The 144179-nt window shown below is 41.2% G+C and overlaps 1 protein-coding gene and 1 long non-coding RNA gene across 4 annotated transcripts; one reads left to right on the plus strand and one right to left on the minus strand.

Moving 5' to 3' along the window:
• Nucleotides 1-14282: 14282 nt before the first annotated feature.
• Nucleotides 14283-75539, minus strand: ATP10B (ATPase phospholipid transporting 10B (putative)). 2 transcript variants are annotated; one of them, XM_069029264.1, is made up of 21 exons: nt 74661-75539; nt 63163-63367; nt 59631-59716; nt 56212-56318; nt 52847-52978; nt 48715-48842; nt 47372-47624; nt 46258-46493; nt 42739-42918; nt 41605-42190; nt 40981-41087; nt 40146-40272; nt 38482-38666; nt 33570-33882; nt 32340-32416; nt 31700-31798; nt 30361-30561; nt 29710-29790; nt 29498-29602; nt 28873-29060; nt 14283-16600 (listed from the first exon to the last, which is right to left on the minus strand). In XM_069029264.1, the coding sequence occupies exons 1-21, from the start codon at nt 75161-75163 to the stop codon at nt 16096-16098; spliced, it is 4404 nt and encodes a 1467-aa protein (XP_068885365.1). In that variant the 5' UTR covers nt 75164-75539; the 3' UTR covers nt 14283-16095. The 2 variants fall into 2 exon arrangements, with proteins under 2 accessions (XP_068885365.1, XP_068885364.1); XM_069029263.1 differs by having other exon boundaries at nt 31673-31798.
• Nucleotides 75540-76260: 721 nt separating this feature from the next.
• LOC138118332 (uncharacterized) lies at nt 76261-79812 on the plus strand. Of its 2 annotated transcripts, none has more exons than XR_011155099.1 (2): nt 76261-76422; nt 76801-79812. It is a non-coding gene; the product is annotated as an uncharacterized lncRNA (long non-coding RNA). The 2 variants fall into 2 exon arrangements; XR_011155100.1 differs by having other exon boundaries at nt 76836-79812.
• The last annotated feature ends 64367 nt before the right edge of the window (nt 79813-144179 follow it).

Below are 144179 nucleotides of genomic sequence, written 5' to 3' on the forward strand. Positions count from 1 at the left end.
ATAATGTAGATTCTTCTATAAATGCAGGTAATTTCACTGCCTAGAGGTGCCAGAAAATCAGAGAGTTCTGATTTTCAAAGTTTATTTGCAAACTATAAGCTCAAATACCTGATTTCCTCAATCAAAGTAATGTTTATGTCTAAATGGTTTGCATTTTAGTGCTCTACCTTCAGCCTTGAACCACCAGGAAGCCTCCAAGCTGTGGAAGTAATTTTCAGGGTTTTGTAAATGATGCTATACATTTTCAGGGGAACTGAAGATAGAGGGATTGGAAGGAAACTTGTACTCTAAAGTTCATCACCTTCACCAAGCATGATTAAACACTCAATAACTTAACATTATTTGCTGATAGAAAATCAAAGCATTTTCCCCCAGTAGGCAGACATTTACAACAGTGGAGGACATTTGCCTGTTTTATGCTTACAATAACAGATGAGGTATGAAATGGATTCTGATAATGCCTTGAACACTATGGAAGTCTTGTCATTTATCACAGCATATGAGCTTGTTCCTCATCCTTCCAATTATTGTGATATATTCCTATACATTAGAAGTAAAGAAAAACTTCATTTTGATGAAAAAAAGTGAATGAATTTCAAAACTCCAATAAGCATGTTCTCTTCAAGCATGCCCCACTGTAGGGCTAGTCTCATTCCTCACAGGATTTGAGTTTGATTTTTTGTTAATAAAACTTGGGTAGAAAAATATGTGACATGGATTGTCTTTCTCCTCCGATACTCAACTGATTCTGTGAAAATATATAATGGATAACCAGTTATGTGAAGTAATGTCAAGACACTGCAAATTATTTTGAATTTTAAAGAACACAAGTCAAATACACATATTGTGCCAGAACATTCCTTTTAAATACGCTGTCTTCAAAATTAGTATTAGGAATTAAAATATTTATTTGGTGTGGTGCTTGGTGCATTATTGAAGAGTGCTGGAGAGTTAGAATCCTTTTGGGTCTAAATTACAGCTTTGGATTTTTTTCATCTAAGAACTAATAGCCGCAAACACAATTTTGGCTCTTTGATGTCTCTGGACTATATTCCTTCCCTACTGTGAAATTTAGGATTATGAAATGGAGCAAAGGATCTTAAGAAAATATTCCCATTAATTACATGTTTAAAAGTTTTGAGAAAGTGCATTTGAATATTTACAGCATTACCTTCTCTCAAAACGTGATTAAAACCAAGTTCACTTTAGCTATTGCAAGAGAGTGACAATTCTTCAGAGTCCTCTGAACTTACATGCATGGATGCACACTTTACTTGTTCTACGTGATACATGTTAGATGGACACTTAAAGCCCTTAATGACCTCTGAACAATGCTTGAAAGCAGTTCAAGATTTTGTTTAGAACACTCCAGAAGTTCTTGTAAGAGTTCGTATTCTTCCTTTATCATTACAGTGTACTTCTTGTCTTGAAACTGATCATTCACCCCCACTCCACCCCTTGTACACAGGAAGAGAATGAAGAGTCTGCTCTGCTCTTCAGATCTTGATTTAGACCATGAAATTTCTGGCCACAAGCTGCCTAAACCTTGTGAAAGAGGATCCATTCTGATTGAGCATGCGTACATATTTGTTCTTCCTGGCAAAGTCTTTAGAATTAAAGTAGAAACAAAATGAGATAGGCATTAATAAAACTCCAGTGGAATCCAGCTGATTTTAAATGAGCTCTCCTGATCTGCCTGCAGTCTATTGATTTATGTTTGTCCTTTTTTGAATAGAAAAATAAATATCCAGAAGTTCCTGTTTGAGGTTAAATAGAAAAATGTTCATAAAATAGAGGAATACAAGCATAAAAAAGGCAAGGAACCATCTCTGTTTAGACTCGTCTTCCATTTTATTGGCTACTTTTTGCAAATATTTTTAATGTTTCCTGTCCCAGTCACATTAAAACTTTGTCTCAGCTTTATAGTGTTGAACAGTACTGGGTACTAGAAACTGTAGCATCATGACCTGGCTTCTGAAAGTGAAGGTCAACATTTAGTCTCTGTGACCCAAAACTGGACCCTTTTTTTTCATTTAAGTTGATAACTTTTAGACCTCTGCTCTCCTGCTGAAGAACTCAATAACCACACCACGTCTCTGAGCACTAACCCAGAAAGTATGGCTGGAGCTGGGAGCATACTTCAGTAGCTCCACCGGGAATGTGAGTGAATAACCCCTGCCTTGTATGCCTTCAGAAAACAGATCCCCATATATTTTTTGAAAAATAATGATTCAGACTGTATTCTTTCTCAACCTTGTTTATGTAAATAAGAATAAGCGTGTCTTGTATTAAACAGCCGGACAGCAAGTTCTGTTTGCAGTTGTCTCACATATTGATAATTGGAGCAAGTTCCAGTCACTGGCAATGTCAAAAGTACTTTATAAGCTCTTCAGTATTATTTGGTCATCTCTCTAAATCCCACCCTCCGTGATCATTATCTTCAAGAGTCTCTTGTCTCCACGTTTATATTTTTACTCATCAGTGCTGCTTACAAGTACCTAATCATGCCACATCCTGCCTGCAGGCACCTTACCCTTAAAGCTAATAGACCTGCACCCATACACCACCTCAAACTACAGTCAAACAGATGAATAAATTTTGCAATATCAGTCAACGGAAGTGGCAAAATATATGCAGTTTATCCTTGGGAAAAGGAGCAGTTCACCGTGCTTCAGCACAGAACCCATCTCCACAGAGTTTTAAAACTGATGTGTATTAGAAAAGAGAACAAACTGGAGTCCTTCCTCTCTCACACCTGAAGAGTTCTGGGTTTTAAACTGCACAGTTATTGCTGACATGCAGCAGATCTATAACTATCAGAGACATCTCCAGCGGGCCATATTGATAGAGACATGAACAAATTGTAGATGTATTCTTATTTCCTGAATCTTGTGTTAAAAGAGCCTAGAATTTGCCTGTTTTGAGAACACGAGGGATGGCTCTTCACTGAGTTTTGCAAGCAGCAGGGGACCGCATCTCTGCCAAGAGACTTGGCAAGTCAGTTCCTGCTCACCTCCTGTTTTTCAGGTAGGTACAGCTCCGTATACCTCAAAGCACTGCTGCATATGCAGTATCATTATTAAAATAACATCAGAGACAAGAATAAAAAGAATGCAGTAATTTTACACATCCCCCTCATTAATTTAACGCTTTACTGTTCAAGAAAATGAAATATTGAAGATCACCGGAGGATATATTAAAAAGTGAGACACCTTTTCTATTATGAAGCATTCACATTAGAACTAATGAAACATGGACCTTGACAGTATTATTAAATATGTCTTGAAATAAAGCTACCTTGGAAATCCAGTTAGGTCTAAACAACCCATTTAGTAAATAAACTTCCCCTCTTCCAAAGAAATTCCTTAGGGGACTATGTGTCTTGCTGTAGGCTTGTTTTCACTGGGAAAAAAAAGGTTTTTTTCTTGATCTTACATCCCAAATTTACCTCATTAGCAAAAAGAAGTAAATGCCTGTTCACCGTCTTTTTAACATGCGATAGTTCATGGTAAGTGCATAGCCAAGAGCATAGGGAAGATGAAACTGTTTAGCAGTGAATATGAGTCCAGAACTGAGGCAGCATCAGCTTTGGCAGCATGCTGGCAGCACTGTCACCCAGGAGGGAAGATATAGAAAGTTCTGGTGCCAGCTGGAATGCAGATGCCAAGCCTTGCATGATGCTTCCTTTTGTTTCTGTTTATTTCAGTTTTCTCTCTCCTCAAAGGTAAAGGAAAACAAAGGGGTTATTTTCCTCTGTGCTGCAAACTGTCCAGGTAAATTCATCCATTGGACCATTTGTGGTCATCTACCACATAATAGAATTATTGATTTATATGTTTAGCTACAGAATTATTTAATGCATCCATGCAAAATTGGATTATTTCTTTCTTTCTTTTAAGAGACCTAAGTATTTTTGGTTAAAGCTTAGAAACTACAGAAAAGGACTCTTCTACTTCTTTTATTCCCAGACACAGCAGGAACTCCATCACTAAAAAACTTTTAGGGGTCATTTTGTTGGTGTTCTTAATCAATCCTGTTTTCCCTCCCTTTCTTAAAAGGACCCTCCCCTCTATTCTATTTCTGACCCTAAGCCAATGCAAAATGCACGGTAGAACTATTTTGCAGAGACTCATGAGAAAACATGAAATTAATTCTTGCCTTTCTGTCATAGGTTAGCAAGCTAAGTCTCGGACGTGATGTTCTTCTTACAGCTTTCTCTATGACCTGACAGAACCTATCAGATGGTGTGGGAGTGTGTTTGCTTTGGTTCAGCCCGGGTCTCCCCTCTAAGTTCTTTAAGTTTGGTGTACCCCAGTTGGCGCCCCCCCTGTTTTATTTAAATCACCCTATCTGTCATTTTTGCCTCCTCCCAGGACCCTGTCTGTCACTCTGCCACCCCTCCCAGGCTTCTGGAAAGTTCTAGCCAGGGGGCCAGGTGACTGGTCCTGGGAAAGAAGTCCCTCCCTTCCCCTGTTACAGTTGGTTCCCGTATGTGTCCCTCGTTCTGCTTGCCGCACCCTTCCCTTCCCTGGTTGGTTGTTCTGTACTCCCCTCCCATGTCTCCCCCCCCCCCCCCAAATCCCCTGCACGAGATCGGCAGGTGCGCAGAGTTGGGCACCCCTGGTAGTTGAGGTCCCCCCGTTCGGAGGACCAAGAAACTTTCTGGATTTAACCCAACTCTGAGCCTGCCCCCTTTCCTCCGCCATCTGCCTTTATCGCCGCGGTCCCTTGGAAGGACCCACGAGCCAGACCTCCGATCCCTCCGATATCAGAGGCTGGCCCCCCGCAGCCTGCTGTGTCCTGAGCTGACCGGGCTGAGAGGGAACTGTTCCTAGGGGACACAAAGGCAGCTTGGTGCCCAAGCGTGGGGCTTCCCGTTCCATCGGACCCCACGGAAGGGGTGTCCTCGGCAAAGGCAGCTTGGCACCCGGGCGTGGGGCCCCGCTTCCATCGGACCCCACGGAAGGGACTGATTGTTTCGGCAAGTGCGTCATTGGGACGTCAAGCTACCCCAGCTGCAGCACGCTCCGTTTTAGTGAACTGCGTTCCTGGGGGTGAGGACGGTAGCTGTGAAGTCGTTCTCGGCGGAGGAACCAGCCGCCTGGAGCTAACCTGGACGCCAGTCAGGTAAGTATTTTTCCCCAGCGGGGGGAAACTTGTCTCAAAGCCGGTAAAGGCTTTCGGAGGGACCAGTGTCCCCGGCTCTCGAAGAGCCGAACGCAGGACGGTCCCCGGCTCTCGAAGAGCTGAACGTAGGCTGCGCAGCCCCGGAACAAGCGCGGTTCGCTTGTCTCCGGTTGGTTTTTGGGAAAACCGGAGTTCCAGGCTTGAAGTTTAGCTCCAGACGCTGTGCTGTCGGCTATGGGCGCTAAACTCTCCACAGCACAGAAGGGGGCATTTCTCCAAGTTGCGGGACTCCTTCAGGGTGGGGGGATAAGTTTTTCAAAGGGATGTTTAAAACGGTTTATTCGGTGGCTGTTTCTGCACTTCCCTCAGTGCGCTCAGGATTCGGTTTTGAGCGTTTCCTTTTGGAATGCTGCGGGAGAAAATCTGGCGAAATCTAATTCTGCCAAAGAGAAAGATTTCTCCTTTCTGTACTTGCAGATTAGGTCGGCGTTGAATAAAAAAAGGGAGAGGGAAGGACGAACAACCCCGAATTCCCCAGTTGTTACCCCTAACCCGTCTCCCAAACCCGTGTCCCCTCAAACGGGCATCCTGAGGAGAGCAACCCGCGATGCGCAGGGCTGCCACCATCTCCCTGGCTCTCCTCGGGGTTCCTGGAGCCCCCGCTCGGACAGTCCTGGCCAGACTGCCCGAGGCTTATCCTGTTCCCCGGCTTCCCCGGTTGTTAGACCCCGAGTTCGGTTCGGCTATCCAGAGAGTTTAGAAAATGCCCTCCCTGCCTGAGGAGGACAAGATGGCGGGCGCCACGTGGAAGGGACCCCCTCTTGCTTTTCCCTGCGCTTTTCTACCCGAAATCCCTTTCTCCTGAGTCCCAACCCCTTTCGCCCCGACCCCTCCTACTCCCAAGCTGGTTCCACCCCTCTTACCCCTCCTACCTGTCACCAGTGCGCGCCCCCAGGCTCCGCCCCCAGAAATCACGTCTCCATGCCCGGCTGCCACCCACTTCCTGCTTCCGGTTCCCACGCCTGCCCTTCCGGTTCCCACGGTGTCTGGCCGGAAGGAGGGGGGCCCGAGGACCGGAACCCGGAACTGGACCCCATTCCCTCGGCCGCTCCGGTTTTTTATCAGAGGTCCCAGAGAGGAGGAACAACCCATGTCAATTGGGAACGCCTCTCCCACCAAACAATAAAGGAACTCTGCAAGGCACAGAAGGAGTTTGGGAGAGAAAGCGAATATTTTCGTGGCCTTTTAAAGGCAAGTCTCTCCGGAGCAGCAATGACGCCCTTTGATCTGCGTCAGCTTTTCTCATGCCTGCTTTCCTCAGCAGAGTTTCTGCTCTGGAAGGCAGGGTGGGAAAGGGAGCTCCGCAGACTCCTTCCAGCGCTCTTGCAAGGTTCTGATACGGCCGTTGATGCCAACAATCAGGGGCTTACATTGGACCATCTGAGCGGCGAAGGAGATTGGGCTTTGGCGCCAAAGCAGGCTCAAGGCTTGCCTTTGGAGGTTCTGCAACAGGTCAAGGAAGCGGCCGGTAAGGCATTCCTTGGTCTGAGGTCTGATGTGCCCGTAGAATCCTACGCGCAGGTCCAGCAGCAACCCACTGAGTCATTCATAAAGTTTGTGGAGAGACTAACCCGAGCTGTAGAGTTGCAGGTTAAGCAGCCGGCGGCCAGGGAAGAAGTCATCGCAGAGACGGCTATGGTAAATGCCAACCCTCAGTGCAAGGCAGCCATCCTGAGCCTCCCTCTGGACCCCCCGCCAACCATACAGGCTACGTTAGAAGTTTGCACTGCGAAGGCACCACTCCTGCAACCTACCAGCTCGGAGAGACAGCGGCCCAGAGGAATGGCCTCAGTGGGAACAGCAATGCATCGCCCTGCAGTGGACCAGAGGAGGACCACGGGCCCGAACACCAAGCCACCTCCAACTGCGAACGGCCAGAAGCGAGCCCCGCAGGCCAGGAACACCTGCTTCCTATGTGACCGACCTGGACATTGGACAAGGGACTGCCCGCTCAAATGGCAGTTCCTGCAATTTAAAAAGGAACATGAACCTGGGGGACAGGAGGGCCAACTGCAACAAAAAAACTGAATGGGGAGCGCGCGCCCGCCCCGCGTGAAGACAAAAAGGGGACGGGACGCGAGGGGGAGGGGAAACTTAGAGAGACAAGACTATCAGACATGACTTTAAAACCGGACTTGACTTCCTTTTCTGATGGTTCTTTCAGGTTGCAGCTGTTGACACCGCTCCACCTAAAGACCAAAGAGTGGCATACCGCAGCGGTAAGCACTGGTGGTGAGCTGTGGGCAGAAGACCAAGGCCCTGACAGGTATGTCATAGTCGGAAGTGTTACCTGCCCACCACAAGAGATCGAAGTTGCTCCGGGACTAATGACATCTTAGTCCTGAAGGACCCGTTCTCTGGCTGCGCTGTGTCCACCCACCTCTGTTCCTGCCCAGAGGGCAGACAGTCGCCCAGGCTATCCCTGTAGAAAGGCCACACCCAACGGTGTGTGCCACACATGTGATAGGGACAGAGAAGCCTCGGGTAGGTTGCAAGGTCAACAGAGGGGAGGAAGTCCTGCACCTCAGAGGGCTTCTGGACACAGGGGCAGATGTGACGATCATTCCCACACGGGAATGGCCAGCACATTGGGAATTGCAGAACGTGGCTGGACACGTGCAAGGTGTTGGGGGCATTCAATTGGCCAAACAATCAAAGAGCATCGTGCAAATCAAGGGACCAAGTGGACAATTGGCAAACATACGTCCGTTTGTATTAGACTACAAGGAACCCCTCTTGGGGAGAGACCTCATGCAGCAGTGGGGAGTCACAATTGACCTACCTGACCCCCCGAAAAATTTTTGGGTTGCGGCCACTGAAGAGCGCCCTACTCAAAAGCTAAATTGGAAAACGGATCACCCCATTTGGGTAGAGCAGTGGTCACTCTATGGTGAGAAGTTGAAGGCGCTCGAGAAGCTCGTGGAGGAGCAACTTAAAAAGGGGAATATCGTGGAATCCAACAGCCCCTGGAATTCCCCTGTCTTTGTTATCAAAAAGCCTAACAAAGACAAATGGCGGCTCCTCCAGGACCTTCGTCAAATTAACAATGTTATTGAGGACATGGGCTCTCTCCAACCAAGGATGCCATCCCCAACCATGCTGCCTCAAAATTGGAATCTGGCAGTAATTGACATTAAAGACTGCTTTTTCCAAATTCCCCTGCACCCTGACGATGCCCCGCGTTTTGCCTTCTCGATTCCTGTTATCAATCGAGAAGCCCCAAGGAAAAAATACCATTGGAAGGTGTTGCCACAGGGTATGAAGAACAGCCCGACCATCTGCCAATGGTATGTCTCTTCCTTGCTTGCCCCAGTTCGCACAGCAGCAAAAGAGGCTATCATCTTCCATTATATGGATGATGTCCTCGTGTGTGCCCCCGACAATGACATGCTTGCCAGTGTGCTTGACCTGACAATCAGTGCATTGGTTGCTGCAGGGTTCGAGCTCCAAGAGGGAAAGATTCAACGGATGCCACCTTGGAAGTACCTGGGCCTGGAAATAACAAAGCGGACCATTGTGCCGCAAAAATTGGCTATTAATACTAACATCAAGACTCTGGCAGATGTCCACCAGCTGTGTGAGTCTTTAAATTGGGTGAGGCCGTGGCTGGGTCTGTCCAATGAAGACCTAGCCCCCCTTTTTGATTTACTAAAAGGGGGAGAGGAGCTTAGTTCTCCCCGGACACTTACCCCAGAGGCCCAAACAGCTCTGGAGAAGGTGCAACATCTAATGTCCACCAGGCAGGCAAGCAGGTGTAGGCCTGACTTGCCATTCAAGTTCATCATCCTGGGTAATCTGCCACACTTGCACGGGGTTGTCTTCCAATGGAAAGACAACAAAAAGAAGAGCAAAAAGGACCAGGACCGGAGGGATCCCCTCTTAATCATAGAGTGGGTATTTCTCAGCCATCATCGGTCCAAGAGGATGGCACAGCCACAAGAGCTGATGGCTGAACTGATCCGGAAGGCTAGGATCCGGATCAGAGAGTTATCAGGATGTGACTTCGACTGCATCCACGTGCCAATTAGGACAAAAACGGGCCAAATTACTAAGGCGATGTTGGAGAGTCTGCTTCAAGATTGTGAAGCATTGCAGTTTGCTCTGGAGGGCTACACAGGCCAAATTTCTTTGCATAGGCCAGCCCACAAAATTTTCAATTCAGAAATCCAATTCGAGTTAAATACAATAAGTGTTCAGAGCAAGGAACCTCTAAAGGCCTTGACAGTTTTTACTGACGCGTCCGGAGCGACTTGGAAAAACCCCCAAACTCAGCGGTGGGAGACTGACATCAAAGAGGTGGAAGGATCGCCTCAGGTTGCTGAGTTGGACGCAGTCGTCAGGGCTTTCAAAAGGTTCCCCGAACCCCTAAATTTGGTAACAGACTCTGCATATGTTGCAGGGGTAGTCTCCAGAGCCGAGCACGCCATTTTGCGTGAAGTCTCCAACATGGCCTTGTATGAGTTGTTCTCAAATTTAATAAATCTAGTCTCCCACCGAGAGCAACCATTTTACGTGATGCACGTCAGGTCACACACGGACCTGCCCGGGTTCATCGCAGAAGGCAACAGAAGGGCAGATGCCCTCGCTGCGCCAGCTGCGATGGCCCTGACTCCTAACGTGTTTGAGCAGGCCAAAATCAGCCATCAGCTGTTCCATCAAAACGCTCCTGCCCTGGTTCGTCAATTCAATCTAAAGCACGACCAGGCCAGGGCGATTGTGGCTGCATGTCCAGAATGCCACCAGCTAGCTCTTCCTGCCATTAGTACTGGCACAAACTCCCATGGACTTAACAGCTGCGAAGTGTGGCAGATGGACGTGACACATGTTGCTTCATTCGGCAGAATGAAGTACGTACATGTGTCAGTTGACACCTTCTCGGGAGCAGTTTTTGCCTCTGCCCACACAGGGGAAAAGGCTAGCGATGTCCGAAAGCACTTAGTGCAGGCATTCGCTACCCTGGGCATCCCCAAAGTCATCAAAACGGACAATGGCCCAGCGTATACGTCCAAGGAGTTCAGGAGCTTCCTGCAGCAATGGGGAATAGAACACAAGACTGGCATCCCCTATTCCCCAACAGGTCAAGCCACTGTAGAGAGGGCCCACCAAAACATCAAAAGAATGCTCCAGCGCCAGTGCTCCTCCAAAAAGCTAGAGTCACCTGCTGTCAGGCTCTCAAAGGCATTGTTCACCCTAAATTTCCTCAACTCTGCCTTTGAGAACCTGAACCCACCAATCGTGCGGCACTTTGGGCGGTCTCAGCGGTTGCAAATGAAAGAAAGGTCTCCGGTGTTGGTTAAGGACCCGGAGACTAGGGAGATACAAGGGCCTTATGAACTAGTTACCTGGGGGAAAGGGTACGCATGTGTATCCACCCCCGAGGGCCCTAGGTGGATCCCATCAAAGTGGGTGAAACCGTGTATCTCCCAGACCGTCAGGAAGGGAGATCAAATACCCCCCAAGACCGGGGTAGGTTAGTCGTGTGCCTCTCTGAGCCCTGAGCCCCAAGTTTATCCCGGTTGTTATCCCCAGTTTCAACCTTATTTTTCTAGGTTTTGTTTTAGTTTGGAGACATCGGAGATGGGTCCTGTGCCGTCAATCCGAGCCGTCGCCGAGGTTCTGCTGATCATCATCACCCTGCAGATGCTCCTATGGCTTGTGTCTTCGTGCATAGTTCCTCAACCGGCAGCCAACGTATGGTCAGTTCTAGTACGTACCATGGGTCAGGACCACATATGCCTATCCACCGCTGCCGCCCAAAACCCCATGGCTACGTGTCTAGTGGGGATCCCTCTCGAGCAAGAAGAATTTACTTCTCTCCCCGAAAAGCTCGAGCCCATGCAAGCTTCATCAAATATGGGTAAGGCCTCTGTTGCCAAGCTGCCTGTCGACTTGCACTGTCCCCGGGTACCTTATCGGAGACAGCCCCCATTCAGCTGGCACCGCAGGGGAAAGCGTGACACCGACAACCCCCTTGAAAAATGGCTGCCCCGGCTCCCAAGGTCCAGTAGTGAGCCCCAGGAATTAGACCTCCTGGGGTCATACCCGGCTCGCTACTGCGTCCAGTTCCAGTTCAGGCTGTCCCCAGATCTGGAGGCTTTTAAGATCATTGCCCCAAGTCACCGGGAGTACAAAGCAGACAAATGGTGCCTGGCTGCCAGTAAAGTGACCACTGAAAATCCTCACTGGTCACGCCCAAAAAGGTTACCCCGGGGACTGTTCCTCATTTGCGGCGACAGGGCGTGGGCAGGCATCCCCTCTCGCCTATTAGGAGGCCCATGCACAATAGGCCGTTTGACGCTGCTGACACCCAACCAAACAGTAGTCAGCAATTGGGAAAAGAAAACACACCAAACCTCCGAATTGGCAATCAAAAAACGTGAATTGGCCGAACTGGATCAGAATTCTGATTCAGAAGTAATCCATTGGTCCAGACCAAAAGGGGTTGCAATCACCGTGCTCTTGCCATGGGTGGCTGCAGCCAAAGCTTTAGGGGAATTAGGCCACTTAGAATGTTGGGTCGCCAAGCAAGCGAACCTTACTTCAAGCACCCTAAGTGACCTCCTAAAAGACGAGGAACTGACCAGACAAGCCACCCTACAAAATAGGGCAGCCATTGACTTCCTACTCCTCCTCCATGATCACCGGTGTGAGGAGTTCGAAGGACTATGCTGCCTCAACCTATCATCGAGGGCTGAGAACATCCATAAGACCATCGAGAAGATGCAGGCCATGGTGAAGCAGATTTAAAGAGAGACTGGCGACTGGCTCGGCAACATCATCAGCAGATGGGGACTGTCCGGATGGGCTGGATCCATTCTCCGAACCGGACTGATCTTGTTTTTTATTCTCTTGGTTATCATAATTATGTTCGGACTGCTGAAAAAACTGCTAACCAACATGATTATGAGCTCATCCTCCCCTGCAGACATCAACCAAACAGAGCTCCCCAAAGACTTTGAACTCGAGCCTATGGCCCAGGAGATGACATGGTTCGGGGACCTGTACCCGGACTCAGAGTACTGTCCCCAACCCGAATTCATGTCATCTTAAAAAAAAAACAAAAAAGGAGGCGATGTGGGAGTGTGTTTGCTTTGGTTCAGCCCGGGTCTCCCCTCTAAGTTCTTTGTTTGGTGTACCCCAGTTGGCGCCCTCCCCCGTTTTATTAAAATCACCCTATCTGTCATTTTTGCCTCCTCCCAGGACCCTGTCTGTCACTCTGCCACCCCTCCCAGGCTTCTGGAAAGTTCTAGCCAGGGGGCCAGGTGACTGGTCCTGGGAAAGAAGTCCCTCCCTTCCCCTGTTACAGTTGGTTCCCGTATGTGTCCCTTGTTCTGCTTGCCGCACCTTTCCCTTCCCTGGTTGGTTGTTCTGTACTCCCCCCCCCATGTCTCCCCCCCCCCCCCCCCCCCCCCCAATCCCCTGCACGAGATCGGCAGGTGCGCAGAGTTGGGCACCCCTGGTAGTTGAGGTCCCCCCGTTCGGAGGACCAAGAAACTTTCTGGATTTAACCCAACTCTGAGCCTGCCCCCTTTCCTCCGCTGTCTGCCTTCATTGCCGCGGTCCCTTGGAAGGACCCACGAGTCAGACCTCGGATCGCTCCTATATCAGAGGCTGGCCCCCGCAGCCTGCTGTGTCCCGAGCTGACCGGGCTGAGAGGGAACTGTTCCTAGGGGACACAAAGGCAAGATGGCCAGTTTGAATATGGACAATTCTTTAAGCCACTTAAAATTGTGACCGTCTCTGTGATACACACTTAAGCATAGACAAACTCCCCCCCCAGCTCTCTCTCGTTTCCAGTGCTGGGACAGGTGTCTGCGGGCCATCCTGGAGCCGATGGGCCCTGTTCCACCCGCGCAACCCCCCCACAGCCTTGCTGTGGGCAGCCGGAGAGGCTTGGTTCTCCCTCTTCTCCACTGCGATAAGCCACATTCCAGCTGCAAGGCCTAGGTGAGATTAACCCTTTTATTGCTGTGAAGAGCTGAAAACCTGAGGGAAGAGAAAGAGGAAATGCTTAAAGCTGAAATTCTGTTGTGAAGCTATGATATATCAGAGTATCCCGTTGTAATTTCATGAAGATATGGGGGGTGGAGTGTTCAACTCGTAAGCAAAAGCACCTGCACTGAGATAGGCAGATGCTGACGCAGCTGTAATTTCATGAGAAGTTTGGACAGGGAGAGATGGAGCAGATGAGGACTTTGGCTCCAAATGGGAAAGGAGAAAACCTCAGTTCCTAGAGATGCTCCCAGAGATAGTCCTAACGATGAAGATGAGGAAGACCCTTTGCTCCCAGGGAAGGAGAAGAGCCTCTGTTCTTAGAGATGAAATGCTCCCAGAGTTGGGTGAAGAGACCTTTTGTTTCTGAATGGCTCAACCTTAAAATTGTACCCCAAAAAACTTCAAGAGTGGACCCTTGAAAGCAGTTGTGGGAAAAGCTGCAAGTCGGGGGAGGGGACTCTCACATGCAAGCAGAGAGACCTCTTCCTAAATGGACTGAACAGAGTTACTGGAAGTGGGCGGCTGTCTCGTTGTGATAATGTTTTCATAGCACGAGCAAGAAGAGACTTCTCTTTCTAAATGGACTGAACAAGGTTATTATGGAAGTGGTAAACAGACTGAACATCTTAAGGGTTGTCTTTTTACATTGTCAGTGGGAGAAGGGAGGAAGGTGGGGGGAGGAGAAGAGTTCTGAAGGTGTGGTATAAATATTTTTTCCTTCTTTTAGGTCTGTTAATAAACTTCTTTATATTCTTTCAAAGTTGGTGCCTGCTTTGCGTTTCTCCTAATTCTTATCTCACAGAAGATAAACCGTAATGAGTATTTTGGGCCAAACCACTACACTAAATTGGTGTTTCTGCCTGGTTACAGAACCAAACCCGCTACATTTTCAATTCAGGAAAGCATGCAATTTGCATTCAATTCAGGAACTCTTCCAGATTTGGGTAACTGTAACATGTCTAGTTCCTTGCACATTCAGATAAGTTTGTCACCTATTTCTTCAGACAAACATTCCTACTATACAGAGGAGCAGACTGTGTAAATATCAGTTTGCTGCTCATGGATGACAGTAGGAAAAGCACTCCTTCGCCCCTGTTTTTGTCCTCTCTACAACACAGCAAAGGCATGACTTTATCACATTTATTCTATAAAACATTTTACATTTGTAGTACAGTGTGTAAAGAATTGACATCTTTAAATTCAAAGGAAATGGACCATTTAATTTAGAAAAAGTCTGTGAATGGTAAAGGATTGATGTTTGTCCTCTTGTCACACCAGGTCCATTCCCAGCTAGTAAGCAAACATTTGAACAATCTCACACTCCATTGACAATAACCTCAGCTACACTTAATTTCCTCAAATTTTTTATCATGCAAAAAAATTTACTGGATTGTTGAACAACTGACAATGAATAGTCTAACAAAAGGAGTTCTTACATATAATCTTGCTCTGGCTACCAGAAATCACAGTGGGAGATATGCTACTCAATTTTGCCCGAGTTGTATTGAAGTAAGAACTTGAAGACTCTAGCTACAGTAATTATTATAACATACAGAAGTTAAATTAGCAATTGTTAATATGTTAGTAGACTGATCACTTGTTGTGATAGGTAGCAAAGAGCTAAATACAGCATGTATTAAAAAGGCTTAAAACGTATTAAATCAAAACCAGTGGTAGATTCACAAAAGTACAGATGGCTTGAATTTAAAACTAGGTAAGATTTCATCCCACACTGTGAAGAGTAACTTGGGAAATGGTCTTACTAGTCAACATTTCTATAAGAAATACCAAAGTCACTTTTCATTGCATTGCAATACGTAGCTATGATGGTGATATCTTATGGTTTTTCCTGCATCTTATTGCCCTGAGATACCAAAAAGGGTGAATATCTTATGCATATTTTAGTCATTTTACACCATGTACTTTGTACAATGTGATTAGTGACTTTCATATATGACTTGTCAAAATCTCCATTATTGCGAGGCATCAACTAATATATGTGATGAACTGTGAGGAGAAGCATGATCCATACTTGATTGACTGCAGCAGCACCACATAACAATATAGGGAATTGAAATAAGAAACTGAATTTCTAGAGGAAAAATCAGGGCACAGCTTTAGAATTCTAGGGCATAAATGCTTGAATGTGACTTGCTATATTTGTCTACTTTTGTAAGTATGAAGAAGCAGACTCCACTTATCACTGAGTTGTTCTGGAAGTTCACATAGTTCAGTATTTGTATTCTTCGTCTTCGTAAGCTCATTTTTCCTTTTCTTAACAGTATCAGGTCAAATTGCTATCTGCATAAAAATCATAAGCTGACTCTTCAGGGAAAACAGGCTATAGGGCAGATATTATTGTATGCCTAAAGTACATATATAAAAATCTGGAACATTCTTTAATGTCTTTCCATTGCTGTTATTGTGCAAGTATCTTTAGTATTTGCAGGCAACAATTTTTCATGCAGAATTATAATTTTTAAATTAGTAAGCAATTTTAAAGATTTTGATAATAAAACCTGAAGTGGGATATGCTACTTTAAGACTTGGTATAAAAAAGAATGGATTCTCTTTCTATTACCTCAATAGCATAATAATAACCATTGAAACCTCACAAGTATTCCCTATTAATATGATACACTATTTGCTGAAAAAAGTAATTGTGCAATTCTCAGCAACTGCGTGATGCTCATGTTCCTCTAACATGACCAAACCAGGAAGAACAAAGTCATGTAATGAGAAACCCAGACAATGATGTATTCAGCTAAAGTTGCATATTAGAGTTGCTATTGCACTAATCCAGTCGCCTCTTTCTCCATTTCTAGTGAGCATAATTGCTAAGCATAAATATTTTTATTTTCCCATTGGTGTCCTTCTCCACATGGGCTGTGGGTTCCATTTCTGAATTTTTTTTCAGAGTGTCACTGAACTCACTGACCGCCGATGGCTTCCGTGGTTAAAGTTGTTAGGATACTCTTTAGTCAATTTGCCAACCTCCTGCCCAGGAGGCGTTACCCTGCTGGGTACAAAGGGATGATGGCCAGAGAAAGGCCCTGCTGAAGGATCTGTAGCAGCAGATTCTTCCTCTGCCCACCTATTGAAGAAGTAGTAGCGTTCCTCAGGTGTCCGCCTCTCGAGAGGATTTACTTCAGAGGCAGAAAATCCCTGATTTTCTTTGTCCCCGTGAGACAGAGCTGCTGCTGAATGCAGAAATGGTGACACAAATAAGTGGCTGATGCTTTGGTCAAGGCCATCAGTAGATGCAGTTGATGCCACAGGTGCACATGAAGTGGCTTCTTTTCTTGATCTTAATTTCTGGATTTCAAGAACCTGTTGCTCGTCAGGAAGTGTATCTATCTGCCGTGCTTTTAGAATAAGAGATGCTCCAAGGGTTCCTCGTAGAGCAAAAATAAAGAACCTGATGAAAGAGGAAGGGAATGGATTTTGTTACGTATGGGCTTGTTACGTATGCTACATCAAAAATACTGAAACTAATTTTCCATTCTCCACAGACATCTGGTAGACACCTAATACCTGGCAGATTAAAGTTGCCTCTTGGATCTTAACACAACATGTTACTGTATATTTACTTTGACTTGTACAGTATCATGGTGTCCCACAGTGGTAGGGAAGAGAAGAGAGATCCAACAAGCAGGCATTGTGCAGCAAGATTCCTCTATTTAATTATTTTACAAACTCTTTTATAGACTTTTTTCTTTATAGTCTAATTGGTCAAAGGATCATCCACCCCTTGGGGTGATTGGCTAAAATCCTAAAACATCCATTGTCAAAATATTTTCCTACTGTACTATAAACAAAGTTTTGCAAGGTCGCAGGTGTTCATAGTTTATAGAACTCCACTAACATCTTCCGTGAGAGAGAAAAGTATCTCACGGGACTGGAAAGAAGCAAGAAAAATTCTGACTAGCAGCATTTTGTATCCACTGAATAGAGTCAACTATATGTATATATGATCATTTTTTTAGTATTTATTACTACTTTTTTCCTGAACAGTGAAGAAAAATAGAAAAAATCTCATCAAGAGATGCAATATTGGAAAAGATGGAAGTTGAATTTATATTGCTAAAACAGCTAAATAAGGGATCTTAATTTAGATAAAAGAAGAAATTAAAAACCTCACCTTCTGGATTCTTTCAGAAAGCAGCAACAAAAGTGTCCTACCTGCCCTTTGCAGAATAGAGAATTTATGTAACTAAATATTGTGTGCTGTGAGAAAGCATACATCCTCTCTCCCTGTCATGTCACCTTTGTGTGAAAACCAAAGTCTCTTTCAAAGCACCTTTTTATTAGGATTTGACCTTTACATAGGTGGCTTCAACATGTATTTTAAAACAAACGTAGGCACTCTGTGAATTCCATTGAAAAAGCTGCCATCTTCACATCCTGGTCCTAAATGTGTGCATAAACAGAAATATTAAAAAGCTAACAAGCGACACTCAATACAAAAAGGGATTTTAAGGCAATGACTGTCTCAGCCTTGCTCAAGCAGCAGTGGATAATGTCTATTTGCTTGTGCCTGTTTTCAGGCTGGTCAATATCAACAGAATCTCAATTCTGGTCTGGAAGTTAAGAGCATGGGAGAGCCCAAGATTATCTGTATATAAATCTGCTGTGGATCACATTGTCTTGTGTCTTTCCCTTCAGCTCGATTTCTTTCTCTTTTTGCAAGTTCCAGGTAAACTAGAGAGGAGGACAGAGTAGGGATGGGAAACTGTGTCTCCCATCCTGTGAACTTCTCTCACTTTATCCTGACCTTCCCATAGCCTTGCAGGGTGTGAGGCCTGATTACCTGTTGGGTCTCTGCAAGTGTCCTGGCAGAGTATAGTCTGCCTTCCACAACTGAGGAAATAATCAGGTTCACATGTGGAAAAACTCCAAGAGACACAGTGACTTTGCTTGCCAATGTATAAACATGAAATTTAAACCCCTTTCTTCTCAGACTTGTGGGCTTTTGTACATAATCCTGTGTGGTTTGTGTCGAGAAACGAAGTGCAGAGGCAGTATTGAGATGCAGATGTGCAAAGCAATGCCAGACAGTGCTCCACGGAAAGACTGGAGCAGGCAGGGCACAGGCCAAGCCTCCCCCTGAGTGCTGCAGCTTGAACAAAAGGCAATACTGAGGGGAAGAACCCAGGAGAGCAATGATTTTTAAAAAAACTCTTAGAAGGAAACCAGAACATCAAGACTCCAAGTGAGGAGATAGGGAGCAAGCAGCACAGTGAGATGGACTATGGAATGGAACTTACAACTCAGTACATTTTAGCAAAATGTGGTTTCACCAGTGCTATATTTTACTGGCACAGCTCCGTTGCAGCAGAAACAGGGCCTGGATATTCTGCAGATGAAGGACTGTGCAGAAAATAGTCTAGGGTACGTATACGAAGAAACAGCAGTTCTCCAGATTTGAAGATACGAAGATATAGCCCTTACCCTCAGTAACCGGCTGAGGCAGCAAAGAGCTTAACTGTGCTAAATTCCCAAGGTGGAAACACGAGTTCTCTAACCACGCGTTTGATGGAGCTCTCAGTAGAAAGCTCAGGGTCAAAACTGACACTGTGAATGTGGGCTGATAGGTAAAATCTCAAAGGAGCAAGCATACTGGAAAAGGATGCCCTGCCTAGAAGACATGAGATCGTACTGAACTGTGCTATTTATTCTGATCTGAACTTATACCATATAATGTGAAATCACAAGAGCATCTCAAATGGGACAGTAATAATAAAGATTTGAAGAAAAATACCATCTTGTCTTGAAAGGTTCCTTTGCAGTCAAAGTTAAGGCTCAGATGCCTTAAAACATTTACAAAATCAGATACTAAAAATATTGCCCTGAATTTTGTAATACCAGTGTGCTGCACTACTTCATGGGAATTAGGATGAGAATGAAACTAGCAAGCTAGTCAAACTAACCCATTTCTTCCAATGTCCAAGCAAATATAACAAATAAATGTTTGAAACAAGTGGTGCAACTCAAAACATATATGTATAGTAAGGTATTGAACACCAAAAGCAGTAAGTTTTGCATGATGAATATGCAAATATATGGGAACAGAATCATTATGTTTTTAAACCATTTTTTTCAGCAACACATCATAATAATTATCCATTTCCAAATATGATCCAATCTCAATTAAGGTTCTCTTTAACATATCTGATTTTTGCAATACAGCGTTGTAGATGCTAAGAGAGGTGGCAGAGAAATTTTTGTATTTTTACAGCTGCCAGTGAAAGTCTCCTTTCTCACGCTAACCAGCTGGGAAAGAGGTCTGCGTTTTGTAAACTATCTCACAGGTGCACAAGCTGTTTGTGCCTTTGTTTCCACACTGGGAAAAATATTTTGAAAATGGGTGATATGCCGTTCAGCCAATCCCTCTGGAAGGCGGATGTTCAATCATCCAATGGTTTTATGCCACCCTTGCGAATAAAGCTACAAAAGCTGAATTATATAATTAAATAGAGCCATTCTCTGGACTTTGAACCCGATCCTGAATCCGTGTCGTTCTTTGCGCCGTCTTGGTACAACAGCGACATCTGGTGACCGGCCGACGTGTACTGCAACCGTAACCGGACTTGAGAAGGCACGCGTCTCTTCCCCCCCCACTCCCACCCCGCCGCCCCGAGCTCCGGGGGTGGGACCCTAAGCTGCGAAGATGGGACATAGAGTTTCAAAAGAAAACACGGTAATTCTACTTTTAAATCTGTGATAACGATCTCAGGAGCTGCTATAAGTGATGAAGCTCTCTGTGCGCTACTTGACTGGGCTGCGGACCATGGGTTTACCGCAGAATCTGACAATGCTCTGAGCCCAGAAACCTGGAAAAGGTTGGGGGATGAATTACAAGAGGTCGCATTTGGCGATAAGAATGTAGTCGATTTATTTCGTACATGGGGGACCTTGTACGAGGTGATTGCGAAATGGGCGGCAGGAAGAGATAAAAAGGAGCACCCAAGCTCTGATGAATCTGGGGAGGAGATTCTGCGGGATCTGCAGCAGATGATGAGTTAACTGAGGGAGGTCTAACTCAAGAGAACATTAACAGTACGCTCACCCTTTCTCCGAGACGAGGCCGGGGGACGCAGCGGGGGGATCTCACCCCTCCCCGTGGAATTATGTCCCTGCAAGATGCTCTGAGCCAGTTCAAGAGCTGGACCGCCCGCCACCTTTCGCCCCACCGACTTCCCCTCCCCCCTCCGTGTTACAGCCGCCCGTCCAGCCACCCATCTCGAGTGCTGTGCCGGGATCTCCCCTTCCCACGGCCCCGCCTTGGCTACAACTGGGAGAGGTCGGGGGTGTCGTGGCGGCCGCTGCCCCGGCGCCTGCCGTTTTGCAGGCAGCCGCGGTGCCAGCTGTTCCTCCGTGGACAAGTGCGACGCCGCCCGCTGCCCCGGCGCATGCCGCTTTACAGCCGCGTCTGGCGCCGCCCGCCGCACCACAGCCCGCTGCTCCGCAGACTGCGGTGTCGGCGGCTACTGCTCTGTGGACAAGCGCCGCGCTGCCCGCCGAGCTACAGCCTGCCGCTTTGCAGACGGCCACGGCGCCGGTTGTTGCTCTATGGCCGGGTCCGATGCCGGCCGCTGCTCCGCGGGCGGCCCCGGTGCCGGGGGCTCGGCAGCCGAACCCGGTACCGGTGCCTGCCGTGCAGCAACCAGCTGTACTGGCGCCGCAGGGTCCGGCTGTGCCGTTACGGAGTGCGGGTGTGGCACCATCGTCTCCAGTGGCCACGCTTCCGGTGCCTCCCGGTCCTTCTCCGGGACCCGTAGCTCTCGGGTATCAGGAGCATGCTTCGACAGTATCAGGGCAGCGCCACAGACCCCACAGCCATTGGGGAAGGACGCTATAATGCAACAACTTATGGTTGTTTTGCGTGAAGCGATGCAGCAGTTCGAGCGCTCCCAGAGCTGGTGCGGCAGGCTGCCGTTGGTGGACCCGCGCCGACATCGGCACAGCCGACCCCGGCCGGGGCACCGAGGGTAGCGCCTGCGCAGATGACAGCGCCTGCAGGGATAGCCATGCCGCCCCAAGTGGCAGCGCCCCAAGCTGTACCGCCGCGAGTGTACATCGCTGCCCTCCATGCCGCTACCTGCGGCCCCCGCTGCTCCAGCCCCCGCCGCCGCCGCACCGCCCGCTCCCCCGGCGACTGCGTCCTGTCAGCCTCCCGGGAGATCGGACACACCTCCGTCTGACGATGCGAGCAGTGTTGCTACGGAAACGCTTACTTCGCTACGGGAGGCTGTGAAGGCACTCAGGCGCCAGCAATTCGGAACTCGGCCAGCTCGCAACCGCCCTCGGACCCTTCCAGAATGCACGGTGATTGTTCGCCCAAAATATTCAAAACAGTCCTGGGAGGAGGTTAAAAGGTGGGCATTGGAAGCTGGGGATTGGGATTTACTAGAAAGGGTTGGGATGCCTGAAGAGAAAAGGGGACCTGAACAGGTTGCTACCTTACCTCAGAATCAGGCAGGTCAAAGTGATTTAACGAGGGACCAAGCTGATAGTGATACAGAGGGTAAACTCCAAGCTTTTCCTGTACAAAAGGATCTTCCTAATTCAGGCCAGCCTAACAAGCATGAAACCTTTGCCTGGAAAGTGGTACAGGATCTGCAAACTAAGATTGCTCATACTGGATTGGGTTCTCCTGAGGTCATGCAGATTATTAGAGTACTGAATAGTGATCTGCTTTCTCCATTTGATATTAAGCATTTAGGTCAGGTGCTATTTCAACCTGTACAATATCAAGTTTTTGAAGCCAACTGGAGAAGAATGGCTGAGAAGGCTGCAGCTGAGAATATGCAGTTGCCTCAAACTGATCCCAGATGTAGAGTTCCTGCAGGTGCTCTCATGGGGACCCTGATGCCCAAGCTGCCTGGCATCCTCAGATCCTTGAACAGGCTCAGAGGATTGGTATGAGAGCCTTATTAAAGGGCATAGACATGGCTGCTCCAAAAACACGATATGTGAAAATATCTCAGGGGCCAAAAGAGCACTTTTTGTCTTTTGTGGAAAAGATTGTTGTGGCCCTTGAGAAGCAAATTGAGGATGAGGCTGTGAGGCAGCTGTTGTGCAGACAGCTAGCAAGAGATAATGCTAATGATGAGTGCAGAAGGATTATTGATGCCTTGCCAGGGGAACACACACTTACACAGAATGTTGAAGCCTGTGCTAAGGTGGGATCTGTGGAGCATAGGTCTGCTCTGGCTGCAGTTCTATGGCCTCTTCAAGTAAATTCTGGTGGACAAAAAGGACAGTCTAAGACTGGGGACAAGCAGAAACAGATCAGGCAAAAGAAGAGAAATAAGGAAAACAGGGGAATTGTTCTATGCAAGAGGTGTGGTAGACTGGGCCATTCCTCAGACTACTGTCAATCTGCATACCATGTCGATGGTCGATCCCTGTTACGCCCAGGAAAAAACGGGCTGGGGGGCGCTTGGGGGAATTGCGCCCAGATACAAATGTTTCCCCAAGCTCCTCCAACACAGGCCTACTCAGCCAGCTTGCAGCCAGCACCTGGGGATCAGCTGGGGTGGATGTGCACACTGCAGCAACAGTCATCTTAGACTCCTGTTGTGTTCATAAGGTTCCCTTGGATGCATTTGGGCCCCTGGGACAGGGATTCAGTGCACTGCTTGTGGGCAGATCTAGTGCCACTCTTCAAGGGATCTTTGTACACCTAGGAGTTATTGATGCTGACTTTACAGGTCAAATTTGTGCTATGGTTTCCACACCCACCCCCCCGTTACTATTCCTGAAAAGACTAGAATTGGTCAACTTGTGCCTTTTAAGTCGTGTGTTCCCAGGGCAGAACAAGGCAGTCATGGAGATGGTGGCATTGGATCTATGGAACCTCCTCGGGTCTTCTGGACTGCAGACATCTCTAGCAAAAAGCTGCACATGATGTGTTCCCTAATCCTGCCAGATGCCCAGTTGCCTAAGATCCAGCTCCGAGGTTTGATTGACACTGGCGCTGATGTGACAATTATATCCTCCTCTGCGTGGCCTTCCATGTGGCCTCTGGCCCCTGCGGGGTTGGCCATCGCAGGGTTGAGAGGAACTGCACAGAGCTATTAAAGCAAATGACCTGTGGTGGTGAAAAATGCAGAGGGGCAAACAGCTGTAGTTTGGCCCTATGTCACTAGAGCTCTGCTTAACCTCTAGGGACAGGATGTGTTGGCAGCTTGTGGGGTGTGGATTGGGACAAATTTTTGATGGGGGCCACTGTGCTGAAGGGTGCAGTATATCCTACACTGCCTTTGAAGTAGCTAGTACACAAATCTATTTGGATTCACCAGTGGCCTCTACCAGAGGAGAAATTAGTTGCCCTTCGCCAGTTAGTCCAGGAACAATTACAACAGGGACATCTTGAGCCTTCTACTAGTCCCTGGAACACTCCTGTTTTTGTAATTAAGAAAAAATCAGGGAAATGGCGATTGTTACAGGATCTCCGACAAGTCACTGCAGTGATGGAAAGTATGGGGACATTACAACCTGGTATGCCCTCACCCACCATGATCCCAACAGGGTGGGAAATCCTGATCATTGATTTGAAGGATTGCTTTTCCACTATTCCTTTGCATCCTGATGACAAGCCAAAATTTGCTTTTTCTGTGCCTGCAGTTAACAATGACGAACCTGTGCAGAGGTATCAATGGAAGGTTCTACCTCGGCATGAAGAACAGCCTGACTGTCTGCCAATGGTATGTTGCTCAGGCTTTGTCTGGAGTCCGTGAGCAGTTTCCTGATGCATGCTGCTACCATTACATGGGTGATACCCTGGTGGCAGCATCCACTCAAGATGGGCTGCTGAGGATACAGCCTCAGCTGCTCGCTGCTCTGCACTCTTACGGCATGCAAGTGGCTCTGGAGAAAGTTTAACAGCATCCTCCTTGGAGGTATTTAGGAGTCAAAATTCTGGATCTGACCATACAACACCAAGAGGTGCAATTCTCGGATTCTATTAAGACCTTGAATGATGCTCAGAAATTGCTGGGTATCATTAATTGATTACGTCCTTATCTAGGGCTAACCACAGCACAACTTTCCATGCTTTTTAATATTTTAAAGGGGGACCCTGAGTTGAATTCACCTTGAAAATTGACTCCTGAAGTGCGACAAGCACTGGAGGAGGTACAGTAGGCTGTTTCTGCTTGTCATGTTTATCGAGTGGATCCCTCCATTGATATCACTGTTTTCATTACCATTCCAGATCTACATCCTACAGGTATCATTGGCCAATGGAATAAACAGTGGCCCCATGTTGCTGTGACCCAGCCCACTGCTGGGCTGGGACAGGGGAATGTCAATCAATTCAGGGCACTTCCTTGGGTAGAATTCACCCCCCAGGACAGTGAAAATGAGGGAGAGTCAATAGGTGGCACAGAGACCTAAGCCACGTCCCCCTGGGTGGCACCTGGGTCGAAACCGCCTCCCCCTATTCGGGAAAATTCTCTGTTACTCAGTTGTTCACTGGTTCTTTGTTGTAACTCCCACCTCCCGGTTTCCCCCATTGGTTCTTGTTGAATTGTATCCTCCCCCTGGCTTGTAACTCATTGGTTGCCTTCCCTCTCCCTACGGTTTTCAAACCCCCTATAAAACTGAGGGAAAAGCCTCTCGGCGCCATTATGATTATTGCCATGTTCTGGTTGCTGAACTTCTGACAATAAACCGGTTAGAAGCCAGACCAGAAGCTCCTCTCTTTTCCTTTGCCTCTGGGTTAATGTGGGCCCAGACCATCGGCTCCCTGAAGTGCCTCCTCCGTAGAGGAGTCAGCACGTGCGCCCAGCCAGCGCCTTTCTGCTGCTGAAGCTGGTCCTGTAGGACGTCACAGAAGAAAACACTGCGTTTTCTTCTGACTGAGGACATTTCAGAGCTCGTGGAAATGAGCCAGGGACAGCGTTAGCCCAAGCCTTTGCATATCCTGGAATGGGTCTTTTTGCCACATCAGCCAAAAAAGACAGCATCTACTTTGTTTGAATTGATTGCTTGTCTGATAATCAAATGCTGTCATCGGTGTTTGCAATGGCAGCAAGATCCTGTAACAATTGTTATTCCGATATGGCAGGAACACTTTGAGTGGAGCCTTATGAACAGTGCTCCTTTGCAAAGTGCGCTGCAAAACTTTTCGGGACAGATTGCTTATCATCTGCCCAGCCACAAATTACTGCAAATGGCAAAATCAACAAGCTTCACTTTATGACCAAAAATAGTCGGGTGGAATTGAAAGGGACCACCATCTTCACTGATGGGTCCAGGAAAACTGGTAAAGCTATTGTTACCTGGAAGGAAGGATCTGAGTGGCAGGTGCTGGAAGGCCATGAGTCAGGCTCAGCTCAGCTGGTTGAACTGAGGGCTGTCACCATGGCTTTTCAGCAGTTCTCTCAGGTTCTTTTGAATCTGGCCACTGATTCTGCCTATGTAGCAGATACAACCCAACGCTTAGATTGTTCACTTTTGAAGGAAGTGAATAATGCGGCTCTGTTTTCACTATTGAGAGCCTTGTGGAGTGCAATTCAATCTCAAGTGCATCCATATTACATTTTGCATATTCGAAGCCATACCAATTTGCCAGGTTTCATAACAGAAGGCAATGCTAGGCCTGACAGGCTAGCTAACCCTGCCTGGGGGGTGCCTCAGCCTGACAAAATTGCACAAGCCAAGGCATCGCACAGTTTTTTCCATCAAAGTGCGCATACCCTGCAGAAGCAGCTCCACCTAACGCCAACCGAGGCTCGGAACATTGTCAGTGCTTGTGCTGACTGTCACGGACTCGCTGCACCTCTGCCATCAGGGGTAAATGCCAGAGGCCTAAAAGCCTTGCAGCTTTGGCAGACGGATGTAACACACATTCCTGAATTAGGCAGACTTAAGTATGTGCACATGTCTATTGACACGTTCTCCTCAGCTATGTGGGTGCCTGCTCATACTGGGGAGAAAGGCCGCGATGTCATTGCCCATTGGAAACTTGCTTTCTCAATCGTGTGTGTGCCTTCTTCTGTGAAAACTAATAATGGCCCTGCCTATGTCTCTCAGAAGACATGGCAGTTTCTGCACCTATGGGGTGTAGATCATACTTTGGGTATTATGCATTCTTCTACTGGCCAAGCCATTATTGAATGCACTCACAGCACTTTGAAGTGTGTTCTGGAGAAAGAAAAAAGGGGAATGCATGGAGAAACCCCACAGAGCTGACTAGAAAAAGCATTATATACAATTAATCACCTTACAGTACCACAAAATTCAAAGAATCCTGTTATTTTGAACCATTTTCTCTCATGGCAGTCTTCAGGCGAGACGCACCTGCCTCGAGCGAAAGTCTGGGTACGGGACCTCCTCACTAAGAAGTGGGAAGGCCCTCATGAGCTCATTGCGTGGGGTCGTGGGTATGCTTGCGTTTCCACAGATACTGGGGTACGATGGCTACCTGCAATATGTATTCGGCCTGACCTGCGGCACCAGCAGCAGAACAGGCAACCTCCAAGGCAACCTTCAAATGATGACCAGAATGTAGATCATTCAGCGAATGATCCCTTTGATGATGACCAAGATGTCGACCATCAGCCCGGTCCTTCTACAAGCAGAGACTGTATTTTAGAGATGGAACTTCAAATTTCTCAGGCTATGGAGTCAGAATGTTATGTAGAATGTTAGAGCCCTTAAGGCTATTCAGAATTAGTAACTGATGTAGAGCCCTTAAGGCTATTTAGGATTAATGACTGGACATGTAGCTGGATTTGCTAGATATATTTCCCATGGCATTGCCAGAGAATCTCTCTGCCTACACTAAATTAGTATCTGATTTGGATTTAGCTTGGTAACAGCCATTACCAAACGTATCCTTTTTGCTGTGTTCTCCTCGCTGCAAGGGATCCCGCAGAGGATTACAAATGCTACCTTTTTGGTCTTTAAAACAAAAAGGGGGAATTGTAGATGGTAAGAGAGGTGGCAGAGAAATTTTTGTATTTTTACAGCTGCCAGTAAAAGTCTCCTTTCTCACGCTAACCAGCTGGGAAAGAGGTCTGCGTTTTGTAAACTATCTCACAGGTGCACAAGCTGTTTGTGCCTTTGTTTCCACACTGGGAAAAATATTTTGAAAATGGGTGATATGCCGTTCAGCCAATCCCTCTGGAAGGCGGATGTTCAATCATCCAATGGTTTTATGCCACCCTTGTGAATAAAGCTATAAAAGCTGAATTATATAATTAAATAGAGCCATTCTCTGGACTTTGAACCCGATCCTGAATCCGTGTCGTTCTTTGTGCTGTCTTGGTACAACAGCGACACAGAGTAAAACTAAAATTCTGTATGCAGTGTATCTTTCTCATATAGAAACGCTCTTAAATTCAGCTTAGTAATGCACACTAATGTACTTAAAACCGAGGATATATTTCGTAATTCTCAAACATAAAGGAATATTTGAAAGACTTGCTTATATTCTTGATCTGCTCAACAACATTGTGGTTAAGACAGTGAACAATAGCATAGCAGATCTGTAGTGGTAAACTTTGATGCACCCCAGTAAGAAAGGTTTTCCTTATGGGAAAAGTAGAAGGTATATAGTGACTTATATAGGGTTGCATAACTGAATAAATGAATGGTTCATGATCTGGAAGGTTCAACTCAGGCACCTGACTTCCACACTGACCAGTTATCCCTGTGCAGCACATGTGTCTGACACATCACTGTTGGGGTTTTAAGAGGTCTGGTTTTTTTCTGTTAAAGGAATTTTCCCCCAAACTGTTACTAAAAGGACAAATCGCTGGGTGCTTAAGAGAGACAAAAGACCTGGCTGCTCCTTTTGTTTCACCTGGGTGTGTAGGCAGTTGGGTCTCCATCGTTTGGACAGAGAGGAGTCAGCTTGCTTCGGCTGCTTTTCCTTGTGCTGGAAAGCCCTGGGATCCCAAAGCTGCCTTCCCTGCCCCGCTAGAGGCTGGGCTGTGGCTGCCCTGACCTGCCGCTGCTTCGAGCCTTCGCTGCATTGTAGCCGTGCTCACCCTGCCTGCCCAGACCCCCGGGGGGTTCCCCGCTTGGATACATCGCATCTGCCACCCGGGATTTGTGCTCGTCCCTGCCATTCCAGCCTGCCACTCCAGCCTGCCGTTCCAGCCTCCCGTTCCAGCCTGCTGTTCCCGAGGGTCCGGTTGGACACCGGGGCCAGCTGCCCAGGGGTTTGTGAAGCCTTTGTTCCATCCTTCTCCGGGATCCCAGACCACCGGTGCCGCGTGCTCCCCGAGCTTGCTCCGGAGCACCCGCTGCAACCGTGGGGAAACCATCGCACCTGCCCTGCTCATCGGGAGCCGCCAGCGCCCCTGCCGGCTGCAAGCAGAACTGCACCCAAGGGGAAAGGGCCCGACAGCCGAGAAGGCTGGGACTGGGTTTGTGATTGTTTGCTGTTACTGCCATAGTTATTGTTGTTTGTTTGACTGGTTGTATATATAATAGTAAAGAACTGTTATTCCTATTTCCCACATCTTTGCCTAAAAGCCCTTGATTTCAAAATTATAATATCTCGGAGGGAAGAGGTTTGCATCTGCCATTCCAAGGGAGGCTTCTTGCCTTCCTTAGCAGACACCTGTCTTTCAAACCAAGACAACCACATATCTGTACACATGGTTATTGTTTCTTCACTCACATGTCTGCAAACCCACAAAAGGAAAAATAAGAGGAAAACATTCAAACCTTGGTAAGAGTGCGATGACAGGGGTAATAAGGCACAGTAAGTAGAAGATGGGGTCTGTGAGCTGTCTCTCCATAATCCAGTAAGGGTTGGTGGGCGGGTTGCAGACCAGGCAGGCAACGTTGTAGATCAGCGAGAATATGAGGTAAGAGGCCACACTGCAGATCATTGTCACCAGCTGGAGCAGGGTCTGCAAGCACAAGTGCACAAAATTAAGTGATGCCTGTGAGACCCTGACTGGGTGTAAGACAGGAAGAGACGGAGACAGTTGGAAAGAATGCATCTAACAGTGTGTTTGACTAAAATCTGCAGGAGAATTAGCCAGAAATGAATTTAGAAAACAACAGTGAATTCAGTTCTCTAAGTAACACTTCCTCATATATTGAAGTATGCAAATATTGTGTACTATCCTGTCCAAAGGCATGATAGAAAAAAATTCTGTCACTGTGCACATGACAATATTAAGCTGGGGCCAATAAAAAATTATGGCACTACGTGAAATCTCAGCTCAACTTTTACTTACTCTTTGTGACCCAGAATTCAGGTAAATGATATTCCATGCTTACACGGGATGCAGCTTTCACAAAAAACCAAGAGTGCTGTGAATAGGAAAGGTCAAACACATACCCATGTTTTCATTTCTAGAGCCTGGTGCAAGAGAATGGTCAGGAGGGAAATGGTGTTGATGGGGTTTCCAAAGGAAAACACATCTATGTCAGAGTCCTTGTACACCTACAAAACAGGTAGAGAGATTGTGGTGAGCCCTGACTATTCAGAACTGAATTTCCTACTTCTAAGGAGGACAGGAGCCTGAGAATATTAATGAGCCTGTTACTTACCAAATAGGGGACAAAGAAGCAAATGAGGCTCTGATAGAAGGCATCCAACATTGTAATAATAAAAGTTGACCTGTTGTATATCTGCAGGAGTTAACAGATGACTGTAGTTATGATGGGATATATACATCTCTAGTCTGTCCTGCAAACATAATTACTGTCTGTTTTTCTTCCATTCAGACTACTGATTATTGCTAACTGGTCTCCTCCATGAGTAAATGCCTCCTGTGCAGCTGATTAAACCAAAGGCTTATCTCTGTGTTAAGTAAAGCTAGACCTTAGGAATATTAACAGTTCTGCAAGGAGTCTTAAAAGCTGTATTTCACTGATGTCACATCCCTTCAGAAGGGATATTATGGCTCAAATTCTTTATCAAAACTCTTTCTAGAGTTATAAATTTGGTGAAAAATCCTTTCTTCTAGTGAAGCATTTATTTTTTGCCATTTTAATTTGACTATTTGTCATAGTAAACTTATCTAGTGGCAGGGGTGACAGCTCCCATGGAGTGGAATTCAATACTGGAGAGACAGAAGGCTGGGCTCCTGTTGTTTCAACATTCCAAGTAAGCCTAAACTCTTCCTTCCCTCATTCCTAAACCAAAAACCCTGTTTACCTTGGTATTATCAAGCAGTTATTTTAGCAATCATGACATACCTCTGAATTTTGTCCATTCTTGTACAGCTCGGGCAGACGTAAGAGTGTTTCTGCAGAAACATCTTTATCAAGGGCTCCAAAGAGAAGAGGGGGCACTGAGGTGAAGAAGAGGTTGAAAAAAATCATCTGCCAGTAATCTATCATGGTGCTTCCTGAGAACCCACAGAAGAACTGGTACCAGAAGAGCAGGTTGGCGTAGCACTGTGGAGAAGCAAATACAAACACGTATTTCCACCTGTGATGTTTATGTGGGACATTGGTTTGTAACAGAGTCTCCTAAGAGACAGGTTTTTGGTTAAAGGCACTGCACTTCATTCCATAACACAGTATATCTTAAGTATGTGTTTCACAGTGATCCACTGTGATACAGCTTTTTAAAAGCCATTATGTTTCTTTAAGAACATATCAGAGAATAATTAAGTGAACTGTTCACAGCTGTGAGCACCAGATTTTAAAATCCTTTTACAGCCTTGTTGTCCATATGGAATTAAAGGCGTGCTGTTCCCTATTGCTACCAGGGAGATGAAAGAACAGCAGCATCCCAATCTGGAGAACTATTTCATATTGCAAATAAATATCCTTTGAACTCTAAAAGGATGCTCAATCAAAAAAAGAAAAGTGTTAATTTCCACTACAAATTTTAACAGTGATAAGAAGTAATCCTTATTGAAAATCATTAAAAACTCCACAAAAGATACCTTGAATTCTAAATAAAAAGCCTTTAATGCTCAGAGTGTATTTCATGTCAAATTGACTTGTTTGCCCAGTCTTGTAGAAACTGAATTACTTCATTTTTTCCATTTTATGTTATACTTCAATGCAGAGCTCATTTGTGTATACATTAAATTTTTAATAAAAATGACAATATGACTGCATCTTTTCTTTCAAGTTATTCCTGTAAAAATTCAGAGGTTTCACAGGCAGGCAATTCTTAGTGCACACTCATCTTCTACATTCAAGTGCTATTAATCTGATATTCCTTATGCAAATTTTATTTTGAGGCTCATGGATATTATTAATAAAATTTCTTGTGCTACCATATAAGTTTACTAAGCCTTGAGTCCTTTTTCTCTCTGGAATAATGTTATTTCAAAATATATTTAGAGCCTGTGTTATCCTCAATGCTCTATGCAGCACCTTGCTAAGAAGGAAGTGGTGTACTATAACCTTGCAAAATGAAGAAACACAAACTACAGCTTCATAGAAAGTAAGAGTATAACCTGCGAAAACCAAATACAACCAACCAAAAAAACCTCCAGATCTGGAATTAAGATTTGCTAGGATGAAAACTTCATAATTTTAATAATTTTACCACATTTTTGTAGAAAAAGTAAATCACCATCTTCGCCAGGCGAGCATAGCACCAATGTCCATGGACAAGAAGGAGCTTTTTGAGGTGTTTAAATCGGGATATTGCAAAGTCACTGGCCATCACAGCCTTTGGGAAAAGGAATAGAACATCATTTACAGTATATCTTTTTCACAGTCTGTACAATGAAATTTGAACATAGACAGCGAAATACTACCCTCCTATTTAATATTGTAGAAGAAAGAAACCATCAAACTAACTCTCAAGAACACATATGGAACTTTCAATCTCTGCAGAACTCTCAATTTCAGGAAAAAAAGGAAGGGGGATGTTTGGGAAATGATTCAGGGCAGAAGACAGTGGAAGAGAATCCACAAAGCCTGTAAATGCAGCAGCTGAGAGCATTCAGAATTCAGCTGTTCACCTAACACTGGACAGACATCTGCTAATTTTCCAGGCTCATAAGTAAACCCAGGTTTGTCCCTGCATGCTAATTTTGGCTCAAAATGTTCTTTTATTTGGCTGGACCCATAATTATGAAGTGTATATTAATTTATGAAGCCACCTTGCATTTTTAAGATGACACTTTAGAGTGTTGGGTGCTATGAAACTTACTAAACTGCAATGGACTACCTGACAAAAGAGGAAAGGAAAGAAACTGAGATGATACCTGCATGCCTTCTTGGCCAGATATTCCAATTCCAACATCAGCTGCTTGAATCATGCTTACATCATTTGCACCATCCCCTAGAGTTGGAAGACAGGAGGGAACAGTAACAGTGCAAGAAAAGGTACCTCCATCAAAAGGACATAATCTCAGCTATGCTGATTACTTCAACTATTCTGGACTACCGTGCATCTTGATCAGGAGAACTGATACGTGGCATCAAGCATGACATCAAGGCTCTGGTCTTGGTAGGAACAGCCTCCCTCTTTCCCAGGAGACTTGGCTCCACCAGGGCAAAACCCAGCATTAGGACCGGCTGGGTGGTGACACAGCCACCCCAAGATCATTTACATCAGCATAATTTTGTGGTTTTTCTTGGCCAAATCCATGTACTCAGGAACAATTTTGCAACACCCTACTTTCTCTGAATCTATGAAAAATTTTATTCAGATGACAATGTAACAAGCCATATTCAAGAATTATCTTGCTCATTTCAACTCAGAACAGTATGTTAAATATATAACCAAATTTCCAGGGACAGAACAGCCGATTGCTGCTTTCAATGTAGAGATTGTAAAGTTAGCTGGTAAAGTAAATGATGCAGAGGGCTGAAAGCTAATGTTTTGAACTGTAAGGCAAAGCAAAATTTTAAAAATACAACAGACTCTGCCTTTTCTGTTTTGTCCACAGAGGTGTATTTTTTTAGTTTGAAGTCATCTAAATCAATTCTGCAAGGATTTTAGTGGCATCACTTACCAAAAGTGTGGAAGAAAACCTCAAAGCATTTCACATTATTTGGAGGTAAAAGGCAAATGAGTCAGTGCTTAATACCACTCTGAAGATAACTGTTTTTACCAGTTGGGAAAATCTGACAGGAAAAGGGCTTTATGAAAAGATAAAATATTGACTAATTCTGAGTGCTTTCCAGGCCCAAAACAAGGACATTTCGGAGGGAATATGTATGTGTGTTTGTACTGTTGTGCATGAAAGGGACTGCTGGAAGATTCTGAATTTAGAGTGTCTTCATCTTGTTTAAAGAGGGGCAGATATGCTTTGTAAAAGCTGAAAAAGGACTTTTATTTGCGTTTTGATCAGGAAAAATTAATCAATGCTGTTTCCTCACTGCATCTGTCTAAGGCACAAAAATCTGCCCCGTACAATAAATTTCTACACATTTCTCTTAAAGAAAGAACCTGCTTCCCCTTTCTCCTGCGAGATTCAGAGTGGAGGTACCTATGGACAAGGTCATCACTTTCAACTGCCTCCGGATGAGCTTGACTACCATGCTCTTCTGCAGAGGAGTGGAGCGGCAGCAGAGCACGGACCGGCAGTACTGTGTCAGCTCTAGGAACTTCTCCTCCAACCCTCCTTGGAAGATGATGTTCAGTGTCCGTCCATCAATCACCAGCCCAAACTCGGGGCTGGGGGCCTCAGAGGCTGAGAAGGATGTTGGGGTGATGCCAAAAAATTTACTCCGTGGTTTGTCATATTCATAATTCTTCCTCACCTCTTCCAGGGTTAAATTCAAGAGAGATTCACAAGTTTCCTGTGAGAAAACAGACGTGGTTTGAGAAATAGTTATCTCCATCTCCCTTTACAGCATAGCACCTTGCCAAGTGCATGTTTGTATAATCATGCCAGTGGGTTTAAGCCTATCAGAAAAACGTTAGGGAAAGCTTACTGAGAAATGCACTGATTCATCTGATTGGACATATTGAAATAAATACAACACCATCCAATCCTTCAGTGAAAACACTGCACATTTTATCAGCCAGTTAACTGAAGTAAGGAATTATTTTAAGAAAAAATATAATAATCTTTATATCAGGAGGGCATATCTGCATTTATGCTGGGCATTCAGAAATTAAAAAGAGAATTTTTCTTTCAAGGCTATTGAAAACTCTAGTTCTGATATGAATGATGTGAGATATTGCAGCATTGGCTTCCTTGAGAAATAAACTGTGGTAAGAGAAACAAGAAGTTCAGATTTTCAAAATTATCCAGTAACTTTCAGAATGTGGCCTTCCTTAAGTCACGTATCAGGCATGCGTCACAATTAGGAATAGAAATTAAACTTCCTATTTTCCAGGACTGTGCCTCAAAGAGAAAGTCCTTCTGTTGTAGCAAATCTGCTTAATTTTGGATCAAGTTCCCTTTTATATGCCAACAACTGGAATTGACTTGGTAGTAGATAGAAACAGACTTAAGGGGAACACTCTTACCTCTCCCATTCAGATCTCCTAAATTGGCACATCACTATCAGAGAAAACCCAAAATTATATCAAAGATATTTTGCTGCCTCTTAATACTCAAAATCCTCCTTCTGTGGCATTGTCATAGGTTAGCAAGGATAGTCCCGGAAGGGATGTCCTTGCCAAGGGGTGCTTACAGCTTCCTCTGGGACCTGATAGAACCTATCAGCTGGCCAGTTTGAATATGGACAATTCTTTAAGCCACTTAAAGTTGTGACTGCCTCTGTGATACACACTTAAGAATAGACAAACTCCCCCCCAAGCTCTCTCTCTCGTTTCCGGTGCTGGGACAGGTGGCTGCAGGCCCCATGCGGGGGCCAGGCCACGGCCAGCCTGAAGCCGTGGGCCTGTTCCAGCCCCCCCCCCCCCCACTGCCTTGCTGTGGGCAGCCGGAGCAGCTTGGAACCACCCCCCCCTCCACTGCGGCCAAGATTTCAGCAAAGCGGCACCTCTGTCCGGCAGAGGTCAGGTGACCAACAGCGATAAGCCACACAGCTGCAAGGCCGAGGTGAGATTAACCCTTTTATTGCTGTGAAGAGCTGAAAACCTGAGGGAAGAGAGAGAGGAGATGCTTAAAGCTGAAATTCTGTTGTGAAGCTATGATATATCAGAGTATCCCGTTGTAATTTCATGAAGATATGGGGGGTGGAGTGTTCAACTCGTAAGCAATAGGCAGATGCTGCCGCAGCTGTAATTTCATGAGAAGTTTGGACAGGGAGAGATGAACCAGATGAACCAGATGAGGACTTTTGCTCCAAATGGGAAAGGAGAAAAACCTCAATTCCTAGAGATGCTCCCAGAGATAGTCTTAAAGATGAAGATGAGGAAGACCCTTTGCTCCCAGGGAAGGAGAAGGGCCTCTGTTTTTTTTTTTTTCTGAACGGCTCAACCTTAAAATTGTACCCCAAAAAACTTCAAGAGTGGACCCTCAAAAGCAGTTGCGGGAAAAGCTGCAAGTCGGGGGAAGGGACTCACATGCGAGCAGAGAGACCTCTTCCTAAATGGACTGAACAATATTTGGAAGTGGGCGGCTGTCTCGTTGTGATAATGTTTTCATAGCACGAGCAAGAAGAGACTTCTCTTTCTAAATGGACTGAACAAGGTTATTATGGAAGTGGTAAACAGACTGAACATCTTAAGGGTTGTCTTTTTACATTGTCAGTGGGAGAAGGGAGGAAGGTGGGGGGAGGAGGAGAGTTCTGAAGGTGGTATAATTTTTTTTTTCTTTTTTTTTTTTCCTTTCCTTCTTTTAGGTCTGTTAATAAACTTCTTTATAGTCTTTCAAGTTGGTGCCTGCTTTGCATTTCTCCTAATTCTTATCTCACAGAAGATAAACAGTAATGAGTATTTTGGGCCAAACCACTACACTAAATTGGTGTTTCTGCCCGGTTACAAACCCAACCCACGACAGGCATGGACATGAATATCTGAGGAGCTAATCACTCCTTTTTCTACCTTTTCTGTCAGCTTTATTGAGTGAGGATTCAGCTTTACAATGCTATTTTCACTTTATGTAGCATAAGGTACATGTGTAGGATGTTTGCAAGATTTAAATTACACTTAAGTGGGAGGTTCTGGAATCAAATGTGCCTCTGACATCTAATAAAAACCTGCATCTAGCCCGCACATTTAAACCTTCCTAAAAATATTGAAGAAACATCATCCTTCTGCAAATAAACTAAAAACAGTAGTGGAAATTCTTGGTTTGCCCTGACTTGCCTTTTGAAACAAATCAGCCAAGCTACCTATTTACGTTGCATCTTCCTGGAAGATATTTCATTTTCAGTGTTTGAATAGCCTGCTGGTCTCAGGGGGTAAACAGAGGCCCTTCACACTGAAGCCACTTCAAGACCTAACTGGCAAAATTAACAGGTTAAGTACTTTGTATATATTACTTGTGTTCCTCACTGCTGCTATTGGGAGCTTGTTTCAGAAGTTTGTTTTCATTCTGAAAGGGAGGGAACTAAACCTTATTGTGGAGAAACTCCAGTATTCCTTGAACCATGGGGTTTCCCACAAGTCCCTGTGTGTATGCAGGTTGCTCCTGAGACTGGATCCAGGGCCACAGAGGCTGCTGTAGGTAAACAGTTGTGCCAGTACTCCCAGGAGCCAGGGTGGTCCTACCTGTAGCATCTATGCTCTGGCAGAAACCACCTTCTAATTTCCATCCTAAATGTATTCATTCTGCTTCTGATTAAAGCAGATATGCATTTCAAATGAAATTATACATTGAAGCAAGGAATGTTTTCCGTGCCAGATTCCATATCATCATTGCGTGTTTCTATTTCCATGACATTAAAAGAGACAGCTATTTGAATAGAATAAAATATTCTCATTTGGAGAGCTACTTGCTGCAAGAAAAGCAGTTAGAAAGTAGGCCATCTCACTCTTCTATGCAATTGTCTACCATAAAGCAAACAGTCAGTATTTTAACAATATTTAATTAATCCTCACAGTAGCTTTATTGAGAAAAGCGAGCTTGTATCGGAAACCCTGGTTCTCTGGGGAGAAAAGCTGAGACAATCCAGATGGGTGACTTGTCTGGTCACACAAGGAAGCTCTGCCTGCCCTCCACAGCCTCGTGCCAACTGTTGGAAGAGCTGAACTCACTGTGCCTCCTATTCCTGCTGACTGAGGGCCACGAATGATGCTGCCAAAAGAAGAGCAGGGAAAAGGCAGCAGCTGCTCTGGGGGCACCTCAGGGGGCTTTCAGGTCTCTATAGGAAGTAGGGGGTCACCAGCAAGAAAATGCAAAAAGGGCATCACAGCTGGAATTTTAGATCATTTTGTCTTTAGAATTGGTCAGGGCTGACCTTCCTTAGCAAATGGGTTTGGTTTAACCATAATGTCTGTACACAGTGTCCCCATAATCCATCCACAAGGCAATCTGTCCCAGCCGGATGTCTGATGGGATGAGGTGTGAGGCTGTGCACAGTGATGGCCATTTCACTTTCTGACATTAAGGCATGATTTTCCTGGTACCTTGCTTATATTGCTCCACATCCAGCAAAAGCCAAATTGGTTTGTTTAAAGCCTTTTACTTTCACCATCCATAATGGCCTTTACCCTCTTTGGAAGTTAGGACTCTATTTTCTCTCTTCTGTACAGACGTTGTCAGAAATAGCCATAGATTGCACCACAGTTTGCTCACTGTGTTTTAGTGACTCACAGGAGCTGTCAGACCTGCCCTTGAGGTGATTATCCTCATTTTGGACTATGTTTGCTTCACCTGCAGCCTGCCCTTCTTGTTGCCCATGGAAATTGACAAAATATTTGTGCACATCAGCAAATGTGTTTGCCACCATAAAATATCAAGAAAGTAACTGTGTTTTTAACTGGCCCCTGCTTAAACAAAGATACTGGATTAAATTTTTCGCTAATAAATTTCTGATTAAGTCTAATCCTGTTAGGGAAAATGCAATTAGAAAGTTCTGAATTTACTTAAATCTATAACTTCGTACTTTTTCTCGGCTGACTCATACAGCATTTTCCAAATGTCTTGTAAAAGATACCACCTAGGGTTAAACTGAAATTTCCATTGTAAGGTGGAAATCCAGATATCCATGTTATTAAGGAATTAGCACTTAAATTGCGTATTACTTTCTTCCTAAAGCTACTAATTCAGGTAATACCTAGCAATTCAGGTAATTTTTAAGAAGAATATTTTCATTAGGAAAAATCAGAGTATTCTAATTGAATGAAACACTAGACAAGTGCCTTATATTTCAATTCACCATGTTACGTGTGGTCTGCAGAGTTTCTGGCCTAATGCTATGTGGGGTTTTTTGACTGTTCATTGCTGAGTGAGATCTAAAGCAAAGGAATGCCAAACTGCAAGACACAAAAAAAGGGCAAGATAGCAAATTCTCTGCATTTTGTCTTTCTTTACTCACTTTATTTTCAGTGTTAATGGTGAAGACAGTGTCCCTTTGGTTCAGAAGTTTACAGGAGTATGCAATATTCACTGCTGTCTCCTGTTTGTCTCCTGTCAACACCCAAATTTTTATCCCAGCTTCTCGGAGAGCCACAATAGTGTCAGGTACACCATCTTGCAGGCGATCTTCTATCCCTGTTGCTCCTGGGCAAACAAGAAAAGAAGAGAAATAATTTTATTTTTCTTGAAAATCGAGTTGCTATTTTCTTGCTTAAAGAAAAGCTCTTTGCTTGACGATCATGCTCTTGAACTTAATTGAGAATTGAGCCAAGGTTGACCAGCAAATAAACACAGGCATATGATCTGCATTTAGATTAAGGTCTGAATGTGTCAACAATCAAGTCTAACAATCTTAATTTTGCTCTTTGCAAGAACAATGCATTTCATTTCTTCCTAATAATCCAAAATGACAATGTGCTGGCAGAAGACTCACACCATATGCATTTTTGAAATACTGCATTAAGTCCCATCAAAGCAACCAGAAAAGATGAACTCTGACTGTTTAAATGCATGCTGTCCCTATTGTAAAGTCAGATGCTTCAATCGTCAAATGCAGAAGAAAGAGCAGGTACATTTTCTTTTTGAAAATGCACAGACTTAGAGTCAGATGCCAACACTCATCCTGATGATGTTGGTAAGTCACCATCTGAATGTTACAATACTTACCCCTTCCACTAGAGGTCAGTTTGAAGATGCTGTAACTGTTGTACATTAAAAATAGAGATCGATTTAAGGGAACACTTTTTGGAAATTAAATTGTGAGAGCACATAGAGCATTAATAATTGGCAAAGGTAACAGATTCTGACAAGATCTATGCTACCACTTATGTGTTCTGCATATGGCATTTACTATTATTACTCTAATTTTTAAAATCACTGCCGAGATTATGAGAAGCCACAATGCTGATATCCTGCAATCACAGAAATTCAGGATAATGAAGTATAGGCACAAATTGTATTCAGGGAAAAATGAGACTGAGACAACTCCAAAAATCAAAGTCGTAAAGAACAAAATGTTTGGAAACAAAATAGAACAGAAAGCACTGAATGCTCCATAATTTAACAGAATGATGTTAGATATGATGGTGATGAATGATGCAAAAATGTCAATCAACGTAAGTTTTAATACTAAACATCTTTTTACGAAGTGTACAAAGCAAGCACAACAATGCAACAACAGCAGGAACTCAGTAGCAAAATGCCTACATGTTTAAGTTACTGCGTTTTATAATACAGTTCAATTACAAAAATTCCCTTGGAATTTATGCTCAAAACTGAAGCTAATTTATAGTCTTTTATAGGTTTATCCAAGAACATGGATGCTCAATTAAATTGTAGGACCTTCATTATCTACTGTGTTAGCTGAGCCACAGTAACAACTGATGTACATGTTCTTTGCCCGGGGCACAAAATAGTTTCAGTACACTTTTTCAAAGTTACTGTTGCCCAAAATGTATCAGAACTTGTGTAGACACTGTAATTGGATTTTATGTCCCTAGCCTGGAGATTTCCAAACTGCAGAGGAAGTCTTTTAGATATAGACTACAACACTGTTGTCTGTCTTATTGCCAACACGGAGAGGAAGTGATACTTCACACAATGACAACTCTCATTTTTAGCTACCCAGCAGGTTGAGTTTGGTCTCCAGATGCTCTGCTGTCTCTATTAACAACTCCTCTCTGTTATCAACTGCCGCTTCTGCCTCCCGACGAAAATTGGCCCATTTTTGAAAGTCATCTTCATTCAAGACCTGCATAACACAATTTAAACAGCTCTTATTTGAAATTTAAATAAGAGAGGAATGCCAACATTCTGGATCACAGAGCCTTAACTCCTATCCAAACTGGTAAACTTAAGTAACTTTAACTTTACTTATTGGTAAAAAAGTACTGTGTCATCTTTAACACAAATTTTCCAAGAGAAAACGGCAAGAGCAAGTAGTTTGTACAAATGACCTACAGCAGAGATCAAAAATATGACCTAGACAAACTCTTGCTCGCACAATTCTTGCTTAGCTGAGAGCACAGTTTCTGAGGGTTGATTTACATTTCTCCAGAGCTTGAATATGACCTATTTGTTGCATATTGACAACTTCTGTATGAAAGTAAGATACACCAAGATACACTAACTCAGGCTGAGATCAAGATTTTTGAAAGCTGAATGCCAAGCAAAGGAAAGAAAGGTTGGCTGCTCTGCAGACTCTTTGTTTCTTGCTCGGAAGCACTGTAGACTAGGTTAGCTAGAGTTACCATAAGAGAAACAGAAATAAATGCTTTGAGACTGACTAAAATCCATCATTTATTCATATTGAGGAAAAAGACGAAAAAAAGAGTTCAGACAAGGCAAATAGAAGGACAAAAAGATGGGCTCTATCTGGCTAGTTGTCTGAAGCAGAATTGTAACCACTGTATTTTTCTAGTAATTCTATTGACATGTACAGAGCCCGGTGCTCTCTCACCTTCTTAGCTATGCACATAGTTCGCAGTCCATCACGGGCATAGTAGTCCAGATGCTTCTGTGTTTTTTCTTTTATTCTTTTCAGTCTCTTCTCTACACTAATATCACCTGTGAAACACAAGGAAAAGATTCCATATTTTAAGCACAGATAATTTTCGATCTAATGGCCTAAGATTAAAAAAGAGTGGGCATTAGAGACAGGTGGATTCCAATATAATACCAAGTTCTTTAATAGCTCAAAAGTGTTGGCTGTGTAGAAGCTGAAATCTTGCTAAAGATCCTTGTTTCTTTTAAGACAACATTACTTGTGTTTTTCTTTGTTAGTATTATAGCGCCCTTGCTGAAAACCTGAAAAACAATGGTCAGGCCTTTATTACAGTACTATTGCAGAGTACGGAGTCCACATGAGTTAGTGCTGTCAGTGAGTTTTAATTAGCCCATTCCATATTCGAAGTACTTCTGAGGTTAAAGAAATACCTTGGTTCTGATCTGCAAGGATACTACTAGTGAAAGTTTATTCTCTTTTTTATATTTCAAATACCTAGATACAATATTTCATGCAGAAAAGACTACTGCAAACTTCTTTGTTAGGAGGCACAACAGAAATATCTCCCTGGCTAATTACCTTTGGCAGAGTCATCCAGGAGGTCCATTATAACAGAATCAGCACCTTTTGTATAGACAATAATCTCCTTGGTTAGAGGGTGTCTCACCACTACAGACATCCTTTTCCTGACTGAGTCAAATCTCAAAGTGTAGAGGATATCGAAAGTCAGGAGTGTACCCTGTGGCAGCTGCACGGTGACCTGTTCTGGTGTCCGGGACACGAGAGTGAAGCTGTAGGCCTGAGCAGCATAGACAAGAGCTGCCTCATCTGGGCTCTCAGCCTCGTAACAAAAGTCTGTTGGCAGAGAACTCTTAGTCACAGACCTGAAAACCTCATCCAAGGAAACACTACCAATATCTTTGCTGCCCTTGTCCTGGAGCTCATGGCCTCTCCTGCTGGCACAGCAATCATTTTCATTGTCACAACTCTCCAGCACAGCAAGAGGCTCCTCAGTGTTCTTTGCACTGGAGCTGGCACCGAGGTCTGAACTAGACTGAGATGATGAAAATGATTGACTAAGGCTTGCTAATTTTAGCCTTTGAAATATCTGATGAATCTTCTCCAGGGTGATTCCTGAAGGTTTTATTGGTGGTGGGATTGTGACCTAGAAATATGAGAAAAACGAAGGTTAAAAATAATTAAATGTGAACTACAAGAGCTTCTCAAAACCTCTCTCTACTTTTCTGCATCCAAATGATGATAATAACTGCAACTTCCCCTTTTCCCCTCTCCTGCCATTTAACTGTGGTGCAAGGACTCAATAGGAGTCATATGTGAGTTAGCATCCAAATTTGATGTTGATTTGTATCTCTACCCCTGAAGCAAAGATGTAATCAAACCCTTGTAGTTCTGTCAATTGCCTGGCAGATCAGAGAAAACCCAGTGTATTCAACAAACTTCTTACAGCATATATAATACAAAAGTTAAAAGAAAAAGTGCCCATCCTGTGGTCACCACAGCTATTCATCAAACATAAAAAGACAAGCTAGAAAGTGATACACAAGCAGGGAAGTAGTAGATACTGCAGAAAAGGTAAAGGAACTAGAGGAGAACTCCCAAACAAGCTATGTTTCACCATTTCAGTTTTCGATGGACACTGCTCTATGTTGTTAAATGGAAGCATGATCAATTTTCCTCATGTATTTAGATTACCCTTTGTCTTGGCTCAGTAGCTGTGGAGACCAGGACTGTATTGCAAATGGCAAGGGCAAGAAAAAAGTCAGTAAAGGATGTGGAAGTCCTTGTATGTATAAAAGGAGAAAGACTTTCAGTCTCGAGGGCAGCTTCTCTCACTCGCCTCAGCAGCCTGCAATCGGGAGTCACATCCTTTTCCTGGAAGAGAAATTACTTAGTGAGAATTATTTTAATTTACCCTTGTCCTCAAGGAACAACTAGTGACTTCACAGACTTCTAGAAAATGTCCTTTGTACTTAACATCTATGGAAAAAAGGTATCTTTCAAAAAGCTGCATAACAAGATAATTAGAAGGAAATGCATCTTCCAAAGGAAGATGATCTCAGAATTTTATTTCTTTTGAGATCTACTAAAAATCCTTAGCATCTATGCTGCATCCCTTAACTTTGAAACTGCTGACTCCTCAATTAAAGGAGATGACTATATACTTGGGATCTCCCAGTTCAGTGTGGAAGCTGATAGTTATTTCAACAGAGAATATTTTGTGTTTATGGTTTAGTTACAGCAGTATCAATTTTAGTTTCCAGAGTAGTTTCATTTTGCTCCCAGAAAGAGACGTACTCCCAAACTTTTCTTCTCCAGTTTCTGCAATAAATAAATAAATAAATACATACATATTTACTTGTTCCTGAAATGTTTCTGTAATTTTAGTAGCTCACTCTTTCTAATCAAACCTAAATTTGCAAGCCAAACTACTTAACAGTGTCACTTCCCTACAATTAAATTTGATGTAGAGCTATGGGAATATTACTTTTCATGGAAATTTCATGTTAGTGAAATCTGGTTTGGAATAAATTCGGGGCCATATTTAACAACAACTTCCAAATTTAAAAGACCTCTTCCCATGAGCCAACAGTTTTGCACACCTTCTTTAAGGAACTGCCGAAGTTATTTAGCTGCTTTCTAGTTCATCTCAGCTATTACCCTCACCTCATTCAATCTGGCACAGTTTTCCCAAGTTCCGTAATCATGGAACAGAAGTCACCCAAGCACCTTTTTGGCTGCACTGCGCTGAGCTGAGTATGTTACATTCTATCTCTTGCTTGCTAAAGTGACAAGCAGTTCTTCCTAATAATTGCAAATAAATCTACTGCTCATTTTGCAGTATTTCATTTGCAGGATTTCAACTGAAATCCAAAGCTGGAACAAGGCTTTGCACTTTCCCTGCTGCGGAAAGCTCTGATTCTTCTGGCTTAGTGTTTTAATGCTTCTTTACTTCACATACAAAGACATGTTTGCAGTATTGATGGAGTCTTTTCTCTAACAAACTATTACATGCTGAGGATAAGCCTGCTTTTTTTGTTATCTTCTCCGGTCTCCTAAAAAGAATCAGATGCTGAAAAGTTAAAGCTGCCTATTTTAAGAAACTATTTCACAATATTGCACTGCAGCAGTTCTGTTGGTAATGGGACTGTGCCAGTACTATGCTTTGTACATAGAACAAACCCAAATAGCTTAACAGGACAATTCCAATGAATAATACCTATGTGCAGATAAAACTATCCAAACAGTTATGTTGGGAATTCTATTAAATTTGGAACATGAAGGATTAGAATTTTACCAACACTTTGCACAGTTTTTCATCCAATTTCTTCATGCATTGCTGCAATTAGAATGAACACCACAAACACCAAATTATTACATATGTATCTCAGTCTCTCCTATCTGTCATCATCCCACTCAATTTCTTTTTCACCTATATCCTTAATGTCTGCTGCAAGTTCTTGTCAAAAAGGACAGTGGCATTTCATTTCAGCAGCAACTTTCTGAACTCAAAAGTTTCCTCTGGAAATTGAAAATTATCAGTCTAATTGAAGCCTCCGAGACAGGTTTTAAAAACAAAACTAAACAAAACAAATCAGAATTTATCAGAAAAATTTTTTTCATCTTCTTCTTCACATTAAGTGAAAACAGCGCTGACCTGAATTTTCAGCCTGAACATATATTAAAAACCCCACCCAAGCAAAAAAGAAAACTGAATAAAACAGCACTAACAATGGTGATCACTTAAATTTACATTTAAAATGTTAACAATTTTGTTAGTGAAACTGTTGATATAAAATGTCTAGTGCCATTCAGTTTTAAGGTTTCCTCATTAATTTTATAGCATTTCTTCTACTTGATGGCATGAAAACCTGACGACCATAGGACAATGGAAATCTTTATTAAATGCTTCTAATAGCAAGGCACTACTTATTTGAACTATTAAATATAGAAGGAAATGTACTGTCACTCTCTTAATTCATAAGAACACCTAAAGGTAGAGGAGTAAATGTTAATTCTCTATCATGTTCTATTGTTGAAAGATGGATTTTTCTTTCAAACCTCTGTCTGCTGACATACAGACAGGCTTACAACACACTGTATACCAGGGGTACTCAGGATGCTGCAGATTTGTAGCAGAGTAAAAAGGCATCAGACAAGGTGATGTAAGTTCCAAAGGGCAGGAACCACAGAGACACGAAAAAATTTATCATCTCCATTTTATTAATAGGGAATTGGCTCAGCTGGCAAAAAAGGTTACTACTATGTCATGTAAAGGACATCATACAGGGCGGGCTCTGTGCAATATCTAAATGGCTCCATTTTTACTACATCTTCACAAGTGTCATGGGGGTTAAACAATTTATCCAGATAGAATGACACCTATGATCAACTAAGGCTGGTTATTTCCATGAAAGCAGCTGAATCTTCTACAAAAGAGGTATTTGATACTAGTTCCTCAGATATTGCTTTACAGTGAATTAAAAAAAAAAGGTTATTTCTAGAAGAAAAAGAAAATACCTGGCAGAGAAAAATAAAATTGGAAAATACACTGATAAAGAAATTTGCAAGAAATTTCTTTATCACCTTTCAATAGTCATTACCTACAAGAAGTTCTCAGAAGTCATGACTCGTGTTTTCAATAATCCACTGAGATGTTCTCAGCAACTCATGAGGTTTGGGTTGGAAAACGCTAGGATAGCAACTGACAGAACACCCACATTCCAAGAAAAGTAGGAGTGTTGAGTAGAATCTACTACATGACAGTGGAATTGAATGAGGTAAGTAGGATCTTATAACAATTGCAGCAAAAAAAGTTCTGAGAATGCTGCATTTATTAGACTTTTTTTTTTAAATGAAGATTTGTACGTATATTCAAGACCTTTAATTTTAATTGGAATTCTAATTTTGAAAGTGTATGACCTTCTCTTAGTGTTCACAAAAGCATTGTCTAAAATGTCTGTTAAAACACTTTCAAGAAGAGCAGAACAGTCTGACTTTAATTAGGCTGTGTGTGAATTTGGGAAGTTTCAGACCTAAATTGCAACAGATTCTGAACCCCCTTGACTGTGGCCTGCATGCTCCAATCGAGGACTGTGATTTTTTTGTCTCCCCCTTCCCTCTCTTAGCTCTGAAAAGGCTTGGATTTCTCCAACACGAAATGCAATAGAAGGGATAACTTAAAAGGTGTTAGCTCAGTCTGTTGGTACTCACAATGGTGCTGCTGAAAGCCACTTGAGACTGGTTGCTGTCACGTCGACCAACTGACCTGTTCCTTGTGTGCCCTTGAAAATGTGTCCGGGCGCTCTGGCACCTCCTCAAAGTTCTCATGGTATTATGCTTATAAGTGGCTGGTTTCTCAAGATTCATGGGAGGAAGAGTGAAATGTTGAAGTTTTGCAAAGTCCTCATCATCTAAATCCAACTCTTTGTGTGTTTTCAGGCGCCTGGCTGTGAAAGAAAAATGCAACCTTACCTCATTTCCATTGTTTAGGAGGAATTCCTTGATCAGTTAAAAAACCTGAAACAAACTAAACTAAAGCCAAAACGTTTCAGCACCAGAAAAATTTCACTGTCCACTGCAGTTTCTGGCAACTGCTACTGTTATTATTGCAAGAAAATGTGTTTTCAAAGTGATCAGTCACTTTTATGGGCTTCTCTAAATGTTTTGTCTCTTCAGCTGCTTTTTGCTTTTGGAATAGGAGAGTGAAATATGGTAATTCACAAATTTGCTAATATTTTCTGTCACAGAACACAAACATCTCTTTGGCAGCTGCTTGTCATCTTAACAGGATCCTTTCCACTACATAGAGCATGAAAGTAATGATGAAGAAGGGGCCTGAGTCAACCCCCTGAATTCAGAACACCAATTGCCAAGATCCTTCAGATCTGGACTGCAGCCAGGATCCACTTTCAGGAAAAGGGTGCCTGTATTTTTCATACCACACAGAAGTGTATGGTAATTACTTTTGGCTCACTGAGTTTAAATACTAACTAATATCAGTTTGTGAGCTTATAAAGGTTGTCCGGTGTTTACTTAGAAATGAAAGAGAAAATGTTCTTTACGTGTGCTCTAGTGGGTACTGAATGCAGGGTAAATCCTGCATTCAGGTGCCTGCAGAAGGATCTGGAAAACCTTTCCCATATGACTTCTGAATCATTTAAAATGCCTTCACTTTTGTGAATCTCTGTATCAGCAATCACTCACAAAATAGTGACTAATCCACAAAGGTCTACATTCAATCAGAGGGCTCAGTAGGTTTAATATTTAAATTAATAACATTTAATTGCTCAGACAAAAAAAGCAAGTATAAAAAAGTGTCTCTCACCATTTTCCTGATGGGAAAACTCAATTCCATCAACAGTACAGCGTCGGAATACCATTTTGTTTTCTGTTAGTGTCCCAGTTTTGTCTGAGAAGATATACTGGATTTGTCCGAGGTCTTCAGTAATAGCGAGGGCACGGCACTGGATGGGCAAATCTGCTTCTTCATCATATAGGTCAATGTCATTGTGAATTAAGAAGACTTGGACCAATTTGACCAACTCAATTGACACATAAAGAGAAATGGGGATTAAAATCTGAAAGAGAGTTTAAATTCTCAGTGAGCAGTGAGAAAAATTTTGCTGCTTTCTACTAGCAGTGTCCTGGCACAGGCATACTAATGATTTCCAAAGAAACGGTTCTTCCTAGAGACATATTACAGTACTGATGAATAATAACTCAGGGAAGAAAAAAAATCCTGCACACAATAGCAATGGAGAAACAGGGATAATAAGTGGCAAACTTAAGACAAAACTCCTAGAGTACCAAATTCAAAGATGGGTCTTTTCCGAGGATGCCCTTACAAAACACATTTTCTGGACATAGGATCATGCTTGTTCTTACCCTTTTGAAACTCTGAAAGGATGGACTAGAACAGACTAACTGAGTGTAGAAAAGTTTCACAAACCATTACTTTGCACACAAGATTTCCCACCCACGAGCTTCTTTGCCCTGAAATAATAATGATTTCTTTAGATGCACAAATATTCTGTTTCAGTAATGAAGTATAAGCCCCAAGGAATCCCTGAGCATCTCTGAAAGTTTTATTCAGATTTTGTTCATATTAAAGAAATTCTGTCTATGTAAATGTCAGCAGTGACATCAAGAAATCTGAAAAGTAAATGTAATTTTTTTCCTCACCCAATAAAATATTCTTTCCCAATTAGACTTAATCACACTCATATATATACAAGTATCCTACTTCCAATTTAGCTTCTTTCCTAGACTAGATGAACCATACCTAGTTATTATTTCCCACTGACAAACTGGAAATTTTTGTTTCACTGTTTTTCTGAGATGTTAAGTGGCATCCTTAGTTTGGAATTCTGGATATAGGCAGAAAAAAAAAGCTGACATTTGGATGTAAACATCCTCTTTATTGCATCTGCTAGATATTCTGAGTTAAAGATATTATACATTTGTTTCCTATTTATAGCCTTGTGCAGTTTCAATAGCAAGAAAAAAAATCTGCAGTTAGAAAGAAAAAAAAAATAAACTTTTTCACACTTGGATGCTTTGAAACACTCCTAGCAAAGCTATTAGTTGATATTGATTGTTCATTAGTGATTATACTCAATTTTGAGTAGCTTCTTCCTTGGAGGTAACAGAGAGGTTTTTTTCTTTTACCTGCAACAGGATTATCATTGTCAGGAACATGTAGAAACCAGCAAGAACTGGAGACACAAAATTGCCATTCCCATCTGGGACATCATAAGGTGGGTGCTCCCAAAAGTTTCCTGTCCAAATGCCATGCGCTGTAGGAATGAGATACGAGATTGAAATCGGCTGAGCAGTGAAGCAAGTGACAAAGCTTCTGAAATGTGCAGATATGGACTGCTCTGGTAATAAAACAGAGAGAGCATTTCCAAAACAATGCTCCCCAAGCAATGCTGCAAATATTTTGGAGAATGCAAAGCACCTGCAGATCTGTGTAGCACATGCACATAATTGATATGCTAGTGAGAAATAAATATTCAGGGATGTTTTAATTCATCTCTGCTTCAGCAGGTGTTCTCTATGGCTCTTAACTCTGCACAGATCTTTTCTCATTCTATGTTTCCCTGCTGGAAGACTCCATCTCTATCACCTACCCATAAAAATCCTCAGTGCTGAAGACTGTCTTTCCTATCACAGAAATAAAACTTAGAACCTTTGTATATAGGCAAACTAAAATATTTCTTATTCTCCCTGGCCATTCTTGATTTCCATCTGTCTTTGTTAAGAGTTGACAAACCCCCTAAATTCAGTCTGGGCAACTCATCTTTGCATTCCTTCAATTAAATCATATCCCAAACTGCTTCTTCCTCTGTGTTTTAAACACCAGTAGATATTATTGCACTGTTACAACAAAGCCCCTGTTCCAGGACTTAACAACATCCCATCACAATTGTTTTACCACTTTCCATACTGTCCTTATTGAAAGAAACTTTTCTCAACGTTATTAAATTTACAGCATCAGAAACTTCCTACAGAGCTAAGGCAACAACTTGGTTCCCCTCGTTGCATCATTTGTCCAGATGCCAAAAACCTCTATCAGTCCACATCACATATCCAGCTCCAATAAAACTTTCATTAGCACCAGTGAACCTAGCAGTTATTTTGCAGCATATGCCTATTAAAATGCTGCCAAAAATATTGAAATTATTTTGGCAATGGTCTCTGGCTGCTTCAGACCACAGTCACATCTGAATAAGGAGAAATCTGCTCTACAAGCCACTTCTTACCCCAATTTATCACAGTGTGCAAAAACAGTCCTGATAACTGATCCACCAGTGATACTTCTTCCTCGAACCCTACATTCAGACAAGGCTGCAAAGCATGAAGTCATGGTAAAGCCTCTGGACGTTTTGGTTGGATGAAAGCTAATGGACTTTTTACTGTTCTACATGTTTCACTTGATTTTTTTTTAACCTGAGCAGATAAATTATTTTTTAAATGCTGATTTTTTCATCTGAGAATTCTTTAAACCTTAAATTGAAGCATTTTATTACTCAAGGGCCCCTACACACCAGACAAATACAAGTCTCTAAATCCACATGACAGCAGACAGGGAACAAGGAAAATAAAATCTCTCCCTCACACAGAGCTCAGTTGTCAAACTGAAATCCCCTTACGGTGCCAAAAAGGCCCACTGCAATATGAAGCAGTAAAATGAAAGAAGTGATTAAGTCAGTTCAATTGTTTATTTGTTTTGGATGGCCTTTACTTCTCATGGTATTACACGGATGACTGACTGGTATGCCACATAGCATACCTCCAGGGCAGGCACAGGAAAACTTGATTTGACTGTCGTTAAATCAGAGCAGTAGCACTAAGCAAGTTATCACTAAAACAAAACAAATTAAAAGAAAAATGGACTCATGGGAGCTCCTGTTTTCTCTTTAAAGCATTGCCCCATGTAAAAGTCAGTGGAGTTAAAATTTGGTCCTTTGCTCAGAATTATGAGATTCTATCAATTCTGGCCTGCCTGGGACAGATTATAATAAGAGCTAGAAGGCAAGCAGCACACACAGCAAAGATGATCTTTTTGTGATTAGCAATCCAGTAAACTCCAGTCAGTTAACACCAGTTACTAAATTCACGTGTTCACCTGCAAGGACCCCAGAAAAAAGCAGGCTATTCCAACATAAGCAATTATTCCATCTCACAGCCTGATGTAAAGGGGCTGTGAGAAGGAAGGAAGCCATGGAGGATGTAAACTGAATGAATTAGTTATGAGCAGCTAGGTTCTAAATTGTGTGTCTCTGTCTAATATCACTCCCAAACATATTAGAGGAAGACGCTACTGAAATGAAAGTAAAGCAAAATAATTTTACTTTTTCTCTTATGCACAAGGAACAAACACCCCCTCAGGAAGTGCTCAGGAAGAAAGGAAGATCTCAGCTGGCAAATATCGATTCCTACAATGTAATCACAGAACAGCTTTCTCTTGCTTTACATTTATTATACCATGGTGGGGATGAATCTTATCTGAAACATTTATAGCCATGAGTGGGTTTTCTTCATCTGAATTGCTCAGATCTGCCATTTTAACTCATCCATTGGAAACAACAAGGATGGTCTAAAGACACCAAGAGCATTCTGCTTTAGATTTCACTCGTGTCTACAAGATTGATTTTAATCACTGTGGCTCCCTCTCTCTCATGGCTGGGGCATTTGGAAGAGATAACTCAGGCCAGATTAATAGCCCAGCAAGGGGTCAGAGAGCCCAGCAAGGGCTCCAGGCACCTCCAGGCAACTGAGAGTCTGAGCCCTAGCCCCGAGTGTACATCTTTGTATGAGAGCAGATGTGGAAAGAGATAAAAGAAAATAAACATCAGTTACCAAAAGACATGGTTCTTTTGTCTATAAAAGTCCTCATGAATTATCACAGAGGCAGAAGTCTCTTACACACTCCTTGGGAACATGTGAGAAGGTTTCTTCCAGAAGTCTGGACATAGGTTCCGTGGTTACTTTTCCGGAAATTGAGGGAAAGGATTTCGATGTGTGCCCCTTCAACAATTTGGTGGTAAGAAACAATGGATCCTAACTTATACTATTTCTTAGCTAGCTGTAAATTTCATGGTACCTTTAACCCCACGTGTATACTACTAGTATTCCCATTTGTCTTATTCCTGTGTAGTAATAGTCTGTTTTAAGTCTGACATCTGTTAGTTTTGTGTCTATTAATAAATAATTCATTCTATAATAGACTGAATTAGTCATTATTAAAGAACTTGCAAATGAGAGTGGGTCTTGGGGTGCTGACCACCTCAATAATGCGACTGCCTGCTGCCAGAGGCCTGGACAAAAGGCAGTGACTTATTTAAACCCACATAATTCATTGTTGGGGTTTTAGGAGCTCTCCTGGTGTTTTTTTTTTTCTGTTAAAGAAATTTTCTCTATACATGTTGCTAGGGCAACAAATGGCTGAATACTTAAAAACAAAGGAGCTGGCTACTCTTTTGTTTCACCTGAGTGTGTGGGCAGTCGGTCTCTGGCATTTGGACAGAGAGGGAGGCTGCTTTCTTCAGCTGCTTTTCCTTCTGCTGGAGAAGTCCCAGGATCCCAAAGCCCACCTTCCCTGCCGCGCTGGGAGCCGGGCTGTGGCTGCCCTGCCCGCCGTTGCTTTGAGCCTTCGCTACGTTGTAGCCGTGCTCACCCTGCCTGCCCAGACCTCCGGGGGGTTCCCCGTTTGGATACATCGCATCTGCCACCCGGGATTTGTGTTCGTCCCTGCCGTTCCAGCCTGCTGTTCCAGCCTGCCGGACGCCGGGATCAGCTGCCCAGGGGTTTGTGAAGCTTTTTGTTCCATCCCTTCCTGGGATCCCAGGCCACCAGTGCTGCGTGCTCCCTGAGCTCACTCCAGAGCGCCCCCTGCAGCTGCGGGGAAACCATCACACCTGCCCTGCTCACCGGGAGCCGCCAGCGCCCCTGCTGGCTGCGAGCAGAACTGCACCCAAGGGGAAAGGGCCCGACAGCCGAGAAGGCTGGGACTGGGTTTGTGATTGTTTGTTGTTACTGCCATAGTTACTGTTGTTTGTTTGACTGGTTAAACACATATAGACATATAATAGTAAAGAACTGTTATTCCTATTTTCCACATCTTTGCCTAAAAGATCCTTGATTTCAAAATTGTAATAACTAGAGGGAAGGAGGGTTGCATCTGCCATTCCAAGGGGGGATCCTGCCTTCCTTAGCAGACACCTGTCTTTCAAACCAAGACATTCATTCATAACAATCACCATTTAGAGGAAAGATTTTTGTCAGTGCTTCATACCTATAGCTCCAACAAGGCACATCACAAATAAGAGTCCCACACATAAGAAAATATCCATATTCATCCGTCGCTCTATTCTGCTGCGCTTATAACGAGGACCGCTGTTATTTAGCATGGCCTTTGTTTCATGACCTTGAAAACACAAATGAATATCATCACGTTTATGTAATATTTTGTATTTTGGTTTGGTTTTTAAAAAGTATTTAAAAGCCACTAGATACGTTTTGTATATGAAAGAAAATTCAACAAGTCAGTGGAAAAACGCTAATATTAAGCTTTTCACTATTTGGTTGTAAAGTACTGACAAAACTGACGAGAAATAAAAGAATCCCCAATCCTTAAACTTAGTGAATTAGAATTGAACTGCTGTACCTCTAATGGAAAAAGAGATGTGCTGTAAAAAGTCAAGAAAAAGAAATTACTTTTTCAATTATATTAATATTATCTAAACTGTGGCTCCACAACTGGGATATTGGGACATCATCTGTTGCTGTATTAAATGGTATCTTTCACGTTTATTTCTACAGCCCTTTTCCCTGAAAATACAGACACTGCAGACTTGTATTTAGTTTTTGTATGTACGTGCATGATGTGTGTGACAAGGACTGTTTTCCAAGACAACTTTTAGCTTTCTCTAGGGAAGTGATTTAACCCAAAATCTGGAAGTTAGGTGCAGTTCAATCACACCCGCTGGATTCATTCCAGGTTTACATCAAAGGTTGTTAATTAAGAACAGAACTACAGGGAAAATTACTCTACAGCCTGGTGTTCAGGACATTCACTCAAGAGCTGGGGCTCCTTGTTTACTATTCCAATGAATATGTAATTATTTACACAACCTGGAGCTGTGTCAGTGGGACCAGTTTATACTACCAGTGCCCCTGCCTTTCCAACTCAACATGTAAGTACAAACTCACTCATTCCACTTAGGCAGGTATTCAGTGTACAGCTTGTGAAGCAGGAGATGTATGTTCACTCCCATATAGGCAGAACTGAGGACAAACCCTAAGCCTTCCCTTTGGTGAACAAATTCTCTAACCACTGAAGTGCACTGAAGGGGACAGGACTGCTGCTTGCATTTCTGTTCCTCCAGCAGCTGTGTGAATCTTGTTCCTCACTTTTCTTTTGTGTCAGGCAGAATGGAATGCTTTGTGTTGAAAAAAAAAACAAGACAAAGCCCTCTAATCCCTCCCAGAAAATGCTCAAGGAAGTGCTGATGAATTTATTTCAGGAAGAAATCGTTAAGAGCTTCTTTCCAAATATCAGTTCTACCATTCCTTTCCACTTTAGGTTACCGTTAGGAAAAGGATACTTCTGTAACACAGTTATCATCTTGTAAGGAACAGAAAATCAGAAATATGAGGATTAAACTGCTTTGTTCTCCTCTAATCCTCATACCTTCCTATGCCGTGAAACACAGCACCTCACCTACCACCCCAATGGTACCTTGTCTCTCTATTTCTGGATGCTGATGGGCTCATCTAAAACTTCTTTCTGGTACTTTAGTATTTGAAAAGCATGTAATTCTTACTGCTGTCCCAACCACAATGAGAAAACTACATTGGCTGTCACTCTGTAATGAGATTTTTGTGCTTTAATGCTGTTGCTTTGTGTAGAACAATTTGGGTAGCCATGAAAAGTGTAACAATCCTTGGGTCAGGTAAGAACTGCACAGACCAAGCAATCTCACTAAGTGATGCCTGTACTCCTCACAAAGGCTTCCATTGGAAAGAAAGTTTGAGGAGTAATAGAGTTACAAAAATGGAAAGTGTGCCATCTTATTATGTGACTGATCTTGATTGTTCAGAAATGGTCACAGACCATGATTAAAAGCCAGAGTATAATCAATGTCAAAGAACCCTAGAAATGAAGGTGATACTGACTGAAGCCAGTCTAATTTTAGGAAAAAAAGAATAAACTTTCATGCTGACATTAACAATAAGAACTCAGGTGGAAATTGATTTGAAGACTTACTCATATGAAAACCACCATGTCTTGGGAATAACTTTAAAACTCCAACCTTTGCTACTGGCAGCTTAAGCAACATAAACGAAGATCCACATTATGATCTCTGCTGGTGGTGAAGGGAACATACTGAGAAATCTGAGCTAAACAGAAGAAAATTAGGAACTGCAACAGGAGAAGGGAAGGTAAATTACTCCTATTATATTGGGAATGATCCCTACTGAGATTTTTATATAGTAGCTACTTTGGAAAAAAAAGGTTGCTGAGTTTGGCTCTGGCTCTCCTCCTCTGTCTGGTGGGCACCACCCTTGCATGTCGTGTTAAGAGAGACACACAATGAAAGACCTACAAAGGCAAAGCTACCTTGGTAAGATATGGGAGCTACAGACATTTAGAGTTCAGTGTAGTAGTAAAATAAACAAGTCTGTTTTCAGGTAAATTGTTCTGGGCTGTGGAGATGAATCTCAGCTAAATGACTCTTGTAAAGATTTGACTTCTCTTTTCTCTTAGGTGGCTCAACCCTGAACCCCTTGCTGCTGATCAGACATAAAACAGTTAATATAACTCTTTTGGAAAGATAATAATAGCTAATGGGATTAATTGTTGTGTTTGAATTGACTTTTATTTAATCTACAAATAAGAAGGTAGCTGATATACTCTATCAGACACAGAAGAGGTCACAGCTGCAAAGGCAATGATAAATCATGCTCACTAAGTAAAAGCAGTGGTAACACTCCAAAGGTAAAAGATGCTGAGGAACAGATGAACTGACCCACTGCTGAACCTGGCACTGCTGCATTTGATCTGGGCATCAACACCATCTTTCTTTGTCCATGTGTGTCCTGCATGAAATTCACGGTTGCACAGACACACTCTGTCTATGTCAGTACAAACCTGTGCTGCTGCTTGCCTCTTCTGTCACCTCCAGCTGCTGCCTCACTGCCTCCTGCGTGCTGACACTGGCACAGATTGAATGGATGAATTAAATCCACAGATGACTGGGTTTTTTTTCTAATTAGTTCTTCAGCAGCTCCAGTTTCTACCCTGAGGAGCCAGTGAGACCTCTCTTAGGGGAGCTGTGTAGATTTTATGACAGATGGAATTACTAGTATAGACAGAGCTGAGGGTTAAATACACCTTAGCAATTTTTTACTTCTCTGGATATTTTTATAAGATATTTGACATGCACAAGGATACAGTCACTTGCCAAAGACCCAGTGCAAGACTTGCTGGCTTTGGAGATGAATGAGTTACTTAAAAAAAAGTTATGTATTTTTTTTTGTGCACTACTAGTTTTTAAAACAAATATCAAATTACGTTACAATATTAGACTATACTTATTTCTTTAGGGATATTTACAGGGAAATTCTCAGTTAACCTAAATAAAAAGTATGTCTTACCTGCATATATAACAATTCCTACTGCAGCCTCAGTATTTCTGATGGTACATCCACGAAGCAAGAGGTTTTCAATGTTAAAACCTACCCGTTCATGGTTTGGTTTCTCCCTAGAAGAAATAAAATCAAATAGAGCAATTAATTTTTCTGTTCTAATGGAGTGTTAAACAAAAATTTTTTCTGCTTGTCTGTTTCAAGCTGAAATCAAGCAACTTTGAAGGCCCTATTTTGCTTTTATTTCCCTCAGTTTCAAGGAAGACTCCAGCAAAAAGTTACAGAGAAGTCTAAGTCTTTCTTCTAAAGACCACGTGCACAGTGTGTGTCATGATGCCAATACAAAGCAAGTTTGGCTTTCACTTGGAAAACTTACCTGGCAGATTCAGTATCTTATGAAAGAAAACGAGTAATTCTGCAACTTCTTACAGACAAATTTTTTTTAGAAAGATGAGCAGAGGTTCAGACGAATACATCTATACCCTGCAAGAGCCTCTGTCACTCTGTCAGCCACCCAAGGTCTTTGTTAATCTCAGTTCACTCAAGCAGTCTTTAGGCTGAGGAGCTCATCCTCATTCTCATCCTGGATAGAAGACTTTTCATCCTGGCTAAGGATGCCCTATCACTCACCAGATCCTTCTGCTTGCAGAACATACTGATGAAAACCATGAAGTCAGTGCTCCATCAGGCAGGTAATTTGTTACTTGGCTCTGAAAATTAATGGCACACACCTATCCCTACCCCAGCTTTTATTTTACACTGGTAGGTTCCTCCTGAGATCTTTACCAAAGCTGAGAGCTTCCACTTCAGATACTTTGTCTTGTTTTTTTATGTAAACGTCAGGGTGGGAAAAGAGTTTTTTTCCTAGAATAATCATCTCTCTCTACTTTCTATTTGATATTTTGCATTTCATTTACCAGTAAACAGTCACAACTCTCAAATGAAGGGCAAGGCTAGGTGTTATATCAGGGCTAAGTACAGTCCTATGTCTAAGTGCAGCTGCACATGATTACTTGACTTGAACTAGACAAGGGAAAAGTTGCAGGTGCCGACAATCTACAGATGGTGGAATTGTAAAAACATACTGCCAGAAATCTGTTTTTCTTGGAATCTAAATTCAGCCATGGGGAACTCATTTAATAGAAGCCTTCTTGCATCCCCTTGAACAGAATTTTCTGTGATTCAACATGTGAGATGGATGTCACTAAGTTATCTCCTATCATTTTTAGCAGAGAGTAATCCTGACATTTTATAGCAAGGCAGTAGAGCCTTAATAAGTTATTAAGGGTTCTTGGAGAAAAAGGTAGCCTGCTCCAAGTAATTTGTGTTTACAAAATAACTCAAATCTCAGCAGACCAAAGACAAAAACTCCACTAACTCTTAGCAAGTAATTTTCCCCAGAAAATTAGTTCTTCTATCCCTGAAGTGGGAAGAGAAGGGCAGCTAATTCTAAGTGTTCCATCAAGCAGGTGAGATCATAGGCATTCACCAAAGAGATTTCTGTCACAAACTTTCAGTTGAAAGTTGAATATTTTGAAGTCAGTCCTGGGTCCTAAGGGTGTGTATTTGTGTGTGTTTTCTGGTGACATATCTCCTACATTTCTATAATCTCAGTGCTCTTTGCTGTATTACAGCAGGCTAATTGGAAGGATAGCTTCAATTTAGATTATACCCTGAAGCCAACAACCACAGTCAGCAATCAATACAAACTTGACCTCTTTTCCCCTTGTAAGATGTTGCAGCAAAGGAGAAATGGCATTGCTATTAGAGGCACCATTCTTACAGGGCACAACCTCAAAACCAGATTAGACATGGTCCTGTGCTAATGGGAGAGAACTCTTTGGTTTACTCCGTCAGAGATCCAGCCATTTGGCAGCTCTTCCAGATACAACACTCTCACAGTTTCTTGCAGAGTCATTAACTCCTAGTTTATCTATTGGTAAACTTAGCAAAGCTGGGGCATGGATGAGTATTCTGGCACATTCATGCAGTTAAATTATTTGCATAATAATGGGACATGCATTTGGTCTGGGACAGTAGGTATTTTGGACAATTCTCTGCTGTTGTGTGGGAATCAGCATGGACTGATGACCACTCTGAAGAGGGCCTTGGGACAGGCTGCTCTGTATTGGAGGGTAAGAGAATTTTAGGACATGAGCCATGACATAGAAATTTACCTTATAATTCATGGATAGGGTTAAATCTGATGAATTTCCTGTTATGCCTGTGCCAAAATTATTTAATGAAGAAAGACAAAAAAGAAACCCACCCTACTTTTTTATACTAGTCTAATGCATTGGTTCAAAAGTATTTTGGATGCATATTTGCTTTTTCTACCTTCCTAATAGGAAGAAAATCTGGATTGTTTATTAGATCTTGGACACCTGTCCTGGGGTTACTGTATGATACTGTATTCCCTGTCATCTGCCCTTTGCCAGACATGAATCCTATGCCTTTCTGTGTCTTTAAGCTGGGTCCTAGAGAAAGGGAGGGGAAAAAAAAAAGAGCGGCTTTGTGTTCAAGGACACAGATATACATGCCCCTGCATTCCTGGCTGCTGCAGAGCAGAGGAAAGCACCTTCCTGCTTTTCCCAGCTCACAGCTCTCTGCAGCAGGGAAGAGAGTGGCATTCTCTTGTTTTTTAGCTATTTTTTTAGCTAGTTTGTTAGCTAAAGCATGGAGCCCTGGGACTTTAGTTTCTTCTTCTTCTCTTCTGGACTGTTCAGCAACACCAGAACATCATCCGGGAGACCCTACACACCAGCCTGGAGGGGCCCACGCTGAACCCCAGCTCCGGAGAGGAGAAAGCCACACCCACAAATGACTCTGAAATCTACCCATGTTCTCTCCATGGTGAGAGGTTTTATTATTTAGCAATTTTTTTTCCTGTGCCTGAGTGCACTTTACTTGTTAAATAAATAGTTTTTTTCACTTTTCCTAGGAGGAATTTCTTCCCGAACCTGGTGGGGGAGGGATGGCTGTAACCTGCCTTCTATCAGAGGGTGTTCATTTTGGACGTTCTTCCGAATTTTGTCTCAAACCAGGACAGCACCTTTTCCCCGTGGCTGTAAATGTGAAGAAACTAGAGCCATGCAGCTGGATACCTTTAAACAATTAGAAGGATTTATCTAAAATCTAGCTTAGTCTAACTATCAGGTCAAAAGTAAATGAGCTTATGTCTAAGTTTTGAAGAGAGCTGGAGCTTCGTGAAAATAATTTGTATGAAACAACTGCAAATACAATGCCAAGCCTTGGTTCTACCTTGCCATGAAATAGAGTCCAAGTCTACATCTTATGTTGACTTCTGAATCTGGGAATAGATAATAGTGACCATCAATTTCCTCAAAATATGTTCCTTCCATCCAATTCCTCCAAGAGTAATATCAAAGTACAGATCCAAAAGGTATTTATGGATAACAAGTACTTACATGTAACCTTTGAATTTATTGAGATCATTGTTTGGCATTTCAAAGATGATGGTGTTTTGGAAAAATTGGGGTTCAAACACAGTATCCTGCAAGAGAAAACACAGTGAGATTGACAAATCCAATAAGTACTTGAAATGCTAAACACTAAGAGAAGCTTAATTTAGACCACCAGGGCGTGGAGCACTTGCCCTAGAAGGAGAGACAAAGTCATTTTTGCTCATTCAGCCTGAAGCAAAGCTTCAGAAGGGCTGAGTATTTTCCCCTCTTGGAATAACAACTGGCTGGAAGTGTTCAAGGCCAGGCTGGGCAGGGCTCTGGGCAACCTGATCTAGTGGAAGGTGTTTCTGCCTATGGCTGGGGGTTAGAACAAAATGAATTTTAAGGCTCCTTCCAACCCAAACCATTCTGGGATTCTATGATTCTATGAAATGTTCAGATTACTTAGAAAAACAGTAGTCAACCAAGAGCAAGCTCAAATGTAAAGAATTTCAGGACTTAGCAGGATTTTTGATTATGCTAGAAGACTTATGTTACTGGCCAGGATGGTATAATCGTAAAGAGGCCACACATTTGAATGAATGTATCATAATCAAATAAAATGAAAAGCAAGACTAAGCATAAAACCCCCACCACCCAACACTAAAATGAACGAACAAATCCAGAAGGGGGTAGGCAGAAGAATAAGCTCACACTGCTGGGAGAGACAAAATGAGACAAAGCTTTTCAGGCTAATGGCTCACTCATACACAGTTTGGAGTTGAGCATGATTTTACTTGAGTTCCCCAGTGTTCAGGGAAATGGCTTGGGGCTTGGACTACCTGAAGCAGTCCAGAAAGCAGTCAGCATGAGAGGTACTTGACTGCCATAAGTGGTGATTTAGTCTTAACTGGAAAATACACAGAACTTTGATTTTTGATTAAGAAAATGTAATAAAAATGGGATGTGAGAAATGTGAAAGATGATAATTATTGCTGTGCCACAGAATTTTTAAAAGAACTGAAGCTCACTTAATACAAAATCCTCTGTTAGGAAAGCTGGAAATAAAGTCTGCTGCTGGGCCTCCCTACCTTTTTCTACAGCAAGCACTGTGCTTTAATGTTTACATTATTTTCTCTCTCTTGTTCTTTTTTTTGGTAAACGATACATATATTCTTTTTTTTTTATACTATATACATATACATAAGTACAAAAAAGTAGAGCATAGATAAAAAATTGTTGGAGGAAATATACAAGCTTCAGGAATATAAGGGCATTTTGTATACCTTCTGATCCTTGTGGCTGAGTATTTTTAGAATGTCTGTTAAGAGAGAATTTTCACCTCTGCTGAATCTTGTTCAACTCAGTGAACCTAACAGAAAAATCAGTTCATACTTGGTTTTGCTAGAAGTATTTGTACGACAGGAGAACAGGAAGATACAAAAGTCACCTGGAATGTTCATTGCTAAGAAAGAAAAGTAGTAGGCTTCTAGATAGACAGGGGTATGGAAGAATGATTCTTCTCTCTAATTTTTTCTCTTTTGATGACAAGAATTTTATGTTTGAAAATCCAAATTAAAAATGTCATAAAAGGAAAAAAATAATAATCCTTTCTCTGTCTTTTACAGATAGTTGTATTCAATATTCCTAAGCAGAATCAGAGAATGGTTTGGGTCGGAAGGGACCTTAAAGGTCATCTTGTTACAATCCCTCCTATGGGCAGGGACACCTTCCACTAGACCAGGTTGTTCCAAGCTCCATTTAACCAGGCCTTAGACACGTCCAGGAATGGGGCCCCCAAAACTTCTCTGGGCAACCTGCATCAGGGCTTCACCCCCCTCAAAGGGAAGAATTTCTTCCTAATATCTCATCTAAACCTACTCTCTGTCAGTTTGAAACCATTCCCCCTTGTCCTGTCCCTCCATGCTCTTGTAAATAGTCGCTCTCCACCTTTCTTGCATCATAAACTGAAGAACTAGCCTCAGTTCATATGTATTTCCTCCCTGTTTAAAGAGTCACTTTATAGACAGACATATCTGAGGGGGTTTTATGCAGTTCATGAATCACGGGACTAAGCAAAGCTCAAAGAACAAGGAAGAATTTGGCACACTAAAACCTGCATGTGTGATATTTCATAAGCTGGGGTTTTTTATCCAATGCACTGTTTACACAAACACACTACAATAACAGGGTGATACAGGTGGCTGTATCAGCTCTGACCTTCCCAAACAGTGGCTCTCACCATGGCCAGAACTGCATTCCACTCTGCTAATATAACAGGAGTTCTTAAGTATGGACACTCCCAGGCATACAGTTTATCTCAATAACAGCTCAAAGTCTAAAGAAAATTACCATGAATAGGCAGTCTGGGGCATAATTTAGCACGTGGGTATTTTCTGATGTGAAGGAAGACTTCCTCATATTACGAACAACTGAGGCAAAAGTTTGCATTTTGTGTAATGGTAGAGCACCCTGTTCTCCGCTAAAAGCAAAAATAGAAAACCTAACATGTAAAGGAGGACTACATGACAAAAATGCAGCATTTAAAAAAATGTTAAGTAGCCAGTTTACTGTTTTTCTGCTAAATAGCTACATATTAAAAATTTCCGGTGTTTCTCAGGAACAAACCCTCTCCCTAATCATCACTGGAAGGCACTGGAAAAGGCCTGTGCTATGTGCCATAGCATCCACAATATGAGAAAGCCCTTAACTGTCTTTGCAAAGTGATTTCCATTTGAACAATGAGCAAATAACACTGGAGTACAGCACCTGATCCCAACTGGCCATGGAAATGGTGTGCTTTTATTTAATAAGTCTGGTTCCTCCCTGGCAACTGTGTTCCACACACCAGTAACCCCAAAAGTCTTCCTAATGTCACTGGTACTAATTGCTAAATAAATTAATTTAATTCCTAGAATTACCTGTGAGATTTTATTTCCTGTCTGCTGGACTGATTCCAATGAAAGAAATTTTTCCTCCTCACATGCTACCACTCCTTAAACTTGTTCTGGGTTATTTGAAAAACTGCCCTGCTGTGTTTTTAAAGATACTTGAAAATGTAAAAACTCTCCCAAAGTCATATTTTCTACTTTACTTCAGGTTTATCCAACATGGGCCATGTGAATAAAGCACTAAAGTGTAAAAAGGAAATGATACTGTCTATGAAAAAAAAAGGTGATCTTAAGCATTCAAACTGAATCACAAACTGATGTCAAACATATTAACTTAAAAAAAAAAATTAATTTACCTTGAGGTCCTATTAAACTGCTCAATCTACTCCTACACAGGATTCCATTCTTAAAATTTTTCCAACCCCGTGTGCCTTAAGCAGCTCCCAGTTGAGCTACCACATCTCCACCTGCCTATGAAGTGAGTGTGGTGTGTCAGCCACAAAGGAGACAGAATCCATAAGGAAACCCACGGATGCTTTGGCAGGGAACCATGAGCTTTCTTCCAATTCCCATGCAAAAATAAATCCCTCAGTGTAGTGGCTTTGCTGTGGCACAATGGCCACAGCTGGAGAAAATGTGCCCATGGGCTGCATTTTCAGACTCACCTGGCTGCTGAAGCCCATCACAACCTGGCGCTGTTTGAGGTTTGTCTCCCCATCGAGGTTGGCAGTTTCCAAGTGGCAGATCCCGTTCTGATCAGAGGAGTAGAGCAGCAGGATATCTGCTGGGATGATCTCATTACACTGCAGCTGCACAAAGTCCCCCACTTTGACATCTTTCCAGCACTTCTCCACATAAGCATGTTCCTCCCTGTGTATTAAAAACATATCATGGGTGATAAGTGACATTAGGAAGGCAGGACTGCTGAGTTGTGGGGCTTCAAAAAGAGAAAATAGAAGATAGGTGCACATTGATTTTTTTTTAAAGGACACAGCACAGAAGCTAGAAATTAATGATTCAGACACTTCCATAGCACCACTTCACCATATGTCACATTCAAACCAAATCTTTACATGGAATAAAAAATATACAGCAAAAGTTCTCTTTCATTCTAGCACTAGTCCTATAATCTGCACAGCAAAATACAGAAAGCAGTTCAGACTAACAGCAATATTTTCGAGTATCTTATTGAAGAAATTTAAATACTTCACCAAAACCTATTGCTTTTGACCACACGACTCTTTCCCAGATACTTTCCAAGATCAGTATATAGATCCTGAAAGAAGAAAACTGGTACCTCAGCCACACTTGCCTCATGTCTTTCCAGTTTGTAACTCTCAGTAGGTAATTACAAATCTTGAGCTTAATATACAGAAACAACTTCAAAAGGTAAAAGAGCTGACAAATAATCCCTTAGTATTAAGCAAAAAAAATACAACCAGAGCACAAGTTTAATGGAAAAGGTAAAGTGAGAAACAAAGAGCTTCTAAAAAAAAAGAAAAAGTAAAAGAAAAAGACCCTGTGGGATTCAAGGAAAATAAATTACTATTTCATCAACAAACTAAGTTCAGCAGAGTTTTTTCGACTTTACATTTTCAATAATTAATCCTTCAACTGCTCTTAACCATCTAAGCAGACCAAAAACGGCACAATAAACTTTAACATTAGTTAATGGGAAAACTGCACTGGCAACAATTGCTTGGTTCCTCTAACTCCTTGAGAGGAAATTATTTTTTCAATATAAATAATTCAATCATCTTATGCCTTGCTCTGTGAGAGGGAAATGCTCATGATACTTTACCAGATAGACAATAAAAGTCCTTTTAAATGACTCATTCTCATTTCTGGTTAAGTTTTTAATCATCCTCATCTATTGCCTGGAGAATACCATCTTTCACTGAAGTGTTTCTATCATGAGAAGGGGAGCAGTGATAGAACAGATGAAGTGTTTTGCTACAGTTCAAAGCACACATCCAAGCACTGCTTCACAGCCAGGCCAAGGGATGCTTCCTGGTAACCTACTTTCCTGGCTTTCTGCAAAGCAAAGCCAGCCACAATGCTGCCAGGCAAACCCTCACACTTGGCTTATGCCCTTATCTGCAAAACAACATCAACTAACAGTTATCTGTATAGGTTATGCAAGAAGTTAAATTCTGCACATTTCCCAGAGGCACACACTTTTTACTCAAAAAAAGAACCCCTCAACCTAATTATTTGAATCCCTTTACTGCTGCTTTTGAGGCACTTACTAAACTATGGGGTTGTAGCAATATTTTTTTCATCTTACATTAATTTTTTTCCTGTATTTTTCATTCTTCTTATTTTTTCTGACTCTACTTACCTGCATGTCCTTTTTCTTTTGCTCAAAAACAGACATAAAAGACCATGCGGAAGAACAGAAGTTTGTTGTAAGTTAATTAGATGTTTTTTAAAAAATCTAACTAAATTTCTATTTGAAAAGTATTTTAGCAAGTATATGCTGAGTATTTAATCCTCTACAAAGCAGATACTAAGTTAATATAGCAAATCAGCTATGTAAGTACTAATCCTTTCCATGCCAAACACCCTCTGAATAGGACTTCTTAATGTTTTTGTTTAAAACATGAAAGAAAGAGTACAAGATCAGTTTAGAGGAAGTAGATGTCTTGTCTTACCATCCTAGACATCTGGATGCCATTTATAGTTTGCATATTATGTTTACTGTCATTTCTGCAGGGCAATCCACCTCTCTGTACGTCAACTCTTGTGCAATTCAGAAGTTTACAGAATATATTTCTGATTTTATTCTCTCATAAAATGCTATAGAAGGGCCTTGTCCAGCTGGCTATGTTCTGCATCAGCTGAAAGAAACCAGACTAGCATAAAAAATCCACGGAAATCACGGACTTGTAATATTTTTTCAGTAACTGCCCATGAAACCTACATATATGTAAAGCTTCAGGGTTCTACCCAGTCACTAATTACAGAGGAGAGAGTGAGTCAGAAAAGCCAAATGATGTCTTTCAGATCAGAGGAAAAGCCTTACTTAGCACAGGGACTACAGTTCAGGAATTGCTAAAATCCCAAACCTGCATTCAGGTGAACTGACAGTCCCTCTATCCCAGCGAGTATTCAAAACCACACATTTTATGCTCCTGAAGAAAACTCTTCATCTGGACTTGTAAGATGAAAAATTTTCTAGAGCACAAAGCTTTTCTAGAACATTGTAGGGAATTTCCAGCAGATGAAAGGAAGAAAAGTACTTCATGATGAAACTGGTGCACCCCATGGCAGCACTGGCCTAGTTGTCTAACAAGATTTTTCAGATGAAGCAGTTTCCTTTCATCAATCCCTGTAACTGGGAACACTGCCCATTTTCTGTTCAGTGATTAAAGTTCATAGTACAAGCTCTGGTTGCTAAATAAACAGAGGAGCTTAATAAATCCAAGATGGTCTGTTGAGAAATATATGAAAACGGGAAAATGTATTGAACTTATAAAATAAACAAGGTGTGGTGATTTTCAATAGGTGGGAATCTGGGTATCTGATTCTTATAGCATGTGGCATCAGGGCTGTGGCACACTGAAGACAGGATGTAACATAAAAGTTCCTCAGTCCCTTCTCTCTTTTACCAGGCAATTTATCAAAAGCACATTCAAAAAGTGTTCCCTTGTTAATAGATATCATGATGATGCCCATCAGAGTATGATAGTGCCAATGAAAAGAGGCCTTGAACAGTCAAAGTGACGTCTGCCAGTGCTGTTATTGAACTCATCAAATCTGACCAGAAGGCATGAACTAAACAGATTTTATGAAGTCATTTCTGGGAAAAAAAGGACCATAAAAAAATCCTGCTGCAGTTGGAGATCATGGGGGAACGTGAATAAATTATTGACTGTGTTGACAATTTGATTTTGCTTTCTTGGATTCAATAAAGATAAATTTCAAACAAAAACTGGATCAAAATGGACGGTGAATGGAAGGAAGTAGAAATTATTGTTCTGCTATACAGAAAAGATTGAATAAAAGTAATTTTTTTTGTGCACTCCACAGCATGTGTGTCCTAGACTGTCTTAAAGAAAGATCTTCAGAAATCTTTGTTACCTAGAAGCATTTTATCGGATAATTAGTCCAGTGAATCTTATTCCCTAGAATTACTGCAAGCTCCATCTTGGGATCCTTTGCAGTTTGAAATAAAGATATTATTTGCTCTGCACTATGCCCCCCCCCCCCACCCCCCACCCCAAATTGTCACCAGGTCATGACATCTAGAAAAATCTATCAGTGTCAGTGTCATCAATAGAGAAACCAACATATAAATATTTTTCTGTATGTAAATTTGCTAGAATGCTATATTTGAAAATGGCCTCCTTCAAGAATCATCTATTTTATAAAAAATGCCAATATTCTGGGATCTCAAATCACACAGCTGCTTACCCTTCACAGTCTATTTTTGCAAATAGAAATTTCACACACTTTTATGTTATCAAAGATTATCAACTTTTATACGCAAACCCCTCACAAAACATTTTCAAAGATCACTTTATGGCCATGACCTCACCATTAGGAGCTACTGCCACAAAACAAAAAAACCTGACAACAAAGGAGCAGATTTAAGACTTGAGGAAGGCGCAAGATCAAACAGGAACTGATTCTGAAACCTGTCCATAGGTCAGAGTACAGCACAATTGGCTGATAATGTTCTCGAGCTGCAGATACTGTTTGAGCATAGGAAAATGCCATAGTATACCATGTGGGTTTGTCACTGGCTCCTGCCACGATCTCATCCCAGAGTGGGAGGGGTTTTTCATGTCAGCACATCAGCCCAGCAGCACCAATGATGTCATTTAGCAGTGGCCAGTCCTGTATCCAGCCCCAGCCTTTCCCCAGAGCGCCAAACTCTTAGTATTTGAACACTATGTTAAGACAGCAAAAGCCCTTTTTAAAATAATAGGAACGAAATTTTTCTAAAGTCTAATAAAGTACATACACTTATATCATACTGGCATTCCAAATTCCTCAATGCTAATAACAGATCTGTGGATACAAAAATGCTGTTAGCAAGGAATTTTCCTGCTTCTTCTAAATTGTGGGATAATTTTCTCTCTCATGAAAGATAATAGCAGAAATTCTGTAAACTAAGAACACCTGCAACCTTGTAGAACTATGTTTATGGTACAGTAGAAAAATATTTTGACAATGGATGTTTTAGGATTTTAGCCAATCACCCCCAAGGGGTGGCTGATCCTTTGTCCAATTAGACTATGAAGAAAAAGTCTATAAAAGGGTTTGTAAAATAATTAAATAAATCAATCTTGCTACACAATTCCTGCCTGCTGGATCTTCTCTCCTCCTCCCTACGGCTGCAGGACACGGTAATATTGACTGCGGCAATACAGATCCTATCTTTTTATGTGCTTAAACTGCCTATAGCATCATAACAAGTAACTTCTTTTCTCATTGATACAAGCCTTCTTGTACAAGCCTTACAACTTCTGTAACCAACTGAAGTTTACATAAACCTTAAGTAAGTACCAGAACTTTATAAAAGTATTATTTGTTCATATAAATGGTTCTCTATTTCTTTTAACTCACCTTTGAATAAATAAAATAAAATAGATGCAAACAATGTGTTGCTTAGATTTTACTAGGTTCATTTTGTAAATTGTACATTATTGTATTTAGGAAAATCTATTTTTTTTACTGCCTTGAGCAAAATACTGTTGTTACAATTCTTCTTGACACCAGCTGGAACGAACAGATAATTCCAAGGTCACTCACTTAATGTCTCCTAATCGTTAGCATTAGTTTCTAGGGACTCTCATTAACTTGTGAAGTTTCTGGAAAGCATAGCCTACATCAGTGTTGGGGTTTTAGTTTAGTCCTAGTTTTTTTCTGTTAAAGGAATTTTTTCCCATAGCATGTTGCTAGGAGATAAATGGCCATACTTGAGAGGAGATAGCCATACTTAAGAAAGACAAAAGGGCCCGTCCAGGCTTTTGTTCTCACCTGGCGGGCAGTTCAGTTCGCTCTCAGCGTCTGGAGGGAGAAGGTGCAGAGAAAGGAGCTGCTGGTTCCCGTTTTCGGCATCTTTCCTTTCTGCTGGAAACAACACCGGGGATCCCAAAGCTGCTTTCCCTGCCCTGCTGGAGCCTGGGCTGCGGCCGCCCTGCCCCGCTGCTGCTTCGAGCCTTCGTTACGCTGTAGCCGTGCTCACCCTGCCTGCCTGGAGCCCCGGGGGGTTCCCCTTTTGGATACATCTCGTCTGCCACCCGGGATTTGTGTTTGTGCCTGCCGCTCCAGCCTACTAGTCCAGCCTGCTGTTTCCGGGAACCCGGGACCAGCTGCCCACCGGTTTGTGGAGCTCCTTTGTTCCATCCTTCCCCGGGATCCCAGGGCACCAGAGCAGCCGCGTGTTCCCTGAGCTCGCTCCGGAGCACCCCCTGCAGCCGCGGGGGAACCATCGCACCTGCCCTGCTCACCGGGAGCCGCCAGCGCCCCTGCCGGCTGCGAGCGGAACTGCACCCGAGGGGAAATAGCCTATACCCGAGACGGCTGGGACTGGGTTTGTGTTTGCTGTTACTGTCATAGTTGTTGTTGTTTTGTTTGACTAGTTATATATATATCTATATATATATAGTAAAGAACTGCTATTCCTATTTCCCACATCTTTGCCTAAAGACCCTTGATTTCGAAATTATAATAACTCAGAGGGAAAGGGGTTATATCTGCCACTCCAAGGGAGGCTTCTGCCTTCCTTAGCAGACACCTGTCTTTCAAACCGAGACAATCAGCTTTTTTGGTAGTCATATCCTTATATGACCATGTAGCTCTTGAGGTCACATGGTAGAAACCTGCCACTCTCCAGGTTTTAAAGGTATTTTAAAAGTTCAGACAGGTAGGATGAATCTTAATGCCATGAGGCCATGATTCTGCAGGTCTCTGAGCCAAACCCCACAGATTCTCATTTATTTGGTTCTAATGTTTAGTCATTAGCTCCTGCCGCTGTCTGCTAAGCCATTGCACCTTTTCTGTGAAAGCAGCTTTAAATGCCTTGGCAGGTAATAGATCTTGAAGAAAGCTCTGACAAAGCAATACACAAACCAGTGGTAGATTTAGTAATGTATTTTATGGATTTTCTTCCACAGAGACCAAGGATCTTCTCTGTAGCAATACACCGTGACTGACAACAATTACTAGCTCACCGCTCTTCCACTTTCAAGTGGTGGTGCCTGGACCAGCTGAGAGAAGGTTTGCATTTAGTCAGTTATGTCCCATAATTCTTCACAGTGAAATCATAATACCCCACACAAGGTTTTTTAATTTGTTCACAATTCACAATTTTGGTACCACTGGTTTCAAGCAGTGTCATGGTGACGTAACACACCTGAGTATACTCAGGACACCATAGTATACTAAGGACATTTTCTCAGCTCACTGGGAGGTTGAAGAATGCCGCAAGCAGAAGGTACTGTTTGTACCTTCAGTCAAACTCGCTGCTAATTCAGGTATCCACAGCTAAACTAGATACAAAATTTCCACAGTGCATGAAGTAGGGACAAAAGTTATAGGGATGACAGAGCAGAGGATGCCCATTGCCAGAGAACTACACACTCATGCTTGACATTAGGGGGGTAGTAGCTTGCAACCAATCCGAGTTCATGCTTTGTGGCTGTCATAGGACTGCACCTATTCAGGAGGTGTTCAGTCTCCAGCTGATGAGATTTCTGCACTGTTCGGGGAAGGTGCCACTGAGGTGTAGAAGCCTTGATATTGCTATGCCCGAGAAAATTGATTGAAATTTTGCCTGTGGTGAGGTTTTGAGCGGAACACAGGCTTCAGACCTTTCTTTTTTTGTGTATAAAATGAACCTACTAAAGCCTCCAGTAGGCTCCTAGTCTTTAAAGTTATGCTTTCTCAGAAAACAAAAATAATAAAGCAGAAAGAAAAGGGTCTTTAACAAGTGAAAACTCAGTGCTGCTGACCAACACTTTAAATTAAGTGTTGGCAAGAAATCTTTCTGCTCACTGTGCCCTTGGCAGGATGGGGTTTTCCTCTCATCCTGCTTTCTACTTGACAAAATTTCAGGTTCACCTTGGGTTGAATGACTTGCATATGATATTTCCGAGTCCAGAGAAAAATTGTTTTTCTTTAAACTCTGAGACTTGACAGTAGGTCAATTCCTGTTTTCAAGCATGTTCCCTACCCTTTTCTCTGCTTTCTTCCAGATGCCCCACACTTCCCCTGGTCACTGTGTCCCTGGCCAGTCCCAGGCACTATCCCAGACATGGAGAGCATGCACAGGAGGTGCAATCTCTCCTCCTTTCAGAAATCCAGCAGAACAGAGCATATGAAAGACGTTCAAACAGAAGGGCAGCCTTTGCCTTTGCTGCCCAGATTCCCTAAGAAAACATAAAGTACCCTGTATAAATTCACTTGTAGGCAAGCAAATCTCCATTGCTGTCAGAGAGAAAATTGCAGCACAGAATTACAATACTTTAATTGACTGAAATATTTTAATTCTCTTTCAAACCACTGAGTCCAGCTTAAGCCACTTTCAGCTTTTCAGCTGAAACACATTTATGAGTTCTTTGTTTTTTCCTTCTTTCTATACCTCTGCTCTAGGGCTAACCCAGAGTAAGTGCTGATGCAAAAATCTTAAAATGTTCTAAAATCTTACACTAAGCAGACAAAGAGTCAGAGTGAAGGCCAGCCTAAATTTTTTGTACCACAGACATCAGTGGACTTAGAGAAGATGACGAGATTGATGCTTGTAGGAACTACCTGAAAACCACAGGGCCTGAAAGCATTACAGAGGAACTTTCTATGGAAAGAGTACTCAGGCTACTTAGGATGCCTGTCATTTAGGATAGCTACATCTCCAAATGCTCCACAGGATGATTCAAGGCATATAAACAAGGCTTCTCTGAATCACTGTCTCAGATATCTGAATTTAGATTCTTAAGGTTAAGCAATATGAATAGCTTAAATAATGTTAATGTTTTTGTGGCTGCTGTGCCATACTGAACTGTGCATAGCCCTTGCATTTGTATCTTAGTGTCTACCAAAACACTGAGGAAAAAATAGGTTAAATCTCCCAAAAATGTGAAATTGATGCAAAAACCTGCCTAGATGCTATGGAGTATTTACAGAACTTGAAATAACCCTCGGGGTATAGTACAGCCAAGCTATATAATAATTACATATCAATTAGTTCCTTGAACATTATAGAACTTCAAGAAAATTAAATACTAGCTTTTAGCAACTATTGTATTGACATTCACTTTCAGGTTTGTATACCACATTCAATGCTGGCCTGTTAGTAAGTTAATGACAAACTGAAGGGAGTTTAGAGAAAAATAACCATGGTAGGTTTGGAGGGACTGACTGACAAGATAGATGAAAAGAGCAATCTGAACCAGTCTTAACTAAAAGGTGTCAGGGTGCAACAAAATTAATGTGATAAAAATCACACATATTTGAAGATTATAATTAACTGTTATGGATGTAGACTAACTAATTAGGGTTGCATGAAATCAGGTGACTTGAGAAATTGAAATGCAATTAAAGAGGGATAATAAAGCATAGTATCATAGAAAATGCTTTGGCATTTTGTAGTAATGGAAGTCCACCTTGCTTGGAAAATTTTAAAGCAGACAAAGTATATTTTAAAGAATGCCATGAGACAGCAGGCATTTAAACACAGGTCTATATCATCTGCAATTCAATTTTTTGTTCTCTCCTTTTGGTGTTGTATGATTTGTTCCAACAGCACAGCAGTTTGTCTACAGAGTATGATTCCAAAAGTTTTGGTTCCAAAAGTACAAATTCTTCAATCAAAAATCTAGGTTATTGCACCTCCCCAAGACACTTTATTACCTATTAATTTTTCTCATTTTTTCAATTAAACATTGTTTAAATATACTACTGGAAGTGTATTTTCTTTCATTTGACCAGAAGACTAGATTTCCCATTCCAGCTGATCTGTGTGAAAAGAAAATTAGAATAAATATGTTTACAGGCCAGCCTATTTAACTTCCCTTGCTCTGTGTTGAAAGAAGGCAAATTACTGCATTTCCCCTTGTCTTCAAGAAAGTTTTAGAGAACATTCAGCATTTTGAAAAGTTTGGTTTGCCTTTGTATTTCTTTTGAAACAGGTGCCAGAGTCTTTATTAAAATCTGAAATAAAGACAACATACACTGCAAGATTACCTCTTAAAATCTAAGTAATATTTCATCTTAGGATGGAAGATCAGTTGTTCTATTAAAAATAACTTTTTGTTGCCACCATATTAACAAAATGTGCAGTGTCTCAAAAAGACTTTCACCTACGTTAAAACAATTACCTATTTTCAGCAGATGATTCATAAGGAATAAAAACTAGAAGACATCATGCCCTTCCAGGACTTTGCAGCTAGCAAGAACAAGAAATATCAGCCTCTGAAAGCACCAGAGAAGCCTGATTTAAATTATTCATGATATAATAAGCTTTAGTGACTGATCTAATGGCAATTGTCATTATCCACATTTTTTCCAGACAGGATGAATGCTGTAGTCTGAAGCCCTTCTCATTTTCCTTTCCCTTAGAGCACCTTTTTGGACCATAAAACTTTGGTGCAAGACAAGATCCTAGACAAGACTAATTCATAGATCAAAATCTTTTTTATTGGATGGAATAACCAATTTTAAGGCAGGCCCATCTCATGCTGCTGCATAACAGAGCACTCACAGCTATAACTTGAATCTGGATTTGAAGATATGTTGCAATTCCATCCTGGAAATTTTTCCCTTATACAAAACAAGTTTTACTGTATTCCCTTCTTCTCATGTTCCCATGGTAAAAGGCTTTCAGATCTAAACTGACATAGTTTCTGTGTGTAAAGAGGAAATAAATAAGATCCCTCTGGGGATTTATTCATTAGCACCAACTGCCCCACCTATTCTGTCCCATACTGGTTTTAACAAGTATTAGCCTCATGGGCTAATTCAACACTGGAAAAGCTAGAACATTCAACCAGATTGGAATCTCAAAGATAGGCAGAAGAGGCAGTTTGCCACCCTACCCAAAGAGCTACAATTATTGACAGTCTTCACCATGGAAGAGAAGAAATCTTAAATCCACATTATTTAGAAACTTATAAAATGCCAGCTCTTTTGGAAAAGTTGCAAAGGAGAGCAGTGCAGTTTTTTTTCTTATGAGTCATTTTCTATATGTGGGCCTAAGTTTAGCGGCTAAACAAGCAAACCTATTGCTTTCCTGCTTAACCAGCAGGACATAAAAATAAAAACCTGACAAACACATGCAGAAGAAACAAACAGAAATGACAGCTCCATGTGATAAAAGCCAGAGTTCTTCAAGATCTTGCTCGTGAAAGCACATGTTATATAAAGTATTGTTGATTAATTTGAGGGATGACAGGCACATTCACGGAGATGGAAAGTTTTGCACTTCTGACTCCCAGATGTGATATTTTGTCAGGGAGAAATAATTTGCTACTTTGCTAACAGAACAGTTTTGATACCACAAAACATAATTTTCAATCTTCTGAATGTCCTAAAAGCAAGAAGTCATGAAACACTTTGAAGAAGTGAGCACACACACACATGTAGTTAAGTCATTTGAGGTGACTAAACAGAGGCATATTTTACTATTTTTCATTTCTAGACTGTGTTTTTACATGTTCATTTGACATACTGCCTAAGAACGAAAAAATAACTGAAAGCTACTCAACAATGTAGAGTATAAAATAAAATGTATTTCAAAGGGACAGGTTTATAAGAGATTTCTTGGCATCAAAGAATGCAAATAAGTCCCATGACAGATCTTGTTCTGTGCTACCTTATATTGATAGAATTAAAGCCTCTTGAAAATGTCTTAGAAATTCAGCTGCTTGTAGCTCTTTAAGCACCTATTTTCAGCTCACAGCATGTCTAAGAGGCTGATAGACACACCAATATAATGAAACTCACATTTAACTTCCCAGTACAAAAATGCTTTAAAAAAAAAATCTTTCCCTTCATGAGAACAAATACCAGGTGATATATAGTAGCCATGACTTTTCCCTATTTCATCTAATGACTGATTTTTCAGCAGTTATTTATCAATTTTTTAAACAAAAAGCCTCACCATTGATAAAAGATCTCGAGCCAATGTTTTTGGTAATAAAAGCTATACGAAGCTCACCTGCTGTAAATGTAGCATCCCATATGATTGATTTCTTTGTCTAATTTATACCGCCGGAAGTCCTCCCAAGCATCTTTAATGGCTGTAATGGTCATTATAACACAAATTGGGATCACAGACACCTCTGGTTGGAAAGCATTTACCACTGGCACAAAATTCAGCAGTGCAATGAAGACAAAATAAATATTGGCAAAGCGGTGAAACTGTTCATAGATATTTTTAGGGAGGAAAGTTAAGATGGTATATTTTGTGGTCTTAATTTCATTGGACTCATAGTATCTGTTCAGATTTTCCTTCCCCTTCTTACTTCCAAAGGGAAAATTGGAGATGATCACTCGTTTATTTTCATTTTTCTTCTTTCTTTTCCTTATTTTTCCTCTCTTCTCCAGCTCCTCATTTTGGATTTCCATGTCTGGAGCACCACATCGGCAGCAGGCTTCCTTGAAAAAATGTTTTTTCCATATCATTGTAGAGAAGCAGCCTGGAACAATTTTCCTTGACATGTTGTTTTCCTTTCAAAAAGTATCTTCAAGATGAAAACCAACAAAGTTAGAAGAGTTCAATAATCCAAGTGAACTCCCAAGTGGTGGAGAGAAGAGTTGATATGTCCAAAGCCCAGGGCTTCGTCTTTCACTCCAACCTCCACCTACCCAGGGACAGGGATCATCCTGATTCAGCTGCACCAGGTCCTAGAGCCTGCTGGGGCAGCTGCACCTCACATATACCAAAAGCATCCTGAATGTTTTGTTCTTCCTATCAGCAGATGCCTGGAGGCCCCGTTCAGACCATTTCCCTGGCAGTAACTCTCTGCTATCATGAAGTGTCTCTGCTTTAACACAGAGCATAGGCACAGCTGAGAACATACACACAATTTTCACAGGTCACTCCACGAGTTTCAGAATGGCTTTATAACCCTGGGAGTTGCCAGGAAGCTCAAAGGTAATGGGCAGAGCTCCATGTCCCAGATGTCAACAGGAGATTGCTATAAGCCTCAGTAAAGACAGTATTTCTCTTTTATTTCATCTATCTATTGTTTGTTTTCATGACCATAACATGGATTATTACTAAACAAACAACCAACCGCCATTCCCCCAAGCCAAGTAAACCTATGATTTTGTCGTCAGAGTAATAGCCATAAGCAAGTGAAGGGCAATGTGCCTGGATTGCCCCTCAGACTGATCCTTCTCCCCAGTATAACCCAAACCTTCCTCTCTCACCCAGATACCCCTTCCCCTTTGATCCTTCTTCCTCTGACACATAAGTATGTCAGCACAGATGAGGGCTAATTTCCAGAAGAGTTAATCACATGTATGCAAACCAAAGCCGTTTTTTTTCTCTATGGCCTGGGCTTAAGGGCACATGAAAAAAGGAAAGCACACAAATATTTAAACTTTTAAACAAAAACTCCTATTTGCTTCATAACGTAGTGACGAGTTAGGCAGTCTCAAGTCAAGTTAGTACTTGGACAAGAAACTGATGAAATCGAAATGTTGCAACAAGAATTGCAGTGAAAATATTTCTCCCTTCTGAGTCAGTATTGAGCAAACAGCTGCCTGCGGATGTTGTACCAGCTCCAAAGCCAAGCTAGGCTGTATTTATCTCTCTGTTTACTGGAAGTCCTAGAACTTTTTCCATCTCTCGATTATGATTCACCTTGAATGTAGTTGATCATTAATTTCTGTATTACTGGTTTTAGCATGAAACATCTGAAAGACATGGCTCCAATTTTCTTAACAGCCCCAGTTTTCTGTTCCAGACTTGGGTAAGTTTCATTTATGCTCCAGATCCTTCTGCTATCGGGAAAGGATGTTGTATGTGTTGGCAAGATGCTTTGAAAACTTGGAATGAAAACCTGTATATATCAGCACACACTGCCATGATATGAAACAAAGCCTAAGTGATACTGAGATGATTTAAGTGAGCTAAATAAGGCATTTTTAAAGGTAGAAAAAAAATCGTTTGTAACAGTTTTTCCAAACTTATAGTACTTTGAAAGGTCAGTGAGAGAATTACTGTAAAATCAGATGAGCAGTTTCTACCATAACAGAAGCAAGGAAAAAAATTGATTTAGTTTACTTACTTGTTCTATACCCTGGTTTTAGTTAAGTCTATTGTCTTATCATACTGGTATTTTCTGTAGTCTTCAATAGCATTCTTAATCATGTTGGCAAGCAGCACTCCAACCAGAGGCAGCATTGTAATCTCCCTATGGAAGACTTCCACTTGTGGGAACCAGTTCAGAGCCACCAGAAAGAAGAAGTAAAGCTTACCCAGCCTGAAAAGGTATAAAAAAATATTAAAACTAGTCAGAAATTAGAATGTATCCTTTCTTTAATGAACAACCCCCATTCTGTGTCAAAGGAACTTTAATAATTTCACTCCTCTACCCTCCTTTTCCTTTCTCCAGAATGAATTAATCAGCTGCTTTTCTTTAGAAGAGTCTGTGAGATACATTTTCATACTATTATAGCTAGCTCCAGTTTTGTCACATGTTAAAAACACTATTTATCTCTGGGATCTCCAAGGTCTTTAATGACCCCTCATCTCTTCAGTCTTGAAAATAAGCACAAAGTTAAACAAAAGCCAACCAAACCTTAAAAAAGAAACCAATGAACTATGGAAGTGTTCCCATCAGGAATCCATGAAGGATTCTGCAAGTGGAAGGTCAAATTATGTGTGGGCCAATCTAGTATACAGAATAAAAATTTCAAAGCTAGAGATGGATATACAACTTCCATTTATCTTTATTGTGATGATGGTTCCCTGGGCATCTTTTTATTTACACTTGATTATTTATGCTGGGGGATTTACACAATTTCAAACCAGCACTTGGAAAGAAACTTGACCTAGCACTTGCACATACATATATACTATTTCTACATTGGTAGACAGTTACTTTCTGACATTAAAAATAGATCAAAATTGAGCTGCTGAAATCCACAGAATTTCATAGGTGTCTCAACACATCCAATTAATTTTTTTGTGCTCTTAAAAATCAGAGGTTTATGCAACACAAAACGAGAAGGATTTTTAAATAAAAACTTAATTTTTTTTACAAAGAGAACTGTTGCAGCATTCTATTAAGAAAGCTGGTCACAGCAGTGGTTAAGGACTCCCAGTGCTTACTTGCTTTAATCCACCATTTCAGAGTCAAATGAATTTTGTTACAAATTATCATCACCTAAATTTTAGTCCTGTTGCAACTACAAAAGCAGCCCTTCTCTATCACACTCAAATATCACCATTCCAGAGACAGTTTTAAAATCTCACAGATCACTGATTGAATTTTTTTACCTGTGAAACTGTCCAAAAAGTTTTTTGGGCAGAAAAGTGAACCATGTGTATTTTGTTTCCAAAATATTCCTGTTCCCAGAATAAAATGTAGAAGCTTGTTTCCAGTCTTTCTACTGTCTCCCATTGTCAGGTAATACAATCCTCCATTTGTTTAGAATGAGTTTTGGTTTGTCTCTGACAGAAAGCAGCAGTAGTGTTGATTCTGATAGAGCCTGGGAGGGACTTTGAGCTCCCAGTCGCTGCCAACGGTACAAAGCCGAGTCCACAAAGACATTTGCAGCAGGGATGGCAGGCTGAAAGACAAATGCATGACAAGTGCTGAAAACTAATTCCATTCTGCTAGAAAGTTCCCTTTATGTTTTGCAAGCAGAGGTTTAACGCAAAGACAAGTCTCCTGCTCAGTGCACTGTATGTTCTTCGATCTCAGAACTTCCGCAGAGAATTTACACAATAAAAGACACAGCAAAATCTTCAATATGAGAAAATCTATTTCTATCTCTGGGGACCAGAAAATATCTAAAATCCATTTTCTGTGTCTTATAAAGCCAATTTAACAGACGTGAGCAATGGCTTTTCCATTATGAATCCTGTATCCTATTTTTCAAAGTGCCACCAAATCTATTCAGACATTTTTCTTATGTGTTGATTTGGTACAGCCTGGTTTTTGGTATGGGGGGGGGGGAGGGGGGAAAAAATTAGTTTCCTTGAGAAGCTGCTAGAAGCTTCTCTGATGGCTCTGAAGATGGACATGCTGTTGACCCAATTAGAGAGAGGTTGTTAACACCTCTGTGATGACATACTTAAGAAGGAAATCAAAAACAGCACATGCACAATTTTCTCCCAAGGGGTGGCAAGGCGCTGCAACTGCTGCTATCCTGGGGCAGCGTATGGCGATCTGCAGCCGCTGCCATTTCAGTGCGGCCCACAGTGAGCCTTGCCTGCCTGACTGCCTGTAGCCAGCCGTGCTGTGGGCAGAAGGGCAGGGGTAGCAGCATCTTCTCCTTCCTGGTGCACTGCATGAAGAGAGGTGTTAAATACTGCCAACGCTGTGGCAGCCACCACCACCCATGTGGTAGTGGAGGGGCCACGTGGCCAGCAGTGGAAACATGGCGAGTGATTCCCCAACGAAGAACCTAAACAAAATCAACCTCTTGGCACTACGGGATGCTGCAAGAATCTTTGAATTAGTGGAACGTGTTAACAATAGTACCTATAGGCAGCAATTTTTCTTCTAGATAGAGGAGGAAGTGAGGACATGTAAGAGAGAACAACATGGCAGCATCAAGGTCAGTGGAGAAGGACAGGGAGGAGTTGCTCCAAGAGTTGGAGCCGAAGTTCCTCTGCAGGCTGTGGTGAAGACCATGGTGAAAAAAACTGCCCCTCTGTAATCCATGAAGTCCATAGGAGATGCAGAGATCCACTCGCAGCCTGTGGGAAAAGTGCTCACGCTGGAGCGGATGGATGCCAGAAGAAACTGTGATCCAGTGGGAGACCAGAATAAAGAGAGAGGGCTGCTGCTTCCAGAAATAGAGAAGGAAACTCCTTGCTTCCAAACTAGAGCAGCCTATCCTTAAAAGACTGCAACCTGTGGAGGAGTGACCCACACTACAACAATTTTGGGAAGACCGTTTATCCCGTGGGAGGCACTCACAGCATAATAAAAGTAAGACTCCTCTCCCTGAGCAAACTGAAAAAGAGCTCAGTGATGAACTGACCAAAACCCCCATGCACTTGTCTCCCTGTGCTGTCAGTGGGAGAGAGGGAGGGGCTGTGGGGGGAAAAGGTTTTAAAGGCTTATTTTACTTCTCATTATCCTCCTCTGACTCTATTAATAATAAATTTATGTTATACCTTTAAATTTGAGCCTTAGAGTGTTTTCCTCCCAGTCCTTCAAGTCATAAGCCTTCGTTAATTCTTTTTTCCCTCTCCTCTGCCCAACTATAACAGAAAAAGGTGAGCAAATGGCTTTCATGGGTGCCTGGCGTTTAGCCAGCGAGAAACCACAACATCTTAAAATGTCTGACTTTCTTACAATACTTTTCCTGTTCATTCTTACTTATAAAGGGACTGGTTCAGGTATTGAATCTTAATAGCTCAGATAATAAAGAACTGCAGTATCAGCTTAATCACATTTACACTCAGGTAACAGTTTTCCAAAGTCTTCAGAGAAACCTGATTTGAAAGGAAAAAATTAAAAAAAAACCAGCACTAAAACAATGGATGTTTTATGGGTTGGAGACATAAGGGAATTAAATCTCCCAATACTAATCCTATTATCATTGAAAACTTGTCTCCTGATTTGTACACACATCCACAACTGCTGGTGTGATCCAGCGTGCCAGATTCTTGAGCTCCAGCCATGCAAGCATAGGTGCTGTTATGCTCAATCTAAACATAGCAAAATCTTGCTCCAACAGCGTGAGTTTGAGAACTAGAAGCTGCTGTACAATGACAAGGCACTAAATGTGCAAAAGCAAACCAGAAATGAAAGGCACTGGCCTTATACAGCTTCAAGGTTCCACTCAACAAAACATGTGACTGAATCCACCTCATTTAAACAGGGGGAAATACAGAGTATGTCACCCTCTTTGGAAAACCCCCTTAATAATATTTAATAATATGTACATGTTTGAGTCTTGGAAGAAAACTACTCTGCCAATGTGCAAATGAATGAGTATTTGACTGAAATCAAAGTTATATTCAACATATACTCTTAGAGCCAGCATGTCCTTACAGTGTAATCTTTAAGGTGCTGAAGGATCTAAAGTGCAATCAGTGGTGCTGAAGGATTTTATAATGAAAAGGCAGAAATTCCATTGTTGGTAGTTACCAAAAAACACACAGTGAGCACTCAGTGAAAACGTTGTAGCAAAATGATGCAGCTCATATTTTCTAGGCTAAAGGCTGGACACCTGGAAAATTTTTCCACCCTGTTGTTGTTCTGAGCAATTAACTCCCCAGCTGATTTTAGCTTAAATTAAGATCTGAACAATGGATGGAAAAGTGACCCAGACACCTATTGTACTACATACATCTTTCACCACATTATACATATATATATCTTCATATAAGTTGTAGGTGACAGTTGCACACTACCTATCAGGGCACCTCATTCTGTATCTGAGATACATCAAAGCAGCTTGAAATTCCTTAGAATTTATAAATAAAAAAAGCTATAGTTTCAGGCATATTGCTAAAAATAAAAGCAGACAAGATTAATTAAGGCAGCTTTACACATAATAGACCATGTCTTCCATAACTTCCCCTGGGAAACTCTTTCTAAATCTTCACAAGTCACAATTAGGCAAGCCTGCTTGACATTCAAGAGGGGGTCTCTGCACTCCATCTTAAAAAATTTCTTAGTGTATAAATGAATTAATTAAATGATTTTGTTTTATTCAGTTTGGAAATCAGCCCTCCTCCTGATTGTCTTTGAAAGGCAGTGGTCAAACAGTGTCATATCCATGAAGAGAGAGGCCAATTGCTGCCATCAGGAAACTGAATGTCTTGCAGGAAATGTAGAGATGTCCTCACAAACCACACAGAACCAAGCAAGTGTTCTGTGGAGGGAATTACATAACTGGATGCATAATCAAAGCAGCAAGATAATGGCATTCTTGACCTGTGAACTTCAGTGCTGGGAGTGAAAAAGTAGCAGAAGCAAACAAAACTTGTTGTTTCAGATCACTAAAACCATAAAGGATCCTAAATGAGCCATCAATATTAGCAGATCACCTAACAGGAAAGAAGAAAGAACTAAAAGATACGTCCTTCTGTAAAATGACAATTATCTATAATTCAGACAACTTCTTACAAGAATATTCCAACTCTTTGGAACTTTGATGTGTTATGTCATCTTTTGTAGGGCAGGAAATCCACAAGAAATATTGCATTCTTTTTGGCAATATATTTAATGTGTCTGTCCCAACTCTGAAAGACCTTCTTAAAATCCATTTTCTGTAATTCTAGAATGTTTTACACACTTATTTGATTTATGTTTTCACAGAGATATCATTGAAAGAACCTGTGAAGTGTGGATTTTTTCAACATACTTTTACTAAAGTAGCTGGCTTTCTTTCATCTGGTTAGTGAAGCTTCAGCACCACAATTTATATCCTGAAAGAGAAAGATTAAGGTGATGCAGACTTTTCCAACACCATTATGTTTGGGATTTGCCATCTATTCCACTTCAGCATAGTGATTACAACAAGTGCTTTTTCCTGTGCTGGCACATTTAGAACTATTGCAGCCTTGCCTGAGCTCTGCTTTGTCAGCCACTTCTGAAATACTGCCTTCAAAACGAATCAGTAAGTTCCTGCTTGATTTCTTACTGGGATTTTGAGGCTTTGCTTGGGACAAGGTCAGAAACAGCAGCCAGGGCTGCAGAAAGTTGCATTGTGCTTAGTCACCCTGTCCCTGTGCAACAGGATGAGAATGCAGCTCAGCACCTGTCAGGCTTGGAAAGGTGGGGACAAAACCAACTCATCTATGTCCTTAAACTCACTAAAAGCTAGTAAGTAGGAGGCAGCCACTTCAGGTAGCTATGCAGAGGAATATCCATGACACTTTCCCCTCTATTCCTATATAATCATGACAGCATAAGCTTTTATCATCTCATTGTCCAGTCTTTTGTGAAGTTTCAGTCAATTAATGCTGTTATCATAATTCCCTAATCGAAAACCCAAAAAGTTTCAGTTTCAAGAAACTATTTACCCTCTTTCTATTCTATTACTTATGGATACACTGTGGGCAGTTTTCAACAGGGCAGACAGTTTTCCCATCTGTAACTCCCACATGGTTTTCTAGGAAAAAACAGTGCAATCTAGCCTAGGACAAGTCCTTGTGTAGATGCCCCTCAAAATTTCTAGACCCACAGAGATATATTCATTATTGTCATGGGTTAGCAAGCATAACCCCGGAAGTGAGTCTTTTGCAAAGAGGCGCTCACAGCTTCCTCTAGGACCTAACAGAACCTATCAACTGGCTAGTGTCAGGGTCCCTCCCCGCCGCCATGTAGTCCTAGTCCTGGGAGGAGGGCCCTGGGGGGGAGACATGGGGTTTCCCTGCCCCTGCTCAGCCTCATTCCCCATTGGATGTTTTGTGTTCCCCTGCGTGGGCAAAGACCCTCAGGTCCCGTGACTGGGGGCAGTTCCTCGACAGATCCCGGCCATGCGGCTGGAGAAATAAACATCTCTGAAACATCTATCAAGAATCAGCCTATATATATTTCTTTTCCATGGGCCGCCTTGTTTGATATGCATGTTACAGTAATCCCCACTGTAACAGGTTAGTTTGAATATTGACAAATTTTTAAGCCACTTAGAATTTTGACCACCTCTGTGGTCCACATTTAAGAATGGACAAACCCTGGGAAGCCAGCTCTCTCTTGCTTCTGGCCAGGGGACAAGTAACTGGGCTGGGCCCATACAGGGCCCAGTGGACCCTGCTAGGCCCTGCTGGGTCCGGGCCAGGACCTGCTTGGGCCGGGCCCAGGCCACACCACAGCCATCCTGGAGCTGTGAGGCCCTATTCCACTTGTGCCCGCCCCCCCGCACCCCAGCCCTGCTCTGTGCAGACAGCATGGCTCCCCCTCCTCCTCCAGTGCGGCCGAAGATTCAGCTGAAGCTGCCTGCTGCCTGCTGCCCACTTCCTGGCGAAGATCATGTGACCAACAGCGATAAGCAAAATTCCAGCTGCAAGGCCCGGGTGAGATTAACCCTTTTAGTGCTGTGAAGAGCTGAAAACCTGAGGGAGGAGAAAGAGGAGATGCTTAAATAAGCTGAAATTCTGTTGTAAAACTATGGTGGTGATGGATTATGATATATCCAAGCACCCGTTGTAATTTCATGAAAGCATGAGGGGTGGAGCGTTCAACTTGTACTTGTGAGCAAAAGCACCTGTGCTGGAATAAGCAAATGCTGAAGCAGCTGTAATTTGAGGAGAAATTTGAACAGGGAGAGATGGAAGCGATGAGGACTCTTGCTCCAATCAGAAGGAGAAGACCTCTGTTCCTAGAGATATTCCCAGAGATAGTCTCAGAGATGAAGATGCTTTTTTTCTCCCAGGGAAGGAGGAAGGCCTCTATTCTTAGAGATGAAGATGGTCCCAGAGATGGGTGAAGAGAACTTTTGTTTTTGAACAGCTCAACCTTAAAATGGTACCCCAGTAGCTCAAGATTGGACCTTCAAAAGCAGTTGTGGGAAAAGCTGTAAGTCGGGGGAAGGGACTCTCACATGCGAGCAGAGAACCAACACGGGCAGCTGTCTCATTGTGACATTGAAGCCATGAGAGAACCTCTCGTGGAGATGTCTTCATAGCATGAGCAAGAGAGACTCCTCTGCCTAAGTGAACTGAACAAGGTTATTATGGAAGTGGTAAACAGACTGAACATCTCAAGGGTTGTCTTATTACATTGTCAGTGGGAGAAGGGAGAAAGGTGGGGGGAGGAGAAGTGTTTTGAAGGTGTGGTATGATTTTTTTTATTCCCCCCTTCTTTTACGTCTGTTAATAAACTTCTTTATATTCTTTCAAGTTTTGTGCCTGCTTTGCTTTCTCCTAATTCTTATCTCACAGAAGGTAAATGGTAATGAGTATTTTGGACCAAACCACTACAATTATATAAAACTGTAACGGACCATTACCTCTTTTATTCTTCCTTTTCGAAAAAGCGCTCCTTCCCACAGTCCAGTTTTTTTACACTCTTCTCTGTGCTTCCAGTGGAGATACTACAGTCTCAAGAGATGGGCAAAAATCTAAAACATGTCTATGTATTCTCAATTCTTGAACTTCTGCATTTGGAATAAACCAGACAATCAACATAGAAGTGATTAAACTACTATCTATAGTGAAGGTGACTTACCATACAGAAATACGTCAGCTAGGCACTCAATTACACTAAGATGTGAGATGATAAATGTATAAGATGGTGTTAGTGCAGGAGGGTAGATGCAGTACTCTCATTATTTCACAAGCTGCAACAAAATGTCTGAAATATGAAGCAATAACAAAAGAAAACCTTTGCACCTCTCCCAAAAAGCTATAGAGGAAAGTATGTTCCAGAAAGTTTTCAAGATTTCTGATATTTAATGGAAGAATGTAGCAAACAATATGCTGTAAATTAAAATGGTATCATTCACAATGTCATCAGGCAGCTATTGAAAAATGAAAATTTCTTTGCAAAAAACGGAGTACTGGCGTACTCTTTCTGTAGAGTCTGGGGTTCAATTTGGGAACTTGTGTCATCAGGCAGTTCAGAGGAACAACATAAGGAAACAATTTTTCTTTGTCATTTGCATGCGATTAAAACATCCATCTTCTTTTAACTAAAAAGTGTGCATTGTGCTATTTCTGGAAGAGACACTTTTTGCCTAACAGTTTTGTAATGGTACTCTGAAAAAGCTCCTGTTTGTGAAAAGCTATTGACAACCCTGTCTCCTAAGGGGGATTTTGCATGTGGAATAAACACAACAGCAATGTATTCACTGCAATAAGCAGCTGTTAACTCTATCTTATAAAAACCAAGGCCACCATTCATGTTTTGAAATCCTCTTTTGTTAGAAGCTGCACGGGACGAGGAGCCTGGATCCCGGCGGGGAGAGAGAGACAGAGCCCAAAACCAATATGGTTGATAAATGAACTCCGTTTATTAGCAGTCCAAAGGCATTTATATAGTATACCAGCTTGTTAGCTCCTAAGTGGCTTAACTTATCAAGACACATTTCTATTTCTACATAATTGGACTTACATTGGCAAGTCTCCACAGTCCTGTTATGATCAAAAGAATTTTGTGCTCGTCTCCCTCGTTTCACTCCCTAATAGCACAGCTGCAAATTTTTCACTCCCTGTTTTTTCTCAGGCTGTTTGTTTTCCTTCCCATGGAAAGTGTCTCTCACACACAAGCCTAAAAACTTCCAGCCCTATTGCTTGCACAGTTCTTTTATTGATCCCAGTAATTCTATTTCCCAACACTCTTTTACTTTCTTCTTCTTGTATTTAATCAATGAATGAAACTTTCATCATTGGTAAGATTGTGTTACATTTCTGTCCTAAACATCTGTGAAGCCACTGTGCTCATGATTTAGCCTGCACTGTGATAAAATTTGACAAATAGCCCTTGCCTGTATTCATAACATAAAGTATCCAGGGTACATGAACACATTTGAAAAAAAGAGAGAAACAGGATAATTATTTATTCCTTTTGTTAGAAGAGCTGAAAGGCACACTGGGTTGGCAGAGACAAAGGGAATCACAGTGGCAAGTTCTTTCCAAGTGTGGATTACAACATGTACAGAGGGATCTGCAGATCACAGATGAAATACCTTATACTTACCCATCTCAAGCCTTCTCAGGCAGGCCTATGCTTATTTTAAAATTATTTTATATATGTCATACTATAATGGGAAGTTGTTGGCATTTTTATGCAACTTGTGAACTTTCTTTTTAAGAACTTAACAAGAAAGAAACCAGAAGGAAGATAGTACTAAATACCCTAGCATGCAGTAGACACAATTTGGCTTTTACATCTTCAAATACTTAGTCTTCTATTTGTGACTACTGCAGTTGTAAGCCAGGAAAACATATTTGGGAAATACTTCCCTTTATTGGAAAAGGGATGCTTCAACAGAGTACTGATGGTGTTTTCCTTTTTGCATCCTGTGTCAACAGTGGAAAGAGCCCTTCTCAATTTTTCATAGATAGCATATATAATTAGCATTCTCCTTGTGATTGCTTCATCTCATCCAATACTAGAGAAAACTTCCCCCTTATATGATAGAAACAGACCGCATTAGAGAGCTATGCTGATGTTATTAGCAAGGAAGGAGAGGTTGTGACGTATACAAGTATTTTTTCAAATGCTATCTCTTTTTTGAAGACTCTTGTGTAGAAAAAAGGTATTGCTAACTGTAGGAGAAAACTCACCAGAAAGTCAGCAATAAGAAAACAATTTTCCCTCTTTTGAGGTTGCCTCATTCCTGCCAAACAGGCTCAGCTGCAGATCTCTGCATCCCAGACTTAAAAGGCTGGAGAAAGGAGTCCTGTCTGTCCTGCATATGCACAAAAATTTTACACTATCATGCCTCGTGCTGTTTATAAAGGACTCCACATTAAATGAAAAAAAACCCCTGCTCATAGGCGTATGTATAAACAAATTCAGAAGGTAGAGATTCTTAACAGTCACTTTCAGAGCTATTAAAGAAAGACAAGATCTGCACCTTGTTTTCAAAAACTAGTTTTTTGGAACTTAAGGGCAAAATTTCAGACACAGTGGAGCTTATTTTTGAAAATCAGTACTGTGAGAAAATGCAGTGGTAACGCTTGTAGGAGTGTGCCTTATCAAGAATTATAACTAAGTAAATGATTCCAAGTTTTGACCTGATATTTTCACTTCTACATTACCTGTAAATCAAGGAGGTCTCAAATAACGCAAGTCCCCTCTAAGACTTAATTCTATTATTCCAAAAGTTTTATTTTATTTCTTAATTGAAAGCAGTAGCAATTTTTCTTCTTGTGTCCCCATATGGATGATGCAGCATCCATTCAAAAGAGCCACTCTGGGGAAGGTTTGACCTGGGAGATAAATGTTACCAAGTGAATTGAGTATTATAGAAATTTTGGCCACAAGCTTCTTTATCTGCTTTGCAATTATCTGCTAGAAAGCTCTTTCACTTTTCGGTGATACTATACAGAAATTCTTCCTCAGTCACATTTCAGAGAAAATATCATGTAGTTAAGACTAATTGAAAAAGGAGACTGGGGAGAATGAGGCATGCAGTTGTATTGATTAGCAGGATACAGACCACAGCCTAAAATTATCCTGTAGCATTTTATAGTAGAGCTATAATACTTGCAGCATGAAAGAAAGTTGCTAGAATGAAAAAAGAGCTCCAAAAAATGACTTCATTCAAAAAACTTGGTCAGTGCAGACTGTTGTCATTCAGCTGACAAGAGAAATGTATTATGGATTAACAATTATATAATGGTTTTGAGTGCAAGTTTGTGTTTGTGGGGCATAAACGAAAAAGAGCTTTGCGTAAATCTAATACATCATTAGACCACAGGGTTTCACTATTCTATTACTGTACTAGATTGACACATTTTTCATGTCTTACCTAGATGCTCTTTCCTCCGGGAATAAACCCCAAAATCTTGCAATAATAGGTTAATTATAGGGCTCTTTCCTGAGCCCAGGGCAGAATTTCAGTGCTTGATGCAGAACTTTGCTGTAGCCGAGAAGTGCAGAGGCATGTTCAGGCAGCTCTCCTTTCTGCAGGGCTGCAGCTGTGTTATTAAGACTGGCTTCAAAACAGATGTGCTCTCAGCATATGCTGACATACAGGTCATGCAGACAAGTATGATTATCAGATTTTATTCAAGAAGTTAGTTTCCAGCTTGCAAACAGTAATGCTGGGTGCTGTGTTAACTTCATTCTGTGTATAATGAGCTTGCTCTGGTCTCCCACATTAGGTGCTTATTTAAATGGTTAGACTAAAGTTATCTGGCTTGCTGCAAGGAATACCACTGCTGCCAGCACGCCCAAGTACTATAGTGGGCTATTATTACATTTGGGCTCGCTGTATTTTTCACAAGTGTAGGCAGAGGCAGCTTCTGCCACTTTTCTACACAAGGATTATATTTGCCCCACTCACATCTTCAGCTGAGGACGCATTGGGAAATGACACTTGCACAGAGCCCTTACAAAGTTCAAAATGGCAAGGTGTTACTTAGAGACATCAGATGGAAATGGCAGCCAGGGATGTGGTTTTCATGACTTTTCTTGTGGCTTTTCTTACTGCCAGACATTGGCAGTGAATTCCTAAAAATATTTTCTGTGCATATGTATTTTCAAATAAGTAAACATAGTTGCAGACAGAAGACTGCAGGCTCATGCCAGTGCAGAAGTGAGAGTTGCCATTTTAAGAAATAGTCAGAACTACACGTCTTGGCATGGATATTGTTTTGAGGATGCACTTGAAGGTACTGTCCTAAATACAGACGATTTCTGAAAACAGGTCTTTATCACTCTTATCCAAGACACATAAGAGACATAATACAGAATCTCTTATAGTTCACTTCAAATAATACTAAAAAATTTTCTATGCCACATGAACATACATTGGCCTAAACAAAACTGTATATACAGCCCATACCACTGACCTTTGGAAACAGTCTCCATATAAGGTCTTAAATACTGGCAAACATCCAATTCTTTCTTTGCTTATAGAAGAAAGGGTAATTAATAGAGAAAAAGTAAAAATATTTCAGACCTAACTCCTTCCTGAGCTCTAGAAAACTTCATCTCTATTCTTTCCATAACCTGGTTATGGAAAAGAAAAACCAGGAAAAGAAACCCAGATAAGGAAATGAAAAGATGGGTATGCTACAGTGTCTCTCACTGATTGAGCTGACATGACAAAAATCTCTAGCTCACCTCTGCTTCTTGACAGCGTTCTGCATCTGGGGAACCTGCCTCATCTATAAAAACACTGAAGACACCAATAATCTGAGAAAACATCAGCAACCAGCATCATCAGGATTCTACAATTCTTACTATCTCTCCATGGCTGGGAAAAGTCCATCTTTAAGGATTTTAAAAGTATTAAAGAATTTTGGGCCCAGTACATTCTAAAAGAAGTAGTGGAGTAACAGACTGCAATAAGCCCTCCTCAACATCAATTAAGCATGACTACAGTAACTCAGCTTGAGCAAAGTAACCTCCAGGGTAGACACAACCTTGGCCACCGCATAACACTGTAAGAAGCCATCTCCACCCAGATCCTGGGGAAAAAGAAGCACAGAGAGGCAAGTCAAGATTATGGTAAGGCAAAGTGAGGCAACTTGTAGACCCATTGTACTGGGAACCCATTTAATCAGAAAAGGTTTACTTAGTAAACTGCAAATACACCCTTCCAGCCCAATATCTATGTCTGGCTGGGGCTTTTTGCACAGCTGTCTCTTGTTTTTCTGAATAAATCACATGAGAAGCATTCTCTGCTGTAGGATGGGGAAATGTTCCCTTGTGCTCTCATCTGCCTATTCAGAAGTCCTTTGAGTTTGCTATTGGAAAAGAAACCAATACCTGTTATCCAATGTATACCTCTGTCTCCAGCTCTCTCAGTGGTCCTGCACACTACTTATTTAGAAGACCATGTATTTCAAATGCCAGCAATAGCAGAATTTAGTAGCATTTTAGCCCAGAAATCAGCACACCAAAATTAGAGCAATTGTCTGAATAATAATTTTTTTTGTTTGTTCCACTTAATATTCAAAATCAAAGTGAAGTGGCCTCTAAAAGACAATCTAATATTTATAGTGTGTATGATTATAAAGCACTTAGGCTGAAAATTATGTTGCAGATGTTCATGTGGGAACTCAGCTATGCTGAAAAATTCCAAAAGGAAGCAGAAAAAAAATGAAAATAAACTGGAAACTGACCAGAAGATCCTTTTTGTAAAAACCTTTTATGCAACCATGTTTTTGTCTGAATGTGCTGACTCTAATTTCAGTTCTCCAAATCTGAATATTAAAGTGCCTCAAAGAGAATAGTTACTTATTTGTATGAAATGGAAAGAAAAAACAGAGAGGCTAAAAAGACTGCCAATTCACTAGGGCACCGTTCCATGTCAATCAAAGGTTAAGGGAAAGCTTGATCAGGACCTAATCCCACAGCATTGTTGACGGAATGTCCAGTGACACCTGGGCTGGTGGCACAGGTGTGTACAATGTGTACACAGGATAAACTTGTTCTGGTTCTACCTGGAGCAATTATTTTCAGGCATTTTTGAAAGAATGACATGAAAATCACTTCAGTCCAGAAACACACTACTGGCAGTCATGCACCACATGGAGAACACCTGGAGACCTGAGAGGACCATGTCAGCTTTTGGAGGATGGACACAGGTTAAACTGGACACAGGAAACTGGTCTCCCCTTCCTGCTCACAGGTTTTCTTGGCCTTGGAAACCACCACAATTTTCTATTTAAGAATCTGAGAATAAAATGCATAATAATATGTACTTGTGAAATGCTCCTTGGAAGCATTAATTCCCTTTTAAAAACCTTAGTAAAATTCCTTTCAATCCTCTCTCTCCTCCTATACGGCCATCCTCTCACAGGCTAGATTAACTAGGATATGTATTTTTGCATTTAAATAAACTAGATAGATAAAATGGGATGAGAGGAACTATTTTATAAGACCACAAAAGAGTGTAATAAAAAAATTCACTTGTTGACAGGGTGTTTCTCCCCACACCCATGTTAATAAAATCTAAAAGACCAAAACTTACAGTATGCCCAGTCAAGGCTAGTTCTCCTAGAAAGGTTTCTAACCACCTTATCCTATTCATATCTCGTTTCTTCTGTGATCTTTCTTGCTCCTCCATCTGTCAAGTCATAGAGGTATAACTTAACCTTAGGAAATGTCACCTTGTTCCAGAGAAAATGAGTCACTTGACAGGCAGCCAGCTCAGGCAGCAGTGACAGGGGAGAGGGGGTAGGGGGTAAACACTGATCCACTTGCACTGCAAATTACTGCAGGTGCCTGAAACTAGTCCAACTATTCTGGCTCTTTCTAAAGCAAGAAATCAGGGAGAAGTGGCCTACAGGCAATGTTCCATGGAGACAAAAAGAACTTATGTTTGTACTGCAAGGTGACTCAAGCCAGACCCTTTGCAAGGAAACAGGAATTATTAGGTAGTTGGGAAACATCACATTTTATCCCCATAGAAAAATAGGTAACTGAAGTAAGAGAAATTAACTCAGTCACGTCAGAAACTACATCTTTGCAGAGCATCAGATGTACTGCAGTGAGGCAGCATAAGCAGAGACCTAAAAGCACACTTAAAAACTGAGGTCTAGAAAAATTTCAGAAAAATTATTTTTGTCCATTCACCCAGGCTGCATTTAGAGAACAGTGATATGTAAATACCAGAACCAGGAAGCATGATGAGGCACCACTTTGTTATTCAGCAGTGCATTTATTTTATAAAATGAGGCAAGGCCAAGAAAAATGGGCTGATGGGAAGCAAATGCTCCATGCTGTGACTATTTCAGGCCTAACAGACTGTTATCCCAACTGAGCATCTCCTCAGGCTGCATACAGATACTTCCTTGTCAGAATCTTTGGCAAATTCAAACTTCCTCTCCCAATCTATGTTCAAGCTCTGTGTTTTGAGTAAAGTTTATCACAAAATCTCTGATAAGGAAATGAAAAGCAAACATTGTCAAATTTTTATTTCTGGTCTGAAATCCCATATGAAGCCTTAGAGTAAAAAGCAAATATATGCCTCTGTCCTTCTGAAGATTCCCTAGGTTTACTTTTTTGTTGCTTTGCAACAAATTACTTGTGCAGTCATTTTTGTGAATGCAAAATAATCATGTCAATGAGCAATCAGTTGACTGATCCCAGAAATGACAGGCAGAATGGAATCCAAGCGATACCAGAACAGAAAATGTTAAGGCTGAATCCAAAGTGAATTTAATAAATCTAATTCCAAGCCTGATCTTCATTTCCATCTGGTTGCAACATCTGAGACAATATTATCATAATCTGTGTTGTTAATTACTACTTAACCAATGGAAATGAAGAAATTTTAATCCTGCTTAAGATTGCTCAAGTGTGAAATGTGTCCTTAAAGCAGAATGATAAGTATCAGACTGCAAAAACATTCTGAAGATTTGCACTAAATGAAAAAAACCCAACCAAACAACCAACCCAAATACCTGTTTTGCTATTATTCTCTTAATTTCTAAAATTGGAGACTTTAAATTCTAACGCATGAAAACCTGTTTTGTTCTTCTCTTCTGCAAGCTATTTGTTTGGTTGTTGAACTTTATACTATCATAAACACTGGCACAAATTTCAGGTTTTAATTAGTATGTATTTAAAGAGCGGAACATGAAGCATAAAGTCACTCTGATGATTTGTAGCCAAGGTTTGTTTGAACAAAATTAGCAAATATTTTTTGCTTGCCTTTAAAGTTTGAGGGTGGCTAACTTCTGTTGCAAACTAGGACTGGTTATTCAAAATACTCCATTCATTCAATTATAAACAAAACCAGATGACATTCAGTCAAACACAACAAAAAGCATTAATGCTCTTTGGTGTATAAATGACTTAACTTCCAGGCTGAGTTTTTACATACAGTAGTTTCCACTGAAATTGCATTAGGTCATGAGTCTGCTCTTGAGTCAATGGAAAAAAGTTCTTATCATCCTCTTCTTGCCTGTACTGCTGACACAAGAAAGACTTGCAGCCAAGTTTTCCTCACGAATTCTGAAGTGTTACAACTGGTCCCAGAATGTGTGAGAGCTTCTGTATCACTGCCAAAGGTTGTGTTTTTGTCAGAGCAGTCTACTTGTGCATTGCTACAGTGATTTCAAGCTTGCTTTTAAAAGCACCAGATTGTAAGCTGTATCTTCACACTGAAGTTGATTACAATCTGCTGCTACACGTGGAACTTGACTCAGTCATCTTCTCCAGCTATTAACTGAGATGGGTTTTAGCTATAACCCTGAAGTGGGTGATGGAAACCATCATTTTTTACAGCTTTGCTTTGAACAGGGAGTACTATGAGCTTGGAAAGCTGTCAGTCTAACTTCATGGAATTTTAGTCATTTCTTAGGTATCTTATGTAAGCTCAGCTGACCTGCTGTAAACAGCGGAACTTCTTTTCCTCTAAATTCAGAGACAGATTCAACAACTTTAATTGTATTCTTCCTTCTTTTCTATTCCTTAATTATATTCTCTAATGTGAGTGTTGTGGGTGTTTATCTCTTTGTCTTTTCTCATTACATGAGCATATAGTGAAGTTATAAATACCACAGGGTGCTGGGAGTTACATTGCCTGGAATAAAGGTGCGACACTTGCAAGCTCCTTCTAATAACATTAACCGCCATCACTGCTTGAGTGGGTGAAGGCTGTAAAATAACCACAGCAATCTGTAATTACTATTACACCAGTCCAAACTAGAAGCTACTGCATGATGGTTTTACTGCTTTTCTTAGCAGTTAGAAGACAAAGTCTCTCGGCAAAATCATCTATTTCTGCACCCAGTACACCACCTTTTCATTCATCAGTGCACTACAGTGCTTCAAGATATGGTTTGTTACTGTACCATGTGAATTCTACAAAAAGAAATTATTTTCAGAAGTTCCCCTTGGACAAAACCCACAGGTCACATTGGTCAGCCTTGCCATTAGACAACAGTCAAGTACATCTGTAATATCTAAGCAAATTTTTCATGGAACACTGGCATGAAAGGCAATACATACACTTTAGGAACCTTGTTCACAAGGGCTAATTGTGGCATCCTTACCAAGGAGCTGTGCTTCCACTGGTAAGAGAAAAGTGAGCTATTTTAAAAAATGGACTGTCAATGTTCCTAGTTTGGTAGCTGTCTGAGGCATGAGAGTGGATAGCCTGATTTCCTGTTAGCACTTATCAATACTTCCCTATTGCCACACTCGCCAGTAGTTTTATCAAATTGTTCCTATGTTAAGTATGTGCTTGATGGAATTTTTGATTTGATAACACTAAGAAATACAGCAGGGATCTCTCCTTAAACAAACTTTTCTTAATCACATAAAATACAGGTGTATATATATAGACACAGCAGGGGGATTTCCTACAGAAATTTGAAAGGAACAAAAGCACTTTCAAGACTATTATATAGCAAGTTCCACTTTTTGCTGACAAGCAAAGACCATTTCCAAAAGGTGATGATGGTTCTTGGGATTAGTGGTACTACATGAGGCAGCTGTCCTCAAGGTCTGTCACACAGTATGCTTCAAATAGGTGGTTACCCAAAGAATAGCAACATAGATGCTAAGGTTACAAAAAGAATGTCTTCTAGAGATTTTTCAGTGCAGAAGCAAGCCAGGAGGGTTGCACAACCCCAACTAATCACCCAGGACACAACTGAACTGGTAACTAGTGGCAGCATGAGAAAACAGTCACAGTGCTCAAATATTAAATGATGCCATATCAAATGATTCTGGCTCTACTTGATATAATAGCAGGATAAGAAAGAGTTTACCACTTATTTTAAAGCCCTCTGTCTGTTTTTCAATCATTAACCTGGTAGTCATTGTAAAGAGCTGATGATGTAAATGAACCACCCATTTTGCAAATAGAAAAATGACAGTGTCACAGCAAGGAAAAAATTCAGAACAACTGTCCCAGTTTTACACTCTTCCCAACAGCATTTCACATAAAAGTATTGCTTGTAAAATGTAGAACTGTGAAAAATGTGTTGGGTTAACCCACATCAGCTGAGTATTTTACAAGTACCAGAGCTTGGCAAATTCAAGGTATTATTTTAACAGCACAATATTTAAAGGCAAACAGCAGGTAGACAATGTGGATTCAGGGCTCTATTTCCTATTTCTTCTTCCTATGTTTACATGCTTGAGCTTTGCAGGCTACTCCCATATTTAAAGAAAGGTTAACACATTATTTTGCCCCAGTTACACATGTAACAGCACTAAAGTAGGTCAGTGCCATTTATTAGAAATGAGTGTTTCAGTCCAAACAATATATTTATCTTGTTGCCCTTAGGGGAAAAATATCTACAGATTTTATGGAAAAACCCCCACTTTTCTACTAGATTAGATTTTGAACACAAATTTATTAAAAACTTTCCTTTTTTTTCCCTAATGAACCTAGAAGGTGCCCTTCTCGAACCATAGAAACTAAACAAACTTCCTCTCTGAGCTATATGGTGTTAAGAAACAAACTAAAAATAGTAAGAATCTTTCCTTTTATATAGTGTGCAAGGTATAAGTAGAATTCGATACATGACTATTATAAGTTCACGAGTTGTTCCCAGCCCAGATTCAGGGTTATTTTCCCTGTGCAGCACAACAGAGATTATCAGGACAGGCACAGAGGCAGTAGGTGACTGACACGGCACATTGAAGATGAGCAGAACTGCCTAAGACTCAGAGATACCTCTACTGAAAATATTTCCACTCAGTCTGTACCAGGCAGCAAGTGAGGTATAAACAGAGCAAAGACAACTCTTTAAGTAGCAATGCATTTATTTTACAGCATGCCCACCTTAACTGCTTCCTCCATTAGAGCACTTTGCTGTGCTCCAGGAGCTCTCCTGAAGGTAGTTACATTTATGAACTGTTTGCTCTCTGCTCACCCTGCAGCCAGCATGGCACAACCATCACTCACTGCAAGGGAAAGGGAACCTGGTGAAGAAAAACAGGTCTCCCCGAATGCCCTCATAAATTCACATGGAGAAATAACTGTGCAGCACTACTTAAACTCTTTAGTTTTATTAATGGCCGGAAGGCAGTATTTCTTTCCAATAAATCTCCTCCAGCTTCCCCTACTGGTTGAAATGGAAGATGCTCCATGTTGGACAGTTCTACTTGCCTCGTTATTACAAGTCCTACAAAATATTAAATCATATAATCTGATTCACAGGACTGCCTGCAGAAATACACTCTCAGAGAACAAGTAAGTAATGTGGGAGTTTGAGCACCAGCAGTCTTCCCTGAAAGAAGGGCTACAGTGCAAATGTAGCTGTGATGCTCTGCAGTGGCTGATACAGGCAGCAGACATACTCCTTAGAACTTGAACTGTTGAGCCATTTGTTTGTTTTGTTGTTTTTCCAAAGCCTCAGAGCATAAACAGGTTACTGAAACATGGAACGTGGTGTTATTAGCAAGAACGTGACAGATTCATTTTTTTACTACAGATCTCTAAGTGGGAGGTTCATTATGACATTTTTTGCAAAAGCTGAGAACAAGTTTGAAACTCTCCAATGTGCAGCATTGTGTTTTGTTCTGATTTCTTCTCTTTCCCAGTAAGGAACACACTCTCCTAAAATAAGTCTTCTTTTATTTTTTCCCCTTTTCAGAGGAGGCTGACTGAGACAGTATAGAAATGGCATCAAAACACATTTTCTGCAAGAATAATGTGAAGTCCACCTTGCACAGCTTAACATTTTTAATCACTCCCAAGCACATACCTTATGTGAGGAATAGAGCTAAAATTATGTGTTTACTGAATGGTGGCAAACCTAAAAAAGCACAAACTGGATGAATGGATACTCAAATATCTGCTTAATTAGTTAAATATAGGAGAACATGTATAATTTCAGCCTTCAATACCCGCACCCTGCACTACCCACTTCAGAGTTTTGTGTGATAAGCACTCCAAGGCATCAGCTTTCAGATGGCCCTGGAAATGGGAAAATTGAATTTATGTACCATGTGGATGGACCAGCCACTGGGATGACAATATCTCCTACAATAGTGAGGGTGCTGATGTTGATCTACCTACTTTTGTACTACTTCATTGTGTTGCATAAATGTTATGACTCAACACTATGGCCAGTTTCTGGATGCGTGGAATCTTCTGCAGGGGGTGTCCATGTCTGGAATAATCTCTTTCTCATCACTGAATTTCAGGTCTCTTTAAATACAGGGATACAGGCCAGTGATGCTTTGCACATAGTGAAAAAAAATGATAAAAAACAAGAAGAGGTAAAAAAGACATATTGCTGAAACAGCAGAAAGTAACTGTGTGACAGAAAAACTTTGAAAAATTAATTTTTAGGTAAACTAGAGGCAACTACTTTACAAGTCGTACTAGTTTGAAAACAAACCAGTGGGAGATTGCAAGTCAGAATTATAATTTAATAGGAAAATTAGAATAAATGCAACAGTACAAGAACACTGACAGAGTAGGATACAGCCTGACACCCTGTTAGTCAGGGCGGTGGTAGCAGTCCAGATGAAGTGGTCCTGTTGAAGCGGTGATCCTGTAGAAGAGTCTGGTCTTCACCTGAAGGTCCAGTGGTAGCTCTTGTCCTCTAGGAATCCAGTAGGTAAGGGCTGAGTGTGGCGTTCAGGTTATATTCAGATAGGAATGCTTGGCTCCTACGCCTGCGTGGAGCATCTCACAATGGGATGATGTAATTTTATGAGTCATGCAGTGAGGCTTGATAGCCCATTAACAGAAGATATGCCCCAGGGGGTGTTATCAGGGATGTGTCATGGAAGAGATAAAGAACATTGCCCCACCAGGTTTTAACAGATGGTGATAGAATACATACTTTTGGTTACATCTTACATTGTAACCCAAGACACATAGTACAAGAAACATATCATTGGGGAGATGGCATATGGGGTGAAGCATGCAGGAAAAACATAATTTTTTTACATGGATTTGCAGTTGATGATGGGGACACTACAATGCATACTGGGTCACCTCACTTGTCATTGACATGCAGTTGCCTGTAGAGTGGAAGGTAGTTACCAATTAAGACCAGATAGCAACATTATAAAAACAACTTTGAGCAATGGATTTTGAAAAGCTGTAAGGGGGAATTTTAGGTAGGCAGAATGTAATTATCTATTTGGAACTCAGCCAGATACACATAACTCTGAACTCTGCATTTGCTGCCAAACTAAATAACACCACATCCCCACCATTTGCAGTGGCAGGACTGCTAGGCAGCTCACAGATCAAGCACTAGGTACCTCATGAGCTATTTGCAGGATGGCTATAACAAACCCTGTTGTCTGGGAAGGAAAAAGCCAGAAAAAAGCCAGAAAAGTATCAGGCACCGTGACAAACACTCTGTTACTTTGAAGTCAAGGGCTGATCCTTTTTCACACATTAGAGATGTAAAAAGTTATTTGCCATATCAGCCTTCTTGCAAGCAACTGCAGCCATCTGGCTTTCCTTCAAACCTCCTGCCCAGACAGCTCCTTTATGTGGACAGCCCTTGGGGAACCTCACACGTTGCTGACAGCTGTAGAAGACAGGTGCTTTCCCCTCCCTGTTCTATCTGCCTACATCCCTTCTTTGATTGACAGTACCTTTCTGTTTCCAGACGTGCTGCTGAAGCTGGAAACAAGTACCAACTGAATCAGACCTTTTCAGCAAGACACACTCTAAACGATGTTCTCAGCACTTAACAGGCCATCTCACAGTCCTCTTGGCACATGCTCTCAGTCTGTTTTCCTGCAACTACTGGATTCTCCACACTGTACTATTCATTGGAAGAGTGTCTTGTGGTGATGTTATGATGTGTATCCCATATCGCTGCCTATGCCCAGAAATTAATTTTTGTGCCTTTCTATGCCTCTAAACTGAGCCTGAGAGAGAGAAGAAAAAAACTGAGCAAAACTTTCTCAAAGCAGTTTGCAGCTTGTTCAAGGTCACATAAAGATAGGGGGTTTTTTTCCCCAGCTGTGCAGGGGAGCGAGGAAGCACCCGGCTTGCTGTGTTCCGGTCAGCTTTTGGCCAGTTGTTTTTCAGTTTCTGGTTCTCCGGAGAGAGACCGAGAGTTGGACCTTGCTTTTTTTCCTTCTCTAGAATTCTGGATTTTCTCCCTTTGCTACTGGACTGCTTTCAACCTCAGAGCACATCGGGAGGACTTTCCACCGGGCACAGAGGGCCTGGCCCTGGGCCAAGCCCCAGCTCCGAGGAGACCAAAGGGAGGACTCTAACGCTTTCCCAGGTTTTTCCTCCACAGCGAAAGATTTTACCATTTAACCTCATTTTCCTTTCCCGTGTGTTTTTTAAATAAATAGTTTTATCTTCTTCACTTTCCTTCGAGGAAAATTTATTTTTTTTTCCCGAACCTGGTGGGGGAGGGGTGGTTGTGCCTTCTCTCAGAGTATATATTTCTAAATTTGTCCAAACTGGTACAAAGAGACAGGTGTATTATCCATATTAGCCATGTAGGCTGGAAAGCAGCCCTCAGAGCCCATCCAGATCACTGTACCTACTTAGTGCTGTATCCAGGATGCTCTTTTCATCCAGCATATTTAAGCACCATTTCAGAGAGCAACATAGTAGAGCAAGGAAAACCCTCCCCAGATCCTGAACTGTTTTCCCTCCTGACTTACTAGACAGAGTAGAAATTATTTTTGCTGGTTTCTGAGCAACTTTGTCTTTCAAGGAATGGTTAGAGCTTGAAGAACCATAGTAAACCACAGAGAAAATGTAAGGGAAAATATATGATACACTAGGAGCCTGTTTCTTGCTATCCAAATTCGAATTATAGTTGTATCATTTATAAACATATGAGATTTACGTATTCTCCTTCATTTCCTGCTTCTCGGGAACTAGGGGATGAATCTGTTCTGAACTGAGAGCTTGAAAGGAAACTCTTGTGAGGTTATGCCCTGAGCTGTTGAATTTAGTGGCACAGAATAATTTACACTAGCCAGGACCCCCAAAGATCCAATGTCCCACACAAGAGCAGGGCAAACTTCAGAGGTAGATCAGGTTGCTCTGGGCTTTGTCTACTCAAGTTCTCCATATCTCCAAGGACAGAGGCACCACAGATACTTCTTAAAGAAATTCAGAGACCAGACCACAGACGTCATAAGAGTACCAATTCTGCTGTGTGATGGTAATAGTTCTAGGGAGATACTCACTGCCAAAATACCCATATTCATATCCTAATCTTCATTTAGGCAAAAGGAAAGGTGAGAGACTTGAAAAGGATGATTTGAGAGAATCTGAGATAATACAAGGAACCCGTCTCTTGTAATTATGTAAACTCTCTAGGGAAATGAGTGTACAAAGTCAATGCTTTAAATTAAGTATCGACACTTAGGAGATGCAAATATCCAATAAAGGATAAACAACAATTTATTAAATATCCAGAAAACCTTGGGAAAATAGCACCATCCACTATTACTGTAGCACTATGGATGTCCAGAGTTTAAACTGATGAACATATTTAGAAATCTCCCCAATTTCAGACTGTCCTCCTTGTTTCACACAACTGAGCCAGTCAGACACAATATAAAATGCAGGTGTTTTAGAAGAGGTGAGCATGACCTGAAAGCTACAGCCTTTTATTCAAGTAACATTTTTTTTTTTTTAGAGCCACTTGAAATTGTACTAGATAGTAAAAAATGGATAGGGGAAGGAACAATGTACTCTTTCTTCTCTCTGCATTGTAAAATCCACTCATGCTCCAGAGAGGTACAGAATAAAGGGCAAACATTACTGCAGCCAGATATGTCTCTAGTTTGTTATGGGTAGTGTGGCCTAATTTTTAATTACAGTCTAATACATGTTTAGGGCTGTTAACCTAATTAGCTACCGCATCAGAAGTGGGACACCTACATTATTTCCAACACAAAGTAGTGAAGCTATAGTAGAATGATTCAGAGAAATTTTGTTGGAGTCAAAGATTTAATCAAAATTAATATTCAGGAAAGTATGAAACATTTTCATTCAGAATTTAGCTGCAATGCCTTTAATGCAACTCCTTTGACAACATTTTCATTTAACTAAACCCAGCCTTTCTGAAATTGACTGCTAAATTTTTAAATGTGAGTTTAATTGGAAGCTCAGTTAATGGATACAACTAATCTGGAATCATATATTCAGATCAGAATATGACCAAAACATGGTCAGCAAAATCAAAACTAAGAATTTTTCATCAAAACCAAAGGAGATATGTGAAAACTCTGTGTGACAGCTTTGAGGTGGATCCATCTTCTATTGCAACACATTTCTGTGGCACTGTAATAAGGATTAGTGACCCCAACCTGATGAGAGAAGGCTGTAAGAGATCCAGCCAGACCAACCCTGACCACCTCTGGCAGAGAGCAGAATGTGTGTCGCAATAGAGTTGTGAAGCTCCAAAGGGAGCTTAGTCCACAGTGTTTCTAGACTGCATCACAGGGGTTGAGCTGCTCCCACAGGACTGGTAGTAAGGATAAGGATTAGAGGTGAAACTAACTTCCCACACCCCACTAAGTGCCAAATAAATAGTTCAGGGGTTATAGGCTGTTATTTGACTGTCAGCAAACAAGAGCCACAGCTACACTCAGGCATACTGGATAAATTATTCAAACTACAGCAGTACAACCCTCATAATTGCCTGGCAGAAACCTTTTCCCCTACTCCTTGACCAACCCCAGTTAGTCAAGTAGAAACCAGACACGGCCACCTCAGTGTGTTCTGTACTTTGCCTCCTCACTGCCCACCATATCAGTGATAGAAATGAGCTAATTTTTTTTAAGAGCGCTCATGTTGAAAAACTATGATGGCAAAGTTAGGCTAAGGAGAGCAAGAAGCCATAATGCAGTTATGTTACATAGTTTGCTTGGAAGAACTGCTATCAAGTCCACTAAACAGTCTTCATGTCACTGAAAAACCAACAATAAATACAGAATGCTGTGCTCTGTTATTTTCTGCGCCAGTTATTCCAGCTGCCATTTATAAGCAGATTTTATTTAAAGGATGGCACAAGTGTTTGAACAGGCTAAGTGGCAAAGAAGCAAAACATTTTCATTTTCAGACTCCTGGTTGTAAAGCAATATAATCTTTCAGCAGCCAACACTGCTAGAGAAGTTGATTTAGGTTTTTATGTGAGCTTTCAAATGCAAAGAAAGACTTGCAGCCAAGCAACACATTTGAACAAAAAAATGCTGGTGGCACAGCGAGAGGAAACTCCCAAAGCACTCCATTAGCACTTGCCATCTAGAGCCCTAGAGGTTCAAGCTTGCTTAGGTCACTCTGTGAATGTGTCTGGACAGGAGCTGGTGTTTAAGTACCCAAGAACAGGAGTGTCTGTCAGAGTGGCAGCAGCATTTGGCACAGTTGTCAATCTGTGTTGGGGATGAGCTCCAGATGTTATGATTTACCAAAATATGACTATTGATCTAATATCGATATCCAACTGAGACGGACAAAAACTCTCTAACAGTTTAGAGTTAGAAAGTGTATGTTTTATTTGGCACCAGGCACTGCATGGGATAGTTCCCTAAGACGCAGGGCCCCGATACAAGCAAACACAACACTTTTTATTTCCAAATATTATGAATATCCAAAATACAAATGCATATTCATAATGTTAACACCTCCCATTCTCTGCTTCGCATGGAAATGAGCTTAAATGTCATTAAGCATGCGTAGTGTGTGTCCTGAATTGAGTCGGTGGTCTTGAATTGGGTCAGTGGTCCCAAAAAGGATGAAGTAACTCATCTTCCTCATTTTGACCTTTTCGCCTCTCTGAACTTTAACAATCCTAATTACTTTATGACCTCTAAGTTTCCTCTTGCATGACTTTTGAATGGGTTTCCACTAAGGGAGGAAATTGGTAATTGTCCTTGTTCCCTACACCAACTTAGCAATGCTTCTATTCCTTGTTCTAAGCACAGCTAAGCAAACATACAAATGACAGATCATCACTTTTTTGGTAATCAGTTACTAACATCTTAAAACCCATTTCAGGTCCAGCTCTCTTAACTATTTTAATTAACTCTAACTGGGCCCAAATTCCTTCCTATTCTAACTAATTTCAACACAGCTAGCCTGTAACTAAAATCTTTATGTTTCTTCTAAATCTATGTTTCAGTTACAGCTCAGGCTCAGAGCTGCATGGGAGCTAACAGGGCACCTGCAGGGCTGTCCCTGGCTGCTGCAAAGGTGGTGGTTTCAGCAGAGCTTACTGCCAGAAATTTCAGGAGATCAGCAAACTATAACTGAAGCCTTACTTTCAAGTGTTCTTGCCAATGTGTGGCTCTTGCTGGGAAACTGCGAGGCAGATTTGCAACAGTGCCCAGGATGGAGTGTCAAGTTCCTGACAATCTGCCACCTTCCTAAATAAGATTTTTCTGAAGATATTTGTCCTACATTAGTCATTCACCATCATTCACCTGACAGAAGCCCAAGTATGAGTAGAAGAAAGTTAAAGCAAAGAGGTTGAGTTTTCAACAGTGTTTCTAAGTCACAGGTGGCAGAAAACTAGTTCCCTGTCAGGGATCACTGAAAATACTCCCCCTGCTGTTTTCCATAAAGAGAACAGAAAACTGAATATATATGAGAAAGCAAGATACAGAATGGCCACAGCCGCTTTCCTGAGCTTTCCTTGCTTTCTCTATGAAACCAGTGCTCCCTCATAGCCCGTTCAATTCTCAAGCTCTCCAGATGCAGAAGAGCAGAGGAAGAAGGTGCTTTTGAGCAATGAAAGTGAACTTGCAAGCAGGCTAATCTTAGGAGCTGCTGCCACTTCATTTTCCTGGGCATCTGTCAATGCATTCATCCATGCTACTCTGATGCACAGAACTCCCTTGCTCTGAAACGTGTTAACACAATGCTCAGTAATGGCTCTCTTAAGCAAAAATCCATTGCACATGGCTGTGTATAAAGGAAGATGACAACAGTGGCACCCATTTGGTTTTCTGACGTGAAGATTTGTGTCTCAGTGGATTTATATTGTACATGGACTCTGTTCATCCTCCTAGGAAAAAATAGTATGTTTTTTCATGTTATCCAGTATGAATTCGCTCATGCTTTCTGATTGAAATAACTTGAAAAACACAATCACAGTTTTACAGATACAGATGGAAAATGGTGTTGGAGAATAGAATTATTGGGATCAATAAAAGAACTGTGCAAGCTATTAAGCTGGAGGTTTTTGGGCCCGTGTGTGTGAGAGACATTTTCCGTGGGAAAGTCCCCGTGTGAAAGTAAACAGTTCAGCCTGAGAACATACAGGGAGTAAGAACCTGCAGGTGTGTTATCCGGGAGGATACAGAGGAGTTAAACACAAAATTCTTTTGATCATACCAAGACTGTGGAAAACTGCCAATGTAGTCCAATTGTGTAGAAATAGAAATGTGTCCTGATAAGCGTTAGCCACTTAGGAGCTAACAAGCTGGTATACTATATAAGTGCCTTTAGACTGCTAATAAATCGGAGTGTATTTTTCAACCATATTGGTTGGCGTCTGTTTTTTCTCCCCCCGCCGGGGATCCAGGCTCCCCGTCCCGCGGGGCTTCCAACATCTGGCACTTAGGAAAAATGCCAGGTTAAATAGCAGATCAAGCAGTTGCGAGAGGCTGCAGAGAAGAATGTTTCACAACAACAGTTCTCTTGGCCTGTTTAGAGAAAAGGGATTTTATTCTTAAGTGGCAAATTGAAATCTTAAATAAGGAGAAAAATCTCAGGTTCCCTGTTTAGTTCTCCCACAGTTCAAAAAATAAAGGATTTTAAAATCCACTTCATATTCTCAGTCCTCATCTATGAAACCCCCTGTGAGACATACTGCAGCAGAAAGAGGCAGCAATAACCTCAGGGCCTCTGTGTCTATTTGGCAGCCAGTGAACTTGTCAACACAGAGAGATTTACCATTAAGCTCTAGCAGTATAGCCTATTCTGACATAATTATTGCATAATGATTTTCTTTGACCATTCCACAGGAAAAAACCAGCAAGTTTTTAGCTAATCTAGCCTTTATTTCAGTCACAAATGCCAAGTTAGGAACAAGCTAAAGTAAAATTTAAATTAATATTTCTTATAATGTTATCCATCTTTTCCACCTCCTGGTAGAAGTGGGATTTTTTGATAATCTCTCCTCTGCATTGTCTCTTACCTCTCCTCTGTACTTGCACAAGCCATCTGCTGTATAATACATCTCAACACTAAGGATTGGGTTGCCTTGCCTATTTACCACACCTAGGACATACCAATACTGTGCCATTTTCACCTTCAAATCTGCCCCCTTTTACAAGCATCCAGATAAAAGAGCCTTGCAGAATGTTCCAAGGCCACTAAACTTTGGTTCTAACAATTTTGTTGTAGCAGTAGGAGGAATGTAGTCTCCAAGCTTACTAGGACACAAGCAATTTAGAAATTTCAAGCAGCTTATTGAATTGCACAGAGAAGATGTGCTCCCTGCAGGAAGCAACAATGTGAAGGCAGATAGACATTGTCTGCACCAACGTGTTTCTGAGTGCTCTGCAGAGCCAACCCTGCCCACCAGCCCAGGCTGGGGGCCTCAGGGTCCAGGATCCCACAGGAGGGGCTTCCCGCAGACCTCCTGACTGTGTGGATGGAAAACACCTTGCAATCCCCATGCTTGTTTCTCAAAGTCCAATCAGACTCGCAGTAGACACCCACGATGCCTCCTCGTGCCTGTCATCACAGGACAGAATTTGCAATTAGACGCAGAAGTGAAGGGAACCAACTCCTTTCTATTCCAGTCACACACAGCTCTCCTGTGAAAGGGATCAAATGCTTGATCATTGTCTCAGATGCATGCAGGACGGGGACTCTTGAAGATGTTTTTTTTTGACCTTTCCTGTTTCCATAAATTATTTTAGGGTAAAGCCCAGACATCAGAATTAGTGTACATCCTTCCACTGGTACCAGAAGAGCCAGGTAAAGGTCTCATCTCAGTTACCCAGACAACTGCAAACAGCAGAGCCTCCTCAGGCTTATTAGAAAAAAGGCATTCCATCCTGGAGACTGCAGTGCTTCCAAGTGATTATATTCATATGGTGCATATATGCTGCAAAAATAGCTTATTTATTTTCTGCCAGCCAAATTAACCATGAAAATGGACCAGTTTAAGAACGTAATTACTATAGACTAATTTGGCAAACTAGACAGGCAGCGTTTCCTCAGCCTGGGCAGCTCTGTCTCCTGGGATTTCACTTGCCTGAGCCTTTTTTTAAAGAGCAAAAGCAGCTGAAAGCATGCACTCTATGGGGAGGGCTGGTAAGCAAGAAGAGCTATGGTGGAAGGGGTTCTTTGAGCTTCATGTCTGCAAACAGACTGCTGCAAATCTTCAGCAAAAGCTCAGAAAACGGTCAGTATTGCAGTGGGGAAGGGACCATCATCCCCACAATGGGAGCTGGAATCAAATATCTTCAGAGCTTAAACAACTATTGAAATGATCCAGACAGCCCCATCTGAGCCACACTTTGAGGAGGAGGAATCTACAACTGCAAAATTGCATAGTCAGTGTCTGTAAGGCACCAGATCCAGGAAGTGTGTGTGGAAAAAAACATGTTTGGTTCCAGAGTGGAAACATATTTGCTCTTCTGGACCCCAAGACACCTGAGTTGCAGTAGGCAGGACCTCAGCTGGGGCAGGCTCAGTTTAACTGCTCAGCTGTTGTGAATAGCCCTGCTGAGCCATCCATGAGCAAGACTGGAGCTTAATGTGAAGAAGAATAAGGTTGGATTTGTTTTTATTTAATTTTTTTTTGTCTCTCTTCTAATGACAGGGATTGAAAGAAGGCCACATTGTGCATGCTGCTCAAGTACTGCAGATGAATTTCTGTAAAAAGTACAGCATTCTGGAAAAGCACAGAGAGACTTCCAGGTTCCTGTCCTGGCCAGATAACACCACATACATCTCAGCAAGTGAAAAAACAGCCAAGAGACCTCCACTATTGCACCACACTGTGGTAGTGATGTACTCTTGAAGACCACTTCTATTACCTGAGGGTGACTGTTATGAAAAGAATGGATATAATTAGAAAATATATTTTTTAAGTTAGATGTTGATAAGACATTTCATTTCCTCTACCATAAAAAGAAGTAATAAACATTAAGGCACAATGAGATCTAGGAGCATGAATTCATTCTTTAAATGAGGCTTGAAAGACAGCAACATAGAAAGTTAACAAAGATTATTTTTGGATGGCACAAAACTAAGGACAAGTGTGGATTTTTACCATTTGGAGGAAAAAAAGAAGACACTTCAAGAGATATAGTGGCAATAAGTCAATGTATGTAAAGCAGGAAAACAAGAATAGATGAAGCAGACAGAAAAAGTGAATAATAGCTGTGGAGAATGTTAGCCAGGGCACTGCCAACTGATTCTCCACTTTTTGTCTGTCAGCTGGAGTGATTGTCACAGAAGCTGGTCACTATTATCTTGACTACAGACATTTTCTCTACAGAAGATTTATCAAGCTGGACATTTTAATATAATACCTTTGGAAACAAAAAAGCTCTTTTTTATTATCTTCCAAAAAGAGACAATAACTAGATGAGGACCTTTCAAAGTGTCTGACTGTTTTCTGAGGTAACACATGTATTAGCTGCAAAATCTTTAATATAAGAACAATTTGTTAAAGAGATTAGTATAAATCTATATGAAAACCCTTGTGGGTTTTTTTTAATGGAAAGAACCTTGTCATTTCCTGCCAAATATTCTCTGCTGGCAATTTTTGTACCTATATCTATTTTTTTTTATTATTATTTCATGTATTATGAGCTGGGTGTAAAAAAAAGTCACTTACATCAAAGTACAAATATAAAAATAGGTTGTAAAAGCCTTACAAAGGGGATGCTTTAGAAAACACACCAGATGACATTCTCATGTCCAAGCAAGGTAGGAGTTATTAAACCTTACATCTGGAGTTAGGAAAGAATGGCTCACTTTGCAGGAGGAAGATGAAAGCCCCAGCAGTTAACAAATACAGCTATAAAGTACCTGTTACTGCCTGTATGGACATGAACAGTTACAAGTGAATGGCTGTAATAGTGACTGTGCACTGGCCAAAAATGGCACATCCTGTTATGTTTGTCACTTCTTTTCCATCAGCCCCTCAATGCTTTTCCTGTTGATGTTAATCCCACTGACTATTTGCACAGAACAGCTGTGGGTAAACACTTGGTTCTGAGACAGCAACTTTCATGATTCAGAGAATCCTCACTTCCACTTCTGGGAAAAGCTGATACACATTCCTTTCGGTGTGCTGACTGCACCTTCTCTCAGGCCAATTCCACTCACTTCTGAGGTGGCTTTAGCTATTGTACTAGTTTGAAAAACAAACCAGTGGGAGGCACCAAGTCAGAATCACAATTTAATGGGGGAAATTAAAGAAAAGCAGAAAAAAACTAAAAGAAAACACCGGTTCAAACTGACAGCCAAGATAAACCTGAGTCCCTGTTAGGCAGGGTGGTGGTAGCAGTCTGGTAGAATGGTAGCTGCAGTCCTCTGAAGTGGTGATCCTGTAGAAAAAGGGCCTGCTCTTCCTCAGAAGGTCCAGTGGTCGCTGTGTAGCTCCTATCCTCTGGAAATCCAGTGGAAAGAGTTATCTCTGGTGTTAAGCATCTCAGATTATATCCACAATGGGATGCTTGGTTCCTCCCCCTGGGTGGAGCATCTCACAATGGGGTAGTGAGTCATGAGGCCAAGTGTTGATTAGGCTCATTAACAGAAGATAGTCCGGAGGGAGTTATCTCTGAGTCATGCGGCAGGACAATGATGGGCCATTAACAGCAAGATAGTCTGGGGGGAGGAGGCAAGGAAATGCTGCCCCACCTGATTTCAACAGCTCATGAGGATGGTAATAGAATACACTGCAACCCAGGACAGCTATTCAACCCAATATCCTCAGGAACATGAGGGTGAATTGCAACTGCTTTTCTGCAAAGCAGGAGCGTTTGCCCTCTGGTGCACTGTTTTTCTGTGGTTAGATCAAACACATGAAACAAGCCATTTGTTTATACATTTAAGTTCTGCAAGTACTGGAGGGATTTCTGCCCATTCAAAAGAAGAAGACCTCTTTGACATAATGAGTATTTTTTTTACTTTTAAATTAAATGTAGAGTTTCACTCAAATGAAAAACAGAACTCTAAAAATTGATTGGTGGGGTCATCTGAGGAATTATCCCAATGGCAGAAATGGTTTGTTGTATAAAGATTTTTGTTCCAATTCAAGAACTAATGTACTGACAGACCCTGCATTTACAACTGTATACAGCATTACCCATTCTGCAATAAACTAAACACCTTGTTTTTTAATCATATCCACCTACTCCAGCCTCTAAGATTTTCATGCTCAAAGTCAAAAAACTGCGTACCACACAGTACTATTAACATTCTTCTATGTCTCCAAGTCACAAAGTCAGGTTCTTTAGCCACAGAAACTAGTACAACTTTATGAAAACTTTATTTATTAAATATTTGAATTGATTTAGAACCCCAGAAAATAAGAGCCTACTGAACTTTCCATTTATTCCAGTCTAGATTTGACCCATTGTTTTGTGTGACATAAGCAATTCATCTTGCTGAAGCCCCTGTTTAAAGGTTATGACAGTTTGCACAGGACACAAGAGAACTTGCAATGTCATTACAAGGCTGCAACCTTCATTGTTGACATCTTATCTAATTTCATTCTTGTTTAAAATTTGCCTGAGTTACTGAGTTACTTAAAATGACACTTTTTCCATTGACTGAGTGACTGAGTCAGCCAGTAATTGCTACTCAAAATAATATAAATTCATAAAAGTAAACTATAGGAGATAGTTATTTTTAACACGTTTGACTTGGTTCCTGAAATATCACTCAATGACACAGAACAATAACTCATGGAAGGGTGAACCAGCTGTAAAGCTGGAGTGGATTTACTGGAGTGGACAGCATTGGAAGTAACAGCACAAGAGGCTCTGCTGCCTCCTGCTTCCTTCCCCCCACTGCTGAATCCAGATTTGCACAGGACCTACCAAAACACTCACTGTACAGGTCAGGTAGATGCCAAAATTTGTTAAAACGTGGTGGTCAAAATTTGTTGAGACCTAGAACTGCTTTGTGAGGGAAACATGAGATGAGATGGCAAATTTCTGGGGTTGGTCATGCTAGTTTTCATTTTTCCATCTAACTTGAATTTTAAAACAAGCCTTCAGAGGAGAAAGAGTTAAACATTTTAACTTTCAAGTATCTTCTCTCCAAAGCACAAGCTTGCAGATACACAGGTACACCTCTACTAACATGCAGATGTATAAGAGACAAGCTGAATTTCTATATCAGAAAGAAAAGAAAGAAAAGAAAGAAAAGAAAGAAAAGAAAGAAAAGAAAGAAAAGAAAGAAAAGAAAGAAAAGAAAAGAAAGAAAAGAAAGAAAAGAAAGAAAAGAAAAGAAAGAAAAGAAAGAAGGAGGGAGTGCAGGGTCGGGGCGACAGAGGGACAGGGGTTAGGTAGAAACATATCACCCTTCCAGGGGTCCCAGTGACATCTTGTGGCTTCCTTCCATCTGGTCTTCTTGGTGGTGAGAGTCCCCTACCACCACCACCAAAAAGTAAAGAATCCACTGGATTATTTATGTTTGGGCCAGGTGGGAATACCCATGTGCCTCCCCTGGGGAGGGCAAGTTTGACGCTGTCCTTTGCAACACTTTGGATCTGTTGAATCATGTTGCAGTGCTCTGGTGCAGGGTCTGGGGACCCCTTTGGGGGGCCTTTGATGGGCCATGTCACATCCTCTGCTGTCCTTCATGTGGATGCAGCTTTTCCCGGGGTGCAGGGGCCCACAGCTGAGCTGGTCTGCACAGCGGAGGATGGGCGTTCACTGCCTCTCATCAGAGGCTTTTTCACTACACACCCAAAACCTCTCTCCCCACCACCCTTTGGTGCGAGGGTCTGTTCGAGCCTGGCAGCTGATAACCCCAGGGTTGTGGTCTCTACCCCAAAGGTGCTAAGCTTGACTCCTCTGTGAATGTATTCTTCTTCCCACAGCCCAGCCCTGAGTCACTTTACTTATCTCCATCAATGAGCAGTGCAGGGCCTTAGTCAGGGTGCGGTAGTCTTCTCTGCAGCTTTTATATGCTTTTGCTATAATAGGCAAAAGTCCTTCATGAAGATGTTTTAGCCATTAATTATAACATTTCAGTCTCTGACAAGAAGGTACAAGTTTAGCCTTTGAAATGAAATGCCAAACATGTTAATAAAGTTGCTGGGCAGAACGGATAGTTGGGAACGAGAAGGTTAGAAACAAACAAACCAAAAAACCTGACACAAAACGTCCAAAAAACCCAACAACAAGGAAAAGATCTGAATGATCAAGACATGAAACACTAGTGAGAATTGACTTGCTTACTCTTCACACGGCCATTGATTTTAACATAATATTTTAACTCTGGGCACTCATCGCCAGCTCTTTTCCTGAAATGGTTCCAATTCAATGAGGAAGAAAAACTATGTATTTCAAATTAGAAAACTTTAGTTACTGTAATATGAAGAAAATGAGTAAGTTTCTAAGTTCTGGAGATGAAAATATGTCTCCATCATCTTTTCTGTCCCCAGGGTGATGGTGTAACCATGAAGACATGTTCATTAATATTGTCTTGTCCCCATGGATGCCTGCTGCCTGTATAACACTGTAATGCCTGTACTTGCTGTATTTGGGAGACCCTTTCTAGTTTCCACTTTGTCACAGGACTGTGTATGACCTGGACTTGTTTGTGATGCTTTTTAAACTGTCTTAAGTGCAAGATCCTTTGCCATTTCATTCATGGCACAGCAAGTCTGTCTGAATCTTTCCAGTGCTAGTCAGAACTTGAAAAGACAATTTTTTCCACTAAGAAGTTGCTGTCCACAATTCTACCATCATTTTTCTTCAATTAAAATACCCTGTTAGTGTAGGCAGTATTTTGTTGCAATATCCAGAGACCACTGAGTGCTTCCCTTTTTTCTCAGTAGCACATTTACTTGCTTTGGAAAAGGTATTCTGCATGTCTAGGTCAAAGAACAGCTGTTTCTCTTCATTAATCAATTATTTAATCAATAAGTATATGATATGCCAAGAAGGAGTTCCAACTGCAAGGTGGACACAACGTGCACAGTTTAGTGCACGGTTCTGAGACACTTCATCACTTGTGCCTGTGTGGCTCTGGCTGTTCAGAGCTTGGTTTGACAGACACTGAGCCCAATTCTGTATTACCAGGCAATAAGCCAAGGACTAAAGCCAACAGAATCCCACATATTTCAGTTTGAACTCGTAGGTCTACCTCTGCTCTTGAAAGACATACAGAGAATGAGCGGACTGACCTAGTTAAAACTGCCCAATTAGCTAAGTGAATGACAGTCTGAGGAAAGTGAGAAAAAGCAATATTCTAGGGAGGGAGCTGTTAGGTACTCTGCTGAGAATAGGGAGGATCTCCCTATTATGATGAGACCAAACTCAAGTTTCTACTCCTGTTATTCCTACTACTTCCTATAGGAAATTTAACAAGGCAGGTGAAAAGACCTGCAGTAAAAGGTGCTTTAATTCCCTGTGTATGAGAGAGCTTGTACCTGTCCTCAAAGAACAACACTTCTTTCTTATGCTTTTATAAACCACATTAACTGGAAAAGAAAATAGCAAAAACATATAGATTTTTTTTGTATTCATCTGACTAATAAAATACAAACTTTTTCAGCCATATGATTAAAAGCGTATTTGCCATATGGTATCACCTTCTTTGTTACTGGGAAAACAAATACATTTACCTTCTCTTTCCCATTATTGTCCTTAAGAACATAAAGGTGTGACTTGAAGACAGCAGAAGAAACAACAGTGAAAATGCATAAATAATAACAACACCCTGGTTCAAGAGACTGGACCAAATTTAATTATACTGACTTTCTTTGACAGATGCTCTACAAAGGCAGCAGAACACTGTGGACTTAGCAGAACATATTAAAGCACAGCCTCTCTCATCACATCAGCCAAGTTTCCCTTCTCTGCAACTATAACTGCTTTTGTGCTCCTCAAGATTTACAGGCACCCAAGAAAAGGCCTGAGCACGACGCATTAATTAATACATTCAGAGCAATCTTAGTGTCCCATTCTCTTGATGAAATGGCCAGAAACTGCAAAGGAATATTTATTATTCAGGATTTGGACAAAATGACAGAGCCTGCACTGAGGACAAAACAAAAACCCTAGCTTAAAAAAAACCCAAACTGGTGTAGCCACTCTTTTCTGCAATTAGAATTCTGTAGCCAAAGCAAATTAGCAGCATCAGTGCCGTGTCACTCAGTCCTGTCTGGTGGTCAAATAGCATGGCAGGATTTCCTTATTACCAGGCACTAATGATGCAGCATTTATGCCTGTGATTAACTATTGTTATAGAGAAAGGTTGTACAATATCTTCCATTGATACTGTTGCCAAATGAGCAATTAAGAAACAAGGTTTAGAGTCATTGCTTTTGACCAGATGTAAAAGTAGATCATAGCTAGTGGGATGATAATTCTTCTAGCAAAGGACATGCTCTAGTCCCTCCAAACCTTTCCTTCATGGTTTGCATGGAAGTCATGCTGCTCAGGAAAGCATCTTCTCCTATTCCAATCTTTTTTTAAAAAAAATTATCTAGCCCATAGAAATTTATATATGCTAATGGCAAGTTCATTCTTCTATTGCCTAGCCCAATTTTTACTTATTTTAGGACAAACTCATGACACTGCTGCAGTGTGTGCTGTATGGGTAGTTTTGGGGTTTTTTCAAGCAAATAAGAGGCTGTGAGTGGAATGGATTTTTTCTGATAGAGATTCTGAAAACAAGAGAACTGGAAACCAGGTGTAAATCACAAGCTATAATTTCTTCCAGATGCTGCAAACCTATAAAATAGACTACATATCTGATCTCCAGACAGATGCTTTGATGCCCTTAAAGTCCTTGTATGAGATGCCCATAAGTGAACAAATAAAAATATTTGCATTCCAGACCATATATCAAGACCTAAATAAGTCTCTAATGTAGCAGAGCTTCAGGCTTCCCCACCCCAGCAGCTATGTGTCAGATTTTGCATACCAAAAGGAAAGGGCCTTGCAATATAAATCATGCAGTTCCAGCATTTGCTGCAGCTTACACAGATGAATTGTTTCCTCATGTGTTGCTGAAGTAGCTGAAGGGGTGACATTAGTGACTTCATGCTGAATCCTTGAGATGAGAACATGCAAAACTGAAGCAATCTTCTGCAAGGACAGTCAGTACCTCAAAAGGGAGGGATAGTTAAAAAAGCAGCATGTAGCATTTCTGGTAATAAAATAAATTTTTCTTACTTAACTTAAATCCTCTCTTATTTTTTCTTTTATTTCAGCCCTTTCCTCTGCCTGAAAACAGCAGAAAAATGAGAAAAATAAGAAGACCTGTAACTTTAAATGGGAGAAGACTCTAACACAAAACATGAGTCTTGTCCCCAGTTCTCATTTCTTGAGAGAAATTTTTGGTAAAGGAGAGCAGAGGAGAATGACAGTAAGTTACACATCCTGAAATGGGAAATTTCAAAATTGCTACAGAAAATTGTTAATGTGATCCTTAACTTCAAGGTTCTGCAGTGTTGTGGTTGATTCAGTAGTTCCAGGTAGGACAAACCAGTAGTTTTACAAAGGTTTAGGAATGTTTCTTAATATGAAGTCTGTGACTAAAACTAAACTCCAGAACAAACAAGATCATTAAAGTAATTTTGCATGTTGAGTGAACTTTGCTGTCCTCTGACTGTTTGATGTGAGATTCCTCAGGCACAACTTAGCTCAAATGAGCTTGCTGTACAATGTATTTTCTTCATGGATATCCACTTCAGTCCTTTGTAAGTGTTACATGTTATTAAAAATCAAGGTGGGTTTCAACAAAACCTTTTCTACTCTCAAAGACTGAAATATTGTCAAGATTATCCCTTTGCCTTTCTATCAATTATGAAAATTGACAGAAGGGGAAAGTGTTATTTATGAAATTAACAGCTTTTAAGTACATAGAACCTACGTGGCATACAAATTTTACAATACTTATACATTCAATCCATTCTTCACAATTGCTATATTAAATTAAAATGCTAAACTCCATCTGCAGACAAATTCTCCAGGTACTTGGGATTTCTGCCTAGCAAATAGCCTGCAGGTGTGCAAATAAGCATTCACAGTACATGGCAGATGTCAATGTCTGATTAAAATTAGAATTTTAAAGGGTATGCTCTTTATGCTACTGTTGTTTTTTTGTACAGCACATAGCTGCTCATCACTGCGTGGAACAAAAAGATGTATTGACAGAAACTGGTGAAACACACAATTCAATTATTACCAGTAAATCAGACTTTACATAGAAGAATAATGAAAGCGTTAAATTAGACTCAAAGATTGCCATTACCTTCTCAAGCACCCAAAGGAGCTAAAAGTTGTTTCTTTGTCTATCTTATCTTGTTATGAACAACGCAAGAACAATTAGTACCTAGCTCATGTACTCAATTAAGAGGATGACTGCTATCATGGACAGCTGGACAAGAGGAAGCTGCATCAGTCTGGATCTTCCTCTTCTGATGGACCAGTCCTACAGAATCCCCTATCAATTATTATTTATGAGAATTCCAATGTTTAAAATAGAAGCACCACCAACATAAATATTTGTAGAGGGAGAAGGCTGCTTTAATGCAGCATCAGTTAACCAAGAGCAGGAAAGCCACTGTTCATTATTTTCTAGGTAAGTAATAAGCAAAGTTTGGCAAAGCCAAGGAATACAGTAGCCTAGGAGAAGACCTCTCCTCTCCATCGTTAATACAAAAATCTAGTCACATTTCCCCCTTAGGCTACATTTTAGATTGGAGTCACAGTTTCTTCTTTATAAAGAGCTTAAAAACATAAAGGTCTCTGAGCAAGTGTTGAACACCAAAATATGTAACAGCTTGTGGATATACAAGTAGGAATCACTTTAAAATTCTAGAAATAGCCCTCTTTTTTCATCTTACAGAAAGAAACTCTTGTTTATAATATACATTAATGAAAGTCGCATCCAGATACTATGAGGGACCATGGTCTCAAGAGTCAATGTGGATATAAAAGACACTGCTACACCTAGATCTTGTCTTTACAACATAAATAACCAACAAAAACATATGCATGACTTTCCAAATATACCTCCAGTACTGAGGGTCCTGATGAGGAACTACTTTATAAAACAATAGAACCTGTGGGGTTGATTATTCTACTTTCCCCTCTTCTTTTGCAAGTCTCAAATCAGGAGTTTCTATTTATTCTTTATTTTTAACTAGCTATTGAGATTAGTCAAAACAGGTTAAAAAAGAAGACTGATAAATTTTAAAATTATTTTAGATTTAGAACAATTTAACTACCTGTATTTCAGAGCTCACTTGTGTCACAGTATGAGACTCATATGTTTGTGAGTGGGGAGGTCATGGTTTACATAAAAGCATGACCTTTTCACCTGTACCAGTGTCTTTTTAAAATCATTTTCATGTTCCACTTGGCAAAGAGAAATGCTGTTACCATCTTAGAAGTTTGTCTTCAAGTGTAATATAAGGATTTTGAAATCATCCCTCATATCTATGTAGTTCCAGGAAAAAAAAAAATTTCCACAACAATAAGAAATCATTATTACCATTACGAAAGTGTAAAATTCTGTTCTGGAGGTGAGGGAAGTGACAAGAACCAAAGCCTGCTCATTTTTGTTACAAGGAGGCTGTTTCAAAGTTGGCTCCACCAGTATAAAATACCAAAGAGACACATTCAACAAAAATGCAGTTAAGGTGTTAAGTTTTGTATATCAGCTGCTCCAATGTGCAGTAAACACAATTATGGTATCAAGAGGCATGAATACTGTTTGCAATAGTGAGACTAAAAGCAATTAATCAAAAGGCAATATGGTGGCTATACTAGTTTGAAAGCAAACCAGTGGGACATCCCAAGTCAGAATGACAATTTAATAGGAAAATTAAGATAAAGGCAATAATACAGAAACATTGACAGAGTCAGAATACAACCTGACACCCTGTCAGTCAGGGCAGCAGTAGCAGTTCTGAGGGCACGCTGAGCCAGGGGAAAGCCAAGAGGTCTGGCTGCGTCCTCACCGATTGCGACTCTGCAGTCAATGAGTGAACTCCTCACTTGAGAGAGCTAATCCCAAGCTGAGCTGTAAAGGCATGCAGGCAGAGGCAAAGAAGAAGGAGGGACTCGCCATATGGGTTCCACAAGCAGGTTTACTACAGGTGAAAGTTCCAGGGACAAAGAACAGATTTTACAGAGGGTCCAGGGATTTTATACTCTGAGAAATTGGGGTGGAGAAACGGGAGATAGCCAATAAGGAAGGGCAGGAGGGGAGGAGTCCATAGGGAGTTAACCAATGGGGAATGCTTGTAGGAGGGGTAACAGAGAATAACCAATGGGGCATTGAGGAACATAGAACTTTCCAAAACTAACACATATTCAACTAAAGGGAAAAATATTTATGGGCTTTTACATGAAACTTGGAGGGAAGAACAGGAACCAACCAACTCAAAATAAGCAAATTAAGGAGCCCAAGGATTCTGGGGCCTTGCCATCACCACAGAGGTGATCTTAGACGTTGGTGCCTGACCACCAGGATTTGGATGTTGTTGTTCCCTCTGGGGTCATAGTGACCACAGCCACTTGCGCTGCAACACAGTTCGATTAAATGGTGGCTGCAATTCTGTTGAAGTGATAGATGTAGTTCTGTTGAAGCAGTGATCCTGTAGAAGGGTCTTCCTCTGAAGGTCGAGTGGTGGTTATGTAGCTCTTGTCCTCTGGGAACCCAGTAGGTAAGGGTTGAGTGTGGGGTTCCAAACCTCAGATTATATCCAGGTAGGAAAGCTTGCTTTCTACCCCTGGGCAGAACATCTCACAATGAGATGATATAATTTTATGAGTCATACAGTGTGACTTGATAACCCATTAACAGAAGATATATCCTGGAGGGAGTTATCAGGGATGTGTCATGGAAGAGATAAAGAACACTGCCTGTCCTGTTTTTAACTGCTAATGAAGATGGTGATAAAATACATACTTTTGGTTACATCTTACATTGTAATCTAAGACAGTGGCACGTAATGGATTCTGTCTACTCGCCACCATGAGCAAGAATGGAGTTCATTGAAATAATAATTACACAGGTTTTTTTTTTTTTTTTTTCACTGGAGTGGGACTTTCCATCCCCTATTTACACAGCAGGTATTGGGTCAATGAGCATTTCAGAATCCTTTTTTCCCCTTGCAAAACACACATGCAAATACAAAACTGAAGGACAGATTTCACGTCAGCCAAAAATGAATATAAATATTTCTGCTCTCCTGCATATAAGGGTAATAATTCTAGGCATTGTATTTCTACTGCATAAACAAATAAATAGTGACTAGTGCAATCAGAAAATGCCACCATGATTTGACTGGCAGAAGGTCTAGGCAGGCAAATCTAGAAAGCACTCTGCAGACAGCCTTTTATTAAAAGTAATTTCTTGTTTATAAATTAGAATCATGGGTAATTAAGCTTTCTGCAATAAACATAATGCTACCCAACTAGTCAACCAAAGCAATGAACCATGAAGGAAAAATGAGATTATGTATTTTCCTAATTTTAGTTTGTAAATCTGAAAAGAAATTTTGTTGGCTAGCAGTGAGTTTTGTCCTGCATAGATCTGCACTCATGTAATCCACCCATGACATTCAAGGTAATGTTGCCTTGGAAGTTACTTGAAAAAGGAAAAACTCCACATTCTCTGTGCAAACTCTTTTCATCTGTTTTTACCTTGTCCTCATTACTTCATAGCACTTATGTGCTTTACTGAAGTACTGTGCACCTGTCTGAAGGACTGGAAAACATTCCAGAAAACAGAATGTGTGATAAGAAAAAAAGAGTCTATAGCCTTATCTGAACCTTTCTGCAACTTTGTCTTCCTTCCCTGTTAGATTATCTTCTACACCACTTTGTCTTGGGTTACAATGAAATGTGTAACCAAAAGTATGTATTCTATTACCATCTACTTAAAATGTTAAAATAGCTGGAGAAGTATTCTTTATCTTCTGCAAGATTCAGCTCTGATAACTCCCTCCCGGGGGCTATCACCACTAATGAGCCATCAAGGTCTCACAGAATGACTCACAGAATTACATCATCCCATTGTGAGATGCCTCGCCCAGGGGGAGGAACTGAACATTCCTACCTTTATATAATCTGAGGTCTGGAACACCATGAGAGCACTACCACTGGATTCCCAGAGGACAAGAGCTTGATAAGCATCACTGGGCCTCCAGAGAAGGACCAGATCTTTCTACAGGACCACTGCTTTGACAAAACCACATCCATCATTCCAACAGGACTGTAGCCACCATTTAATTGGACTGCTACCACCACCCAAACCAACAGGGTGTCAGGCTGTATTCTGACTTTGTCAGTTTAAACCAGTGTTTCTGTACTATTGCCTTCACTTTAATTTTCCTATTAAATTGTAGCTCTGTCTTGGAATCTCTCGCAAGATATTTGTGTGGAGTTAATTCCTCCCGCTGGTTTGCCCTCAAACTAGCACACACTTATACAGCCTACAACTGTCCTGAACTTCCCTTCTATGCAACCTTTGTAAAGTCAAGCTCTGCTTACAGCTTTTCAACAGTTTCTTTTCCTTTTAATTGCTTTCCTCATCTTGACATGACAACCTCATTCCTATTCTCTCACTCAAGGGACATGCCCTTGGTGTCTCTCAAAAAGACTCAAGGTCATCTCTTGCATATTGTGGTAAAAATCACTTTAATGTCCGGTGATGCTTAAAACACATTTTGCTATTTTCTAGAATCCCATATCTCTTCTCACTTTCTGTAAATGGAATTTACAAGAGCACTAGGAAGTGGGTTTTAAGGGACAAGGGTAATGATAGATTTTTATTTTGCCCCAGGTCTTCCCAACATTTTTGTGCTTTTAGTGATCAGCATCATTATTTTCCTCTTTTCTGATAATATATTAATCTTTATTTAAAATATGATAGTTTAAAATATTTTACATTATTGATTTCTTTTTTCAAAAATACATTTCTCAATACATTCAATAATAATGCTCCAAGTTCTTCCCAGTCATATAATTTAAATGAGGACATCTGGACTGAGTATACAAGGCTTGTCTAATTCTCTTTATCCTTCATCAACTCTTAAAAATTCATCAATTCTTAAAAATTAGCACAAAAAAACCCCTGTGACAGAGGGTTGTGGCAGAAATTCCTTACTGTGGTAATTCCCCTGACAAGACAATGACTAGAATTTTTTTTCAGATAGTGTTTTTATGTACAAGGTGTTCCAACGTGATTTACGAATACCAAGTTATAAAACAGCCTGGCAGAGCAGATACTGTGAACTGAGAGATACATTATATGCTTCTAAAGGCTCCAGCATGTTTTGCAAATTGGAAATGAGAAACTAGCTGCTAAGTTGGAAATGCTCAGGTTGAGTAGGAAAATGAGTTAAAATAGCAGAGAACATTACCAAAGGACTACAAAAAGGTCTGGTGGATGAAGGATCATCCAAATATCAGGAGAGAAATACAAGAGGAACTTTTAGTTTTACTATTTGCCCAGTTACCATATTATGTTGACTAATAAGCCATATCCTACTGAACCATCAGACCTTGAATAAATACCATTAGGATGATAATGAGAGCCTTACAGTAATGCCAAGGGGTTCATGAGTCTCAGCCTGTCATGGGAGACCAGGAGAGACTCCTAACTCCATCCTGACTACAGAGAAGTGCTCTCAGTGACACTGCAGGGAAGTCTGTGCCTAACCCGCAGAGAGCTTACTCTTGTCAGAGAATACTCAGTATAAATGAATAACAGTAATGATAAAATGCATGTTGCCCACCAAAACTAAACTTCCTTAGAACTCTGCTCAGACCTATCATAAGGAAAAAGCAGTGTGTTGATACATCTTGGTACATACACACAATCTCTCACACTGTTTTAAATCATGCTTCAATCATTTTTCTCTTCTAGGCCTTGAAACATGAAAACAAGGGCATGCAGTCACATGTTTGAGGTGTGACCATAGGTGGCAGTTCCAAACCAAAAGCCTCTCTCTATTTTGAATTACCAGTCACAGAGATCTCTCCATGTTAGAAATCAGCTACTCTCAAACAGCTTCTTGGAAGGTCTTACAGTGGCAGGCATGGAGCAAACAGCAGGAATGTTCAGCAATCAGACACCCCCTGGTGACCCCTGAATCTTTCTGCACTGTCTTTCCCAAGCCCCCCTGGCTGGCCCCAGGCAGGAGCCAAGCACACCTCTCGGACTGCTGTCCACAGATCTGGGTGTCAAGGAGTTCTGCCTTCCCAGCCCACTCCACACTGTGGGAAGTCCCTATGCTAGGAAAACTGAGGCTGAAAAGCCATTACTAAAATGGACATCATATGACAACAGGTTTAAGAAATTCTGAAAGTAATTTTTTTCCATTTTTAGATAATCATTCCCAAATACATGCTGTGCTATAGAAAAAAAAAATCAGCTGAAATAAAAAAGCAATCAAATAAGAAAATGTGATAAAACAGATAAACCCTGATTTATTAAAGTCCATTTTTGTAAAGGAAAAGAAATTTGCCTCATCTTCCATAAATTGGACTTTCAGCATTCAAAAAAACCCCTTTCTTTGCTTATAATAAAGATGTACAGTAAGACTGCAAATGGAAAACTTTTCACAGGAGGGGAAATTTCTGTTCTGATCCAAGTGGTTGAAAAAGTGATTAAAACCTGCAGAGTTCCACAGCTGCAGCTGAAACAAACTCTCAAAGGTTATTTTTGAAGACTAATTAATAATCTATGGGGATGTACAGGTCTCTCACTTAATCTTTGTCATAAGAAATCAGGGATGTAAAGAGCATTGCTGGTATCTTTTGTTGCAAGGTATTCTTCCCTCCTTGCAACCACTTATCGTTCAGATAAAGTAAGTGCAGGGGTTTTTATCACATCAAAGAGCAAATAAGACAATTTGAAAAAAGCATTGCAGCTGTATAAGCAGGAGCTTTTTAAAAACAGCCATTGCAATTTTTTACTTAAACATAAGGTTATTGATCCAGAAATGTTTCTTTTTCATTAATGTTTCTTTTTTCATTATTATAGTTTTGCTAAGTGCAAATTACACATAGAGTAATGGATATATTTAAAATATATGTTTCTATTTACTGCAACTAAATGCCAAATACAAACTGTATTTTTAAGAATTCACAGTAGTCATCGGTACAAAGACAAAAACCCTGCTGAATTTCCCAGACAAACATTGTATTAAAATTAATTAAAAGAAAATGTTAACTTTCTTTTTTCTTGAAAAAACCTCAAAACCCAAAACTTTTGAGTATATTTCTCATGGTTAAACCTACAGAAATAAATAGGATACTGAACGCAGGGTTTTCCAAGAAAAGAAATGTCAATGTTTAAGCTTCTAAACAGCATCCCAGGCTCTCCAGTATTGCAGGAGAAGGGATTAAAAATGTTTTAAAAAGACATCAGTAAAGATTGAATCTTTAGCTTTCCTAGTTGGGATCTTATTACTGTGGTCTCAGACAATGAAGATTTTGAGAACATAATCTCAGAAAAGTAATATTTTCCTAGATAAGAAGCCAAGAAGCACCAGAATGTGCGATTTAAGTACTCTTCAATGCTGGGAGATACAAAGAAACACCTGAAATAGTCACTGCCTGGTAGGTTGTACAGGTGGCAGCAGTGAATTATCAGATGATTATGGCAGCCTGTGCCATTCGTTTGGTAATTTATTTTCAGTTTTAAATATTCGTTGTGCAAGAGTATAATCTCAAAGGTATACTTTCACTTTTTCTTACTTATTGGAATCAGCAGAACATCACAGTCTCAAAGATCACCACCCCAGTGTGATGATGTGTGACTCTGAGGTTGGTCTGCTTATTGTTTTGTCTGCAGATGGGAGCTCTCTCAGCCTGTCTGTTGAGCTCAGAACATGTGACTCTGCTCCAAAGCAGAAAGCTGTGTAGCTGTGGTTAAAAGCACTGAGCCCAAGCTAATGAGCCCCTTGGAGACATGGGATGTAATGGCCTGGCCTCACTGCCTCTGCCTCATACAGTACTTATGTTGAGTAGGTGGAGCAAATCCTGCCAGCAAAAGCGTATCTGCATCCCCCAATGAGCCTGCGCTGTTGTTTCCACAGGGAAATGAACTCCCAAAGCATGCAGGTATTCCTGATAACTCTGCTCGCATTTCCCAGCTCAGGACTGATTGAAAACCATTGGCAAATCTGGCAGCTCGGCAGGTCACATCCCTGAGCCCTCTGCCTGAGTCCTCTGCCAGAGGTCACCACTTCTGGTCACAGCACATGTGCCCACACACACACCTCCTGATCCTGATGGCATGGCTCATGCTGAGCTCAGCCAGGACACTGCTCTTGGGCACTGACTAGAACCTTCCTGCTGGCTGCTATGCAAGGCAGCGAACCACAGCCAAGCTGGGCAACTTCTAAAACTCCTGCAACAAGACCCACTTGCACTCACCTGGCAAGAACAACTGCAAAACTGTGTACAGAAAAGGGATAAATAAGCTGTATGCTTGAATTATGTCCAAATTGGTCACTGTGGACAGCACTGAGAATCCCAACTGGACCTTCAGAAACCCACATGCTCCTTGAAGAGCATGCCAGGTAGCAAAGGCAGATGCTACCCTTGTGCACAAACCACAGCAACTTCAAGACTCACATTCCTTTAAGACAGAGTCAAAAAATAGAATTGCTGCTAACTAAAACAGCAAAGAAAATAAACCACATGGTACAAGAACTTTAGCTATTTGGTATTTTAGTCTTGGAGGTACCTAAACCCACTAATCAGCCAAAGTTCAAGATGTAAAGGCTGGTCTTCTAGCAAAGTCAAGCCCTGCAATAAACCTCTGGATCAGATTACACTATCAAAGACATCTTTAACACTTTATTAAATGAACCAATTTGCTTGCTATTGCTTTGATCACTCCCAACAACATGCAGGCAATAAACACTGACAAAAGCTCAGGACTAGACCACTGCTACAATACTGCTTTTCCTCATTTAGCCACAACGTGCAATTTTTTCTTACAGATCCTGTGTCTCTTGAGATTATCATAATACAAAGATATAAGAAAGAGAAAACATGCTTCTTTTCCCAAGTGGTTTTACTTTGACAGCACTTTCTACTTAATATCAGTACTTTTCTTGTATTGTCACTTTTTGTGTCTATATCGACTTATTTAATTTCCTGGCACTATCACAGCACTGGTGGGAGTTACAGAGCTGTCACATCACCTACAATTTTTCTGAAGTTTGGAGAAAATGGTGACCGTGCCAGCTGCCAGTCAACCACAGAAGATGCACTGCAAAGGGAGGATGAAGAAGGGATCATTGCAGGGAAGACTTTCACCTGCCAGTTTCTGTCCCAGACAGGTCTGGCACAGGAACAGAGAAAAGATACCACTCAAAAAGACACCAAAGAGGAGCAATTTTGAAGCGCGTACAGCACCTGAACCTACCTAGCAATAGGTGAGCAGTTTCATTAACATTTGTAAATGAATAAGAGTTTCTGAGCAGACACCATGCAAGCACAAAGAACAAATGAATAATGGAAAGTCAAACAATAAAATCTGTGATCCTGCAAAACTACAGTAACACCTAGAACATCTCTATCTATATTATTTATGTACTTTAAGAACTACTTAAGGTCAAGTTTCCAGCTGTGAGTTCTACAGCTGTTCCCTAAAGGTGTTTGAAAGTAGTGATTCATGCCTCAGGTGCTTTGACAGAAGCTTACGCAGTGTGCCATAGAATAATAAAGAGAGGAGAGGTGTGTGTACCTAACAGGGTATTTGGCCTTAATATCTGTAAAACCTGGCACTCTCTTCTTTATAACCAGAAAAAGAACATCTGACAAGACTGAAGTCAGAGGGTAGTTTGGCCTGAACGCATCCATACACACACATGCCCACAGTCTACTGACCATGCTGCTCAGAAAGTCTCAGAGCTGCCCAAACCTCTCTCTGGCTAATTAAACTCCAGACAATGTAGAAAATGACAGTATTAGCTCTCTACTCTCTGTCCTGCCTGGTTTTATAAACAAATCCTAGCAGACCTTCCTGAACAACTGTTTGGTAAAAATAACATAATGAGTTGGAAAAAGGAATAATAGAGAACACCCACCCCCATCTGGTGAGGAAAGGCCACTTCTGAGGACCTCAATGCCTTATCTTCCAGAGGATGCTAATGAAGAAGGACTTGACTGCACACAAAGGAAGGAGGAGGGGCAGAGAGATGAAGCATAGGGAGGGATGGCTTGGGAGAAACATCCCTGCCTGTTCCCTAAAAACACCTTCTGTAAATCCTGATGGTTTGCTGTCCAATCCAGAACAGACTATTTACAAGTTCTCTGCAGGACTCAAATCCAAAAATTAAGTAAGAGACTGTAAAATTCTTTCCGTGTGACAGAAACATTAACACTGCCCAGTATACGCGAGTACTAGCTTCCTGAATTTCTGCTTTTCAAACGTACTTTTAACTATTCTAGGATAAAATATGTATGCTGCATGGTCAGGCAAACCTCCAGCTGCATAGAAATGAAATATTACTGAAAGAGGTTGTTTACAAGAGCCAGCTGGAGCAGCTAATACATGTTATAATATGCTAAGGTCTGACAGTCCCATATCAGTTGCAATTACTTAAAAATGCAGTAGCTCTAAGATTGAGGCAAATTAAATTCTCTTTTTTCATGAAGTAACTAAAACAATGGGCAGGGAAAGAAAAGAATATCTGTGGTAAAAGGTAACAATTGGTAACAGACAGGCAGCAGGCAGCAAAATATGCTTGTTGACAGCATCCTGGAGAATGCTATAGAAAACACACAGATTTCTTTAATTGGTTCTTTCTTACATTGTTTGATTCAGGCATGTAAACTCTATTAAAACAATGAAAACAGCCTTCTTGGGTTTACTCATCACATAAAGTTTATTTCAAAATGAAACCCTGGGTGCCTAGCAAAGACCCTCCACTCTTCCAAAGAATTTTTCCGAGCATGGTACAGACAGGCACAAGCCTGCACACAGAGAGGCAGCCCCAGGTCTGCTCCTCTGAACAACTGGGCCCACTCTATCAAGATATCTACTCAAATAATTACAAAGCTTACTAAAAGCAAGAATAGGGAGAAAACATTGTGTTGACTGTTTTTTCAGACTAATACTGCACATAGCTCAAGGCAGGAACAAACGTGGTACAGCCAAAGAACAAACATAGAAAATGAGCTACTGTGCAAATAAAAAGGTGGTACTCTTTATTTACCTGTGTACAGTACCTGCAGAATCTCACCTACCTCTGCCAGCCTTTGTCAACTGAGAATGCTAGATTATTGTCAGTTTTACAGTTGATGGAGAAACTACTAAAAGCATGTTGCCAGAGTGACTGAGAACATGTGGAATTCAATAACCTCAAATTAGGGCACTTGCTTAGAGGGTTCTGCCTGCAATACCACATGGGAGAAAAATCTGCCCGAGTGCAGCGTAACTCAAGGGTGTTTGTAATCAGAGGTGTGGAAGGGCAGGAGAGGGAGTGCTGGCTGCTGAACCTGAAGTTGGCACAAGCTGAGGAAGAGAGAACAGGCAATCCCAGAACAATGTTATTTAAACGTCAGTGCATTTCTGAAACAGGGAGGAGTTCAACAAAAAATAGCACCAAACCGTAAGTGTGCATGCTTGTTAACAAGCAGATAGAGCTTTACTCTTCAAGAGAACCCAGAGGTCTCTATTGTACAATGTAATAACAGCAATCTGCCAAAATTACCTCTGTTCCTGAACAGCGATGGGTAGAGACAATGGGGTGTAAGGGCTTGGTCTGTAAGATATAGGGGACATAGAGAGAGTTGCAAAAGGATATCGCTATAAGAAACAGTTAAATAATTCAGAAAATGGCCCTCAGCGTCAGGAAGTTTGGTAGCCTCTGCCCTACAGCTTCACAGTCTGCATTAATTTATGCTCAATAGCTCAAGAGCTTAAATCCATGCAAGATTTGCAGAGTACTTTATCCACAAATGGTGGGAAGAACAAGCAGCTGAACTGGTGGTCCAAATTAAGCCTCAGAAATACAAAAGAATTCAAATATTGGTATGTGTTCCTAGTCTACACCTTCCTAATCCTCCTGAAATTACCATATAAATAATTTGTCTCTGTGGATTTAGTCAGTTAGTGATCACTTGCAGGTAAATCCCATTACTGGTCACACTAATGGGAAGATTGTAAATAGATAAGAAAAATAAAGAGAATGGAGTCTCCAAATATTTTGTTAAAAGGGTATTCAAAATGAAAACCTTTCAGAAATCTTATCTTAATGACAATATTATTGTACATATGGGCAAAATATAGCATTCATGTTCTTACCTTTCTAAAAGAAACTACTATTAGCCATCAACCATCCCCCACCACACAGCCAATACCCAGGCATGAGTCTGACTGAGACTGATTCCTCAACTTGTCTAATTGGTCTGAGAACACAGAAAATTAACTGGATCCTGCTCTGCCTGAGATAGCAGCTTTTCTCTTTCCTAGGAACAGAAAAAAAGGAAGATTACACAGTACTTATTGTTATGTCATTCTCGCTAGAAAAAATTATAAGTAGTTTTCTCTGCCAGGGTAATTATTTCTTTTGCATAGAAGCTTATAATTTTTGTTTTGTTTGCTTGATAATTGTTTGTTTTCCTGATGCTTGTTTTAATTATTTAATTTCTAAAAGCTTTTTTAAAAGCCTGGAATTAAGGAGGTTATTCTTTGGAATGGGGAATGGTGAAGGATGACTCAGAATGCTCACAGAGGTAAATGGAAACACACCTTTGCTTGTCTCAAAGTTCACACAAACAGCCCTGCAATGAAATTGCTGAGGACAGAAATATGCAGGGTAGTGATGCACCAGCACTACCAACATACCACTTACCCTTTAGAACTCTTTAGATTCCGTAAGCACTCCATCTTTGCATTATTTTTCCCCCCATACATCTTTCAGTACACAAAGCAGAATCAGCGGGGAACCTCAGAAATGCTGCTGTGAGGAGCACCACCAGAGCACTGTTTCCTGTGGCTGCCTTCCAGTTATGAGTTTTCAGCAGCCAACACTAGGGCTGAAGTTACTCTACAGCCTTTGCATTAGTGGGGTCACTTACTCCACACAAAACATGACAAGTCTACCTGAAGCTATGACATAAATAACCCCACTACAGGTCCCCTCAGGGGGCAACAGTCTTCTCTGGGGCAGAAGTTTTCCTCCCTAACTGCTCCCTAAACCAGGGTTTCTTTAAAATATGAACCAGACATAAAACTCACAGAAGTTCCCAAGGCAGTATTCTCTTCCTTTTTTGTTAATAAAAGGATTATTTTTTCATTCCTGTCTCCTTGAGAGTTCTTTCATTTTCATATTTAAACTTCTATATTTCTTCCCTGAATCTCCCTGGAAGAACTCTTCTGCAGTCTCCCGTGAAGTACTATCAATATTAGTATTCTGCTGCTAATGCAGCTCCTCTGCTCTCTAGCCAAAGCAGAGTCCCCCAGTGTAATCATATTGTCTGCCATCCGCAGCAATAAAGATAATCTTTTCTGAACCCCCTCATATATTGGCAGTCTGTGGTTTAATGGACTACTTTTTGGAGGAATTCAAGGATGTGTCTAAATTGTAAAATAAAATTTACCAGTCAATAAGACTACTACTTTATATTAAAACAGAAAGTTTCTATTTTTATGCTCCATTTCTTTCCAATATAGATTACTTGTTACTGTAAAAGTCCCTATTTGGCCTGTTCTAAAACCTGTATGTTTTCAAAGACCCTGAAAAAATTTAAAACTCAAGTAAGAAATTCATATTAATGTTGCTTTTTTTTTTTTTGTATTACTGAATTTTGCAGTTACGTTTACAGTTTCAAGGGGAGTTTATAATTATGCAAATTGCTAAGCAGTCTGCATAATGTACAGCATGTTTGGGTTCACTGACTGGAAGCTGAAATACATTTCTTTAATGCTGCTTGTATGCTATGCAATTCAGTTTGCATTTCTTACGCTCTACTGCACTGTACCTGTCTCCAGCAGTATCCTTGTGTTTCTGAATTTACATGCAATCTCAGTACCTTTGCAGACATTTGGCTTTCAAGAATTACTTAAATAATTAATGTGTGCCAACTTAACATTTTTGCAAAGCAAGGCAACATTTTGATAGCCCAGTACTTGCTTTCACCTTTTTCATTATAAGCTCAATTGTTCTCATCATAGTTAAACACTGGCCTAAGCTGTGTATATGACATTTAAGTGGGTGTTGTTTTATTTTCCAAATAAATTTTCTTATATATGCTACATTGCTTTAAACATTGCATGCCTCCTTCCTACCATAAATATCCTGTCTGTAGTCACTAGTTGACTGTAGTATAAGACTATAATATTTCATTTTCACCTGCTTGTGCAAGGCAGTTTTGTGACTGGCTCTGTTCCAACCTTGTGAGTCCTCTTTCCTGTAGTGCTGGTCATCAGTCAGGTTTCCTTGGCTTTGAGACAAAATTATCTCCCGGCTCCTGCCTGAGGCCTGGATGAATGCCCCTAACTGACGTGGTCAGTCCTGATCTGCTCTCACTGTATCCCAAGGTTATCACACAGGAAGGGGTTGGGAAGAAAAACGACAAAAGTATCACCAAGCTAAGCATGAAATCAGTTGGAAAATTTTACTCTCTTCAACATCTGCTGCTCACTGTGGTGGCAAGACAGCACTCACCCTGTCTTGGGACTCACCAGGGCTGACCAGTGAGTGGTGTTTTCTATCCTCATGTTAACAACAGCCTCTCAGAATCACAGTCAACACTGGCTTGTACCACTTCTGCACACATCTCCCTTGTGCTACAATGACACAATTTTAGTAGGTGATTAATTAGACCAATTATTAACTTCAGCCCATCCTCAGAGTGTGGGATGCTACGCAAACTGGCAGACTCAAAACCACAGTAGGTCTTGACTCAGCTCTGGTTATTCTTTTATATGGTCTCCCTGGGACAGTGATGCTCAATTAACTTACATCACTGTCTACAAACTTTAAATAGTTTTACAGCCAGACAAATTTGTGACATTTTTTTCACGCTCTCATGTCTGAGATCAGCTGAAAATGGCTTTTGTTCTGCTGGTGCAGGCATGTAGTGAGCTAGACCCAGCAAGCCTGGGACTAGGCATGGGAGAGGCTGTGCAATGCCAGGCTTGATTTTCCCATTCTACCCAGCAGTCAGTATGAAATCCACTCTTATTAACCATTTCTGAGAGAGAAAATATTCAATTAACATCCACCCTTCAAAATAAAAGAAAATATTCTGAAAGGTTTTTTTTCCATCTTTTGTCTGCTTTCCACGTTAGTTATTTTGTGTCTAAAGCTGAAAACGGATTTAATAATTTTCTAATATCCACTTATTTTAAAAAAGGAATTTATTTCAACACTTTCTAAGCTCTCTTGTGTAATTATAGGAGAAATATAAAACATTCTTCCTCCAGGGAATAAGACAGCTCACACAGTTAAGAAGAAATTTTCCTTAGAGACAGATAATTTAATAATTAGCCACTACAGGATTTCTGGTGGCTTCCAACTATTATGGGGGAAAATATATTTAACCAGCCTGACTCATTGGCCTCAAATAACATCACCATCATTGTGTTCTGACTGGACAGGAGTGGGGAGGACAAAAGCTCTGATAAAAATGTCAGAAACCAACCCAGCCTGCCATTATCAGCAATGCTTCCTTTTTCCATTTTTTGTTTTCTTTAATGTTTTAATTGAGATTATTCTTAACTTACCCACTGAGTTTATGTTTAATAAATGAAAAAACATTTGAATTGGTCAAAACAAGCAATCTTCTACATCTGCTACCTGGAAAACTTCATCTGTATGATCAGATGACACTTCTACAGATTTGTCAAGTCTAATCGTGACCATGCATGTGCAAGATATAATAACACAGTGACTACTGTTGTTATTAAAACACCTGCTGTTTCTATGTAAGACCTCAAAAAACTGCTTTAAAACAATCAGATCTTTCTTGTGCCAAGATGCATAACTTACCAAAATATGCAAAAGTTCCTTCTTGAAGGAATATACAATTTCACTGAACAAAAACCCAAGGGCATAAGGAAAGATGGCTATAGAGCTACAGTGAGAAAAGTATTTGCCCAACATTTTAAGTACTCCAGATTTCTCAAGAGTCTCAAATCCAGACCCTTAGTAACAGATCACCTTTATTCTTCTTCCTGGAAGGTGATAATTTTCACCTAAACAGATGAACCATTTCTCAGACTATATGCTGGGTGTTACAGTAACATAGAGCTCATATAGAGTTTATAAACATTCTGCCTTCACTTCTCACAGTAACTAAACCAGCTAATTTAATTAATAATGTTATTTGTGCATTAAGCATCCTTCCACCATTGCTTTCTGTCCAAGAAAAATGCTCAAATTGGTCATATCCTTTAAAATGGCATTTGGATAATTGTGGCCCAGTCAACAGCTAAGCAAACAGTACTTAACGGGTTGTATCAGTGGGTCTAGGCAGCAGGAAAGCTTCAAAGACTTTGAACTAGAATAAATGACAATATTGTGATCTAGCCTGAGAAATACAACCAAAGAATAGCTCTGAAAGGCCAAGATAATGAAATCCAGTGGCTGGCTGGCTGGCTGGATGGATGGAAGGAGAAGAAAAAACTATGACCTGAAGCAGATGGAAAAGAACTATAATTGAAATACATTAATTTTAATGCAAGTTATTTCCCTGATGCTTTTTATTTATTGTCGTGCCTTACAGTTTGATCTTACTAAAGTTAATACTTTGTATCTCTTTCCCTTCTATTTTCACATACAAGTGTCATACCCTATCCAAGTCTTTCATCCTCCATCAGCTTGGTCACCTCCTTAAGTGGCTCAGCTGCTCTGAAAAAGGAGCAGGACCTCCTGCCTCAGTGAGCCAAGACACAGTCTGGTGTCTTGACCAGAATTTACTCCTGTCTGAGCTCTTTGGTCTCAACCTTTCCTTCCCTGAAAAGTCAAGTTTATCTATAACTTAAGTATCTAATACAGCATTACAAAGATCAAAACTACTGTAAGATAATACCTTCACAAATTTCAACACAACTTTAATACATTTCCCCCCTGTGGAAGTGATTCAGACTAACTACTGTCTGCCTGCTGTCATTGGTTAGCAAGCATAGTCCCGGAAGGGATGTCCTTGCTAAGGGGTGCTTACAGCTTCTTCTGGGACCTGAAAGAACCTATCAGCTGGCCAGTTTGAATATGGACAATTCTTTAAGCCACTTAAAGTTGTGACCGCCTCTGTGATACACACTTAAGAATAGACAAACTCCCCCCCAAGCTCTCTCTCGTTTCCGGCGCTGGGACAGGTGGCAGCAGGGCCCAGTGGGCCCGGCCCAGGCCCTGCTCGGGCCAGGCCGGGCCGGGCCATGGCTCCAGGATGATCCCCCCAGCAGGGCTGTGGGCAGCCAGAGCAGCTCGGAACCCCTCCCCCCCCCCCCCCCTCCACTGCGGCCAAGATTTCAGCAAAACGGCACCTCTGTTCCAGGTGACCAACAGCGATAAGCCACACAGCTGCAAGGCTGAGGTGAGATTAACCCTTTTATTGCTGTGAAGAGCTGAAAACCTGAGGGAAGAGAGAGAGGAGATGCTTAAAGCTGAAATTCTGTTGTGAAGCTATGATATATCAGAGTATCCCGTTGTAATTTCATGAAGATATGGAGTGTTCAACTTGTAAGCAATAGGCAGATGCTGATGCAGCTGTAATTTCATGAGAAGTTTGGACAGGGAGAGATGAACCAGATGAGGACTTTTGCTCCAAATGGGAAAGGAGAAAACCTCAGTTCCTAGAGATGCTCCCAGAGATAGTCCTAACGATGAAGATGAGGAAGACCCTTTGCTCCCAGGGAAGGAGAAGGGCCTCTGTTTTTTTGTTTCTGAATGGCTCAACCTTAAAATTGTACCCCAAAAATACTTCAAGAGTGGACCCTCGAAAGCAGTTGCGGGAAAAGCTGCAAGTCGGGGGAAGGGACTCACATGCGAGCAGAGAGACCTCTTCCTAAATGGACTGAACAATATTTGGAAGTGGGCGGCTGTCTCATTGTGATAATGTTTTCCTAGCACAAGCAAGAAGAGACTTCTCTTTCTAAATGGACTGAACAAGGTTATTATGGAAGTGGTAAACAGACTGAACATCTTAAGGGTTGTCTTTTTACATTGTCAGTGGGAGAAGGGAGGAAGGTGAGGGGGAGGAGGAGAGTTCTGAAGGTGGTATAATTTTTTTTTCCTTCTTTTAGGTCTATTAATCAACTTCTTTATATTCTTTCAAGTTTGGTGCCTGCTTTGCATTTCTCCTAATTCTTATCTCACAGAAGATAAACAGTAATGAGTATTTTAGACCAAACCACTACACTGCTCAGGAGCAATGTGTAGTTGAAGTGATCAAGTTAAATACAAATATCTCATATCTACTGTATTGATGCCTATCAGTTTCTGACCCATGGTGTCAAGTTTTAAAAGAATTCTGAAGAAACTGTCTTGGTTTGAAAGACAGGCGTCTGCCAAGGAAGGTGGGAACCTCCCTTGGAATGAAGAAAACTACCCCCCTCCCTCCAAATTATTGTAACTTTGAAATTAAGGGGGCTTTCAGGCAAAGATATGGGAAAAGGAGTAACAGTTCTTTACTAATATGCATGTGTATAACAAGGCAAACAAACAACAACAATGGCAGCAACAACAAAGAAAAGAAAGAATAAACCAGAAAACCCAATAAACAGTCTCTTTCTGCTCCTTAAGCCATTTCCCCGTTGGTGCAGCTCTGGTCACAGCTGGCAGCGGTGCTGGTGGCTCCTGCCTGGGCAGGGCAGGTGCGACGATGCCCCCGCTCCTGCAGTGGGCGCTGTGGCGTGAGTCTGGCCATCTTTTCTCCATGCGGACAATTGTGGGCGCAGCTGGCAGGAAGGGATGGAAACAGGGCTTCCTTTGAGACCCCCCAGGGCCAGGCAATCCCGGTGCCCCCTCTGGATAGCAAAAAAGGCTGTAGCAAGGACCTTGGAGTAGCAAGCTGGGAAGGCAGGGATGAGCAAGTCCCGGAGTGGTAGATGAGATGTATCAGAAACTCAGCAGCTGTAGCTGAAACCGTGGAGTGGCTGGGCAGGCAGGGGATGCGAGTTACAGTAGCAAAGAATCCTCCGAGCAGTGACAGAGGAAGGGCGGGGCCTGGGCAGTGGCCCTTGGGCTCCTGAATGCCACTGAGAGAGAGAGACTCCCTTGGAGGGGGAGGGGGTGTGGGGATCCCTGAGGTAGGCCAGCAGATGGTGTAAGTCCTTTTTTAGTGAGGTAGGGTGTTCATAAGGCCCCAGTTCAGTGGTTGCTCTCATGAGCACAAGCTCACTCCATGGCAGAAGAAGCAGGACTTGGCTGGGCTCCAGCAGCGGAAGACGCCCCACTGAAGGCAGCAGGTCGACTGTTCTCCTCTGAAGCCGAAAGAGAGAGAGATAAAAACTGCACCCAACCCCTTTTCCCCAGCCCAATTCTCACGGTATCTCTGCCCTTCCCAGAGAAACACCTAGGTAAAAAGAGACAGTAGCCAGCTGGACCCCTCCCCTGAGCTGTGACCACTTCTTTTGTCTCTCTTAAGCACCCGGTCGTTATTGTCTCCTAGCAACACATATGTGAGACAGTTCTTTGAGAGAAAGAAACAAAAGGAAGAATCCTAATCCCTAACAGAAACAAACGCATGAACCAGTCTGGTCAAGCAAAGCAAGTGGCTTAGCCCTGACCTTCAGAAGGGAAGAGATGAAGCCTTCCCAGGAAAGCAAATGCTTAGCAGGCAGCCAGATGGAGATCATATCAAGGACCTCAGATAGGGATAGTCACATGAAAACAAATGAAAATGAAAGCAGCTTATCTTGAAGTTTATTTAAGCCAAGTACCACAACCTCAGAATTTTCAAGCAGAAAATAAATTCCCCCAAATGATCAGTTGCTATTGTTGAGAATTTGCAAGCTCTCCCAGTGCCCCAGGGCTGTGGTGACTGTACTAACACAGTTGAACATTACAGCTGTTAGAAATAATATGTTTGTATAAAGGCTGTAGTGTTATTTCTAACACAAGTCCACAAATAAAAATCAGAAGGGTTTGTGAGTGGCCTAACTAGGTGTTCTACTTTTTACTTAACAGAGAAATAAAAGTAATCCAAAAAGGAGGCAAAACTACTACCACCAGTATAAAAATACTCAGATTACTGTAAGGAAAGCATGAAGCTTTAACTTGATCATGTGTGTAATGTGCTATATGGAAACATTTGCAATTAAGCTGTTATAGCTGCAAATGTCCTTATTGAAGATCAGTGAAAAGAGAGAGTAGTTATTACTAAATAAATACTGTGACTAACTTCTGCAAGTACAGCTATCAGAAAAAAGTTTAGAAGTTATTGTTAGAACCTAATTAGTGAAAATCATTTATAAAGACACATGTCAATTGAACAGATTATCTAATGAAAATAGTGTGCTTGAGACCTTAGTTAAAAGGTTGAGATTTTACGTATCTGCAGTCCTTCTTCTCACCTCCAGAAACAGGTAACTGCTAAAATTTTACTGTGCTGGAATGTTATTCAGTGTTAATAGCATACAGTGTTGACCTATTTTTTTTTTCCTATGGTGAAAGGGTAAAACAGTTCCTAAAAGAGTTGTAATAATTTTTACATGACCGTATACATTGATGAGGCTCAATAAATAACAAATATTTAGCTGACTCCTCTTTAAGAGGTAGCCAACTGCACAGCAACTGCTTATTCCTCAAATGGCACTAATATTTGCTTCTTAGATACTTACTAATTTTAAATGCCTGTACCTGTGTTGAAATAGTTTTAGGGTAGTTATTTTCCATTTCAGAAAAAGGGAAAAAATATTCTCTTCATTTCACTGTCATATCGAAAGCTTGTTTGAGAGACAGGAAATACCTCTCAAAGATAAACAAAGTGAAAAGAAAATAAAATACTCTGAGTTGTATAATAGGTAATCCCAAATTTTCTAAGACAAGCAATAGAAAAGTAACTCCAACATAATTTTTTTTTCTGGAAACATTTAAATAGAAATGGACTCTAACTTTTAATAGATATTTATGAAAGAAAATGGCCAGAGAATAGTAATTTTTTATTAACCAATCTGCTCAGATTTTTCATCACAAAAAAGCCTGAGAAATAGATCAAATGAAAGCATGACTACAAAATCAACAGAGATTTTTCATTAAACCTGCAGAACACAATATTGGCTTTATCTCTGCAAGCTTTGATTGCTTTATGGTATTTATAATGATTTGCAATTCTAATATTTTTTTGGGGAGAAGAATCAGTTACTGTTTCAAGGGGTGAAGGGTTAACTCACATGCTATTTATTGTGACTTTGAGCACATCAAAATATGAAAGACTAATCTTGCTCCAGGTACAGCACATACCCAAAAGAACTCCTGAAAGCATCACTTGTAGTTTATTGTAGGGATACCCATCACAGAAATTATCTCACTGGCTTTAGAGCACTATTTTAGTAATTTTGTATTGATAAGAGCCTGGCAGAACATGTGCAGGGCTGGTCAGCTGTTTCTTTAGTCTCCATGGAATGTGCTTCTCTGGAATCAAACTCCCTTTCAGTTGTGGTGGGGTGGGGCAAGGTCGGAGCCAGGCAGCTCCATGTGGAGTAGACAGAAACCATGGGAAGCTCTCCCATTTCCACATGTAAACTCCCTTCCTGTCATGTTTCTCTGACTACTCATAGAAAATTCTCAGTGGCTGATTTCACCATTTTACATGTGCCCTTTTTCCACCTAAAATCTGAACCTGTGTGTCCCAGGGTGTCTTTCCATCCTGTAAAAACTATGGCAGTCATGTCTATGTATGGACGACCAACTGTACTTGAGTCACAGCACAAGCCCCTGGCTTACAGTGATTTATCAACTTGTCTGACATTGAGAATGGAAAATCTTTACTTCTGGAGGAATAAATTCACCCTCCTAGTGCCAATACCTGTTAATGAAATGAGAAAAAAATAGCCCTCCTTAAGGCATGGGCATATGAAGTACCTTCTAGTCCAGAGGAATGAAAGGATATTGCTAGTGCACAGAATGAAGCCAATGACAGAATATTCTTTATTGACAGAAATAAGTTGCTTCCAATTAAGTTAGATGCAACATTTACCTTTTATATTAAGTAGACATAATTTTCCTTGGATAGAAGATTTGCAAAACTCATTTGTCTATATTCCTGCATTATGCACACACTGCAATTAAACAGTACTCACATGCCAACTAAATACTAAATATTGCAGCAATGAAAACCTACAAAATGATACTTGATTAAAAGAAGTTTCATTCGTTTTCATTGAACAGGAAAAAGAGAAACACACAGTGGGGGAAAAAAAGAACAAAAAACCAACCAATAAATCAAAACCAACCAGAATCATACATGTGAGCAAAACTTTCAGTATGGTTTAGCAAATTTGAGTATCTTTTTAGATCTTGTGTAATGTCATTAGACTGGGGTATAAACTAGAAACAAAAACACATGAGCAGTAACTAATCAAGACAGTAAACATAAAAGATTATTGGGACAAATGTATAAGTGTTCACAAAATTGTAGGGAAGCAAAGTTTCTCCTAACCAAAGAAATGCACAGCTCTAAAGGCATGTTAACAACTCTACCTAATTCCTCATCTCCCAGTCAAACCTTTAAATTTTTACACTGAATTTCAAAGATGAGACTGTATTGAACACAAAGAACAGCCACTTGACTACGAAAAAGGGGATCCCAGAAGGTTTTGTGGACATCTGTTGATCTTCTGTGTTAGTGAAAAGGGCAGTAATAAGAAATCTTCTAAAATACGGGCAAAATATATTTCCCTATAAAGCTCCAGGAATAAAGTTATGACAATAACCTGTGATCACATCACAGAATTTGGCTGTGGAGTGTTCTGCAGTTCCTCTGGAACTCTCTGGCAGCTGGGGCCTGATCTCCACAGTTTCCATGGCTGGAACTGTGCTGGTGTTCCCAGCTGGAGGAAGGCTGAGCTAAAGGCTCTTGTCTGGCTGCAACAGGCTGGGGAGAGAGACCCTAAAGAAAGGGCTCTTCAAACAGTGGTTAAGGCAACTTGGCTTACAAGGAACTTCTTCATATTTGTGTTTGAAGAAAGACAGAACAGAAAAATCAATAGTGGAATGTGAGAAAGAATAAATCATGGGGGTGCAATGGAGCAGTAAATAAACATACAGCCTGACAGTCTGCTTGGAGCTATCAGGCTGCAATTTTGAAAGAAGCTTTCAGGGTAGCAGTTCATTTTACTTAAGAAGTGAATAGACCTAAAATCAATGCATCTCTCAAAGATGTACTTCTACCATTCATTATATATGTTTCAGTTGTGTTACAAGCACCTAAAGCAGGAAGAGGAGCACACTCAGCCTGCTCATGCTGCCACCCTGGGTGCTCAAAGCCATGGACAGCGAGTTCTTCTGCAAGCTGTTGGGGGCACTACCAAGAAATGGGCCTTCCCCTATAAGACATGATATTTCTTTGTATTAAAAGATGTTCTGTACACATTATTTCTAAAAAAAGTCCCCATAGACAGAAAATGCTTTCTTGAATAGTTTTCCTTTCTCCTTATTTCATTAAGGTCATTTTTACCATTTGTGTCACAGAACTGCATGGACACCTCCTCCAAAGGGAATTTTTTTTTCCCAGGTGAATCAGACTCTGTGGTAAGAAGCTCATTTGTGTCAACTCTTCAAACAGCTTCCAGCAGAACAGTGAGAGGAAGAGCACAGAGAGAAGTTTACTCTGCACTTCCTACCCCAGTTGACTCCAATACTGAACACAGTCGTTTAGAAATTGTGCAAAAGCAGAGATTCTTAGTATCATTGTAAAACACTTAATTTTATTATTATGTTAGATATGAAGTTATTTCTTTGAGGGAAAAAAAAGACTAAAGGGAAAGTTTTGCAAACAGAACAATGTTTCTCCCACTTGAGAACCCCACAGTTACAAGTGATATACTCAAAGGCTCTCTAATACCACTGGGATAAAAATGTGTAATATCTCAGTACCTGGACACTAGATGGCAATGTTAGATTTTATTTAGTCATGTGATTGCAGCAATGATCGAGTGGGATCTTCTAAGAGAGAAAAACCCTTTCATGAGTTATAAAGGAAGAGAGGAGACTTTGATCTGGCTAAGAATCAAGATCTGAATCTTCACAACTAATCCATCTATAATCATGGCAAAATCAGCAGAATACTTTTCCATGAGATACAAAATATAGGTGATGTGGATGTGATCACTAAGCAGACAAATAAAAAAGAATATATTGTGGTAAGAGCACAATGTGCAGTAAAACCATAAGAATTTGACTGTTCCTTAAAAAAACATTTCATGTTACAGTTTCATTACTTCACAGTCAGAAACAACAACAACAACAAAAGCAAATTTAACAGTCTTTTACCAAACTCTTCCCTTCTCTCTATTTCAGGTATTGAGACATCTGAGGACACCAAGTTTCCCCAGACATCATGAATCTCAGCTTAAATTTCACTACAGTCTGGAGCAGCCAGCTCTGTTTTAGAAAGGAAAAGCAGTATTTGCACGTAACACATACAACTGCAAAGAAGAAATGTTTTTAGGGCTATTCCTGGGAGAAATGATGTTAGGAGAGAGTTGAAGGAGAGATAATACAGTTTTATGATATGCAGAAAGCCTAGATTTTTACCAAGACTGTCTTTTCAAATCTATTTCACAGAGACTTTAGGCATGAGCCTGTCTCCCTACACAACAGAAAATGTGTGAAATAAAAGGTAATTTCTTTTAGCTTGCCAGTCTAACAGCAGCAACGACCATTTTTTCTTTGTCTCTCTTTCAAATATGAGCAAGAGTCAGGCAAAAATACAGAGATCAGTTCCATTGCCTGTTTTTTTAATCTGCAGCCTTTTCTTCAAATCTCTTTCCTGTTGAATGTTTAAAAGCTTCTTAAAATTATGTATATATGTCTCTCTACATTAGAAATCCTTACCTACAGTAATGAACAGGCAAATGAATAATATTTTATAAATAAAATCAGCTGATCTAATTGTGCTACCTCACAGTCAAACACTCCTTACTCTGTGCTGCACAGGGAGTGTTAAACATGCTCATGCTCTCTTTGGGAAACATGCACTGATCTTGCAGGGAAACAGACTTAAAAAATGTTCCCACTAATTCAGTAATTGCTTTTTCTTATAATCAGATTTAGGGAGAATCCCACTATTTAAAGAACATCTAAACCAAACCCAATAAAAAGCTGTTTCCCTTCAGCTGCAGTCATTTTTCTCTTCACAGGCTTAGATAAAACCACATATGCAAGACATATTAAATGAACCAGCAAATTCAGTCCTGTGACTAAGTGACATCAGTGATTATTTGAATGATTCTGACATCAGAGATAATTTTCTCAGAGAAAAATAAGATCAAGGTTAAATAATTTCAGAAAGAGGTCAGGAGTCCTGATTTAAATTTTACAACAAACTTCCCAGATTTATTGTCTCATGGTTTGCTGCTCTCTAACCTAAAAATAGCAATTAAATCCAATCTGTCTGGTGGGATGCTATGCTGCTGCCTTTTCAAAAGCCATGGGGAAAAATATTTTGGGATGTTAATCTAATTATCTGGTGGGAACACCTTAGGCAGTGTGGTTAAAAAGAGGAAAACATAGCAGGACATGCAATAAAATTGCACCACTGTTCACAGATGTTTTCTACCTGTCTAGGCCAAATTAATCTGTCATCCCTCCTTCCACAGCTCTGCAATGGTTCAGATTTTGACTAATTTCCCTAACTACAACTACAAAAGAAACACAACAGAATAAGAAGGAAACAAAAAATTATATAATTTTATAATAAAATTGCATTTGTCTGAGATTCAAAAAAATGGCAGATGGACACTTTGCATTCAGAGCAGCTTGGCCTTGGAAATGCAACTAAGTCACAAAGTTTGTAGACTGCAAGAGTCCCTATATACTGCTTAAAGGAGATAAATAAAGCTGAGAAGTACATTTCTATTAGCAGTTATGAGCCATAACTCTCCCTTCTGATTATCTGTTACTTATTCCTTGTGCTGCAGTGCTTTGAGGCCTCTTTTTCCATAACTGCCTTAAGAGTTCCAATAATTTTCCCAGTTTCAGGATTCCTTAAAGTGAAATCCGCGAAATCCATGCATCTCAAAGTCTGAATTAGTTTAGATCATCTCCCTAAAATAAAGACTGTAGAGCATACTTCTGTGAGCTGAAGTTCTCATGAAAATATTAAATTTTAGTTATTTGTATAGCTTAAAAGAAAGGATCAAACACTTTCCAAACCTTAAATATACAGATTTTCAGTACCAGTTATTGAAGAGCTTATAAAGACTCAAAGGAAGTTTGAACCTTTATATGAAAGTTTTGGATTTGTGTTCTTGAGAATGACATATTGCATACAGAAGATCAATAGGAAAAGAGAAAGGCAATACCCCAAATAACACCTGCTGTTGTTTTGGAGAGATATCTCTGCTCTGGGCAGTCTGCCCAAGACAGAGCAAAAGATGTCCAAATATAGATTACATTACAAAGCAACTATAGAATCTTCCTGTTTAAACCAGACTTTGAGTTTTGCCTCCAAGGCTTGTTTTTGACTCCTTTCACTGCAGTTCAAGGACAGCCCCACACCATGCACTGGTGGCTGTACATCAAAGGGCATTTTGGTTTCATTTGTGGAAGTCAAGTCCCCCAGTTCCTAACACAATCAAATCTTGGATTTTTCATTAAATGACATGTCAAAAAAGTCCATGTTAAGCTTCTCTCCAAAGCAGATATCAATAATATTACATACCACTGATTTAAAAAGCAGCTCAGTTAAAAAAAACCCCAAGTAAGAGAGCAAGGGCCAAAGATTAAAGTTGTCCTTTCAATTAAAAATCAAGGTGTGGGGGCTGGGTGGTCTGCTGGACAAGGAACAAAAGGAGTCCTATGATGGGACAAGTCCTAGGTTCCTTTCCAGGTTAGGGTGACTGAAAAAGCTTTCCCCAGAATGCTCTGTTCTGTTCTGTTAATGTACCCCAGTTCTGCTTCCCTAGTTGGCTCCACTGGCCGCTCCACCCCTTGTTACCTTATACATCCTCAGAGTTTCCCTACTGGTTCCCTTACCCTGGCCCCGCCTTTATACCACCCCTTGCCCTCAGATCATTGGTTGCTAATGGTCTCTCCACTCCACTATGTAACCCTGAACTCCCCATTGTTGAGGGTCTACTTCTCTGGAACCTTGCACGAGCGTGGCTGCAATAAATCTCTGCTGTAGTACCCCATGCGAAGACCCTTCCTGCTCCTTCATTGTTGGACTGTTTTGCCAGCTATCCGGTGTGTGTGTGTACATGTGTGTGCAAACGTGGTGGCTGCATTGAGCAGCTTCCTCCTGGAGGCGCCTTTTGGGAAGGTTGCGGGGCTTTACCATCCAACTCCGCCATGACATCAAGGCATAAATCTTAAGCTATCTTAATCATAATTAAAAGCATTTCTAAGATGCAATTTAAATCATTACTAAAATCTCTTGACAGTCCATTTCCAAACCAAAAATAAAATTATAAGAAGTTGCTATTGATTTTTTTCCTTCTCCAAGACGACAACAGTAATTTATACACAATCCTATGTCTTCCCCAGTAACTGTGATTAACTCACATCAGCCAGTGCCAGAAAAGCTGTCCAAGGTGACAGCCAAGACAATAAAATATAACTATACTACCAACAGCAATAAAATGCTTTGCCTGGCTGCACTGATTTCTTTGGAGCTGGCCAGCAGCACTGTAGCGCTACAGTTCTGTGCAGAATTCTGAGTACATGACTCTACAATACTCCTCTGGGTTGCGTAAAAATGAAATACTGCAAAATGGGGCATGTAACTCACAGAAGTCAGCTGTAAGGAAAGGACAAGGACATTGGATTTACAGATCTTTTCATGCCAGCAATAAAGAATTGCAAGATTCTGTCAGATTGAGGCAGCAAGATGCTTATAATTGCCCTGTTGTCTTTTCATCAGAGGAGATGAGGAAGAGTTTTTGAGATGATGTGCACTCACTGCCTCGAAGCCTGCCTGGTTTCTGCTGGCCCTGAGAGTGGTCTGAACACTATCCATATACCTACAGGAGAGGGAGAGATGCAGCTGCATGTGAACAGTGGTGAATGTGAATGTGAACGTGGCAAAGAGAGAGCTGGTAAATGCTGCCACAGCCCATGGAGACAGTCCACGTGCCCCTGCTATGGCAGTAGAGTGTGGACAGACCAGGCACGTATCTCCTATTAATGCCTGAGATGGCCACTTAAAAACAGAGACTAGAAAAGATTAAGGGAATAAAGGTAGGTATTTATTTGAAGGGCCTTCAAAGGTACACCCTGGGTAGGCCAAAGGCTACACCCAAGATGGACCTCAAGTCACGAGTTCTTCACACTTTTCTAAGTTTGGTTCATTTGCACATCAGGGTTAATTCTCCACTTAAAACTTTAGTTAATGATGTAATTTGCCCAAGTTTACCCCCCTTCTTAAGATGTTAGTTTACACATTTTGGGCCTAGGACAATCTGGGTGTCCTTAGAGAGCAAGCTTGGAGAGGTTTGTTATGTCTAACTAACATGAGAGAACAGTAGTTAACAGGCTACAAGAAACTTCAGAGTTACACACTAGGCAGTAGAGGATTTGAAAAATATAAAAGTTAAAACCTAAGGCATCACTATACTTCCTGCAATATTGGTGCCAAGGGCCCTCTATAAGTAATCTACCCTAAAGTTCTTTGGACACACAATCTACAACTAGATGGACAGCATTTTGTAATACATTTACATTATATCCATGGACAGGAGAAGTGGAGAT

This window comes from Aphelocoma coerulescens, chromosome 13, assembly GCF_041296385.1.
Source record: "Aphelocoma coerulescens isolate FSJ_1873_10779 chromosome 13, UR_Acoe_1.0, whole genome shotgun sequence".
NCBI lineage: Eukaryota > Metazoa > Chordata > Aves > Passeriformes > Corvidae > Aphelocoma > Aphelocoma coerulescens.

Coding starts and splice junctions, on each gene's coding strand:
- ATP10B (XM_069029263.1), bottom strand. CDS start 75,163: ATGTCAAGGAAAATTGTTCCAGGCTGCTTCTCTACAATGATATGGAAA. Junction 56,319..59,630: donor AATAAATTCAAAGGTTACAT/GTAAGTACTTGT, acceptor TATTTCTTCTAG/GGAGAAACCAAACCATGAAC. Junction 38,667..40,145: donor GACCAAACTCAACCTGCTGG/GTAGCTAAAAAT, acceptor TTGTTTGCCCAG/GAGCAACAGGGATAGAAGAT.